The following is a 144,179-nucleotide window of genomic DNA, read 5'->3' on the forward strand; positions in this document are numbered from 1 at the left end:
GTGTGTGTGTGTGTGTGTGTGTGTGTGTGTGTGTGTGTGTGTGTGTGTGTGTGTGTGTTATTATTATGATTCATTGTGTGTGTGCCAGAATGACTCAAACTTTTAGCCAGAAGTCTGAGGACATTGAAAATTACTTTCATGCACTTGACCATTGACTTTTAAGAAGAGAGTTAATGATGTAATCCTCTTTCTCTTCTCTGAAATTAGCAGCGACGTAAACATTACAGTCCCTGAAACCATAAAAATGCCCTGCATCAAATTAGGCTGTTATGTTTAGACTGAAAATGAAAAAGGCTATTCCAGGGGAGGTTTTCTTTGAACATATGTACACTGTACTCAACTGATTACCTGTGCATGGGTCGATTCATTTCCTAAATAAATTATAAATATAATGGATATAATGGGAATCACTCCCCAGCCTATTAAAAATGAGAAGAACTCTCATTTCCATTTCCAAGCCTAAAAGGAAAACAGAATCTGATCTTGTCAAGTGCATAAGCGCATACTTTATTAATGTCTATTCCTCTTGCTTTAAGAGGTTGCTTTTAAATTCAGTTCTGCCTAAAAAGCCAATTCCCTTTGGGAAGACAAAATCACCCTAACCATTTCGTCTCTGTTCAAAAATGCCCCAGTTACGATTAATAACGATATGAATGAGTCATGTGCACCATATAGAAAAGTGCACCGTGTGCCATCAAAACGGATGTCAATATGTCACGGGTGAGCTGACAGCATGCCATGAAGTAAAATGAGATGTATGCCACAGCAGGTGTTGTGATAATAAATGGATTCATCATGAATGGTTCTCTGTGAATGTGTGGAAGGGGAAAAGAAAAGAAAAAAAAAAATCTGACATCATGATAAGTTGTATGCAGATGGCAGACAGACTTATATTCAAAACATAATTTTAAAAATTGTACTTTTCATTTCTTTTGTATACTTAAGTATATACTGCCTAACCTTGAATTTGAATATTTAAGCCATTTTTAAATTCTGTTGCAACTGAAATATTTAAAGAAATATATTATTATTATTATTATTATTATTATTATTATTATTATTATTATTATTATTATTATTATTATTATTATTATTATTATCATTTTATTTATTTTTGAAAATCATCAGAGTCCAATGTTGTTTGGACTTTCATTGTATGGACAAAAACAGTTCCACAAAAGAAAAGAAAGGTATACAGGTTTGGAACAACAAAGGGTGAGTAAATGATGACAGAATTTTCTTTTCCTTCTTTTTTTTTTGTTGGGGGGGGGGGGTGATACAATCAATTTTAAGTTTAAAAAAGCGATCTTGTTATACAGCTTTTTATATTAAAAGTAGACGTTCATGTCAACACTCTCATAACAATTTTAATAATGCGAAACAAGCTGAATCATCAGCCATATCTCTGTTTTTAGATCAGCTTGTGGAGGTTAACACATTTTGAAATATTTTCCTAAAGCAACCGGAATGAACAGCCACATTAATGAGATGGGGAGAATGATTGAATGTAGCCAGTTTTCTTTTAGACACCTCTGGCCAGGGCTTCCTGTGCTCCTGTGACACCTGACCCTTCGAACACAATTAAATGTTCACAATTAAACAAGGAGCAAGAAAGCAAAGTTTCCTAACTTTAGCAAAGGAAAACCAGTATCCTCTTGGTTTATATCGAAATCCTCCAACATTTTGCTTTGCAAATCCTTGGTTTTTGCTTCTAATATGTGACTGGCATTTTGTTTTCTTCTCTCTCCGCGTTCGTCACTAATCATGCAACACCGATGTACAACAATATCCACTGGAATGGCTTCCGCGTATGACAGATACCGGAAGTGAGAGAAAAGTGTTTATTATGTTTGAAATATGGATATTGTTCTTACAAAAATGCATGGATTCACTACAGAAGGCCTTTATTCACCCCCTTGGCTCTGCTGGCTCTGCACCCCTTTACCTGAATTCATTACTTCAGAGTTATGTGCCCTCTAGAAGCTTGCATTCTGCAAGTGAACGATGTATTATTGTGCCATCTCAAAGAGGCACAAAATCCCTCTCACTGACTTTTTCATTAACTGTTCCCTCCTGGTGGAATGTCCTACCCAACTCTGTCTGAGCAGCTGAGTCCTTAGCCATCTTCAAGAAACGACTAAAAACACACCTAGCTGTTCCATCTTTATTTGATTCTTGAATTTTAATTTTACTTTATCTATTTATCTTCTTTTTATTTTAAAAAACACTAGCTTTCTATTTTTTTCTATTCTATCTATTTGTTTTTCTTTGTGTTTGTGTGTGTGTGTGTATGTGTGTGTGTGTGTGTGTGTGTGTGTGTGTACACACATCCAAAAAATAAAAATAAAAATAATAATCCCCAGGTGATGCTACTCCATCAAACACAAACAGAGCATATAAAATACCAAAAATAAAATGATTTCTTAAAACGTCAGCAAGTAAAATACTGCAACATGACAATACAAACAACAATAGAATCAGAAGTAGAACTGATCAGCGCTCACGCTTTATAGAGAGCGTCTGGGTTTCGTGATCTTGCTCTCGGACGAGTCACACCTCAATGTGGGGCTTTTCAGAAAATCAGCGTGTGAGTGACAGTATGAGACTAATACACAACGTTTTTGCTCAAAACTCACTTACTGTGACGGTGTGACCTAATGCATATATTGCATAAGTGTATTATGAGACAGAATGCAGAAGTTTACTGTCACCATGTGGGAATTATGATCACGCAATTCGGCAGATATTGTCCTTCTGCAAGTCATTAACAAATAATGATTCTATTCTATTCAAAGAGATATTAGGTAAACGTGTGAACACATGCATGCGTATGCAACAGTTTGTATGTTGTGTAGCGAAGTGCTGATCAAAAAGCAAACGCAACTGAATATGTACAGGTTTGTTCCTCTTTATTCTATCCAAAATACACTCCCAATTGATTTCCTGGCAGAAATAAGTAATAGTGTCATTGTAACCAAATATTATCATAAATAGTGGTCAAATATCGAAGCTCTTTAATCTCAAGGTCAAATCAGAATATTTATTGTAATAATTAATTGTAATTATTAAGGTTACAACCTCATTAATTATGAGGTTTAGCGATTCTGAATGGATCCATATAGTAGGTCTAGTGGTCTTTGGGGTCTCCCTTTGGTCCTGTTTGGTATGGCAGATTAACTTGTGCTAATTTGTATTGAAAACTTTTATTGAATTATTGATTGATTAATTGTGACACTATACATACATTGTGTAATATATATATATATATATATATATATATATATATATATATATATATAAAAATATAGAGAAATAAATAAATGGGGGGAATTATATATAGCCTAACTTCTTGCTACGTGTACTGTGTTAGGTTAACCTAGACTTGTCATTTGCACTTAATTATTGTTGCTCTTTTGTTAGGTTTGATTGCTTCTGTTGTCCTTACTGTATATGTAAGTCGCTTTAAGCATCTGATAAATGACTAAATATAAATTAAATGTAATAAAACCCAAATATATATAAGACCTATATCACTCACATAATATTATGATTCTTTGATTATTTGTTTTAAAGTTATTTAGTTATTTAGTTATTTTTATTTTTTTAGTTATTATTTAAAGTTATTTATCTTACACAATTTGATTTGTAGGCTATTTGACTCCAACGTCGGTAACGCGATATTATTCAGAACGTTTTATGTCCATTAAGCACAACTTTGGTGGAATATAAAGTGCTAAACGTCGGTAGATATTGTGTATGGCCAGACAGTATGGTGTTTAAATAAGACAGTAATGCGCCCTGTTCTCTTTAGAGGACACACTTCAAGTGCTGTCCCCCTTCGGACTGAGTAGCGTATAGTGATGCTCACTTTCGAATGTAACTGATTCATTATGAAGGCTGTTCAGCGTTGAGCCTGCTGCTGTGCGCACGCGAGAAAGTGAACCGGTTGGATAGGACGAAGACGCGTAACCCGCGTGGGAACCGCACGAATTAGTTTACACCAGCGAACTCTGCTCGTGCGTCTGCGATACTTTTTACAATTGTCATCACATTCTGCTCGCATTTAGCCGCACGCGCGCAAAATCAGAACATCTGTTTCCCTTATCCGCGCTCAGTGACGTCTCCTCGCTGTCATATAGGGGCTTCATGTGAACGCATTACTGTTGACCGATGGGACACACACAGAGGGTCACTCTCGGTGTGAAGAGGCAACGTGAAAAGGATCTGCCGTGTTTACAAGGAACGAAGCAATTTGGAAAAGAAACGGAGCAAATAGTGGCAGCACTATCGGAAAAGTTCAGTTCCAGCTGCACGGGAGCAGGTCGAAACGCTTACCATATCTAACAGGGAACACTGTCTGAGTGTTGCGCGTGACTAATATCGGGTCTGAATAAACCGTTTACACCTGCCTCCGAGGACTATAAGAAATCAAACCGGACAGAAGATTATTTACTGAGGATATAGTGTACACTTGAATCCCTAAATAATAAGGATATATCGCCTGTATTAATAATAACTCATCTGGAACTGGATGAAAATGAGGCAGCGACTCAAATGCGCGCAAAATCCACCCGTTTATTTCCAGTTGTAGGTGCTGCCCTGGCCATCCTTGGGGTGCATATCTGTTGTTTTTCAAACAGGTCTGTCACCCCGAAGCGGAGCATCCGGACAGCTGCATCTGGAGCAGAGGAGCTAAGGAGCGCTGTGCTGTTTGAAGGTTTCTGCAGAAAAACACTGGAGCAATGAGTCGCATCCTCCATCCACAGGTACGACTATTACCCCATGAAAGCGTATAGTAGCTTAACTGTTAAAATGTTAGTAATTTTAACAGAGAAAATAATGTAAAAATGCTACAACGCAGTAAAAACATTTTAATTGCTTAACTGTAAATTACCTTTATATAGGCATACGGTAAAAAAAGAAAGAAAAAAACATATTAGAAGACAACAAGCGCATTTTTTTAAAGAAGGGTAACATACACATTACCTTATAATTCGCTGAAAATGCGCAGACAGTCACATTTGTTAAGATGTCATTTAAAAAGTCAGATTCTTCTTATAAGATTCTTCTTATATTAAATTCTTCTTCTGATAATTATGTGCATTGGAGTGTTTTATGTTGCATTTTATGTTGCTTCTGTCATATTTAAAGCATTATTTTAGTATTGTGTGTACTGTATTAACCTAATGGTATTTTGTTTGCGTGGGTAACATTGTGCTCTTGTCAGTTTGTTGGTACTGGTGACAGTTACTATAGAGGCTATTTTTTATGCAAGTACATCCTGTGGCATTCCATTGGATCACTTGTACTCGGTGTGAGCACGGTCTAGTATCAAATAGATTTTAAAGACTCAAGTAGATTGATATTTTTAAAGTGTAATTTCATAAAAAAAACTTCTGGAAACCAGTTTTATGTTATTTACTTATTTATTTATTTTACCACAAGTTTAACAAAGTATGTTTTTTACAGTGCACATTTTAGCTGTTGAAACTTTTCCACACTCGTTTTGTTGTTGTTATTGTTGTTGTTTTTTTCACCAGAAGCATGTTTATTTATTTAATCAAATATTAATTACAATCTTTTTGTCCTAATGTTTGTTCTTTTTTGGTTGTCTTGTTTAAATATAGTGGAATAATACTTGTCATTAAACTATAATTTGACACTGAGATTTTAAGGGAAATGGTGGAGGTAATTAATGACTATCCTTCGATGGGGGAGATCATTGCCAATGTGAGTCAGCAGTGTGTGGGTGTGCTATCGAATTCTGTAGACAGTAAATACAAGCATGGACAGGACACAATCGCTTGCCAGTCCTCAGCTGAGCCACAAGACATTTTCAAAGAATCTTGATTCTAGCTTATAATGGAAGCTTGGCAATGCATCACAAGCATATCATAGATTCTAAATATTATAAAATGACATCACTGAAAGGTAAAGAAGAAAAGAGCCTTTATTTTTAGGCAGCGGCTATTTGCACTAAGTGTAAATAGTGATAGAGGCTATTTACACTAAGTGCAAATAGCAATAGATGCTATTTACAATAAGTGTAAATATCATATTTTCTTAGTGATAGATGTTATTTACACTAAGTGCAAATAATGTTTCTGCTATTTATACTACTTGCAAATAGTGGCAATTATCTGCACGTCAGCACATAATAAAACAGTATGCAGTAATAACGTATGGATGCCACCTTACTGGGACAATAAAGCCCTCCCTACACCTACCCTAACCCTACCCGATACTTTTTTTTTCACCTTTTTGATTATTTCCTTCATTTTAATTGAAAATAAATGCCTTTTTGATGTGATATGTGATAAAAATGTGATAAAAAAGTTCAGTAAAAGGCGGATTCGAACCCGGGTTGATCGCATCAAAAAGACTATGGTATGCACTTTACCATCTACACAACTGAAGCTGACAGTTGTCTGCCGTCTTTTATAGTGTGACATTCCCTATCACACATTTATGGGCGGAGTTAGTGTAAATAGCCTCTGCCAACAAGGCGGGCTATTTGTACTTAGTGTAAATAGACACTGTTATTTTTAGCCTTATAAAGAATGCAGCAAGTTTATTAGTCTCCGCTCTGGACCATGGCCCAGTTTGGCCCCATTACGAAGTAATGTGCTGAAACGGTGACAGTCAACACATACACGCTTTCAGCTACCATTAATATGTTTTACCACTTTCTGCACTGCGGATAGTGCTCTGCAAATGACTTGAGTGATGATTGATCATATCTGAGCTTTGAAATACTTGAGTGAGTGAAGATTGAGTGAGCGATGAGTGCCCGTGTTATGAAATGTCCCATGTGGCTGGCAGGGGTGCAAAGAAGCAATTAGGATTCCGCACAACTGCTAATCGACTTATATTTCACTCTTTTTCATTGCCTCAGCACATCAGTGTGGTTGCTGTGATCTCAGAGGAAATTTTGTATTCAAAAAATGCAATACCCACGTTTCATTCCTGGCATTTGAAGGCTGACTAACTTTCTGCTAGCAGCTACAGAGGTCAAAAGGTCAGATCTGAGATAATTGACTTGCTGTGCTGATGATTACGATAAAACTGAGGCCAGAAGAAAATTGAATCATCTGTGAGGAAGAAAAGCTTATGAATGTGTAATCTTGCCCTCTTTAGCCAAGAATGACATTGTTATCATTTCGTTCTCCTCCCTCTAGCTCTTTTGATTGCATATTTCCATCATGATGCCACCAGTTGTTTACAAGTCAATTGTTTGCCCTTCATGTACACCTTGGCATACCTGACGGGAGCTCAGAAGGCATCCTCTTAAACCTGTCCTGCAGGAAACAAGGGTCTTTGAGGTCATTTGCCCCACAGGACATGTGTTTGTTTGTGTGTTCATAGCACCCCACAGGAAGAATCATTTCACCTGTACACACGACTCCTTCAGCCTGGTTAAGCACAGGAAGCTTTTGTTAAATTACAGTCGACCCAGTGCAGTTCAATAAGCACACAGGTCTAATTAACTCATCACAGAGATGTAAGGAGTGGAAAGGCTTCTTGCTCTCCACAGACCCAACAGCTTCACGCTAAAGGTTTTAGATACAGACAAACAACATTTTAGATGCATGCAGTGGGCTTATCGGTTTCTCCTCAAGATGTCAGAATTTAAATGTCAGAAGCAGAAGAGCCAAAGTCTATTTTGTGCTATTTGTCGCAGTCTGGTTTGCTTATTTATTTGCTGTCTCGATTCACTGTAGCAGTTGTGGCTATTTGGCTTCTTTCACACAATAGTGTACATATTGAATGGTGTACATGTCTAATTATAACCAGAAGTGGTCTGTTTTGAAGGAGAAAGGCTGTTTGTCAAGACATGCTTGTGGTCTTTTGCAAAACAACCTTTCTGAGGGTACTGTTGAGATTTAGGGGTTTCAGGCACTTCCAAATGCATTCAGCACTCATTGTGTCTTAGCAACGGCAGGTATGGTCCGTTATTTTGTAGTTTTAATACCCCAGAGGTCAATATCATGTCTATGATTAAGCATGGTTCATGCGCTGCAGTGTCTTTGCGTGACTAATCAAACATGTACTGAGTAGAAACACAGATGAGGATTCCCAGAGCAGTGAACAACCTCTTAAGCGATTATTGTTTTATTTTTTTATTTAGAATGCAGTGGTGGCTTATTTAGTGCTAAAGCCCTGCTAGGTATTTTGTGCCAGAGCTGTGTCTCTTTTAGGAGCTCTTTCAGTGATTGCTCCTCTGCCACATCTCCTGGAAATGTAGCTCATAATAATCACGTTAAGCCATTTGGGAGTTCCTTTTCTGAACGTATCCTTTCAAATCCTCTCTGCAATTCTCAAACTTTGAAAACGAGCTTGCTGCCAAGAATTCCCGTTTAGGATTGGTTTTTGTATGCAACCTTATGCTCCTCTGTCACTCAGAATTGAATAGCTTTAGATCATGTTGGTCTCGAATTGGTTGTTTAAATATTTCTTGCTTCTCCGCTTTGGGTGTTGTGGGAGAGATTTGGGGCAAGTATGAAATTAATGTTATGAACAGAGATTAGAAGCAATTGTTCACATAGCTTTCATCATTGCTGCTGCATTAATGGTATTTTGTCATTTTCTCATTACCAGAACAGGCCACAGTTTAGATCAATAATTCCCAACCAAGTCCCAGTGGGTATTTAAGCTGGTTCCAGAGGGTACTTAGAAATATTTTTTTCCTGTTGCTTTTAAATGGATAAAAAAAAAAAAAAAAAAAAAAAATTGGGTATGAAAGATGTAAAAAGCTTTTGCTTTTGTTTAAAAAGCAAAACAAAACAAACTGTTCAAATGAACCGGTTAATGGAAATGAGTCAAAATTTCCATCAGGTTGGGAAATATTGGTTGAAATAGTTTAACATTGGGAAAGGAATGACTTCATGGTAGCTTATCTTACCAAGAAAGACATAACAGATTTAATGTTAAGTGCTGGCACATCAACCTCACTTAAAGACTTGGTTTTATCACTCCCCGACTGTAGCAGTCAATTTTAAAAGCATATTGAGGGTTATCATAAATCATTTAAATTAATACTGTGCTTTAACTAATAAGGTAATTAGGGAAACGTTGGAAGCTTTTGGACATTTTAAAAGCTGGACAGCTCACACAAAATGCATTTGTTCTTTAAACTCACTTAATTAGTCTAAGCATGGCCAACAAACGGTCTGCCTGAAGTAGAGATATGGCAAAGGAAAAAGTGAGAATGAAAGTGCCACAAACTGATCACCCCCATACCATGCTGAATTGGGGCAGTAATTAAAGTAAAAGGAGCCCCTACCAAGTATGGAGTACATGTTCTGTAAATGAACATACTTTCCAGAAGGCCAACAATTCACTAAATATGATTTAAAAAAAAAAAATTATTGGTCTTATGAAGTATTCTAATTGTTTCTAAGTGAATTGGTGGGTTTTTGTTATATGTGAGCCAAAATCATCACAATTTAAAGAACCAAAGACTCAAACTACTTCAGTCTGTTTGCATTGAATTTATTTAATACACGAGTTTCACAATTTAAGTTTAATTACTGAAATAAAGGAACTTTTCCAGGACATTCTAATTTATTGAGATGCACCTGTATATATAACTAATAATTAAACTTGTTGCATAAGTTTCAGACCTTAAAAAAGTCATTTTTTTGACAAATGTTTTGACAAAAACATTTTGAGTGACATAGTCTGGAATGCAGAAACATTTTGGAGAATTGTTGGACATTTCAAATTAAATATTAGCTGGAGCATGGAGATGATTTTTCAGAAATACGATAGGTTCAAGGTATCATTGCCACGTCTGGAGGATTTCATTAATTGAACGTATTTATTCCATCACTGATTTCGCATTAATAATCATGAAGCACTTCCTTGAATTAGTTTTAGCCATTAGTACAAAAAACAAAAAAGACACATTGGTATGAAGTGGAAACTGACTGGAAACTGACATGCGTTTTCACTGTGACTTGGCAACCCCAACTCTTGCAAGTGTAATGTTTAAATTTGAATGGGTGTTTTTTGCCAGACTTGCCTCCTCATTTTAGATGGGCATGACATTCTGTGCAGTCATGCAGCATGTGCTACAGAGAATGGTGGGATTCTCTCGCAGCTTGCCACGGTTTTACATGAGTAAGAAAGATATTCTGTTCGCTGTGTCAGTGATCACTCTACCGCCTTTGTCCCAGAATCTCATCCTTATTTAAATTAAATGAGTGAATTAACTCAATTAGCCTGTCAGTGGCTTTTTACAAGCAGCTGGTACCTGGCAGCTATTGCATAAGAAAAGATAAAACCTCATTCATCCCTTTCCATCTGGCATTTTTCACAACTTGTGCCTCACTTAAAACGGAACACATTTACATCAGAGAGGCTTGCAGTGGGTTCCCAGAAGGCATTTCTTCCTTCATATTGGTTGATCGCAATGCTGCAAGATTAGGAAAGGGACTGATGTTCTTGTTTGCTTCTATTTTTTACTTTTTTGGTGGGAAATGTATTCTCTCAGCAGATTAGACATGCAAATTAGCAAGAGCCGTTTGTTTTGAAACGACTAAATTAGTTCTCTGTTGAAAGCATATTTGGGTTGTGCATTCTTTTGTTCTTTGTATTTTGTGAATATAATTTCTGTTTGAAGAGATATAAATATGATCTGTTTAACTGTGTCAAATCCAAGATTTCATCATGAAAAAGTACAATATTAGCAAAGCCTTTCATCAAATCTTTCTCCCCCTTCCCTTGTGTTTATCACTGCATTTATTCCCTGTCATTCGTTTTTCAATTTCAGTTTTCAGTTTTATTGGCAAGAATAAAGGTAACACACATCAGTTTAGCTACGAGCAACAAAGAACAGTGGAAAATAAATGATGATTCATTATAAGACACAATATAAATAAAGTTTATTATCATTATTTAGTTTTAGTTATAGTAAAATATATGGTTATTCTGTCATGCTTTTTTTTCAGCATTTCTTGCCTTGCATTTTGATTTCTTCCTCTTGTAGTGGTTCGTTATTCTGGAATTTAATTATTTTATTTTTTGATTTTTTTTGCCATGATTAATTAGATAATTATAGCATGTAATTTTTGTTATAAATAATTGCACTAAATGACAGTGTTAAATTGACAGCCTTAATTAAAAGTAAAGTATAAGCGTTAATTCATCACACTAGTGAATAATCATTACAGCAGAAAGCTAGAAGATCAGATATTAATAAGATAATTATTAAGATATATATTCTTTGTCCCTGAGATGCGTGACAGCAAGTCAAGACAAAGTGTACTGAGTATCTAACAGTCTTTGTGTTCGTCTAATAGATTGGGTAATTTTAAGCATTTCTTTCTATATTGTCCATGCATTTTGAACAAGCAAGGTGGTATGTTTTCATATACTGCAGTTTGTACAGTGCCTTTTAAAATAGCTTTTATGCTGACAGTGCACCACATCCCCTATGCATGGTCAACACTGACACAACTACAAATGTACTTTACTCTACAAATATAGACCAGTGTTTATAATTCAGAAATGCTAGTAAGTTCAAAAGCACCGATGACCTTTAAAATCATGAAAACAAATTTGGAGTAAAAGGAAGTTACAGGAAGTTTCATACAGTTCAAATCATTTAAACTGGAGATGTCATAATTGAGCATAAAAAATATAGAAATAAAGAACACTAGTAAAAAAGTGCAGACTCTTTATTTAGTCTTTAGTTTATGCCATAACTTTTTGTTAGAATCTGTAAACCTTGTGTTTATTTGTGGGTTTAAATTGAATTTTGAATCCCAGATTTTCAATGTGGTCTTTTGGACCCCATTGTATGTCCCAATGGAATATAGTCTATGGCAACATCCTCTCTTCCAAGCATACTTGAGCAGCGTGTTTATTTGTGTGAGCATTAAAAATGCTTACGTGTTAGTAACGGTCATATTCACATGCATTCACACAGACTTTCACCCTTATGCAAATTGTTGGGGCAATAGAAAACACCCCTATTTATGCCTGAGCAAACTGGCAAATGTAACTCACATACTGTATAATCTCTCTCTCTAGTGGGATTATTGTATGAAGTGTGCAGGCAGGTGGAGGGGCACTACATCCAAGCATCTTTCATTAATTACCCAGCTATACCTGCGTGGAATGCTGGCATAAAAGATATTGAAAGATATTGAACGTGTGTCATCTCCATTTATCACAATTAACAGGCCCACGGCAAGTAGAGCCAAGCAGTGCAGCCTCAAGGTCAGGCGTACAGTACACAATGTAAAATCTGGGTTAAAACATGCAAACAAGCTCTAGATTGTATTTTATTTTACATTTGAATTATTTTATTTTGTAGTTAAATTTATTATTTTTAGTTTAGTTTATTATTTTACTGTATTGTATTTTGTCTTATTATTTATTTATTTAGCATCACGTTATGTCCATTATGTTATCAATGGTCAGATGTATTTTAACTACTACTACAACAAAAACAAAACATGCTATAAGCTTTAGATTTTTTTTCCCCAGTCCAAAATACCATCTACTGTTTTGCCAGAAGAAAAACCATGAACATTTAAAATCTGTATATATGTAAGTCAATTTTGTAAGCTTTAAGCAGCACATTAGCATATAGATGGCTCATAGACATGGGATAAAGTTTGATTCCATGGGATATTAAAGTTTTATTTTGCTTTGAAATATTAGAGCTTGGAAAAAATTAACCTGGTTATATGAAGCGAAAACTTTAAATCCTAGCAGTTGGGTTTATTTCAAACAAGGTTGAGGTCAGGTTAGGTTGAGGTTAGGCACATGTCAGCCATAAAAAAAAAAAAAAAAAAAAAAACTTGCTATAGTAGTTCTAAATATAGAGGAGAAGAAATATGTAATGTATAATATAGATGCTCTGAGTTTTCACACCATATCATTGGGCTGAAGTTAGAAGTCTCTGATCTGAGACTAAAATCAAGCCAGATTTTCCTTAAACTTGCCAAGTTGATGTGAAAGGCATTTCTGTACTCTTGGTTGCTTGTCATGCTCAGACGAGCTGTCATGTTGCAGTTCACACACTGACTGAAGTGATTTTACGCTACAGTCACGATTGGTATCCAACTAGTATCTGTAGACATCCATGCAAACATACACAAATCCGACTATAACACACCCTGTACACTCTGTCCAAATGCCCTCATGGTTATTCATTCATCTGCGTCCCACATAAGCGCGAAGCATCCCAAGTCTGGAAGCACACACAGAGAGTTTCATCACATATTTGTCCATGCACTCTAGCATAGATTCACAGTCCACACACAAATATATACACGTGAACTTGCAAAACACCCATGTCCTTTGAAAGGAGTGCCTCCTGAGTAAATGCATGCACACACACACACACACACACACACACACACACACACACACACACACACACACACACACACATACACACACACACACTTATTTTTATGGGGTAAATAAACAATAGGGTAATAGAGGACAGCCTTTGTAAATACTATTATGGCCATAAACAGGCTCCTTCATACAGATGGAGAACAGCACACACTTTGCACAAATGATTGATTGAAGGCATTAAAGAAAGCCATTTATTTTCAGTTATCATAAGATTATATATATATATTACATTTATAGGAACAAAACAAACTTTCCACTCATTTATGTTTGTTTGTGTGTTTATTTCTGTTTTTAAAAGTTTTTTTAAAGGCATTGTTGACTGCATGTGTCAAGTTCAGCCATTCATTTTTAATTATTATAAGGAAAAAAATCTTTAAATTATAGGAACAGGAGTACACTATCAACTAATGTGATACACTGGGTGGCCTATATTTATTTATTTATTGTGTGTGTTTCTTTATTTAATAATATTGACTGCAACTGTCAAGCTCATGCATTCATTTTCAGTTATTATATGATTTTTTAATTTTTTTATTGGAAGTAAAAATTTATCAGTAATCATAAACTACACTTTTTAAATAAAAACAATAATACAGTATTATATTTTATTTATATCTTTATAAAGAAAAACAAAAACCTTCAAAAATAAAATATTATCTGATTTGTATTAGTAGAGGATGACGAACTCTCAGAAATCTGGGTTTCAAACTATATTTAGACCAAATTTATGGCTCAAGCATATTTAAAACTGAGCCCCACATGTTGTTAACAGTGTTGCAAAAATTGCCTCATATAAAATTAATAGAAATTAAACAGTTCATGCAATATTTATTCTGATCTTCTGAGTTTTTCAGTTAACACTGAATGAAAGATAAGCTGTGTCCATTTTTTTTAGGAAAATGTGAAAAGGTTTCAGGCTCAGTTGTGAAAGTGTGTTTTCCCCACATCTTTCTTTAATTGATGTGCACAGCTTTCAGCAAACGTCCGAGCCAAACCCCACCCCCTGTCATCTCAGTTTCCATGGCATCCATGATGCGTAGCGACTGGGCAACTGTTCAACAGCATCACGGGTGGAGTGTGTCTTAACTGAGGACTTGAGGGGGAGGATCATTTTCTCACAGAGCGACTGAGCCGTGTGATCGGAGAGGAGCTAATCTAACCCTCACCACCTGTGAGGATCGCTTCCTCCTCTCAGCCCAACCCCATAGGCCTGCGTTGAGCCGGGGAGAATGTGTGAGTGCAAAATGGGTAGGATTCAATTTTCAGCACTTACTATCAGGTTCTCCCACAACTAAGAGGCGGCAGTGATTCCTCGGATCAATTTTAGGACTTTGCAACAAGCTGACCTACATATTGGAAGATGCGGTTCCTATTGCATTCCGCCTGCAAAAGCAATCAGCAGGAGCGCTCACATGAACCAGATGGATTCACAGCACGCTCTCTGATTCTCTCGGTGTCGCTCACTGTATTTTGCAGTTCCCTTCCCTGTAAGTTTCAGCGTTTGGGAGGGCGCAGGCTTTTGAAGTGTTTCAAGGCCCTAGAACTTATGTCTTGTTGTGAAGGTACCTAAACCATTCATCACTGTCATCACAAATAGATATACACGTGCATTTCTGTCTTTTGCTTGGCTTGACTAGTTTAGCTCTTTCTCTTCAGCTCTTAATATATTGTTTTGTTTTGTCATGAAGAGAGAAGAAAAGGCTAAATGAATATAGAATCTCATTCCTTACTCCACAGACCTTGGCCATTCAGAGTCAATTTTAATCACAGTTCAATGATCTGGCTTAAACTTTACGGCAGCACCAGACATATCCTCATCATTTTAGTTTGTTCTTGAGTTAATGAGGTCTGCTTTATTTTTTAACAGTGTTTCATGTCAGAAACTCTCAGAAGAATGTCAGCTTTCTAAACTTCTTGGTCTGCAAGCATGAAGTTGCTTTTTGGAAGAGCGTCACATGTTTTAACCCCTGAGGTTAGTAATTTGGTTTAATTAAAATGGTACTTAAACAACAGATGTGTTTAACACTTTCAGTACTCTCTTTGACCTCCAGTGTGACAATTTTGTCTTGTTTTATAATTCTGAGAAGGTCAATAACAAGATGGTGCTGAGCTGTAAATTTTAATGGCTAACTCCTTGTTTCTGTTGTTCAGATATGTTCAAAACTGTTTACACAGCTGGCTGGCTGTTGATAATTTCTGAAGGATCAAGTGACACTACAGAGTAATACCCTAAAAATTCAGCTTTGCTGCAAGGATTATCATTTATTTAAACTGAATAAATAAAAATTGTATGTTCAAACATCTTATTTATCATCATTGTGCAAACCATAAATTATACACAAGCAGAATTATATGAGACAAACCACTTGAATCCAGGCATGAATGCTATGGGACCTTACTGAACTGATTTTAGGAGATGTTAGAGTCTCATAGTCTCTAAGCATCCTTCAGTTGTCCTCCGTCATTCACAGATAAATAGCCCACAGAGACTATGCCTGAAGCTGTCTACTGCTGCCAGAAAGACATGTGACAATTGAAAGCATTCTCTTGTTGTTCCCGTATCCTCACTGTAAATGGACCAACATTTCACACAGAAAAATATGAAATTGTGAGCCTGAGAAGCCACAGAAAGCTCTCATCCTGAAATGATTGCTTCTGCTAGGCTGGTAGTGGTACTATAACTGCAATCATTCTTATATTAAAGGGATCATTCACCCCAAAATGAAAACTGTCACCATTTTCATGCTGCTCTATACCTGTGCTTTCTTTATTTCAGCCACTTAAGAAAATTGTGGGTAGGATTGATGGTGACTGGCAAACCATGTGCTATCAAAAGAAGCATAAAAGCAAAAATTAAAGCGACTAATGCACCCTAAGAAGCTAGTCAATATAGCTCTGTGAAGAACAGAATAAATTCAACAGTCATTTTCTGAAAAACTTTTTTTCTCTGCCAAATCTGCATTATGGTGATTAGTATATGAATAACTAACTTTGCTGTGTCATGATTAATTGTGAGACACAAGAACCAGATGTTTGCATCATTGATGTCAAACCTATAGTGCCACTCAAATAAAGCTCTCACAGGGGTGTCAAACGCAGTTCCAGCAGGGCCAGAGCTCTGCAGAGTTTTGTTTCAACCCTGCTCCAACACATATACCATCCATGTGGTTTTCAAATAAGCCTTAAGGACTTGATTAGTTGGATCAGGTGTGTTTAATTAGGGTTCAATCTAAACTCTGCAGGGCTCTGGCCCTCCAGGAATTGAGTTTGACACCCTTGAGCTATCAGATGACTTAGAACAGTGGTTCTTTCAATTCCCCTATTCTGCATATTTTTTATGTCTCTCTTATTTAACACACCTAACTAAGAGAACCAACTTGTTAGAAGAGAGATCCATGCATGAACTGTGTTCCGACTGACATGGTCCCTACAGTGTTCATTGCTCCCTACTCCTTTACTTCACTTCGGAACATTCATTCACAGATGTGTGCTGCACCACGGCCTGCAGCATCTTCACGAACAGACGAAACTTACTAGAGAGGTGTGAAATGTCACATAATATATCTCTGTAAATAAATACAATTTAAATTCATGTCTCACACACTTTAACACCCTTTGAATCGAACATAAACACTCCCTTTGAACTGATCCCTTCAATCATGGAAGGGATGTGAAATGTGCAGAGCAGATTTTAGTAATATCTCTCAGGTAGCAGGGATATTTTATGTGCGGTAGTCTAAAAAATACTGCCTACAGCACATTTAATTATGTTATGTGTCTGTACATTCAGTGGCAGCTTCAGTAACAAGTTCAAACAAAATGCTAAACTACTTCATGTACAAACTAGAGCCGTTCCAGATCTTAATTTTAAATCATCCTAATTAGGGATGTACATTTTAACCGGTTAACTGTTAACCGACTATTAAGAATGTTGACCGATTAATACAATCAGTTACGGTTTAAAAAGTTTTATTTATTTATTTTCAGTAATTTATCAAAATATTAAAAAAAGGTTTGCTGCATGGTTAAAATATGCTACACGTGTAAACAAATTGTGTTTCTTAGAAAGAGAGAGAAAAAAAAACATAAGTTGCATTTTATTTCATTTAGAAATAGGTCCAATGCCGACTCGAAATGTTTACAAACATTGTAATAAACACTGTAAACATAGCTAGGCTATTTTAGTTTCCCTCGCTCCACAACAAAGCCTTTCAATTAACAGTATTTAGAAAAGAACAAGAATTAAAAATATATGAAGCTATAGCAGTATAAACGACAAGCCAAAACAAATTAATTTAGGCTAAAACGAAGGTGAAACCAACGTTGGGTCTCTCATTTGACACAAAATCAAATGTTTCCATATTCTCTATGTATTTGAATGCCAAATTATTATTTATTATGTAGCCTACTTCACTCGTGTTCCAATATCCACGTAAAACAAAATGTTTTGCATAACATCACAGCGGTACGGCAATAACACTTAACAGCACAGATTTTACTACATATTTAAACTGAGCAGTGTGTGTTTTTTTTTGTTTTTTCCATATGTTTGACTGACTGCGTTTTATTATGATAATGAACGGGCTGCATTGTCAAGGTAGCAAAGCTTAACTGTGTGTGCGCATGCAGCGCCAGCACAATCATTTGAATTTCTTTCCTTCTAACAGTGGAAGCAACTACTCCTTTTAGTCATAAAGATAATCGCAATTGTAAAAGGTTTGCCTTTATTTGTGTATACATTCACAATAAAAACAGATCTTTATGCTTTTGTAATACAAGCCTAAAGAAAAATAGGATGCTGCTTTCGACCGTCTGGTTTCCTTTCGTGCAGCACAAAAATGAACCGAAACTCTGCATACTACGCTATTTGTTGCACAGTTGCACAATCCTCATGTTCTGTTGTTTGCTGCTTTTTGCACATGTAAAATTAATTCCCGGGAAACAAATGTTAGTATTTTTAACAGGTCACAGACACTTATCCTTTCTAATTTAATTAAATTCTAATTTAAAATAATCTTTCCGGTTAATGGTTATTAATCAGTTAACGAGCGTCGGTTGTCGGTTAGGAAAAATAACTGAAATAAACATCCCTAATCCCAATTCAGAATAGGCTGAATTTTGGCAGTTTTAGCTTTCAAGTCTAGAGGACCTCAGCTGAAGAGATGAAAGTAGATGAAGTGAAAATTGGCCCTAATGCTTCTGCTAGATGGACTTATGACTGGGGTTTCCACTTTATCCATGGTTAACCAATTTACAGTCTCAGAGTATGTCACAGCCAGGAGAGCACAATCTTTCAGTACCTTATTTATTTATTTTTTAATATTAAAAATTAAATGATTTATACACTTCACGGAAATGTCTCTCCAGTGGAGCTGTAAATGCACTCATCCAGTTTAGAAAAATTTGTCTGTTAAACCAGACACATCTGTGAGGTCATTGGAAACACTAAGAGCCAGGCATGGCATTTTGTGCTCCTAAAGAATGTAAAAGTTTTTGTTTTTACCTGTACATTTTCAAATCGTATGGAATCTTAACTTCACATTTACATTATATATTTATATTTATTATACATAAGTTATTTAATAATTAAAAAAATATCTTATTATTTTTATTATTTTAAATCAGTGTAGGTTGATGAAGTGAAGTCTTATTTCTCATGTTGTCTCTTTGTCTTTTTGAATTGGAATAATTGGTACTCTTAATAATTAATAAAATGTACTCTTTTTAACCCCAGACCATATATACAAAACGCATGTGCACAAACGCATGTGCACACATAAACATACCCTTGCTGACCTAAGCTCGGCTGCCCCAATATAATATTGATGCCAAAGAGAATAGAAACCCAGACTGTTATCACTGGGAAGGGATGTCTATTTTTGTCCCGCTTTCATAAGCATCAATATATTCTCATTCAGTTCCTGATAGACTAGTTCTTGAAGTCTGAAAGTAGAATAAAGCTCAGCTATTTCAGCACTGAGACTGATACAAACCCCATTTGGATTTGGAGCTAAACTAGTACTTCATGCCTTTTTTTTACTTTTTTAAGCGTCTGAGCCTATTAAAGTCTGTGGTCATATTTTTGCTCATATATGTAGATTCCTAACATTCACTGGTGTTTGTCTTGAAGCGAGTCATGTTCCTAGAGCACAGTTGTCTTTGATCTGTTAATCTGCTTAATGTTCCAGCTGCTTAATTGCTTATCATTCAGTGATCGTTCATTAAACTGGATAAGTTTGGGTGTGATGTTGCAGGGGGAATCTGCCACGGCGCATGATGACTCAAATCAAGCCCACCATCATCTAGACCTCATGCGGGCAGAGCTGAGGAATCGTACACAGACATTAGCTGTCCAAATATAGCCCCAATGTATTCTGCCATGCAAATCTGTTTACTGCATCCTGCGCTGTCACAGAATCTCCCGTGCCACAACAAAATCAGCCATGAGCTTATGAATTGTAACTGATAAACAGAAAGACTGGGTGCTGTGAAAACACACTCACACACACACATTGATAATAAACATAAGAATGCTCATTTTACTGACTGTTTATGTGACACTGTGTAGTCTAAACGAATGATTTGGATTAATGAATCAGTGTGTCACTTATAAAGACAAACACTTGATTCTTTCGTGAATGAACCAGTGTTTTTGAATAAATCTGATGACTAAACCATGTGCAATACCCAAGTATCAATACTTATATTTATTATACATAACTTATTTATTTAACATGACATACTTTTATCCACATTCCCTTGCATAATTTGTGTATAGCATATCTTGTCACCCTGTCTGTGCACTGGATGCTTCTGTCACCAAGACAACTTCCTTGTTTGTAAGCACACTTGGCAATAAAGCTCTTTCTAATTCTGATTCTGAAATGATTCAATGACTCATTCATAAAGGCTGCTGTATGGATGCATCCAAGCCACATACTCTCTGAGCAGATACTGTGTGGGCACAGAACTCTTTTACATACTGTTTTTCGCTTACTATTTAGTAGGGAAGTATATTCAGATGCAGCCAACCATTTGTTTCATTCTTGAATGAATCTGTATTTTTGAAATCTTTTGTTGCCACCTACTGGTGTATCAATGTAATATGCAAAAAGAGTCACTAAAAAATCCCTACTATTAATGATTTCTGTGATGTGGAAAACATGGACCCAGTCATAAAAGTGGAATTTATAGTATATCGAGGAATGTTGTGTAATTTTGAAATTTAGGATGAATTTATGAAAAGTAGTGTTGTACACTTAATCAGATTGCAATATGGTCTAGTGTACATGAATATTATAGCACAAAAATAATGTGTGTGTTTGGGGTCATAAAATGGTCCTTTTTTTGTTAACTGTTAGGCTCAGTAGGTTGGTGGGAGGGGAGAAGGCATTGATACCACCCTTCCCAAATATAAATGCCAAGACTAAATCCTGTAGGAAACACTGATCACTGCTGCAATTCCATGAATAGTTTCCAGTATGAACATCAACAGAGTTCCTGTGGTGTTAGTCGGGTATAATGAAGTTCTCTTTCATCTGCCATCAGTGCGGTCCCATGATAATGGGGCTTGATGCTAGATTCATAATTTGCTATGTCCATTACCAGCCAGGCGTGAATTAGTTGTGAATTCACATGCCAAGCTGAGCTTCAAGCACTCATTCACAGAATCAAAATGACTATTTCATGTAGTGCTAGATTATCAGTACTTCATATCATCAGGGCTAATTATCATCTTCTCTTTTTATTTTATAAAATCCTTCAATGATTATTTATAGTGTTAGTGGAGGTTATTGTTCTTGAAACCTGAATTATTAGCTGTCCAAAGAGCATATTTCAAAGTTCTGCTTATTGCTTGTAATCAACACGTATTGTATTAAAAAGTGCCTCAGGGTGTGAACAGATATGTGGAAAAAGCAAAGTACGACGAAAAAAAAAAATGTGAACACCCATTATAATAGGGGCTGATATCATTTGTGGAGGTAACAGTGGAATATATATATATATATATATATATATATATATATATATATATATATTGCAATCATCTTTTATTGATATTTTCATCAACTATATTGCTTTACATATTGTTTATTGTTTACAGCTGTGTGTAGCATAAAGCCGTGGGTGAAATGGGTGACTTCCAAAAAACACACATCATAGAAGCCTTTTTAAGCAGGAGCTTCTGTAACCTTAACAGCAATTGTGGGTTGTTTTAAGAAGCAGACTTTATGATTGGCTGTGGACACAAAGTATGGCAAGACTTCATTATCAAAGAAGAATAGTGAGCAGAAACCAAAAGTGAATGTTAGGGACTTTCAAACATTAAGTAGGACTGTTTCCAAATAACACAGAACTGTACTACAGCAAACCTTAATATTCACTTGAACACTTGAACACCCCGTTTCCACAAAATCCAACAACAGAGAACTTTACAAAGCCAACATCTATGAGAGAGATGCAACTGATAAAACATTAATCATAGACACCAGTGCTAAAATGGCAAAACTATGGTGCCATGATCATAAAACCTGGACACTTGGAGTACCAAGATGAACTTCAACATCTGTTTTAGCCTTACAAATCACCTGATTTGAATATTATTAAATCACTGTGGCCAAAAATATTGGCTATTTTCCAGCTGTTCACATTATTTTGCGTAACCCCATATGTCTACTAGCATTTGAAAACCACCAAGAGCACAAGACAAAGGGTGCTGTCCCTTTAAGGCTCTTTAGAGTGTTTCAAACAATACATTTTAATAAAGCAGTCCCAAAACACTAATGTTATTGGCGCTGACAGACTTAAAAACAAAAACAAAAAAATGAGGTCATCGTCATTGCGCACATTTTTGCCCTGCAAGTAATTTATGATCTTCATGGTTATGGGTCGCAGTGGTCATTAATTAATGTCAATTTAATTAAAGGTGTCATATGATGTGATTTAAAGTTTTCCTTTCTCTTCAGAGTGTTACAAGCTGATCGTGCATAGATAAGATCTGTGAAGTAGCAAAGACTAAAGTCTCAAAACCAAAGAGATATTCTTTATCAAAGTTAAGACTCTGCCACGCCCCCCTAAAACGGCTTATTTAAACATGCCCCCACATATCTACGTCACTATGTGGGAAGATTGGCGTAATGCCACCCAAATGTTCAAGCAAAGAAAGAAGGCGTGGTTTCAGTAACCGCAGTTAGTGTTGAAGCAGCCATATCAGGGAGATGTTGTGTGTATCTAGACGAAAGCAAAAGCACTTTATTTGGCCTTCCAAAAGTAGATGCATTTAGGAATCTTTAAGATTACTTACAACAGAACAGCAACGCATTTTATGGATGACCATTTCGTGAACCTAGGAGAGAAGGTAATTCTGACTTTGTTACAACAATCTGGTGCTTCTGAATCAGCTACTGTAAGTATGTTTTGTTATTAGTTTATGTACTTGCTATTGACTGTTCAGATGCGGAGTTTTGCATGTTGTGTGTGTGTGTGTGTGTGTGTGTGTGTGTGTGTGTGTGTGTGTGTGTGTGTGTGTGAGTGTGTGTGTGAAACAGATAAAGAGAAAAATAAAAACACAAGCTGTCCTAACCGTCCATGGCTTGTGTACTGCAAACACATAGGAGCTTCATCGCTGTGTATGTCACGCGACTCTGTTCCCCTTTCAGGCTTGAACTGATGGTAAAACTAAGGACATTATTTACTGTCTTTACATTTTTTTTGAAAGATGAAGCACATGATTATGGAAAGGGGCGTTACATTTCTGACGAGTGCTTGCGGTGTTCGGCCAATCACAATGCACTGGGTCAGTTTGCCAATCAGAGCAGACTGCGCTTGTCAGGAGGGACTTTGTAGAAAATTACGTGTTTGAGAGAGGCGGGGCATAGAGGACCTACAATAATGTACAGTATTTGAAAAATAATGCATGTCAACATATTCTATTACACAAAATGCACAAAATAATGACCTTTAAAAAAGCATCATATGACCCCCTGAAACGGCGCTACGATCTCTCCCTCCACCAATCACATAGCAGAAAACCGCAGTGCTATACCGTTCAATCAGGCAACCAATCAGTTGACACTCATTCAGAGGAGGTTAAAAACCAAATTGCATGCTCACAAGCATGCACTGTTTATTGTCACCCACGCCAAAGCTTCTGCATGCTAATTACGCGCAACTAATCAAACACATACTCACACACATTCAGCATTAGAGCGAGCTAATCACACATACACTACGGCATGTGCATATGAGCCATCCTCGCCAACCAGACCAGTCATTAAAGCAGATGAAGAGACAGGAGCGTGCTTTCTGTGGGCAAATGAAGATGCATCATCATCACTGTGAAAAAAAAAAAAAATGACACCCACCCTCGTCCATCTTCCTGGCCATTTAAGCCAACCCAAGATAGATGGGGAGAGTTGTTTTCTTGAACCCTTCCAAATTAGCACCCATGAGTCACTTGCTGGTTTCAGAAAAGTAGACTGGAAGGATGGGCTGAGCATTTTAAATGTAGGGGGATAGTGATGAAGCATTTCGTTAACTAGCAGTGTTGAAGTTTCATTGCGAGCAGAATATCATCACCAGGGCATTCTCATGAGGAAAAGCACTGAACCTGACTAAAAGCGCATATGTCTGTGAGGAACAGTCAGTGTGTTTTCACTGTAATAAGGGATATGCCTTCAAGCCCTTTAGTGTGAACACTTTTACCTCTTTGTCTCTAAGGGTCCTGAATCATGAGCTTATAATTGGGTAATGACGTTAAGGGAATGTTTTTATTAAGAGACGTGTGAATAATCCCTGGAATTTTCTAACAATCAAAGTTTTGATTAAATTTCATGCTATTTTTTTGTTTTGGTTTGTTTTGTTTGTTTTTGTTGTTGTTGTTGTTGTTGTTTTTTTGCAACACAAATTAAAAAATGATTTGAAACATCCCTGTAAATGAAATCAGCAGTTGGTGGGGATGCTGTCTTAGCATGTGATTGTGTGTGTTAAGCCTTTTTTGACTCTTGCCAAATTTCATGATCCACTACAGGTTTCCACTCAATTTGTTCTGCTGTCAAGCTCCAAAATGACACAAAAGCACCATTAAAGTGTCGTGGAAATGACATGCAGCCTATTTTCCAATTCCACTGTTGCCACATGATAGCCTCATGTGATGAACAGACCACCAATGTTTTTTTCAGAAAAGTAACAATATACACTACTGTTCCAAAGTTTGGGGGTCAGTAAGATTTTATTTATTTTATTTTATTTCTAAAAAAAATTGTAATTGTATTTAGCAAGGACACATTAAATTGAAACAAGTTATTTTTACATTTTTACAGAAATTTGTTTGTGAATTGTTCATGGGTTTATTCAGTTCTTGAGTTCAGCTCACTGACTTAAGTAATAACCACTTTATTTACGATTATCAATGAATGAACACTTCAGCCAATTCAGTCTGTTCATTGTATAAAACTATTATATGACTTGGACATAAATTGATATTTTTAGTGATACTTTTTATGCTGCTTGTGTATTCTTTTTGACAGTTCTGCTTATGAATATATAGTAAAAGTGTTATTAGTAACTTACTGTGATTATTTAATCTTCAACCAACAGAGTTTTCCACACTGAGGAAGTGCTTTCTAGTTTTGTGTGCAATATTCACCCCAGTCTTATTAGTCTCTTTCTCCTATATATATATATATATATATATATATATATCTAAGACAGTCAGGAGCAATATATATATATTTCACCCCAGTCTTATTAGTCTCTTTCTCCTGTTCTCTTTCTCCTGCTTTGGCCTCTCATACCAGGCCATATGGTCATGGTGTGGTCTGTGGCTTGGCCACTAAGACAGTCAGGAGCAGGTGAACGGCAGTGTGTTGGATTGAAAAATCTAAAGTCACATTAAGACAATGCATTGACAGACATCTCATCCGTCAGACCCTTCAGATAAAAGAAAAATGGACCACAATTCACCTCTGAGTTTAAATTGCCACATAAACCCACTTTATTCTGCTGAATGTCACTGTTGGTAAATGCTAGAATCTATTTTAAGAACCTATTACAACATAATTTATCAAACTGTGATGCATTAATATATCTGTGTCTGCTTAATATATTTGGCAGCTATTGAACTCCAAATCTGTTAATGCTACTTCTAACTATTGTAAAAAAATAAAAATAAAAATAAATAAATAAAAAAGTGAAAATTTCCAGTTAATTAGAACTGAATTTTTGTACACTGGTTTTTATATTTAGATTTTTAATTTCAGTTTAATATATTAATACATTCGTTTATTTTCATGTTATCTCTTTTATACACAAAACATTTTATCATTTAATGTTGTTTGAAAGTATATATATATATATATATATATATATATATATATATATATATATATATATATATATATATATATATATATATATATATATATATATATTATTTGTTGACTGCATGTTTTTAATGTTTTTTTAATGTTCAAGGTAAGCCATTCGTTTATTTTCATGTTATCTCTTTTATACACAAAACATTTTATCATTTAATGTTGTTTGAAAGAACAAAAAGTAATTTTCTATCATTTCATTGAGTTTTGGTTTTTTAGTGTACATTTATAGTGTCCGTTTAGTTTTCAAGCTTGCAAACTTTTAGGTGACAATGTTTTTTTCCACTAAAATGTTTGCTAAAATCATAAACTTGCTTGGTAGCAGTCTGGAAAATCATGTAGCTGAGTGTTTAATTATCATGGATATTAATTGAAAACAAATCTTTAAAGAAGATTGAAGGCTCGGGACTGCAGCGATATCAGTGATCAGTTGTATGAACCCACAGAACATTTAATACACTGACTTTATAGTACCTCTGGCCCTCAGATTTAAATCCCTAAAGACTGAAGTTGTCAGATGGAGCTGTGGGATCACACTGTCTTTGCGCTTTCAGCCAGCAGACTGTTATCAATCCCTAGGATTTCTAGCCTTTGTATCCCAAGATCATCCTTCCATTGCTGGTTGGCGATCTCCCGTCGTGGAGTCTTTACTGGAAGGATTCGGGCTTATGCTCACACAGCACACAGCTTTAGACAGCACAGCAGCTGGCTTCAGCCAATCAAGCTATTTGTCTCAGTGCAGGCTGATCCAGTGGACAGAGGAGAAGAGCATGGAACACACCTCTGTGTGTTCGTATGCTGTTCTTATGTTTTAAAGGCTATTGTTAGAGCAAGATTACACATTACCAACACCCTGCCAGAGAACCGCTGCCAGTCTCCTCAGCTGACCTCAAAGAACTGACCACTTAATATAATATCTAATTTCAGACAACTGCAAAACAGGGTCAACACACTGCTTATGATTGTTATTGTTACTGTTAAAAGAACAGAATCTCCAGGGCCATAAATTCAAATAAGTCAGATTGGTAAGATGGTTTTGCATAATATTTGTTCTATTAAACCTCAGCACTGAAATATTTATTTATTTACAAATGAAATGCTTTATTTATAGTCATTTTAATATTGCATTGAGATGGAAATAGATGCCTTCTTAGTGTTTGTGGGTATTTGCACATAAAGTTTACTGGAAAGACACTCAAACGTACAATACCATGATACTGACAGCATCTTAAATGTAAATCCTTTTACTTACCGCATAGACAGCTTTAGAGAAATACATATCTTCTGACGTCTAGAGAAACTTTGCGAGCTGAGTTTAATGATTCCATAGCAGGACTCTCATTTATAAGAAAATAATGGCAAACTTTTAGTTTATATAATACATGTTTTTAATAGAAAGTTATTTATTAATGAAATATAGGTGAGAGATACTAAAATACAGAAACTAAACAATAAAGTATTGCAAATACAATAAAATAAAAAATAAAAAAATCTTGCATATAACATTCTAAGAACTTCAAATGAATTGTTTATATTTGTAAGTCTCTAACGTTTATTTGTAAAATGTTTTGCATTTAAGATACTGTCTTTTCAAACATATGAAAATGTAAAGTATGTGTACTAGAACCAAACTTTACATACTTTACATGAACACTAATTAAATCACATGCGCCAGTTTTAAGGACTTTTGCCTCCTTGGAATGTTTGGAATGATTAGAATGATATTGCAAAGCTGAACAATTTTGCAAAAGATCTGTTGCTCCTAACCCAACCCACAAGTCTAAACTCAATTGTAACCTCTTTTAAAGCATTTTTTTTTTTTTATTAGCTTAGTGAATGGATATCTAATTTTTATTCATATCTAGTTTTATACCAAATTTGCACTACAATGGTGGCACAGAAGTGCTTCTGAGGTGGTATTTATGTGTCTTTACACAGACTGTTAAATGCTGCTCAGAGGTCAGATAAAGTTATGATAACTGATGATACTTTGATACTAGGGGCTGAGGTGGGTCAGAGCAGGCATAATTCAGTCTAGCTTCTATGCAGCATTGCTTCTTTACACAGAATTTTGGCACAGAGCAGCCTTAACGAATGTGGGAACCTTGGAAGAGCAAAAAATACAAAACATTGCATGCATGTAATAGTGTGTTATTCTGGTCTTCATAAAATCATAGTGTTCTCATTAGCAGTGCAAGGGTTTACCATTAAGATTTTACACAACAGTTAGTTTCATTGTAACCTTGGAGCCCAGGAGCAAACTTACAGTACAAAAAGTTTGGGATCAGTAATATTTATTATTATTATTATTATTATTATTATTATTATTATTATTATTATTATTATTATTATTATTATTATCATTATTATTATTATTATTTGAAACATTAAATGGATATTTCACCCCAAAATGAAAATTTTGTCATGGTTTAATCACCATCAAATTGTTCCAGACCTGTATGAATTTCTTTCGTCTGCTGTTCATAAATGAAGATGAACAAATGGGGACCAACAACTCTTTTGTTACACATGAAGAGTTCAGATGCAAAATCCTCTAAGTGTTCTTTTAAAATTAGCATTTTTATCAGGCTCCTATGTGTAGGTTCAGTAATTTAACTGTAATGGCAATGAATGGGTTCTTTTCATTGCCATAAAAGTGAAACAAATGGACATAAACATATGGAGCCTGAGAGAAATGCTAATTTTAGAAGAACGTTTCAAATAGCACTTAGAGGATTTTGCATCTGAACTCTTCACTTATTCTTCAAAATATCTTATTTTATGATCAACAGAAGAGGAAGAAAAAATCACGCAGCTTGAAACAACTTGAGTGCGAGTAAATAAGACTGACTTGTCATTTTAAGGTGTCTCATTTAGGAAATCTCTTATGCTCACCAAGGCTGCATTTATTTGATCAAATACATAGTAAAAACAGTAATATTGTGAAACATTATTACACTTTTTAAATATATATTTTCTATTTTAATATATTTTAAAAATGTAATTTATTCCTGTTATGCGGAGCTGAGTTTTCAGCAGTCATTACTCCAGTTTTCAGTGTCACACGATCCTTCAGAAATCATTCTAATATGCTGATTTGCTGCTCAAGAAACATTTCTTATGTTAAAAACAGTTGTACTGCTTATTATTTTTGCAGAAACAGTGCTTTATTTATTTATTTATTATTATTTTTTTTATCAGGATTCTTAGATGAACAGAATGTCAAAAGAACATTATTTATTTGAAATAGAAATCTTCTGTAACATTTCAAATGTCTTTGCTGTCACTTTTAAACAGTTTTTTTTTTTTTTAATTCCCATTGCATTACAAACCCTCTGCTACATTTGACTTTTGTTGTAACTTGCATACAGTTTTATAAACAAAATATCTAGTTTTCTAACCTGGCTTTTGCAAACATGGATTGGGTCAAATAGCCTTCACCAAACTCTGTATGACAGAGATAAGAGAACCAAGCCTGGTTATTGGTTCCTAGAAAGGCTTTGCCGTAATGCACACAACAGCACAACTGGACCTTTCCTCTCCAGCTGCGCCTTCAGTCTGTCGGATTTAATCCGAACAAGTTCAACATCAAAAGCAACTAGAGGGTGGAAATAGAGAGAGGAGAAAAAGTGCAGGAAGAGATGGCAAGACAGTATCAGAAGGAAAGAGGCAGATATTGCTCTATGTAATTTGGACATAGCTAGTTAAAATGTGGCTTTTTTATCCTCTGGGACTATATTAGATGTTTGATTCTCTGCCTAAAACAGAGAAACATGCAGGCAATGCTGGATAGAATTTGATCTGCTCTAAGCTGCTTAACAATGGCTTCTAAAGAGCCAGACTTACACTGTGTCTACACCGGTCGCAACAGTTGTCGTGTCGCGCCGCGCAATGCCGCAGGTAGAAATAGGTTCTATTTTATTTTGTTAGGTCGCTGGCTTCCGGTGTAGACACAGTGTTACAGAGTTCTGCCATAATACAGATCAGCGCTAGGGGTGGGAGTTGATAATGCATTTCCTTTATATTTTCAAGTCACAATGGGGAAGCTGGAAAGCAATGGTTAAGCCATTAGGTACAGTAAATTTACCAAGATGCCATCTTTCATATATCATTGCCTCATAAAATTGTTTATATACTGGGCCAAAGCATATGGAGAATTCCGTCAAATCTCATTCCTGTTTTAACCAAGCATCTAACAGCATAGTCATTCCCATGGTATACCCCAGAGAGTACTGTATTTTAGAATGTTACACAGTTTCAGATTTCCTGTGTTAAACCTAGAAAAACTTTAATTATGAAAGTAATTAAAACAGTAATTATGACTTAAATCTGCTGTCATTAGTTTTAACTAACTCTTTAAGAAAAGAAAGTAAATGGGACATGCAAGCTTAGTCAATTTGTCATATGACTTGAGGATGATATTTCATGCTTCATAATGAAATTCTGCCACACAAAGACTGCAATTGATACTGACCTTTGTAATCTAGATTTTATGTGCATATAATTTGCTGTTAGTTTTTTTTTGGGGGGGGGGGGGTGTTATTTATTTAAATGCTCAAGCATCTGAGCTACTTAGTGCAGCTGCGGTTCACTCACAGTATTTTATTTTATTTTTTATTTTATTTAAATATATATACTATTTTTATTATAACATTTATTGTATTGTTACATTTATTTAACATTTATATTTAAAATTAAATAGATGCATTTTTATTATTTTTTTTATTTTATTTCACTTTATCATTGTTATTTTTTAACATTAATTTGATTTTTTATGTTTTTATGCAACAATGATCAGCAATGTATAAGTACAAGAACAGTTTAAAAGTGAATCATTATCATAATGGCCACTTGAACAACATTAATGATCATGCAAAATGATATCCAGTATAATGAGTTAAAATTCTGGTCAGAGAAGGGTACTTGAGCCTTGTTCATGGGGATTTGGTGGTAAATATGACTGGCAGTTATTTATACAATATTCTATTCAGGTGGTCTTCTGATCATAGATCCCGACCCAATATTTTTTAGGAGATTGAAGCCTATGCCTCCTCAAGTAATGGCTGTTAAGTATCATCTAATTTCCTCATGGTGTTATATATTCCCTCAGCTATCAGCTTATTTCAGATAGCTGCAGAGCTTTTAATCCCATGAGGCCCGTTTTCCCAGTGCCCCATTGCATTCATTCCTGATTTGTTAAATGACCTGGGTTTCTGCTAAAGCTTTCTTGCTCCTCTCAGGCAGTTAGTGGTCTTTCCTCGTCCACCGTTCTTCAGGGACTGGCCCTGTACATGTGTGATAGGGGAGCTCTTGGTTTGGCTTTGCAGCAGCGTGTTCCTTCGAGGCCAATCTGAAGAGTTCCTTAAGAGAGACAGAACCAGGCAAAATGAGGTAAAGGCTCTAAGGTTAGAGAGAGTGGTCTTTATTTGAAATGTGAGGTGGGATTTTGTAGTCACACACATACAGCATGAGGGGAAGGTATACTTGGACAACAATAGTTCATTTCTGGGCCTGAAGCCTTTTCATTAGCTCTGTTCTACCCAGTCTCTTAGGAGGGGTATCAGAGAGGTACTTAAGAGCCTCCTGTCTGGGGTTGTTTTGTTAATGAACAGTAACGTATGTATTGTACTGTTCTTACATTTAAAGGACATCATGGATGTTTTCTGGCTGGTGCTCCTCTGGTGCAGTTCACCAGCCAAACCAATATGATCAATGTGGTGAAACTGGTTGAACAAGGAAGTCTATGTTTTCTTTTTCTTTTCTTTTCTTTTTTTTTTTTTTTATAAAGATATCAAAGTGCAGATTGATGAGTTTTGAGATGCTGTATATCAATTAGTTGGAGGTTTAGGATATTTAGATCATTTATATTTTAAGTAATTTTGATAATATCTTTTTGCTTTTATTGCTTTATGTCATAACTTGCATTTTGGGAAACACTTTAATATAGGGACCAATTCTAACCATTAACTAGTTGCTTATTAGCATGCCTATTAGTGTTGGGCGATATGGTCATTTTTCATATCGTCATATCATCAGCCTGTGAGATTGCCGATACACAATATTATCGTGCATGGGTGGGTGGTGGCAAGAGAGAGACTCTCTGTACTTGTCATAGGCTATTTCATAACTATTTGGTGTTATAAATGCGCACTAGCGTGCACACGCAAGAGAGAGACTCTGGAAGCACCACTAATCTAAATAATATACTTTCAAACATACTGATAAACTAACATGTCAAATATTAAAATATTTAATACAGCTGTTTCATATATATTCACATCGTTATTAGGACCGCGTGTCCTGTGACAAGTCTGCCGCATCGGCACAAAGAAGACATCAGTCTAAACGGTCTGCAAAATTAAGTCAATGGTGAAAATCAAGGACATAAACAAACACGTTAGTATTTAAAACAGGTAAGTTCATTTGGAGTAAAGTAAAATTAAAATAGGGAACACCCACTCATGACAACCCCCCCCCCCACACACACACATACCAAAAAAAAAAAAAAAAAAAAGGAGTGTCTATTTGCACTAAGTGCAAATAGCCCACCTTGTTGGCAGAAGCTATATACACTAACTCCACCCACCAACGTGTGATTTGGCTATTCAACATTAGAAAGACAATCAATAACCATCAGTTCCAGTGGCACAGATGGTCAAACGTGTCATACTTATTTTGACGTGATCGACCCAGGGTCAAATTCTCCTTTTGGCAAACTTTTTCCTCCCTTTTCAAATTTCAAATCACATCAGAAAAGCATTCGTTTTTAATGAAAATGAAGTAAATAATCAAAAAGTTGAAAATAAATTACCGGGTAGGGTAAGGGTAGGTGAAGGGAGTGCTTTATTGTTCAAATGAGGTGGCATCCAATTAATAATTTGAATTAAAATTTACACTCAATAAATTATTATTGCATACTGTTTTATAATGTACTACAATACTGAGGTGCAGAGAATTGCCACTATTTGCAATAAATAGTATAAATAGCAGAAAATCTTGCTATTTTAACATAAATAGAATCTATAGCTATTTGCACTTAGTGTAAATAGCATATCACAAAAAAATGCTGCTATTTGCACTTGGTGTAAATAGCATCCATCGCTAAGAAAATATGCTATTTTCACTTAGTGTAAATAGCAACTAATTGCTATTTACACTTATTGTAAATAGCCTCTATCGCTATTTACACTTAGTGCAAATAGCCACTGCCAAAAAAAATAAAAAAATAAAAACACACCAAGGACACAAATAATCAGTGAGGAACTCATAGCTCAACAGTAAACCATGAGAAAACATGCTCAAGTAGGCTATGTAAACTTGCAACAGAACACATTAATATTATTTTAAATTTGATTGTTTATAATTATAAATTATTTTTAGTCTTTTTTTGACAGTTCTGCAGCTGTCACCAGGATGGAATAAATTTTTATTTTTTATTTTTTTTTATTATTCATTTGCTTATATTAGGACTACATTATTTGTCCCAAATTTGTCTAAATAATTTAAAAAGTTTTTAAAAAAAATAACTTTAAAAAGTAAAAAAATAAAGCTAAATTATTTAGACAAAAATGGGACAAATAATTTAATAATAAAGTAGTCAGAGCAAATGAATAACATATGATTATCTATTATGTATATATTTATGATTAATATCAGTGATAAATTAATAAATAGGGTATAACATAACATAGGCCTATAATCTATTAATTAATTTGGCTAATAATGCCTAAAAATATAATAATTATGTTTACTTAGCTCTGATAATGTATGAAATATATTAACAGACTATCCAAATTTTAATATCCAAATCTATAGCTTTAGAAGCATGGATGTGTCTGCCACTTTAAAGGTAAATGGTTAATTATCAGTGTTAGTTTAATTTGTATTCCCTCCATAAACACATTTGTTTGGTTGGTTGGTTTCCGGTGTTAGTGTCATATCCCTTTCATACACATATTTATTTATGTATTTATTTATTTATTTTCCACTTTTATTCATCCATATTGAAAAAGAACATCAATAAACATATATATATATATATATATATATATATATATATATATATATATATATATATATATATATATATATATATATATACATATATATATTAATCTAGGCAGGCATCTTTGCAGGAACTCTGTTAGTCATTTGTTTAGATAAGTTCATATAAATGCATCACTCAAAAGAACTGAATCAGTTAAATTAGTTACACTATTATATTGAGCTTAACTGCTGTCAGGCTACTGAGAGATTTAGTTAAGTTAGTAGCGCCACTACTTTTAGTTAGTTACTCCCCTGCTGGTCATGTCAGCTCAAAGCTCTCTAGCTGTGTGTCAAATTATTGTGTGCGTACAGTATGGGTTAAAGCCCTCATGGGTAATCCTGTCCAGCAAATGGGTTATACAATGGCCCTCCAGTGTTGGTGACTGAGGGTGATGAAGTGAAACTGTTCCAAGTGACAGGAAAGTCTGAAGGCACAACTGTCCCTCAATACAAAACCAGCCTTTGGTGCCTTTGCGGAACAAGCCAGCCTGGATAAAGTCTGTGAAAGAGACAGCGAAGGGATTGGGAGGGCTGGAAAAAAATAGCATGAGCATTTGGGATGTTTCTGGAAAGACCTGAGGAAAAGGCAATTCAAGGCTTCAAGAAGATTACTAGTGAGTGAGCCAGCAGCCGACCAGCAAGAAGAGTGTTAGTCTGGCAGCTCATAAAACACACCAGCGGCATTATTTCTTCCACTTTTCCCTCCTCAATCCCGCTGTTTGTCTCCCGCTAGCTTGAGTATGTGCTGCAGACGGTCTTTAGAGCTGTCAACACTGAACTCTGTAAACCTGTCCTCATGTGGTGGAGGTCAGGGACCAGTAGACAGCAGGCTGTTCACCTCACACCACTGGGAACTTTCAGTCATTTTTGTACAGCTAGTAAAAGTTTTAGTGCTTAGCTGAAAGACCTCACTCGGCGTAACAATGCTGCTTTCCTCTGACATAATGCGTCCAATGCTTCCATGGTGGTGGTATAAATTTTCATGGTTTCATTATGGTGTGTGAAAGGATCATCCAGCAGACCCTGAAAGCTTTTAGAGGTCATGTGATCTTGTGGGGCCTTTGCAAACTTTATGACTGAAGGCCTCAAGCCCTCTGAAAATGGAAGTGCAGTGTGATGGATTCAGTCATAGACTGCTGTCCATGTCTATTTTAGGAAGCTGATATAATTTCATTCATCCCTATTCTTTCCTAGACACCTCTGTATCCAGGGCTATGAATTAGAAACGGCCTACTTACAGCATGCAATCACATAACAGCAAATCAAGCACTGGCAGAACCTCTCTATATCTCTCATTGTTCAAAGAGCCATTAGTCTTAAAGCTGTGGTTTAGTAAAACCTGTGTAATGAATCTGCTTGAAAAATATAAATTGCATTTAGTTCGGTTGGAGGGAAATCATTTAGTGGGTGTGATGTTAAGGCACAAATGTCACACTTGTGATTTTTCCTTCTTGTTTTCTGAATATGAATGTTGAAACAAAAGCCCTGGTCTCGGGGCTATTGAATCTTATAAACCTTGGAACTTAAACCTTTTTAAGAGGTTGGAAAGAGTTTAGTATAAAATAACTGTGCAATGAAGCATTGAGTGCTACATTGTTTATGAGAATGAGAACTATCTCTTAGAGTAAACTGCACTGAAATAACAAACTGAATTACATATATTTAGCACATAAATACAGTAAACGATCTGTTACAGTTTAGTCTGACTTTGATGTTAAAAACGGACTGGCCTGAGACTAAAGAGTCTAAACTAAATCAGTTGGACTGAAGAATTCACATTATAATTTTAATAATAATATTTAGACTAATTACTGTGAAATTTTAAAGTGCATTTAACCCTATAGTTAGGGTAGGGCAGTAAATTTAAATCTATATTTATCATAAAAAATAAGTTTATGTTGATGATAAATTTGAGTAAACTCCGGTTTAACTTGAAGAAATTATGACAGCAATATATTACTATTGAAAAAAGTACCTCTCTAAGTATTAAAAATAACAACAAGATGTATCTGTTTGTTTGTTTGTTTGTTTGTTTGTTTGTTTGTTTGTTTATTTGTTTATTTGTTTTATATAATCAAGATTTTTTTTCCATGTTTTATAAAGTATACAAGATCTGTTGTGCAGCACCTTATTTGAAAATAAGAGAAATTAACGTAATGCAAAATTAATTTTACATTTTTCTTTAATGTTTAAAGTTTTATCAATACATTTCACAATTTTCTATGATTTTTTATTTATTTATTTATTGTTTGTTTGTTTGTTTGTAACTTAAAACACATAATCCAGAAAAAAAGAAAATAATTTATCCTGTAGACTTCACTTGTAATCAAGCAAGTTATATTAACATAAATGTAAGGTTTTACAGCTAACCAATAAACCAGCAGGAAAGTAAAGTTTCATGTCTCTGAAAACAACTAAAATTTCAGTCTGCAATAGCATGAGACATATGTTGACCTGCTTTACTTTTCTATTGTATGCTGTCTCTTGCTGGATGTCTAGATGGATGCTAAAGCCACACTTTTGTTTTCCATCTACAAATTTCCTTTCTTTGCACCACCATTGCAGGTGTTGACCATCTGGATTACGCTAATCTCCAGGGCAACATCTGACCTGACCTGTGAAGCTCTGCTCCTGCTTTCCTTAAATCCTACAGGTAAGTCTCCATAACTGATCTGAAACCAGTTTTGCTTTGTGGTATATAAGAGTTTAGATTTGGTTCGGGAAGCATGGTCATAGATCAGATACACTGATGGGCTCTGATGTTAATGGGCTCTGATGTTAATGGTCTTCCGTTTGAGGGATTGATAACGTGTCATGGCGACTGATGGGATTTGTGGTTAAGCTGCATATCACCAGTACATCTGAAAAAAGGATACCCTTGACCTTGAGAACCTTTACTGAACACATTTACAGGCAGAGGTGGGCATAAACACATGAAAATGTTTTTAAAATAAAAATACAAAATATTGTGTGGGAAAATATATTTAAATAGAAATACAAAATACTGTGTGGAATTTATTTTTATAGCATTTATTTAAATACATTTTGGAAATAAACAAAATACATGTGAAACTGGCCATCCAGTGCAGGTATCCCTATAGACTGAAATATATTGGGACCTAAAAAACAAACAAACCAACCAACACATTTCGATATGTACAACTGAGAAACAATTTGTAAAATTTGATGTGTATTACTTAGAAACTTGTTTTCATTTTACATACCTCATCCCCCTAAAATTTAAAATGCTTACATTTACAAAATGAGCCTGTAATAACAAAAATAATGAATGAAGTAATGGTTCTTGTTAAATACAAACATTAATGAAAAGAAAATGTTTATTGAATGAAAAAAAAACACATATAAGAAAGCATTATTTAATTTAGTGTTATACATACAGTATGTTTTCATGTTCATATGGTTTGTTCTAATGTCACAAATCATAATCTCAAGTTAACTGCATTTTACACGATTCTTTGAATTCTTTTGTTTGGGTTTAGTGTGCTCAAAAACATTTCAAATGTGTCCTCCAAAATTACCCACAACCTAATCAGTTTATATATATAAAAAATCAATTTATTCACAAATTTTTCACAAAACGACTGTTTGACAAACTACTCGGCAAACTACTTCTTCCCACTGCTGCTTTCTGATGGTTTAGAGAACAATTACTCCGAGTTGCCCCCCTGTCGTTTCACAGAATTATAGAATGGCGAGCACATCAAGTATAAAAGCCTCGCCCGTTTAGGGAGGAGCGGGAAGTCAGCAGGTTCACAGCGTAAAGGCAGGCAAAAGTATAAACAAGGCTTCAACTGCACTTGTCCACGCTGCACCAAGCACATCACTTTTTGCTCATTTATTCATGCTTCTCTTGCCACTTCAATGTTCTGATAATTCCTGCCCACTAAAAGCTGCACAGATATATTTGCTTACCCTGATAGTACTATCTATGTAAACATTCAGTTCAGTCGATTCACTCTTTATATCATTGCCACAATATGTATTGTCATATCACCCAAGCCTAACTTGCAGTAATGCATTAAACACATTCGACAAGCTAGTTGATTAAAAAAAAAAAAAAAAAAAAACTGATGAACTATCAAAACTGATTGGCTAACACTATTCGGTGCTCTTTCTTCTTTCGTGTTAACTGAAGGCAAATCTGAATGATGCACTATTTTAACTTTAAAGGTGCCATAGAATGCAAAAATCACTTTTATAAGGTGTTTGAACACAGTTGTGTGGCCACAGTGTGTGAAAACAACCAGCCTATAATAATAAAAATCCACCCACTTATTGTTTTATAATCCTAATAAATCATAAACTGTCTCTCCACACTACACACAGTTCCAGATTTCTCACTAATATGACGTTATAGTTGGGGAAAGTCCCATCCATTTGTGACGCTCTCTGCCCTATTAGCATATACATAGCCCTGAGTGAGAAGCAGTGTTCCGACATTACTGTTTTCTTGGTGTAGCTGCTGGAGGTACAATGTCAGCTCCAAAGAGCCATTAAAAGTGTTGTGTATTGGGATGCCCCAACGAACATAAGTCTCCATAGACTGCTGAAGACATGGTGGTTAAATTTAATTTTCGACGGGAATGTCCCGGAAAAAAATGGAAAAGTCCTATACTTTTGTACTAACATTTTACGCCAGACTGCCTCACAAATGAGGGTCAGTTCAGCGCTGGAGTTGTGCAAAGATTGCTTCTGAAAGAGGGATCGATACCAACGCTTTGACTCCAGACAAAGTAAGCATCACGCCTCATATTTTGTTTTCCAAAAGAGTTTCTTGTCTGAAAAGGGAGGCGGGAGCCCCAGCTCATTTTCATTTAAAAGGGACAAACACAAAAAACAACATGTTTTGGCTCATACCCTAAAAGTGTCAATTTCAACAAGCTATAAAAAATTATCTGTGGGGTACTTTAAGATAAGACTTTACATACATACTCTGGGGACATCAGAAAACAATTTAAAAATCACATCAATGCATTCTATGGCACCTTTAATCAACAAGTCCATTGACCATGACATCCTCACCTTATCTTATTCCAGAAAAGTTGTTCACCCAATGCTGAATGGAGCTGTACAGCTGCAGCTCATGTGATGAATTTTGGGGGGAGGGTACGTGTCTAAACTAGGTGATGAACGAAATCAGCAAAAATCATATTTTTGTATTTTGAAAACACAAAAATACTTATCTTACATTTATTTAAATACAAAATACATTTGATTGTTTTTTTTTCCCCCAAAGGCTTTTAAATACAAAATAGTATTTTGTATTTCAAATACGTATTTTAAATACATGTACTTTATCTGAAATACTGCCCATCCCTGTTTACAGGAGACTTTGGTCTTTATGCATATCGTTCAAAATCTGTATGAACCTGTGGAACACAAAATTATATATTTATGAAAACCCCAAAGCATAACATTCTTCAGAATATCTTATTTTGTGTTCCACAGAAGAAAGAAATTCATATAGTTTCACAACATAAGGATGAGTAAATAATGAACTCTTTCATATAAAACAATACTAAAGATATTAGAAGTAGGGCTTTTGAGCTCTCTCAAGTTGAGTAGCCCTGGTTTAATGCAGAAAAGGCAATATAAGGAGATGGAAGTTGTGATGGCTGGATTAAGTTTTTTGCGATGCTTTGAAAAGCCCAGCCTTACTGTGGTTTATTTTGGTTTGCAGTTAAAGCAGAGGGGTAAATCGAGCACTAAATCAAGAATGATGGAATACACTTTGCATATGTTTGTGTTCAGGGCTTTGCAAAGGCTTAATGAGTGTAAATTGGTGTAAAACTACAGAATGAAGTATTTTCTATATACAGAATACAGTTTTATGCAAATATTATGTTTAAAGCATAATATAGTGCTTAAACTTTGCACATTAAACTGAGAAAATTGCTCCACGGTTGCTCTTTTATACAGTATTGTAAGTAGTTATTTTTCATTTGAGGATTAACTGTGTCGCTATTAAAAATAAAAAATAGCCAAAAAAAACGAGACAATAAATGACATTTATCAAGAGTTTACAGCAATAAAACTAATGCAGATAGCATGCCCCACATACTGTAATTTGGCCTTAGAAAAACTTTTGATTGCAGACCATATCAACAGTAATTGATCGTAACAAAAACCAGGGTCATTTGGTAATTCAGTTTCTGTCTGAATCGCAATGTTTGAGTTTGCATGAAGCAATTGGTTAAAACGCTATTTTAAGAACCTCAAGTAGCTGCTGGTATGGCACAGAGGATGCTTGTTTCAGAGAGGAGAGAACTGAAATTCTAACACACTACAGAAATGTTTGATTGACAGCCACATGTAAATATGGCTTACATTGCTTAAATTATTGTTCCTTTTTGGAATACAGGTGTCATTCCTAAATAATAACTTGCAAAGTTTTGTAAATAAGAAACATGGATGCCAACAGTTTTTTTTTTTTTTACAATATACAGTATTGTTTCTTCATTTTTTGTTATGTTTTCTAACTTCTAAGAGATCATAATTTATAAAGTAATAAAAAAAATCACATTTATTCTGAATTCATATATTAATTAACCATTTAAAGACTTAATAAGAAATATGGATGTTCACCATGTGAAATTACTAGGTTGTTTTTACAAGAAAAACAAGAAACTCAGCAACAGTCTCCATTTGTTCTTGTTGGTGTTTTGGAGAATTTTTTTTTTCTTCATGATTTTTTCCCACATTTTATCTCAGTTATTATAGATCTTGATTTTTTACAGCTTGCTGAAAAGTTGAACCTATGTTCAGATATTCATAACAGCCAAGTTGAGACCAATCTGGTTTGAAATCTGGCAAGTGCTCCATCTTTAAAATTTCAAAGAGTAAATCTCTCACATACGGTGAAGTTAACATGGCTTTCCTCTTTAATACACTCACATACTAATTCATCTGGTAGACAGATTAATGGACCATGTTTACACCACTGTACCATATATGTGTACAGGGTCGTATAACCATTCGGTGAGGTAATAGTGCACTGGTTAAACCTGCAGCCAGATAAGATTTTCCAAGATGAAACCAAATGTCGCATTTTTTAAATGCTCACCATATAACGGGTAATTAATCTGTCCTTATCGCCTGTAAACCAGAACCTTAGACTGGCCGGCTCGACCAAGTGATGATATAATTACACAAGTCTTGAAAAATTCAACCACTAATCTCCAGCGCAGCTGCGGCAACAATTGTGAACTCACAAGGAGTCAATGTTGTGTGATATCACTGTGTAAAAAACTCACATTGGCTATCTGAGCTGAATGATGAAAAGTGTTAATAGATGTTCTATGTCTGCCAGTCTTAGATTCAATTTTGCATGTGCTGCATCGTAAGGAAGGAAAACAGGCCAGGGATCTGGCTGTCTAGGGATTGCAGTCCCTGTGGGAACGATTAAGAAATGGCAAGTAATACCTTCAACCCATCTGTCTCACTCAGTATCGACACAGAGAGACAGATGATGTTGAATGTTACTTCCCCTCCTAGATGCTCTTATGAAAAATGTGGCATCCCAAACCATATTTTGAATACTGTTTTCAAAATGATTGTCATAGGGTCCAAAAATGGGACATACTCTTTTTTCAAATTATCCCATCTTTCGAGACAGACAACTGATGAATATGTTGTCCGTGTTCAGTACCAGAAACTATCTTTTTGGCTTTGATTCCTTATAGCATCTTTGTCTTTGAGATTGTTTTGGACAGTTTGTAAATGTAGAGTTTTGTACCTTCTAGTTCTTAAATTAGCAGTAAATACCTTACAGTTTAAAAACTAGCAGAAAACAACACTCATGTTGACCTGTTTTGAGAAGTTTATGAAAGTAAACCCCAAACTATTAGCACAGTTTTTCTAAGTCGGTCATGTCCAAGAATGGAATTTATTTATTTATTTATTTATTTTTTCCATGCGAGATGTGCAGTACCTTGTATAAAGCACATCAAGATCATACCCATGTTGGCAGCCCCTCACAAGCAGAATCAGAGCTTTGAGAAAACGTGTTTAAAAGGGACTGTGTTTTGAGGTGAAATTGGCTAATCAAGTGTTTCTGGCTAACTGGATTTATCTGCTTTGTGTTTCTGTGGTAACCTTAGTGATACTAATTGAGAGTCGACGAAGAGAAGTTTAAGAGTAATTTAACCAGCTGACCTTCGATTACTGCCTGCTGTTTTACAAGGGGCTGATTGTATTTGTATCAGGAGAGGTCAAGAGCTTTGTCATTTATTACTGGACTCCAGAATTTTGTAGAATAGAGAAGCATTATTATTTCAGATGAATCTGTCAGCTAAAATTAAATTAAATTAAATTCATAAATTATTTTTAAATGAAGTAATTCATTTAAAAGTTTAATAAATATAAAAATTTAAAAAGTTTTTTTTTTTTTTTTTTTTTATCAGAGCGTGAATCACTAAATAGCTACTGTATAGTTACTCTCATCATGATTTGAATGAGCCTTTACACAAATTCTCAGGTCAACTCAGCTTGCCAAACAGACGTGCAGTGAAACATCATACTCTAATAAAAATGAAAATCAAAGGCTTGACTGAATGTATATCATTATTATTATTATTATTATTATTATTATTTTTTTTTTTTTTAATATAAATTCACATATCCATGCATGTGCAAAGTTCAGTGTGTTCATGACAAACCTGTGATTAACATTAATTATGAGCCCAATCAATGTAATTAACACTCAACTACCAGGAGCATGTAATTTCTCTGTTAAGATGCCTTTGTTTCCCTGTATTATGGCTATATGGTGTTTTGAGAAATTGATCAAAAATAAACCTCAAATTATCAATACAGTTTTTCCAAGTCGATCATGTCCAAGAATGGGTTTTTTTTTTTCTTTTTTTTTTCTGAGAGAATGAAGCTTATATGAAGCACGTCGAGATCATATGCATTTATTTCCTGAGAGACATGCTGATCCCATAAAAAAACTAAAAACATGAATGTCCGGATAATTTACATTTGCAAGAAGGGCAGTGTACCTCATTGTGCTGCCAAATAAACAAACTTAATTTCGTAGGATGGAACCTCATTTTCAAATGAATATGTTTATGGCACGGTATTGAAAATGCATTGTTTTGCACATCCGTTTCTGCGATTTGAAAAGACATCAAGAGCAGAGCTGCTCATATCCATTATGAATTATTCAGCAGCGATATCCCCGTTCGTTCACCTGTTATTTCCGGGCCAGAGAATGAACAGACATGGTGACATGCTAGCTTGAGCTGATAGCTCCAGTGTGTGCGTGTGTTCTGCTCCAGTGCCATGGAGCCGGACTAACTGCCCATTGCTTTTGTGAGTAGAAGATTAATAGATGTGTGCTTGTTTTATCTCAGTGAACAGCAGACAGCATCGTGAATAGAGAAACAAATTCAACCATGATTTGAAGGGCAAAGGTGCACAAATCCCTACAGTAAATGCTATTTGCTTGACAAACAGAGAAAAAAGTTATATTGGGCAGTTAAAAAGTTACTCCTTATCATTTTCAGATGTTTAACATCCAAAATTATCAAAGCCAAGCTTTCCAATTCATCATGTTTGTGCAATACTCAGATAATTTGAGACCTTGTAAACAACAGACTGACTGAAGATACACAAAAGATCTGGTGAAAACAACAATGAATTATATTGTTGCTCAGTGGCTTCATTCACATCTGTGCTGAGAAGAGTCGCACAGACCCGAGTAATTTCTAGTTCATGCTGGTTTATTCTGGTTTGATGCTGCACTGCTTTAAAGACACAACATCAAATGAACATTCTAACATAACTTTCAAACACAATGCATGCCATATATATGGTACTTCAAGGTTAAATTGCTCTGATGATAGAGACATTCCTATATATCTATAAAAACATACAAAAATTAAAAAACATCAAATACAGAAATATGAAATCATGGAAAACTTAAAATTATATATATATATTATATATATATATATATATAAATTAAGCAACATCACATTTTCTCCAAATTATCGTTGTCTTCCTGAATGAATCAGAGTATTTGAATCAGTAGAGTGAATAATTCAATGACTCAAATATAAAGAGAGTCATTTGTTTTATTCCATGGATGAGTTAGTGTTTTTGAACAAATTGGTTGTAAACGATTCAGTGACTCGCTCATAAAGACTTACTTGTCACTTATCACAACTCAGTGGTGTAATGAAAGGAATCACAGATTTTTTTATATTATATTATATTATATTATATTCATATTATATTATATTATATTATAATTTATATTATATTATATTATATTATATTATATTATATTATATTATATTATTTATATTATACCCCCCCGTTTGCGACAGCAACAGTTTGTCTTCCCTGTTTTATTTACGTAGATATCATCTGCAGGCTTTGATCCTTTGTCAGGGAAAAACCCAGAAATATGTGCTGTAAATTAAATCTGAAGGCAGTTTGTGTTGTGATAAAAGAATGAGTGGATGTGGGAGTGTTTGTAATTGTCATCATCCCAAACCTATTGATGGAGAAGGTTCTGTATAAAATTGTATTATGTGTATGAAACACTGCAGTATGCATTTCTGTACAGGAAATATTGATAAGTAACACTTAGAATTTATTTAACCAATACTTTTTATTTCAGTCATGTTATTTTTTTTTTTTTTTTTAAAGTTTTATGTATTTATTAAATTAATTAATTAAAGAATGACTAAAAAATTTAATTAAATTTAAACATTAAAAAAGAAAGAAAAAGATATGACCCTCTAATTCTCTATATGTATGAAATTAATGTTTCTTTTCTTTTCTTTTCTTTTCTTTTCTTTTCTTTTCTTTTCTTTTCTTTTCTTTTCTTTTCTTCTCTTCTCTTCTCTTCTCTTCTCTTCTCTTCTCTTCTCTTCTCTTCTCTTCTCTTCTCTTCTCTTCTCTTCTCTTCTCTTCTCTTCTCTTCTCTTCTCTTCTCCCAGCTCACACTTTGATCCTGTGGAATCAGACGTCTAGTCCCACCAACTCTACAGGTCAGTTTACAACTCAGTTCTTCATCTGTAAATATGACAAATTGCAAACAGAAACACAGTGTTCCAGCCAGTGGTCATGACTCTAATATTCCCAAGAAAATATTTAGTTTAGGCTTTGAGCAAGTTAAATTACTTCAGACGCTGCAATACATTTTGGCCATGATATCATGCACTAGAGATTATGTTTTTAATTATTAATAACAAATAGTAAATCCAGAACTTGAAAGGTGTAGTGACATTTTTGTGCCAATAAAATAACCAGATTATTAAATTCCCTGATTTAAAACCGGTTTCCCAAAACACAACCTATGTCCACCATTGGTTGGTGAAACAGATGGTCCCATGGACAAATGTTTTTTCTTTCTGTGTGCACCCCGAATGCAGTGGAATAAGACATATTTCTAAAAGCCTCCAGGGAAGAGTAAGTAACTCTTAAAAAAAAACTTTTTAATCTCCGCTGGGCTCCACAGATCCTTTTTGATTGAAAGAACAATGTGTGGAAAAACTCTGAATTCTGGAAAAGAGGCTAATTCAGATAATAGGAGTGTGTCCTGCGGCTCGCACAAACATATAGAAGAAAGCCACAGAGATAAAGATGGATAAAGAGATTGAAACCATCTTCATGAATCCCATGTGTCTCCCATGCAGCCATCACCGTTATTAGCCTTAAGCGCTTATGCTAGAGCCTCTGAATATGTTTACTCTCCAGTTTCTTAAAAAAAAAAAACGTTTCTTTAGGAAATGTGAGACTCGATCGTTGCCCAGATACCACATAGAAAATAAGCAGTGTTAAATGATCTTCTGCATTTGTAATAGGAAACACTTGGTGCTGATTGCCTCAATTTAAAACGGTAGGTATTGATTCTGTGCACGTAGTATAAAGCTCAGAGCGTTTCAGTAAATATTGAAACACCACTCACAAATTTCTGCACATTATCTTCCATATTTTTTTAATAAATATTTTATCTAATCAGACTATACTTTCAGCTGCCAGTAAGTAACACTGCATTTCAACAATACACCTTTTCTTTTGGCACTTTTATTGACAGTGATTAGACTTCCGGTCAAAAGTTTGAGCATACATTTGTCTTGTATGCTCAATAAGGCTTCACTTTGAACATAAACACAGTATAAACAGTTGTGAAATAGTACTGCAATTTAAAATAACCGGTTTCCTTTTTTTTATATATATATATATTTTAATATATATATATATATATATATATATATATATATATATATATATATATATATATATATATATATATATATATATATATATATCTATATATATATATATATATATATATATATTCCTCTGGTGGAAAAGTTGAATTTTCAGCAGCTATTACTCCAGTCTTCAGATCATAATCTTTCAAAAATAATTTTAATATGCTGATTTGGTGCTCATTTTAATGGTTCTTTCTTTCTTTCTTTCTTTCTTTCTTTCTTTCTTATAAAATATATTTTTAATATATATTTTTACACAGATAAAATATATTAATTTAGCCCATGAAGCACAATTAATATATATATTTTTCTAATGTAAAATATTATGAAAACAGCTTAACTACAGTCACACTACTGAAAAATACAAACAATTCCAGCTAAGCAAGCCAAAATATGTGTGCTTGTGTTTCATGATCTATTGATTTAATCTAAAGTCGTTCTTCTCTATCTTTCTCTGCCTTTCAGGACTGTTCTGTAACACTTCGATTGATGGCATTGGGACATGCTGGCCCAGGAGCAGTGCTGGAGAAGTGGTGTCCCGTCCCTGTCCGGAGACCTTCCTCGGAGTCCGATACAACACCACCAGTAAGTGCTGAGCATCTCACATCGAATCACTCTTTCATGCCTGTCCCATCTGGACTGCTGTGTCTGTTCCAGTTTATGACAGCACAAGCTGTTTATTTCTATTTATTTTTTATATCTGTTTTATAGAAGACCTAGTCACTCGACTCATACATTCTTGCATCTCTTGTCAAGCTGATGTTGTTGGATTTCAAACAATGGCAGGGATTGGGGATATTTTCAAGGCATGTGATGTGTTGAAGTCATGTTTTTTATGATGAATGTATACTTCTGGCACTACTTGATAGGAACAGCAGCAGTCTGAGTGTCATAATGGAGCTGACAGCTGAGAGCTACACTACATAACAAGCTATCAGATTCATGTTTGCGGGGTGTGTGCGCCTCTGCCAAATTGGCCTGTGTGTGTTGGGCTGCATGTAGGTCAGTTTTTGAGCTATTTTTATTTTAGCTATTTTAAAGGAACACTCCGACTTTTTGGGACTTTAGCTTATTCACAGTATCCCCCAGAGTTAGATAAGTCCATACATACCTTTTTCATTTCTGTGCGTTCTGTAAGTGTTATTTGACGCACCCACCACCCGCTAACCTAGCTTAGCACAAAGACTGGATGTAAATGGATAATGGTAGCATAGTAATCCCAATAAGTGACAAAATAATGCAAACATTTTCCCTATTTACATGTTGTGATCTGTATAGTCACAACGTGTACAAATAACAAGGCTATATGAGACAGAGACCATTTTTAATAGTATAAATATACTGGGAAACTATATTCTCACTAGGCGTAGGACCACAGCTAACGTTACTTGGGCGGAGTGGCTACTTGGGCGGAGTGATTAGCGCAGCACACGAGACGCCCTGTTGATGGTTCCGTAAACAAAACAAACGTGACTAACTAGCTAGACGTGACTCGTGATCATGGCTGACTTTGAGGAATTGTCAGACTCAGAGGAATATTACTGTGTATCAAACCAAGATCCAGAACCATATAGTTTTGAGCCAGAATACACAGACGAGGAGTTACAAAGTGCCGTAGAACACTCATCTCATCCTGATTAATAATTATCACAGAAAATGTATAAAGAATTATTACAGGAATTGATATATTTGAAATGCAATTTATTACAGCTGACCAAATACATTCAACAGCATATAATACAGTAATGTTAGATAATTTGCATTACAATAGCCCAAGAATATGGGGAAAGTAATAGCACAAGGCAAATAGTTTTTGCACAACGAACCCACAGACAGTAACGTTAGCCTACTATTTCACAAACATTTTCTCAAAAAAGAAAACTGCCCATCCCCCTCCAATTCATTAGCAAGTTGAATGTATTAGTCCTGAGAGTTACATTTAGCGCCGCTCATTTGTTATTGAGCGATACAGTGTGTTCAAGACAACACAATAATAACAATAAAGGGGATACACGGAGCCCCTATTCATGTAATAGTGTCACTACTAAGCTTATATTACATTAGCATGGCACTGTTACAGTATGGCTAATGTTAGTCATCTCAAAACATAACGGAACACTTACCGCAGCAACAGGTGATCCAATTTGTCCTGTCTTTATTGGGATGGCTGTATCCTTTATCACACGTTTCATGGTCCGTGTGGCAACTTGAATTTTTTCAAAATAGTCGTCTAAAGTAAAATGTTCAGAGCAAACGAAATACTTCGTGATGGTGTTTACAGGTGTGTTTGGGAACTATACCCAGAACAAGTAGCCATCGATTCATCAGGTCAGCTTTTTTTGTTGGAATTCTATGAAACATCATAGTATTACCTAGTCTCCCCTGTTTATTGTGGCAGCTCTTTACAATACAGCGAACACCCATGATTGTACACTATAAATTTACTATATAGTAATTGCTGACTCTATTACTCCAACTCTGAGCGAACTCTCTGCTCCTCACCACGGCGCGTCTCGTGTGCTGCGCTAATCACTCCGCCCAAGTAGCCACTCCGCCCAAGTAACGTAAGCTGTGCTCCTACGCCTAGTGAGAATATAGTTCCCAGTATTTATACGATTAAAAATGGTCTCTGTCTCATATAGCCTTGTTATTTGTACACGTTGTGACTATACAGATCACAACATGTAAATAGGAAAATGTTTGCATTATTTTGTCACTTATTGGGATTACTATGCTACCATTATCCATTTACATCCAGTCTTTGTGCTAAGCTAGGCTAGCGGTGGGTGCGTCAAATAACACTTACATAACGCACAGAAATGAAAAAGGTATGTATGGACTTATCTAACTCTGGGGGATACTGTGAATAAGCTAAAGTCCCAAAAAGTCGGAGTGTTCCTTTAAGTTATGTTTTACCATTGCTAACAAGCTCACTAATTGTTCTGCCGGTGTGAGTGTGAGTGTGTAGCTGTAATGGGAGAGACTCACTACTGGGACAAAAGTGTTCCAGTGTCCCTCAGAGACAAGCTCTAAATGCTCCCTGTGGGCGGAGGTGTAGTTTTTATAAAATTAAACACTGTCACATTGTCTTCTTCCATTCATCTTTCCTTCTTTTTGTCTTCTCTTTCATTCTTTCTTTCTTTCTTTTTCTTAAACTTTTGTCCTTACTTCCATTCTTCCTCCATGCCTTTCTTTCAGTATTCTTTACCATTTTATTCTTCCTTCCCTTTAACTATTTTTTTTATTTTCTTCCTTCCATTTATTCTTCCCTCCATTCATTTCTTCTCCTCCTTATCCCCTTCTCATTATTACCCTTTCATTCTTACCTTTCTTTCTTTCTTTCTTTCGCTCTCACACTCTTCCCACCCCCACTTCAATCTTTCTTTCTTTCTTTCTTTTGTTTTCTTTCTTTATTTCTTCTCTTTATTCCCTTTTTATTTTCATCATTCCTTCCCTTCTGCCTTCCTTTTATTTTCTTTCTTACAATTGTTTTCCCTTCCTTCCTTCCTTCCTTCACTTTCATAATTTTTTGTCTTTTCTTTCATTCCTTTTTGTCTTTTATTTTTTGTTACTTATTGTGTCTTTCCTTTCTTCCTTTTTTTCATTATTTTATCCTTCCTTCCTTTATCCTTTCATCTTTCCTGTGGTTCCTCTCTTTATTCACTTCTTTTTTCTCATTATTTTGTTCGTCTTTTCCTTCCCCACTGCCTGCCTTACTTTTATTTTTTTCTTTCATCTTTCCTACCTTTCAAATTTGAAAGTTTTTACATATTCTTCTTTTTTCTTTTTGTCTTCACTTACTGTTTTTTTGTCTTCCCTTCCTCCCTTCTTTCTTTCCTTTCTTCATTCCTTCCTTTTATTGCTTTCTTTCTGCTTTCTTACCTTCAAAATTTGTTCTTAGCTTTCTTTCTTTGAGAGAGGAGGAGATAAAGAGAATGAAGTCTGATGCCAAAGTTATTGTAAAAGATGAAATATATGAGAAATGGATGTGTGGCCAGGGGACAGATAGAACTCATGAGTAATGATTTGTTTGCACTTTTTTATCCTTAATAATAATTCATTTTTCTCCTGCACCTGGAACAAAGCTTAGAAAGACAGTGAAATGTCTAATAAAGCAGATATTAGGAACATTCTTACTGCCACTGCACACTGTTTGTTTGTGTGTGTGTGTGTGTGTGTGTGTGTGTGTGTGTGTGTGTGTGTGTGTGTGTGTGTGTGTGTTGTGTTTTTGACATACTTTGTCATACACATTAAGGAATGGCCCTACACCCATAGATGCTTGGTTAGTTGATTAGCATAAAAAGATTCGCTGGAGCTGATAACATGATTGATTTTTAAAGTCCCGTGGCTGCAGCATAATGTAGAGCTTCAGGCAGTGTGCAGTGCAAATCAGGAACATATACAATATTCACAGTGCACTACACACAGTCTGTGCTCTTATATTGGCCTTTCTCATGGTTTTTATTCCCCAGTGGAATGAAATCTGTGTGTATTTAAATGACAGAAAGAAAAAAGATTGGTTTTATACATGCTTTTTTCTTAGTATTGATTATATATATAAAAACAACAACAACAAAAAAACATTAAAAACATTTAATGTAATAGTCTTTCACACTATACTGAACCAATCAATGACTTTGTGGAAACTAGGTTTTTCAGAGAGATTAAAGAGGTGGATATAAGTTAAATCAATAGCAACAATCAAGATACATATTTCAAATCAATGAAAAATGTTACAGTACTGCAATGTACAGTCATCACATTGCAAAATGCACTTGCGTTACTCAAACAAGCTGACATAAAATCCATAATGTTTGTAATATCTAATGGCACCACCTGGTTTTCCATTCTGCCAGTAGAATAGAGTATACTGTCAGTACTGCAAATTATATTGACTGTTAAAATTGTCAGACGCGTACTTGCCCATATTCATGATCTCTCAAATAAGCTTTTTCCCACAAAGTCATTCATTTAAAAAGTCAGGTCTTTTTAACCCATTTTTGTTCACTTAATTGTGATTAATTAGTAAGTGAACAACTTTTCACACTGCAAAGATATTCTGGGTTCATCTGAGTGTTTTCCAGCACACAGTATAGACTCCAAACTTGCTCATTTTCATTCACTACTTTCCAGTGGTCTAAGCGACTAAATCATTTTAATTTGAACTGGCTTACAATTCATGATGTAATTCATGATTTATATATTTGGCTCATTTAAAATGCGTTGTTTTATTTGTGACTTTGTGTGTGAATTTGTACAGAGCAAGGAAATTTTGGGTTCAGTTGATCTCTCTTTAGTGCACAGTATTTGGATCAAATATTGAATTCACACAGACATTTTCGTTCACTACTTCAGTGGGTAGTGCACTCATATTTAAAGTATTGTATAAAAATAGAACACTGTATAAAAGGTTTGTTTTAGCATATAACAACCATTGGGAGAAATGTGAAGCAAAAAGCTTCAGCTTCTGAGTTGCCATCTCAGGGCAAGTGAATGAAAATTAATTTTACTCCCAATGTGGGAGGAGGGTTTTACATGACACGACATAACTCCTCATCCCTCCTCCTGTCTATCTCTCTCCTTCTCCCAGTCTCACTTTTCCTGCTCTCCTTTAGGCATTGTCAGTCTCTGTCTGACCTTGACAGACTCTTTTATTGCCTCGGCTTTTTGCAAAGGCTGCAATTCAGCGCCATTTCAGCGAGCTCTTATGACAGGTATAGAGAAAGCCAGTTCAGTGACAGCTGAGCAAGGTCTTTTTTCATTATGCTAAGTGACATTTGCTCTCCATGGGTCACTGGCGGAGCATGCTAGAGAAACCGAGCTGTGACAACATTCTGTACATAGCGGTGTGCTTTTTTGTCATCGTACCTACATTGTTTCACAGTAGGCTTTTGGAAATGTGACCATTATTGGCGCCATGGTATATTGAACCCCTTTAGTAATAGCCCTATTATTAAATATCTTTCTGATTCAAAAATAGAGTATAAACAGTAATATTACAAAATATCATATGATTTGGTGATCAATAAACATTTCTCATCATCATCCATTTTGAAAACAGCTTAACGTTTTTATGGAAACCATGTTTCCACAATCAGAATTCTTTGAAGAATAGAAAGTTCAACTGAGAAAGTTCAAAATTTGATGCATGTTTGCTGAATAAAAGGATTCATTTAGTATTAGTACTAATACATTTCTTAATATTAATTTCTTCCAAAAAAGAATGAAGTTTTTCTGACACCAACATTTTGAATGGCATTTGACTATAGATAGATAGATAGATAGATAGATAGATAGATAGATAGATAGATAGATAGATAGATAGATAGATAGATAGATAGATAGATAGATAGATAGATAGATAGATAGATAGATAGATAGATAGATAGAATTGTCATACTTTAAGTGCTGCATGTCAGAAAAGACAACAAGCCAAAAGCAGGACAATGACAAGGATTTTTACTCCTCTCAACTCTTCAACATGGTCTTCCTCCTAATCGCACAGCAAATATTTCAGCTCAACAAATATTTTAGCAGTCTTTAAAGACTGTCACAATGCTCCATTGTTTTCCAGTGTTGTTCACTACTCATCCTCACAGAAATGGCTATCCTGGCTGCGAAAGCACTGACAACCTTCTATTTGTCTCGTCACACCATCAGATCTGCTTCAGGCAATTGTGTGGTTGATCAGACCGGCTGGATGTGGAGGTTTACAGGAGGCAGATGACTCACCGTGTAGCAGTTCCTCTGTGCCCTGTTTAATGGTGTGATCTATGGAGCTGTCATTCACCTGCAGATGCTCAATCAATATTGCCATGAGCAAAAGGCAAAGACGAGAGGAAGTTAGGAAGAGAGGGTAATGGAAAGAGTGTTTCCTTTCCTGCAGTAAGTGTTTGGGTTGAGGTCACAAATTATTATTTATTTTTTTGTATTAATTGAGTTTGAGTCACTGTTTCAAGGCTCTCCAGCTATTTTTACCAATTAAAATAAAGTTTTGAGCTGTGTCAGAAGTTTCATAAGGAGTTTCATAATTACTGTTCATTTCTGGTTTATTTGTTTACCACTTGTCTGTGTTAATATTAAAGTCTTTCCTGGGAGACAAAACAGTTAGAGAATAAACTCTAAAAGGAAATTCTAAAATGAAAATAATAGTATCTGGTGGTGATTCCAACTTTTCTATTGCTCTTTACTTGGTGTGAATGTAACAAAAACATTTCTAAATGCAATGTATGAACAGCTAAATCAGGGATGAGTGAATGTGTTATTAATTTGACTCAATCAAGCTGAAAAAAGTATTTTGTCTGTCAGTGATAAAGCCCTTTTTATATCCATGTTGGACAGTTGAGAAGGAGGCTATAATTTGATCATAGACGTGGTAGTGCTTCTGCACATGTGGTCAGTTTCATTGCCAGTCAACTTGAGGGACAGAGACATCTGAATGGCTATAGGATGATGTTTGACAGATGTTGACTAAGTACTTTGTGGCTGACCAGAGAAATGGTGAGCGACATAATTCTTTTTTTCTTGTGAGAAAATTTGAGATCATGAGAAAACAGCACATAAAAAAAGAAATAATGCATGGCCTCTTGCAAAATATGACATAACAACCCCCACCGTCTTAAAAAAAAAAAAAAAAAAAAACCAAAAAAAAAAAAAAAAAAAAACCTTTTGAAACCTTGATAGTACTAAATACTTATATTTCTAAAGATAGATAGATAGATAGATAGATAGAAAAAAAAAAAAAAAAATATATATATATATTTTTTTTTTTTTTGCTGATGTCTGGCCCATAGGCAATGGGCAATCAGGATTCTAATCATCTTGTAGCATCACCTCGACTTGAATCTTTGCTCTACATACCTGCACAAATTGCCAAAGTTGCAACAGTTGCACCAGTTCCCATGGAAACTAAAATAAAGTTTTTCTTCTGATCAACTGTCAGATCAGCAGTCTTCCTCATGATTGTGTAGCCTAGTGAACCAAACTGAGAGACCATTTTGAAGGCTCAGGAAACCTTTGCAGGTGTTTTGAGTCGATTAGCTGATTGGCATGTCACCATATTCTGATTTGTTGAGATTGTTGGTGTTTTTTTTTTTTTTTTTCAAATGTGAGCCAAAATCATCACAATTGAAAGAACCAAAGACTACTTCAGTCTGTGTGCACTGAATTTATTTAATACACGAGTTTCACAATTTGAGTTGAATTACTGAAATAAATGAACTTTTCCACAACATTCTAATTTATTGAGATGCACCTGTATTTCAAGGAAAGCCATAAGACCTGAATGAAATAGAAATCTTTTATAATGTTATACATGTCTTTAATATCATTTGTCATTTTAATTGTTAAATGCATTTTTACTGAATAAAATATTAATGTAAAATAAATAAATAAATAAAAATCTCACTGCCCCTTAAGTTTTATATGGTAGTATATTTGTTTAATCAAGAAATGTGCAGATTTAGAAACAAAATTAAATTTATTTCAAGATATATTCTGTGACAGACAAGTCTATATACCATATAATATATGTATATATATATATATATATATATATATATATATATATATATATATATATATACATACATTATATATATATATAACTTTCCTGAAAAACTAGATAAAAATGCTGATTGAGAAAGTCATACCTGAAAATTAGCTGCTCCAATGGCTTAAGTGGTAACATTGGTAACAACACTGTTATTAATGTGTGGGTTTCAGATTAGGGATTAAGTTAGTCTGGTTGAAGTATCTGTTGGTCTTGAACTGAACAGCTCCCGGAAGCATAATGCAATACTAACCCCATTTCCAACCTTAATACTGTGGAGGAAGCCACTTGGATTGTTCCTGCAGGAGAGTAATATAAGTGTCATTGGATAAAATGCTCATGGCTCTATTGTATTTCAACATTTCTTTCAGCAGAGTTCTGAGTGCTCAGTGAAAATAACTTTGCCCCAGATTCTCATGTTGTTGGATTTCATCCTATTTTACAGAATTTTAAAGAAGAAACTTTCACCAGATTTAACAATGGCTGTTCAAAGCACAATATAAGCCTTGTAGAAGAAATGTACCACAATAAAACTGGAAACCACTGAAATGGAAATGAGAAATTAAACCTGAAATTACCTTTTGCACTGATACATATCTGCACCCAGGATGGATTTTACCACAGATGTTTCATGTTTCAGGAGATGTTTGTTAACAAAAACTGAGCAAAACATGTTTGATGTTTTCTGTTCTTTCAGTTTTAGGTTACACTCGTCTCTTCACTGCACTGCATGGAGTCATAAATCGGTTTTATATGAGACTATATTTTAACATATTGTCAAGGTTAACTAGATATCCATGCAGAGGTCAAACCTACATGCACTGTGAGGTCAGATATTGATTTTCACCATATTAATATTCCTAGTGTTTTTGGTCATATTGCATAACTTTTGAATTATATAATGGATTACATTCAGTACCAAGAAATGACAGATCTGTCTGCAGATGTTCAGAATTACCATTATATAAACAGTTTTTCTGCCTTAGATATTAAATAAAGGAATCTGTGAATAACCAGTGTGATTTTTTTCTTTTCTTCTACAGATAATGTGTACAGAGAATGTCTTGCCAATGGGACCTGGGCAAAGAAGGGAAACTACTCCCAATGTCAGGAAATCCTCAACGAGGAGGTATGTGGTTGCACTTTATTAAATTAATGACAATACTCTCATACAGTTATGTCACAATGATATTTAAATAATAGGTTTTCTAATAATTATTATTCAATAAACTGTTTTATATAGTTGTTTTAAAAAGGTTTTAGTTTAAACATTTGGAGAAAAAAAATAAATCAAACAAGAAGATCTCTGGATCACTATGCAAATTTGACACTGACCACATGAACCTCTTTATACAAAAGGTAAATTGCAATTTAATGAAAATTGTTGTATTAAATAAGAGTAGAATGCAAAATATAAGCTTTTTCACTAGTGGTTTTAGACATTTAGACCCCATACAATTCAGTGCAAATATCTTAGCTGAAAGTTCCTTTTCTTTGCACTCTGGATCAGTTTGTTGCACATTTTACTGCATTTAGACTTTGTGAATGTAATCTAATGTGAAGGTTACAGAAGTGTTATTGAATGAGGGACACTAGTCATGTTTTCAGTAGTTCTTCATTCAGGTAGCACACTGTAAAATCTTCAAAGATGGCACAATAGATTCCATGCGTTCTTGTTGAGAATTGTCACTTGGAATCTTTAGCAAGACACCTTCATAGACACATTTTGCTTTTTATTTGTGGCTTATATTTATGCTCTTTTATGTGTTCCAAATGTTCCAGCTGGATGCTGGGTGGCAAAGTTAGTTAAATTCTTGGATATAAATAGTAAATCCACTTACAACTGTCTATTTTATTATAGCATTTTTTTTTTTTTTTTTTTTTTTTTTTTTTTTTTTTTTATGCGGTATGTAGAGTAATGCAATATGTTTTCTATGATGATTTTAAAGTATGGCTTAATGTAAATTTTCTTACAAATGAGGAAATATATAACTCATTAAAAGTTAACTTTTGAAGCCATATTTTAAATAATAATAATAATAATAATAATAATAATAATAATAATAATAATAATAATAATAATGCAACATATTTGCAACCCACCTTCTAAATCCAGATTAATTCTATTATTTTTAACATTATACTTTATTTATGTCAGTATACAGCATCCAAACCACTTGTAGTTTATTTGAGTAAATTTGAAGGTGAATTTCTCGGTGAAAAACAGCTACAGTATGGCTCTTAGACAGAGACATTGATGCTACACGTCTACAAGATTCATTAGCTGTCCTTTGGTGTAACAGAAGTAACATGGGGGGATTAATAATGTATGAACTTTCATCTGCCCTCAAAGGAAGCAATTTAACTTGCAGTGATAAGCCTTTGTTCACAGGGATGGCGAAAAGAGAAATCACTCATCCAATCAGTGGGATGAAGGAGTGGGCTAGCAAGGATAATGCTGTGATTTATATTTAGACAGCAGGGAGGGCTTCCACCACAGCTAGTGGCTTACTGGAGCATGTGATTACCACTAGATGCTATTTTTTGAGCTAGGGATAAGGGTTTTCCCTCATTACTGAAAGCACTGTTGGAATTCATGTGTACTGTATTTAAATGCAGAAAAGAGCCCCTTAATCAGGTCATGCTGTTAACATGTGGTCAGCTGGAGGATTGGCCAAGTACTGTAGTTAGTAACTACTCTTGATCCAGGCAAGTTGGATATTGTGGTCGTCATGCAAGAGATGCACAGTAGGTTCAAATCTGGCCTGTCCTTAAAACAATTTTTGCATATTTTATAATAAAATTGTTGGTAAATCTCTGGCAACAAATAGAATGAAAATATAATGTACAGATGTCAAATTGGGCAAAATGTTAACATTATAGGAGAAACTAATGTAAAAATGTAAATAAAATTTGAAATTTTGCTGAAACGTTAACTGAAATAAGTTGAATAAATAAAAACTAAAACTGAAACAAAAATTAATGTTAAAAAAGTAATATTTTTAAAAGCACATTAAAATGACAAACAAATTAAACAACAATTTAAATGAAAACAAAAGCTAAAGCTAACTGAAAATATTAATAAAAAACTATAATAGTATAGAAATAATATAATACACTGCTCAAAAAAATTAAAGGAACACTTTGAAAACACATCAGATCTCAATGGGGAAAAAAATCATACAGGATATCTATACTGATATGGACTGGGTAATTTGTTAGGAATTAATGAAGATGCCACATTGTGTAATGGAAATGAAAATTATCAACCTACAGAGGCCTGAATTCAAAGACACTCAAAATTAAAGTGAAAAAAGGATGCAGCAGGCTATTCCATTAAGCTGAAATTTCACTGCAGCAGTTCAAAATGGTACTCAGTATTTTGTATGGCTCCCACGTGCTTGTATGCATGCCTGACAACATCAGGGCATGCTCCTAATGAGACGAAGGATGGTGTCCTGGGGTATTCCCTCCCAGATCTAGACCAGGGCATCACTGGTATCATACTCTCGCCACATGAGGCCGGGCATTGTCGTGCACCAGGAGGAACAAGGACCCAATGCACCAGCGTAGGGTCTGACAACGGGTCAAGGGATTCAATCCTGATACCTTATGGCAGTAAGTGTGCCAGTGTCTAGTCTGTAGAGGTCTCTGTGTTCCTCCATGGATATGCCTTCCCAGACCATCACTGACCCACCACCAAACCGGTCATTCTGAACAATGTTACAGGCAGCATAATATTCTCCACTGCTTTTCCAGACCCTTTTACATCTGTCACACGTGCTCAGGGTGAACCTGCTCTCATCTGTGAAAAGCACAGAGCGCCAGAGGTGGACCTGCCAATTCTGGTCTTCAATGGCAAATGCCAATCAAGCTACACGGTGCCAGGCAGTGAGCACAGAGCCCACTAGAGGACGTCAGGCCCTCAGGCCACCCTCATGAAGTCTGTTTCTGATTGTATTTTCAGAGGCATTCACACCAGTGGCCTGCTGGAGGTCATTTTGTAGGGCTCTGGCAGTGCTCATCCTGTTCCTCCTTGCACGCAAAGGAGCAAAGGAGCAGATACAGGTCCTGCTGATGGGTTAAGGACCTTCTACTGCCCTGTCCAGCTCTCCTAGAGTAACTGCCTATCTCCTGGAATCTACTACATGCTCTTGAGACTGTGCTGGGAGACACAGCAAACCTTCTGGCAATGGCACATATTGATGCGCCATCCTGGAGGAGTTGGACTGCCTGTGCAACCTTTGTAGGGTCCAGGTATCGCCTCATGCTACCAGTAGTAGTGACACTGACCCTAGCCAAATGCAAAACTAGTGAAAAACAATCAGAAAGATGAGTAGGGAAAAAAATGTTCAGTGGCCTCCACCTGTAAAACCATTCCTGTTTTGGGGGTTTTCTAATGGTTGCCCATCTAGTGCACCTGGTGTTAATTTTATTTAACACCAAAGCAGCTGAAATGAATTAACAACCCCCTCTGCTACATAACTGACCAGATCAATATCACAGAAGTTTAATTTACTTGATGCTATACTCTGATTAAAAAGTGTTCCTTTAATTTTTTTGAGCAGTGTATAACACAGGATCAGAGGCGTAGTTTGCGGGGCGTAGTTTGCGTAGGTAAACCCCCATCCCACCCCCATAACCAAACCTTAAAACTTCACATAGCATGCTGAATTAGAACATTCTGTCAAACTATAGCCTATAAGTGCCTAAATAATATAAAATACATTATATAGCCTATGTAAACAAGTAATTGTTAACTAGGCTATTGCACTGGCCCAAGTCACAGTCCATCACTCCTTTTAAGTAATATATGTATTTCCTTGCAACTACGTTTTCTTGCCACTTCAGTCATCACTTAATATTTGTGTTTTGCACAATGATTGTGAAAAAAATTCAGGGTCATGAAGTCTTTGGTATCGTAACTTAAAAGCATAACAGTGGTACTCACTCATATTTACGGCAGAGTCTTTAAACCTTTTAGCCTTTCTGTACTAAGACTCCCCAGTGGCCTGCCTGGTATTTGGGCCTGCCACTGTGGAGCAAATGAAGTGGAGAAGTCCCCACTGCAGTATATGTTAAATGTGGCCATCAGAAGAAGTGAATAAATGCTTGTTCTTCCATTATCACTCAGGTTATTGTAAATGTAAATGCTTTTTCCCCATGCAATGGTTTTTCAGTGCTGCTGTTCTGTCATTGTGTCTGTCTATTGTGGTCTGTGAAGACTGAGTACTTCAAGACACAAGCAGTTGCCTGGTCACCCTAAGCAAACTGTTGTTGTAAAGTCTTTGGCATCACTCAGCCACCATTTGAGAACCATATTTTAGCGGGATAAAAAAATATATTCAGTACAGAATCAACACTGATGATGATGCTATTCACATTCAAATTAAATTAGAATCAGAAACAAAAGGCAATGAAAGCTCACAGAGAGAGAACGTCTGCTCTCAGCCAAGCAGCAGAGCTTATCAAGCCAGTTTTGTTCACAGAATAAACCTATGATTTGGAAAAAGCGACTTTCCCAAAATGCATCTCCTTGGCAATTAACAAAACTCACTTAACCATGAAAAAAATACATTAAGCCAGTTGTTCAGCATTAGCTGCAACATAAAGCCAAGTGTATTACTATGCGTTCTGGAAGTGGATGCGTGACATTAAAATTACTTCGGAAAATTCTGTGTAAATTCATGTTAATATCAGGGTCAATTTACTACATTAATTTAGTACAAGTAATTATTCAGTTACTTTTTGAAATGTCTGTTCAGTGAGTTACCTTTCTACCCCACTATTGCATCATTTGCAGCAAATATTGATGTATGTGATTAATTGCAATTCATTTGATTTTTTAATCAGAATAATATATTATTAAAGGGATAGTTCACCCAAAAATTTACATTTTGTCATTATTTACACACTGTTGAACACAAAAACAGATAATTTGAAGAATGTTGGCAAACAAACATTTGCTGGTAACCATCGACTTCCATAATATATATATATATATATATATATTATATATATATATATATATATATATATATATATATATATATATTAGTAAGGAAGTAAATGGCTACCTTCAGTTGTTACTTATTTTGTCTTCATCAGAAGAAAAAAACTAAAACAGGTTTTGAACAACTTGAAAGTGAGTAAATGATGACACAATTTAAATTTTTGAGGTGAAATTAATCTTTTAACCAGTTTTCCTGCCCAAGTGCCCATTGCAAATAGCTGTAAGTTACTTATTTTGTAAGTTAAGTTATTTAGAGAAAACAATCTGAATAAATCTGGCTTGACAGTTTCTCTGTGATGCAGAGTTTTAATATATGAGGCATGTTCGTGTTAAAGTTTATTTTTATCAACACCATTTATTATGGTTTAGTGTTGAGCCATGAGCTGCGCGTTGTAGAAGCAAATCACAGCATGATGCATTCATACAAGGCTCTTGATCCAAATTGAGAGTGCATTAAAATAAACACAGTAGTGTTTGTTGATCACAAACACTAGTTAAATGCTAGGTGATGATGGCTTTTTACCACTTCCGCTCTTGTCATTGTAAACATCATGTAGCAGAAAGAACAAACGAAAAACACATTTTTGCTTGGATTTTAAAACAATTAAAACAATTAAAATATATAGTGATATTTATGCTATACACACAATTCAGCATCCAAGCCAACTGGCACAAGGTACCGCTGGGACATGTGACAGATCCTAGGTAGTCTAAAACCACCCACTTACCTACAGTATCACACACACACAAAATGCCAGGCAGACGTGTGTTAGTTGGCTGCTATCTGTGCCATCTGTTTCCTACAGGATTGTTGATTTAATAATTAATAAGTTCGCTCACATAGGAGAACATGTGGTGACTCCACGGTGCTCACAGCTTAGGCAAATGTGGAAATGGAACCAGCAGGGGAGGCTGCACTTGTATGGGTTTCGCCTTGGGGGACATTCACGGGCAGGCAGGTCGAATAAATCTACAATTGCTGTCCATAATGTTGTGATATGTTTACATCTGACAATTGATGGATGTTTGTGTAGCTACAGGCAGTTTTTTGTTCCAGGGGTTATTTTTTTTCCCCCTCTAAATAAACAGGACGCATTAAGTACTTGGAAACTTTTCATTATTTATTTTATCTCTACATATGCCTTATTATACAGTAGATGTTATCATTTTGTTTTCTAGACCAACACTTTCTATCGCAAAGTACAATAATATAATAATCATAAAATATTAAATTTTTGAAGTATTAAATATAGGATTTCCGAATTATTGTATGAAAATGCATTATATCATTTTTTAAAGGAAAAAAAGATAGTGTACTTTCATTTAAAACCATGCTTGAAATGAAATATTGGATGTGCGATGTGGAAAGAAAAAAAAGTCAATGTATGAATATTTATTGTGTGTCATTTGCAGTCATGGTGTGATTTTGTTGAAGTATTCAAAAACCATGACGATATTATTTAATTATGTGTATTTAGGATACATAACATGCTAGGTGCAAAGTTAGACCTTGTAAAACACTATTACTGTTCTAGAAATGTTTAAAATGTAATTGCCACTACAAAACAAATGGTGGAAATGGGATTTGTTCATGGTGGTTCTGGGGGAAAAAATGACAGAATATGTCTGAATATGCTGTTGGACATTGTTAGTAGACAAATTATGTAAACTAATGAGTTTGAAATGTGTATTATAATGGTGGTGATCAAATGGTATTTTAATGGCATTTCTGTTAGTCCATGTGACCAAAAGTGCCCACAGATGAAGAAAAATCCTGTAAACAAAAAAAAAAGTTTGTTGTGACATATGGTATATTTTGTTTTTAATATTTAGGGAACCAAACTTTCTGTCACCATTGACAAACACCAGACCTTGACTTGAAATTTTGAGGAACTTATTACCAGAAGAGTTTATTGTTCATCTGTTTTTGAAGTATCATAACACTGAAGATAGCCAAGATCATATTTTTTTCTCTTGGGAAATTCATAACTTTATACATTCCTGTGTAACCTCTGACTCCTTGAAATGCAAAAGCTGGTGTCTACCCCTCTAGAAGATTCAAAACATATTTTGAAAACTAGGTTTGGGAGAGCCAAGGGTAGTCTAGGGATTGATTTAAAGAGTAAAAAGCAGCTTTATCATTTACCGGTGAGATTTCGGAGCCAGAAATATACAAACTGAATCACAGAAGGAGCACACAGCAATCCAGTGTCTCTCAGAAATAATAAGATTTCAATTTAAACCACCAAATCTCTACAGGCAGAGTGCAACAAGTTAATGAAGACCAGTGACCGGTTCAGGCCCTCTAGTCTGGCTTGTCTGAGATGCTTTTAATCCAACTGCCCAATTAACTCATTACCTTCAGATGTTCAATGAGCCACAGGATTTTGAGGTCTTTTATTGGGGAAAAACAGAACAAATGCCTTGTGTTCTCAATGAATTGTTCTTTGTAGCAGGGATGGAGATCATATGGGATGGCATTAGATTTGATAGTGCTTAACCTCAATAAGCAATTGCCCTCAAACCACCTGGTTATGAGACAGAAACATGCACAAGATCAGTGAAGTGGTGCGTGAGCTGATTTGTTTCCTGCAGACTCTATAAGTTACATGCTGGTTTGAGAATAACACTCTTAAAATAAAGATTCCAATAGAGGGTTTTTCACACCAAAGCCACAGAAGAACCATTTTGGGTTCCGCAAAGAACCTTTCATAAAACAGTTTTTGAAAGAACCATTTTTTTTTTTTTTTTTTTTTTTTTACATTTTAATAATATCAATGACCTATTTCTTTTGTATAGAACCTTTTGTGTTATGGAAAGATTCCATGGATGATAAAGGTTCATGGAACCATAGATTCCAATAAAGAACCTTTATTTTTAAGAGCGTATGATCACTCGCTTTGATTTTGTAATGGCATTCAGGAATGTTTAAGTGTCCAAAATACGTTTCAGTCTTGTAAGTGCTTTTTCCAAGAGGAAATGTTGACATATCCGGTTAATAGAAGAATTTCCTGAGGATTTTGTAGTGGAAATGTTTTCGAAAGCATAATTGCCTCATGAAATTTTACACTGTTGTAAAAGGTTCCTGATGATGTTCCCGTCTGCTTTGCAGTCCTTTATAGACAGAAGCTCAAGAGCCAAGACATCTCTAAAAGACTATGTTTCCTCTTTTCAACTGCCTAAAGTATTTTGCAAGCCACATAGGTGCTAAGATTGCTAGACCCTCATGCTCTCTTAACACGAGAAAGCACTCTACAGAGGAAAGTGCAACAAGAGGGCATCAACAATGCATCTACCATTGCCTACAAGCTCCCTGTGGGGTCTGTAACAGATAGGGTGCTAATGCAAGAGTGTAGTCAGTCCCCTTCTAGCTAGCATCGACAGAGAACAGCCCAATTTTTATACTGCATTTCATGTATCTAGTGAAGAAGAACTTTTTAAAAAGCGTCCTAGAGACTTTCCATTGTAAAAATACAAACTGACAGCAAAATTCTGACTGTGTAAGCAGGCACTCCCACAGGCTTTTCGGGTGCAAATCCATCTGCCTTTAGACGAATCGTAGTCTAGCCAGGAGACAGCAGCATCCTGAGGGGGAACATTTTGCTCTGTATTGGTGAGCATACCATGGATGTGTTAGTGTGCAGAGTCTCCTCTTAAAATAGGCCAAGCGTGATACAATGCAGGGATCAGGAGAGGCAGCTTTGAAGAGCCCTTCTTTCAGGATTTAGTTAAAAGATGTGGCATCAGAGGGAGAGAGTGTGGACCCCTACTAATTCCCAAATCATAGAAAACATGGAGGGTTCTTAGAGTTTTTTAGTCTGACAGTTGAAAGGGAGAGTTTAAAGGTTGAGTGTGTATTTCAGAGCAGCACCGAACATAATTGTAATGATTTTGAGAAGCCTGACTGGGCCAGACATAAGGCCATTGGCTCAACTAACACAGTGAGATTGGGGTAGGAGGTGGACCTGTTTCCTGGATTGTTGTTATCTTTGAGATATGTCATGTGTGTGTGAGAGAGATGCATTTGAGACTTTGTATTCATTAACCAATTGTGAAAAAATATAATGGTTTCGACAAAAATATTTAGCAGGATGAACGTTTTCAGCAGTAATAATAGGAAATGTTTACGATCAACAAATCAACATATTTAAATTCATTTTCAAAGATCCCGTGACACTAACGGCTCCTAAAAAAATAAAAAAAATAAAAAATAAAAAACACCCTCGTGACATTCTAAACCACAAATGAAGATATTTTAAAAAGGTTAGTTAATGGGCTCCACTTGTCAGACTCTGTTCCATGTTTTGTGTGTGTTCCTGCTCCCTGATTGTTTATCTCATCCCAGGTGTTTCCCATTTCTAATTTTCATTGATCCCAGGTGTGTCTCGTCTTGTCGTGTTTAAATAGTGTTCCTTGTTTTCAGTTTGGTGTCCGGTATTGTCTGTGTCTTCAAGTGTTATGTGTGGTTTCCTGTTTCCTTTGGATTGATTAAAGACTTTGAACTGGACATTGCCTCTCCTTGTTCCTCGCTCCCGTGACACCACTTTTGTTTTGGACCCTATTGGCTTTTATTGTTTCACAAAAACAGTAGGAAAACATAGATCAAAATACTTTTGTGTTTTTGTATGAAGGTGATGGAACAATATGAGACTGAGTGAATAACTGAGACTCATTTAAGTGTAAACTATCCCTTTAAGTTGATATCAGATGCTTTTACACACACAAGGCATTTAAAATTGATCATAGCGCTTTTCAGATGATGCATGCTTTGGCAGACATCGTGGCGACGTGTTTATGCATGTATCTGGGAAAGCAGAGATCAATCATTAAAAGTCAACCTCTTTTTGTAATATCTTTCATGGGGACTGCTATGTTATGTGGAGTAAAAAGTTTAAATTCTTTCCTAACGGATTACCTCATCCCTAAAGGGGATAATAAGCACATCAGTCCTTGCAGTTTTTGATTGATTTGCCATCTGAGCGGTGTCTGCTGGGTTAAATTGTGCTAGCTGGCTTGTTCATGAGCCTTGTGGATTTGTAGGCACTGGATTGCAGAACTGCCTTTTCTCCCCCTGCTTGGACAGTCTGGTCCTCTGGTCTCAGTGGTCCGCAGGGTGTGCAGTGACCAGTGGGGTTTTGCTTCACAGACCCAACCTGTGACGACCGCAGGAATTCAGCGACAGATTATTGCACCAGGAGGACGCAGTGAGGGGCAAAAGAAAAGAAAGGTGCTGGGCCTGCAATGAAAGAGCACATGATGCCTTTATGCTCACACACATTAACCTGAGTGTTACGTGATCAACATATGCTTCATGGAATCATTTGGCCAGGCTATTAATATGTGTTTTTTTTTTCTTTTTTTTCTTTTTTTTCACAAGCATAACATGTTAGTTCAAACATGGGCATAAGCTTCAGCTTTATGTGAGTTGTTGTGCTATAAACAAGCTACTGCGCCAAAGCTAATCCCTTTATTTAAAGGAATTATATAAGGTTGGCAATCATCATGATAGTGGAGTCCATGAACATCTGTCTCACTCACCACAGAGCTAAATATTCATAGCAGTTAGAAACAGTTGCTGGTTGGATGCTGTTAGCATTAGTGTCAGGCAGAATGGTGTAAGGTGATCCTCATGTGCAGGGCTAATGATTACGAATGAGACTTGTTTTGTTGTTTGTTTGTTTTTTAGTATGTGATTAGGTAAAGGGTCAGTCCATGTGTTGGCTGCTGTGTGATGTTAAGTTATTTATTTAATGCTTATTTATCATTAATATCAACTGAGGCAAACAAATCTAATCTGGCAGCACAAAATAAATGTAATAATCTCGAAAATGGAAAGATTAAAGGATTTTGGAGGTAGCCAATCCAATCAGTAGTATAATGAGGGACTGCAATTTCTAAATATAACACATTCAGATGCAATTGTCTTTTATTAAAACTTTTTTTTTTTTTTAAAGACACTACATATTAAGGCAGTTTTATGTGAATAATTTAAATAAGAAAATTTGTCCCGCTCTGAAGATTGTTGACTAAGGATTATTTCACATACCTGCCAGTTGAATAGCTGCCATTAGATTTTTTTTCAGTGGTCTTGACCCTGTTAGTGTTTTCTCTGAAAGCAGTAAGTAATTTTTTATTTTCCACACATGTAGATAATTCAGTTAAAATCATAAAATATTATACATATACCCAGAAAAAAAGACGTAAAGATGTATGTAAAAATATTAAGCAGCATTACTTTTTATATGTTTTAAACGTTTTTTAATTTTAAAAAGTGCGTGTGTGTGTGTGTGTGTGTAATATATATATATATATATATATATATATATATATATATATATATATATATGTGTGTGGTGTGTGTGTGTGTGTGGTGTTAATATATATATATATATATATGTGTGTGTGTGTGTGTGTGTGTGTGTGTGTGTGTGTGTATACCGTTGAAAAAAAACTTTCCACAAAAATATTTTTAATTGAATTTAATATTTTAATTTAATTAATTAAATGTGCTTTGTTAATAAATCAAATTGCTTATGATTACTTTTAATTTGCTAGATTTTTATTTTATTATTTACTTATTATTTACACATTTATTTATTTATTTTATTATTTACTTTATATCTATTAAATTATCACATTAAACTGACTGGATAATTAACAGGTAGCAAAATATCAGTTACAGAGGGCAGTCAGTTATTTTTGTTCCTCACAGAGTTCCTAAGAGTTTTTTATTTATTTATTTATTTTCTCTGTCTCTCTCCCTCTCTCTCTTTCCCTGTGATGCCAAAAAGCTTTTAGGAGTTATTTCCTGTTGGGATTTAGATGTCAGATATCTGCAGGACATCAGTCTCTCATCTTCCTAATGTATATGTGTGTCTGTCCCTTTGTGTTCTTTCAGAAGAAGAGCAAGCTGCATTACCACATTGCAGTCATCATAAACTACCTGGGACACTGTATCTCTCTGGGAGCCCTGCTGATCGCCTTCATCCTCTTCATGAGGCTCAGGTGGGTGAGTGCCTCTGCTGTGAGGGGAGCAGAATTGAACATTTGCATTAGTCACACCGGTGGACTTGCATGAGAGAGATTCATGTTTGAACCGCTGCTACTGCGTTGTGGAGTGGATGAAAAAGTAACTGAGGATTCTCAGGACTGTAAAAGATTTAGGGGGAAATTTGCTGCTCCAAACACATACCATAATATATTACACATACTATTGGGTGTCAAATGAAGCAAAAAATTATTTGGGTTTCAACATGGTTGCAGATTTTTCTCCTCATGCATTAAGAAAATAGTAGAAATAGGGAAAATGGAGCAATAAATGATTGTGGTTAGCAAAGCTATATTAACTATACATTTGGAATTTGATGAGAATTTTGATTTGTGTCTCTTGACTTATGATTGCAGATCTTGGTATCTTTGATTATTTGCACATTTGAGATTAGTTTTAGACACTGCTAAGATCCCCACTGAAACTGCAGGAAAAGCCATGAGAATGTTTGTCTTATGATATTTATTTAGCAAAAAAATAAAATAAAATAAATATATATATATATATATATATATATATAAAATCATATTATATTATATGTAAAAATATAATATATATATAAATATTACATATGTCTGTGTGTGTATATACAGCGGTGCACATAAGTGGTACGCAGGTGCGCATGCACAACTAAAATTCAAATTGCACTGTGTAAATAAGTTCAGAGCGCTCATTTGCATACCGACATGGTTGACAGCTGTTAATGCACAATTACAATTTTAGATCAACAAACTGTAATACTATATAAGATTTTCTTTCGAACAAGAGCATACATCTAGGCTATACGCTGCCATTTTCAAGGCACAATGCAAAACTGTGACATTTCATTCACTTACGCTCTTCAATCGACAGCGCTAAACCCGGCAGCACATATACTTACCCACCTGATTTTAAGTTTGAAAATTATGAAAATTCATGTGTAAAAATTTAAATATTAGCATTTTATTTTTGTTTACTATAAAATAATTGTATTTTTTATTTAATGCTCCCTTTTTATTTTAAAATACAATAGTTTTATATAATAGTTAAAAAATAAAGTGCAATATTATTATTATTATTATTATTATTATTATTATTATTATTATTGTTATATAATAGTTATATTTAATGGGTCACACTATGTGCAGTATGAGGACCAAACCAAATCTCCAGGTGCTCTTATGAAAACAAGGCTGAAAAACTTGTTTGCACCCCTATATATATATACAGTGTGTGTGTGTGTGTGTGTGTGTGTGTGTATATATATATATATATATATATATATATATATATATATATACAGTCATGGCCAAAAATATCAGCACCCTTGGTAAATATGATCAAAGATGAAAATGAATCTGCACTGTTAATCCTTTTGATCTTTTATTTAAAAAAAATCACAAAAATCTAACCTTTCATTGGATAATAAGAATTAAAAATGGGGGGGAAATATCATTATGAAATAAATGTTTTTTCTCTAATACACATTGGCCACAATTAACGGCACCCTTTTATTCAATACTTTTGAAACCTCCATTTGCCAGTTTAACAGGTCAAAATGTTCTCCTATAATGCCTGATGAGGTTAGATAACACCTGACAAGAGATCAGAGACCATTCCTTCATCCAGAATCACTCCAGACCCTTTAGATTCCCAGCTCCATGATGGTGCTTCTTCTCTTCAGTTCACCACACTCATTTTCTATAGGGTTCAGGTCAGAGGACTGGAATGGCTATAGCAGAAGCTTGGTTTTGTGCTCAGTGACCCATTTTTATGTTGTTTTTGAGGTTTGTGTTTGGATTATTGTATGGTCGAAGATCCAAACATGGCCCATGTGTCTAAACAAGATGTCCAGGACCTCCAGCAGAAATATAGGCCCACGACATTAAAAATACAGCAGTATATTTCATTGTACACATGGGGTACTTTTTATCTAAAAAACATAATTCATATGACAATAAAAAGCCAGTCCCATTTGAAGTTCCAGTCGTGTCTGATAACTGAATATGCAAAGCCAGTCCCATTTGAAGTTCCAGTCGTGTCTGATAACTGAATATGCTGGAGTTTGTTTTTGGATGAGCTAGGAGAATTTTTCTTGAAACCCTCCCAAACAACATGATGTAGATGTAGGGGCTGTTTGACGATTTTTTTTTAAAGGTTTTCTGACTCCGAGACTAAACTTTTTTCTGCAATTCTCCAGCTGTGGTCCTTGGAGAGTCTTTAGCCACTCAAACTCTTCTTCTCACTGTGCATTAGGATGATATAGAGACACGCCCTCTTCCACACAGATTTATAACATTTTCTGTTGATTGGAAATTCTTAATTATTGCCCTGATGGTGGAAATGGGAATTTTCACTGCTCTGGCTCTTTTCTTAAAGCCACTTCACTAATTTGTAAACCTCAATTATCTTTTGCTGCACATCAGAAATATATTCTTTGGTTTTTCTCATTGTGAAGGATGATTAAGGGAATTTGGGCTTTGTTTTCCCTCATATTTATATTTCTGTGAAACATGAAGCCTTGGATGGATAATTTCATGTTCATAATCACCCTGGAGTGCTCAAAATTGTGAATATGAATGGGAATATACTTCTGAGATATTTTATTTTACTACTTTATATTTCTAGGGGTGCAAATAATTGTGTCCAACGTGTATTTGAGAAAAACATTAATTTCATAATAATATTTCCCCCCATTTTAAATTCTTATTATCCAATGAAAGGTTAGATTTTTGTGATTTTTTTTTTTAAACGATCAAAAGGATCAACAATGCAGATTGATTTTCACAGCTTCTTTGATCATATTTACCAAGGGTGCCAATATTTTTGGCCATGACTGTGTGTGTATGTGTGTATATGTATATATATATATATATATATATATATATATATATATATATATATACACACTGTATATATACTGTATGTATATATATATATATATATATACACTGTATATATACTGTATGTATATATATATATATATATATACACAGTACACACACACACACACACACACACACACACACACCAATGTGACCTTCTATTTTGTATCTTCTGTAGATCACTTTATTGCGTGTGCAAAAAATAATCCCAAATATACAGATATCTCCACAAATTATTCCTTTTCTAGACAGCTCTCCAAAATTGTCCAGTATCCTTTGCTTGGATCAACATTAAATCAGTTTAACTGAGAGGGACACATGCTCAGCCCCCAACACAAATATAGGCTGTCTTCTTGTCACATCCCATCAGTAAATCAGTTGATTTTCCAGCTGCTGACAGAAACTATACATCAGGTGGTCAGCTGAATGAAAGAGAACAGAGAATTGTAGATGCTCTCTGATCACAGGCGACGAGCCCTTTTTGGGCTCAGGCTTCGGGGTCCAAGGACAACCTGCCCAGGTTATCTCTCTCTCTTGTCAAGGCACCTGAGAAATCAATAAATCTTGGGTCAGCGGAGTGATCCCAGCAATGACATTTTAGACTGATGGTGTAGAAATTAAGACATCTTACTGGCACATCAAGGGCATGCACACTCCTCTTCATAGTTATTCCAGTCCAGAAGTGCCATTTTAGAGATGAGAACTGAATGAACTGAAGTGTTTAGAGATGAGAACTGAAGGCCTTCATTGAGGTGGCTCTCATTATATTATGCTCAATCAAACTGAGAGACTTGTTTTCTATGGGATCATGTCCAAGCCTTAATTAGCTTGGATCAATGTGCCAAACTGAGGAGGAGAATAGTTACGTATTTCAGCATTCCCACATACTCTTTGGTGTTAGGGCCACAGATTGAGGCGAGTGAGCAGATGAAATATCCATGCTGTTTAGGATTATTTAGACTAGATTATCCCAGACTTAATCTGCCTTTATTAATCCGAGGAAGATATTCTGGCATCTTTCCCTGGATTTCCAATCAAAATCACACTAGGAGTTAGCTGACAGATTTATTGGATGCTGCTTTTCACAACAATGTGCCCTGCTGATAACCCTCTGTCTGTCTAGCTAATGTTCCCAAATCAGGGCGTCATGGATGTATTGAGGGTGGATGCGAGAACAGAGGTTGTAAAGTTGTAGTTGGGGTCAAGCGGGTCCTCTAGCAGGGAAAAAGTGTAATGAAATACACAATAAACCGATGTTCAGGATAAACACAGAGTGTTCTTGCACTCAGACCATCCAGACATTTTGTGTCTGCCCACAAGGACAGAAGGACAGGAGTATTAAATTGGCTCATTAATGTTTCAGCAGACTGCATTTGCACAGCAAGATTATCAAGGATTTGAAAGTGTTTCTGGGACATCATGAATATGTAAATATACAGTATGTTTATATACAAATTGTAATATAAAAATGTAAATCATTAATACATAGAAGTAAATCTGAATATATAGTTTTGAATACGTATTTATAAGTCTGAATATATAGATAAAATAATTGTAAATCATGAATACATGTATAGGAGTTAATCTGAATGTATATAAATGCAAATCTGTATATACAGTCTACATAAATATATCTTTACTAATAGGCATGTCAGTATAGGTGGATGTTCTTAATGCTTTTTTTTTTTTTAATGAAAACAGTACATCTTTGTATCCTGTACATGTATCAATGCAGATATTGTACTATATTAATTATTGTAATTATTGCGGTCCATCACATGCTGCTGCAATTATCTCATTAAAATCTCTATTTGAAATCAGATGATGTTGTTTCCCTATCTCTCTTAGACACGTTAAATTGTGTAGAAAATATTAACACTGTCACCGTGAGGACCTGTTTGTACCACAGCCAGCCTTTTTAAAGTAGAAGGAAAATACTCATTTTGGTTTAGATTAGCAAGATGCACTTACAATAATTAATATAGTACAATATCTGCATTGATACCGGTATACAGGATGTATAGGCATAATGTTTTCATTTTAAAAAAGTCTATTGACATGCCTGATAATAAAGATATAATTATATAGGTTTGTAGACAATAAATATTTTCCGATTTACAATGTTAAGGATTTATTAATATATATTTTGATTTACAGTTATATTTTCAGAATTATAACTACATATTCACAATTTAAATTTATATATTTAGATTTATTCTGCACTGTCACTAAGATTACAGAACGCTGTAACCTCTCACATAATTTTAGAAATGGCATTGTATTCTATATCAGTGCTCACCTGTCAACCGAGTTTAACCGGGCTCTTCCGTCATTCACAGAATGAGAATAAAAAGCAGGAAGCATCAAAGTTTGAAAGGAGAGCAAAGCTGCCGTGGGTGGCACCATTGAAGGGCTCACCCGCAACAGCTCAGGTCAACATAAGTGACAAGCCGCTGTTGGCAGCTAGCTTTTTTTTTCATCCTGTGTCTTAACAAAAGGCTAGACTGGGAGAACCTTCCTGTCCTGTGTGACACATAAACCTTCTTACATGTGCCCTCAGGGCAGAGACAGGAGGGAATGCAGAGAAACGGAATGACAGTAAACACCATAGCGTTTCTCTACATATAATGTCTCAAAATAAACCATAATAAATGCAAGCTGAAAACCCAGAGGCTCTTTATCCCACAAGGAAAAAAATTTTTATCTCTAAAAAGTACTTTTCTAAGGAAAATAGTGCATATATTTATCTTTGTGAGCTCCATAGTGGCTTTGATTATGTGTGTCTAACTAAATTGAATAATGCTTCATTATTTCAAACAATCAGAGCTTTTACCTAAAACACAAACAAACAAATCCACAAAAGGAGCAATTGTGATTTTGTGTGACTGTAACTAGAATAGTTTATGATTTTGGTTACTGTGTTAATGGCCTAAAATTGCATCACTCAGTGCTTTTGCCTGTGACCCCTCTCAACATAAGCTGCAGAGGATTGTGATTGTGGATCCCGACTCTGAGCGGGCGATTATTCTTATATACTATAACTAGAATACTATGTTAAAATTGCCACATTAGTGGGATAAGCTTTTTAACAGTTGATGTTTATTTAGACTAAGGTTTTTTGGACAGATCTGGTTTTCCCTGAGGAGGTCATGTAACTTTGTGTTGCACAAATTTTGTGATTTTAATCCTATCAGAATTGAATGAGATGGTGTTTTCCATCAAACATCCTCGGTTAAAATCATGGAGCAATTATGGTCGTCTGAGAGCTGTAATCCTGTCTTTTTTGGAATGACAATGATTGTGGTTTATTATCGTTTCACAAAGCAATCACAAAGCAAAAATCACTCCTAATTTTTTTTTGTTTGTTTGTTTGTTTGTTTTTTGTCACATACTTTGAGCAATATTTGTTGTTGTTGTTTTTGCCCAGTGCTCATTCTTTATGGACTTTTTTTGCCAAAATTCTGAGTAAAATACCAGTTGGTAGTACTGTTAATTTCCCATCTGAACATTGTTTTTATATAGTCTTTATAGTATTTAATTTATTTCACATTAAATTGTTTAAAAGTGACAGTCAAGACATTTCTTTTTCTTTTTCACATAAATTGTATTTTTGTGACTTTCTATTTATCAAAGAATCTTTAATCAATGTCCCCCTCCCATACATTAATAAGTTTCCACACAAAATATTAAGATGCACATTTTCAACATTGATAATGATAAGAAATATTTAAATATTTAAATATAAATTTAAGTACCAAATCAGCATTTATTAAGGATCATGTGACACTGGAGCAATCGCTGCTTGAAAATTCATCCTTGCCATGACCTGAATAAATTACATTTTAAAATTTATTAAAATAGAAAACAGCTATTGTAAATTGTAATAATGTTTTCAGTATTAATGTTTGCCTTTTATTTTTGAGTGAATGAGTGCAGCCTTGGTGAGCATAAGAGACTTATGGGGAACAACAGTATGGGGGTCATCCTTTAGAGCCCCAGTCACCTCTGAGTTTCAGAAAAGGCCATTGAAATTGGTGTGCAGAATTTGCTGAATATATGGGTGTATAAGGCCATCCACGTGCAAGCTCTACTTCAGTTTTGTTCTGAGGAGCCGAGGTAGTGTCTCGGCCACATCAGTGGTCAGTTGTGGCCAGAGGGACACACGTCTCCATTCCCTCCATCAGCTCTACATATGTCTGCTAGTGAGGCGCCATGTCCCAATGCCGAAGTGGCAGAAATGCCATGGGTGGAGTGAGCCGTCACTCCCAGCATACATGGCACACGAAAGGAACACCACGTTGTGAAAATACACCACTTCAGGGTAGTGTTGCTTCCGTCAATGAAAATAATGACTAAATATCGTTGTCAACGAACCTTTGTGACGAAAACAAGACGAGATGCAACGTAGATGCTGGTCATGTGACGATGACTAGAATGAAATGTATAATGCAATATCATTGATGAATAAAAACGAGACTAAATGTGGTTTACAAAATAAAAACTATGCTAAAATGTCTCTTAATTTTCATTGACCAAAAAGAGACAAAATGATATGTTTTAACGTTATTTCGTCTCGTTTAGTCGTTATTATTATTATTTTGCAGTATTTCTGTTTCCTGTGTCTCACTGCGCACACGCAACTGACATCACTTCCTCAAGGCCCACTCGGCATTATTTAGAAGATAACAACAAACAAAGTTAAACGGAATTTATACTTTCACCTGGCTCCGCTGACTGCAAGCGCACCTTCCCAAACGGACGAGGCTTTTATACTTGTCAGTACAAGTCTTGTAATAGCGACGAGGAGTAATTGTCCTCTAAAACCGCCTGGAATCACCAGTGAGAAGAAGTCATTTGCCAGTACAAGTCTTGTAATGAATGAGTTGATTAATTAAAATTTCGATTATTATTTTTATTATTTGTATTTTTTTTATTTATTTTATTTAAATTTATGTGTGTACTTCTAACAAGCAAATAGTGTATAATTAATATCAAAATTAATTCTATTTTATACAATAAAAATAAAACATACTTCAAATAAGAAGCCTTGGACAAACTATGCAAACATTATTTTCCAAAAAAAAAAAAAAAAAAAAATTTTCGTCAAAAAGCACTTGATGGAGTTTGAACTTCACATTAAACTCCTTCTGTTTCACACAAACGCCGGCACAGACGTGCATGTTCGGCTAGAATCGCCCTGAACTCATGCATGTTCGGATGCGGAGCTATGCGGAAAGTTACAAAAAATGCCGTGCACTCTGCCACGCGAAATGAGCCAGCTGGGGTCCGTCTTTGGGAGAAAAATTAGCAGATTATTATTTTTATTATTTGTATTTTTTTTATTTATTTTATTTAAATTTATGTGTGTACTTCTAACATGTTTGGTTGGTAAAATAAATGTAAATTCAAATCAGAGAGTCTTACATGTCTGGAATGGATGTATTCTTGAGTCTATAAGGTAACAATAATATAATAAGATAACCTTGTTTGAAATGGGTTTGGCTAAAAGAAAATTTTGGTTTCGTCTATACTTCTAGATACTTCTACTATATTGACTGAGTTAAATAGAATTGCATTACTAAAAAGAGACTAAAATACCATTTTCATTGACTAAAACTAGACTAAATGTCATCAGTTTTCGGCGACTAAAACTAGACTAAAATATCATCAGTTTTCGTTGACTATAACTAGACTAGACTAAAAAGAGTATGAACGTGACTAAAACTAATAAAAACTAAAATGACAGCTTCACACAAAGACTAGACTAAGACTAAAATTAAAACAGGCCAACAAAAACAACACTACTTCAGGGCATAGAGCTGCCTAGTAAAGGGGGCTCTAGCCTGAGAGATGGTATTTACCACTGCTGGAGATAGACCTCTGAGTTCCTCCTCATCCTATCCAGGGACCAAATATGGAGATTCCAGATGCTCTGCACAGGGGAGAGTTTGCTCTTCTCCCAGTTGTCCAAAAGCCAGGTGTTAAAGGACCTGGTCCCTGTGCTCGCAAACCAACTCCCTGGACTGAGCTAGAATCTACCAGTCTTTAAGGTATAATCAAAGAAACGGTCTGTGACTAAGAAGGACAGGGACATGAATGTATGCGTCCTTCAGGTCTATCACCACGAACCAATCCTGGTGCCTGACACATGTGAGCATGTGTTTGACTGTGAGCATTCTGAACGGGAGCTTGTGAAGGGCCCAATTCAACACTCGATGTAGGACCGGCCTAAAACCACCACCTTTCTTGCACACTATGAAGTAAGAACCCCTTCTTCATCTTGGTGGAGTGGCAGGTTTTACTGCATCCTTCGCTAGAAGATTTGCAATTTCCTGCCGTAGAACAGCAGCATTCTCTGCTCACACTGAGGCAAAGAGGACACCACTATACCTGAGCGAGTGCCTGATGAACTGAATCATGTAACTGAGTTGGATTGTCCTGACCAGCCAACATGAAAGGCTGGGAAGCAATAAACACGCATCCAGGCACTGCACTAGCGGTACTAATGGGACAATACCCGGCGTACCCAAGGCAGGGAGCCCGCAGCAAGGCAGAGCAAGGTCCATCACATCGGGAGTTTTTGCGTGTACTGATCTTGGTCCAGGGGCCCGAGGCAGCAGAGGAGCCGCATAAAGCACTTACCTGAACTTGGGCATGAAGCATCAGAATGTGGGAAGGCAAAGGAGTCATCTTGAGACAAGATCCACAAACACTGTGATGAAGAATGAAACCCAGGGAAGGAGGAAACTGCTCTTCTATTGAAAGTGTAAACTTCCCCCAAGAAGAGTTAGGCTAGCCTGCGATCCTGGGGCAAGCAGGTGTGTAGCCTCTCCATCCCTTGGTTGCCCATCTCTGGACCTCTTTGAAGCCTTACGTGGGTTCATAGTAGCCTGACGAGGGTAGTGAGGACGAAGGAACGCGCAAAGTGTGTCCTGTCCAAAAGCAGTGCATTCCATGTCTTTGTGAGCTCCCCATGCACTTCCTGGAGGAAAGGCACCAGGCAGGAGGGCACTTGTCCCTCCCAGTTCCCACAAACCAATCATCAAACAATGAGTGCTTGGGGGAGAGCAGTGGAACGTATTCCAACCCAATGTTCATGGTGGCCAGAGCGAGCAAAGCCACCAACTACATGCTGGAGCTGATACTCTCATAGGTGATTGGGGCTTTCAAGGACGACCTCAACACACGTAGGAGTGAACGTCAGAAAGGGAACTATTCTTAGCATGAGGATTCAACTACATTTTTTAAGTCAGTTTAATGTAATTTATGTTGAAATGACTTGCACAACCAAATTTAAGGTAGCAACTGAAGTCAAGTTTTTAAGTTAAAATGGGTGATTCTATTTTTTATAATTTTAGTTTTAGTTAACAATAGTAACCCTGTTAACGACCCCAAGCTTTTGATCGGTAGTGTATGTATATATGTAAAACTACTATAAAAAAACTGCTTTCATCTGAATAGTGCTTTAGAGGTGTGATAATTCAGTGACTTTTCTTTATGTAGTCACTCTTGAAACAGTCAGAAGTAAACTTAGTAAACTTTTCTTAACTATTCTTCCTTTAAGCAGCATTAGATGAGGAGGACCTCTGCTCTTCTATTTCTGTCCATGCTTACGCAATGAGAGTCAGCAGGGTGATAGAGTCAGCAGACCTCGGAGCACATGGCCACTGTATGAGGCAATGGCACTTCGCCAGCACCCACACTGTACTCTGCAAGTGGACAGACAGGTCGCTCTTACTGGGACCCAGCACGCGATGTTACCAGTACATCTGCACACCATTTATGCTCAAGGACGCTCTAGGAGGCTCATTCCTCTGGTGCTGCAGGCACTGCACAAAGCAGCCACAGCTTGTTAGCATTGAGCTCCCTGCAGTTTATGATTTTGGTTACAGTGTTAATGGCCTAAAATTGCATCACTCAGTGCTTTTGCCTGTGACCCCTCTCAACATAAGCTGCAGAGGATTGTGATTGTGGATGCCGACTCTGAGCGGGCGATTATTCTTGAAAGAACACATCTTAAGTGGAAAAGGCTTGGTGCAGTGGATCAATGAGAAGTGAGTGATGAGGCGGAGTACTCAAATAGACAGCTGTGATAACGCACTCCTATTAGTGCAGGCAGTGGGAATGCTAATAACCAAAACACATGCAGTTGTGAGCAGGCACCGGAAGACTGCAAGACCCATGCAGAGACAAAGTAAGAGGCATGTGAAAGGAAGTGCTGCATAAAAACCGTACGGATTGTATGAGTGGAGATTCAAGTGTTTCAAGTGTTCACAATTGATTTTTGCACAGGTATAGATTTCAGGAGGAGGAGAATGTAATTTCTAAATTTACTATTAGGGTAGTATTTATAAAAACAACAGAAAGGAGGACACTTTTCAGGATTCAGTGAAGCCAGGACAAAAACTGCAACATAATACGAAACCTACAAGCAATGACAGAAATTAAATCATCCATTAACCGGATAGTTCACCCAAAAATTTCAATTCTGTCATTACTTACTCACTCTCATGTTGTTCCATGTTGTTTCTTTCTTCAACTGTAGAAGATACAAAAGAAGATACTCTGAAGAATGTGGGTAACCAAACAGTTGCTGGTAGTCATTGACTTACATAGTATGCAGAAAAAAAATACAGTGGAAGTCAATGGCTACCAGCAACTGTTTGGTTACCCACATTCTTCAAAGAATCTTCTTTTGTATTCAACAGAGAGAGTATAATAATGAGAGTGAGTATAATAAAATATTAAAATATAGTAAAATTATCATTGCTTTAAGGGCAACTTTTCTAACCTTACATGCGTGCATGCATGCATTTACACTGCAGCTACAGTTGCGTAAATTGTTATGAGATTATTAATTTAAATATAAAATATTGAATATAAAAGCATAAAATGTTGAAAAAAATATGAAACTTAAAATGCCGGTAGGTGCCGGCAAGTCATTGTCTTAATAAGCGAATCATTGATTCTTTCAAACAACAGATTCAGTCAAAGCAGCTGATTCATTCAGGAACAAATTTAAAGGGGTCATATGATGCAATTTCAAGTTTTCCTTTCTCTTTGGAGTGTTACAAGCTGTTCGTGAATAGATAAGATCCCTAAAGTTGCAAAGACTAAAGTCTCAAACCCAAAGAGATATTCTTTATAAAAGTTAAGACTTGTCCAAGCCCTCCTAAAATGCCTTGTTTAAACACGCCCCCACATGTCTACATCACGATGTGGGAAGATTTGCATAACTCCGCCCAAATGTTCACGCAAAGAAAGAAGGAGTAACCTTTGATTCTCGCTGTTGCCTTCCATAAGTATTGGAACAGTAAAGACAAAATTGCTTTCTCTGCTATGGAGTCAAGACATTTGCAAATATGATTAAAAGATGAATATGCAACAAAACTACAGAATGTCACAATTTATTATTAGGTCTTTTGACACATACGTGTTTTAACAAATAAAAAGAACAGCACTTTTAGAGTTCATCCCACTATTTGATGTGAGCATAAGTATTGGAACAGTTGAATTTAAGGCAAATGTAAAAGATTAAAAGCTAATATTTAGTTACAGATCCCTTGCATGCAATCAGAGCAGTGAGTCTGCAACCCATAGACATCACCAGACTCTTGGTCTTATGCTTTGAAATGCTTTTCCCCAGCCTTTAATGCAGCCAATTCCAACTGTTGCTTGTTTTGGGGAGTTTCTGCCTTTAGTCTCCTCTTCAGCTGGTGAAATTAATGTTCAGTCAGATTTAAATCTGGAAATTGATTTGGGCAATCTAAGACTTTACATTTCTTTGCCCTGATAAAGTCCTTGACTGAACTGGCAGGGTGTTTTGGGTCATTGTCCTGATCTAATATGAAGTGCTTTCTAATGAGTCTGGTGGCATTTTCTTGAATATTGATAGCCAAGATGATTTTGTACCCTTTCAAATTCATTCTGCTACTGCCATCATACATACATTTGTGAAGAATCTTGCCTTTCTGTTGTTGGTGCTGATCAGAGGTTTGCATCTTGCTGTGTAGCTTCTGTAATTCTGTGTCAAGTTCTCCTGCGGACTGTAGATTGACAGAGCATCACCCCAGCTTTCTGGAGGTTGTTGGTAATTTTACAGACATGTATTTTAGGGTTCACAGCTTTTATGATTTGTCTGTCATCAACTACTGTTGTTTTTCTCAGCCAATCAGGTCGTCGTTGGTTGCTGATGTCTCCAGTAGTTTCCAAACTCTTGATTTCTCCATGACCTTTGTTTTTCCTATAGCTCTAATTGACTTCTTTTTTTCTTTTAGCATCCAAATTGCTTGATTTTCTTTGAGAGTCGGCTTCCTCGTCTTCATCCTGGTTTGTGTGTGTCATCATCGAATGCAAGACTTGGAATGCAGAAGCAATGGATATAACTGATAAGACACATTCCCTCTTTTAATATCTGAAGAATTAATGCAACAGGACACAGCTGAACACTTAGAAAGACCTGTGAGGCAACTGTTCAAATACTTATGCTTACATCAGACAGGGAGATGAAACTCTCAAAGTGCTGATCTTCTTAGCTGGTAAAACATCTTTGTGTTGAATCACCCAATAATAAAATGTGACATTCTGTAGTTTTGTCTCATATTCATCTTTTATTCATATTAACAGATTTCTTGACTCCACAGCAAACAGAACAATTTTGTCTTTACTGTTCCAATACTTATGAATGGCACTGTATATATATATATATATATATATATATATATATATATATATATATATATATATATATATATATATATATATATATACCATTGGATAAGGTATCAGATAGTGAGTATCTTAAAAGGAGGACAAATGAGCATTTGAATCAAGCATATGCTGGTAGACAGACATGGCATTTCAAAACCGAACTGTCTGACCTAAAACTGGACAGTGGGCACCCTATTTTCAGTACTGCAATTATAAATTTAATTTATAAAAAATGACCTTTCATAATAAATCGCAGTTGTAGTGCATCATTCAAAATTGAATAGAGAACAAAAATTCTTCCATTTACATTTACATTTAGTCATTTTGCAGACGCTTTTATCCTAAGCGACTTACAGTTGGGGGATACATAAAGCAATTATTCTTAAAGAGCCAAATAGACACAGGGAGTGCTTGTAATACCAAGTTTTAGACATTGTACAAATAAGTACAAGCTAGAAAGAGGAGGAATAAATAAGGAGAAAGACCTTTTTTTATGATGATGATGAAATCAAGTAGCTTCGGAAGAGATGAGTTTTCAGCTGTCATTTGAAAATTGTCAGGGATTCCGCATTCTGGATTGGGGTGGGAAGATCATTACACCAGCCAGGAATGGTGAATGAGAATGTTCTGGAAAGTGATTTTGAGCCTCTCTGTAATGGTAGCACGAGGCGTCGATCACCTGCGGATCTCAGAATTCTGGAGGGGATGTAGATTCGTAGTAGTGAGTGGAAGTAGGCGGGTGTTGAGCCTGTGGCTGTTCTATTTGCAAGCATCAATTTCTTGAACTTGATGCGAGCCGCAACCAGTAGCCAGTGCAAGGAGATAAAGAGAGGTGTAACATGGGCTCTTTTGTGCTCGTTGAAGACCAGTTATGCTGCTACTTTCTGAATCATTTGTAGAGGTTTGATTATGCTTGATGGAAGTCCAGCCAGAAGAGCATTGCAGTAGTCCAGCCTAGAAATTACAAGGGCCTGAACAAGAAGTTGTGCCGCATGCTCCGTTAGAAAGGGCCTGATCTTTCTGATGTTGTGCAATCCAAACCTGCAAGATCCACCAGTCTTTGCAATGTGGTCTCAATTGGAATAGAGATAGCAGTCAAGATTCAGAAATTCAAAGAAACTGTAATTTGTAACTAAAGCCCTATTTGAAAATTCTTTGGGGGAAAAAAAAACTAGACACTCCACTCAGGCAGCTTGAGTGGTGTAATGATTAGACTGTCTCTTGCCAACCTGGATTAGGCCACTCTGACATCTGAATCACAGGCCGGTTGGCACGGACTTATTCCAGTCCCTCCTCCAGCAACCACACTGCATCCAGATAGTTGCCTTGTTCCCTAGATATCCAGCAAAGCTTGAATGTTTTCATCCTTTACAGTCTGTTTGTTTTTAGATTGCAAAGCCTTTTTTGCAAAATGATGCTTAATCTGCTCTTTTAAATGTTAGGGTATATACAGTATGTTCGCTGGTAGAGATTTTGCTGTACCGTTTACACCTTATCATATTGGCATGGCTATGAGCGATAGAGAAAGGCTGAGAAATGCAAAAGTGCAGAACAGGACTATATAGGGCTAAAACTGCAAAAATAATACAATAAATAAATAAACGAAGAAGGGCAAATGATAAATAAATGTGTATATTGCACAAAATAAATAAATCATAACTAATTCACATACTTTACTATAGTATGAGTCATATATACATGGGGGAAGCCGTGGCCTAGTGGTTTGAGAGTTGTGGGTTCGAGTCTCGGGCCGGCAATAACATGACTGAGGTGCCCTTGAGCAAGGCACCGAACCCCCAACTGCTCCCCGGCCGCCGCAGCATAAATGGCTGCCCACTGCTCCGGTTGTGTGTGTGTGTTCGCTGCTGTGTGTGTGCCCTCTGGATGGGTTAAATGCAGAGCATGAATTATGAGTATGGGTCACCATACTTGGCTGTATGTCCATTCACTTTCACTTACATACACTACATGCATACAAACATATATATTTTTTTATTTATCAAATGCTGGCGATTTATTACTAATCTGTCCCCCTTTACTTAACATACACATAAATTGTAAGTATATGACCCAGACTGAAGAATATACAGCCTATAAGATAAAGTTATTAAATAGCAGTGCCAAACTAGTTTTGTTCATACAATTAAGTTGGTATGAGCCTACCACAGTCATTTAAACACCCACTCAGAACTGGTGTGACCCACCAGATGAGAAACACTTGCTATACTATATATATACAGGTCCTTCTCAAAAAATTAGCATATCATGAAAAGGTTCTCTAAATGAGCTATTAACCTAATCATCTGAATCAACTAATTAACTCTAAACACCTGCAAAAGATTCCTGAGGCTTATTATTATTAATTATTTGAAGGTTGACTTTTTTTGTATTAAAAACACTTTTCTTTTATTGGTCGGATGAAATATGCTAATTTTTTGAGATAGGAATTTTGGGTTTTCATGAGCTGTATGCCAAAATCATCAGTATTAAAACAATAAAAGACCTGAAATATTTCAGTTGGTGTGCAATGAATCTAAAATATATGAAAGTTTAATTTTTATCATTACATTATGGAAAATAATGAACTTTTTCACAATATACTAATTTTTTTAGAAGGACCTGTATATATACAGTAGTGCAGTCTATGTGATATGCAGGTATAGGCCGTATACCCACTAGGAAAGGTGAAGGATTTCTGTATACCCACTTAAAAAAGCACAAGGATATGTAACAACATCGTTCTGTAAGCGAGAGAAGGGGAGAGATAACACACATACTGTGTATGTGTCTACAGCAGTTTAACCGAAGGTTTAAATGTGGTTTAAAAGTGCATTGAAAATTGCCAGCTGATAACCCTATTCTCCAGGGACCATATTCTTAAGATAAATGTAACTGGCTGTGTTAAATGATTAACACTAAACAGTAAGAAATCAGTCTAGTCTCCCCAGCTGTAAATGTCATTGGCTGTCTTCTGTTTCTTATAACGAAATTATATTAAATTGACATATTGATATTACATACTGTAAGCAGTCTTTCAGAATGCTCTCAGTTACATAGATGCATATTGTATGAATTAGTGAGTGTGGTGGTGCTTATGGGGTGTCGCACATATATATACAGTACAGACCAAAAGTTTGGAAACATTACTATTTTTAATGTTTTTGAAAGAAGTTTCTTCTGCTCATCAAGCCTGCATTTATTTGATCAAAAATACAGAAAAAAATGTAATATTGTGATATATTATTACAATTTAAAATAATTGTTTTTAAATTTATTATACTATAAATGATCATTTATTTCTGTGATGCAAAGCTGAATTTTTAGGATCATTATCACATGATCCTTTAGAAATCATTCTAATATGATGATTCATTATCAAAGTTGGAAACAGTTCTGCTGCTTAATATTTTTTCAGAACATGTGATAATTTTTTAGGATACTTTGATGAATAAAAAGTAAAAAAAAATAGCTATGTTTTTAAAATATAAATATTTTCTAATAACAATATACACTACTGGTCAGTAATTTGGGGTCAGTAATTTTTTTTCTTTCTTTTTTTTAATAAAATCAATACTTTTATTCAGCAAGGATGTGTTAAATTGATAAAAAGTGATAGTAAAAAATATATATTATTAGAATATATATTATTATATATATTTTTTTTTTAATAAATGCAGTTCTTTTTAACCTTTTATTCATCAAATATATTAGACAGCAGAACTGTTTCCAACACTCATAATAAATCAGAATATTAGAATGATTTCTAAATGATCATGTGATAGACTGGATGTTACATGTGACACTGAAGGCTGGAGTAATGATGCTGAAAATTCAGCTTTGCATCACCGGAATAAATTATTTTTTAAAGTATATTCAAATAGAAAACTATTATTTTAAGTTGTAATAATATTTCACAACTTTTCAAAACTTATTGCGATCTGTCAATACTGTATATGTGATATTATCATTATATTTATTAAACTGTAGTTTAGGTCATATTGTGGTTCAGATTATCTATTGCAGTTGAAATTGAATTTTAATAATTATTTTGCAACATAAATAGGATTAGTTCTGTATTAATAGTTTGTTTCATGAGTACTGCAGCAGGCACACCCCCAGGTTTCCACTGGGGAGAACTTATGCCCACTTTTCACCAGCACTGCCAGCCAGTCAGCACCAACAGCGCCTCCCTGACCCCCACCCTCAGTTGCCATGGTGATGGTTGGCATCACAAGTACTAGTGCCCTGTGTGTGATCTGAGTGCACATTGAGCAGTTAGAGATTTGCAGACCTCCTGCTTTGAAGTATTGTAATGGCCACAATTTTATTCCTTAAGAGTTGTGCTGCTTTTAAAGGAGCTAATGCTTTATTGATCTAATTATTAAATTTTTCCCTTAAATCTGATTAGGTTAGCCTGTAATTTAAATAAGTGAGTGAAAAAGTGTTTTGTTCGTGTAAGATATGAATGTACCGAAATTAAATATCTACTTCATTTTTTGTGTTTGTGGCATAATGGACATGTCAGTTCAAGAAGTAATTTTTTTTGTTCTAATAAGTAAAATACTGGCCAATTAAAATGATGAGAACTTTTTAATTATTTTTTTCAAAGATTTTATAGGCATCTTTAGCTGTTTAAAAGAATTCTACAGCCCATCTGATATACGAAACAATGACAATTTCTTCATGCTCTTTTGCTCAGTCAGTTAAACTTAACATTTGACAATCAATAATAGTAATAGTACTAACTGTTAGAAGGCCTTGACGTGTTATTAAGACACTCTATCTATATATCTACACAAAAGAGGGTTAATTAGTCTGCATTTTGTCAAGGTGAAATCTGTGAGCTGTCATGGCAAAAATAGTGCTCTGATTAACTGCTTGGGTGGTAATTGGAGAAGACTTGTGTTACTAGCCCCTGATCATATCCTCATGTACAGTACTTCCCTTGGGGAAGTATGGGGATGTCGTGGCCTAATGGTTAGAGAGTTTGACTCCTAACACTAAGGTTGTGGGTTCGAATCTCGGGCCAGCAATACCAAGACTGAGGTGCCCTTGAGCAAGGCACCGAACCCCCAACTGCTCCCCGGGCGCCGCAGCATAAATGGCTGGCCACTGCTCCGGGTGTGTGTTCACGGTGTGTGTGTGTGTGTGCACTTTGGATGGGTTAAATTCATAGAACAAATTCTGAGTATGGGTCACCATACTTGGCTGTATGTCACATCACTCACTTTATCACTCACTTTGAGAAAAGAAGCCAACAGTGGCCCATTTTTATACACAAACCATTAAAACAGCTTCTTTACAGAATAGGAAATACAACTGTACACTCGTGTGCATTTACTAAGAATATATATATGTCTGTTTAATATTAATTACTGTTTAATATTAACTAGTCCAGAGACTGACTTTCAGTAGAGCTGAAATGTAAATTTTTATCACAATTGGAAATACAACCTAAAATAATTTAAACTGTTAAAATTGGCTGTGGCACATTTACTATTTATCTCCACACACACACACACACACACACACACACACACACACACACACACACACACACACACAAACAAAAAGAAAAAAAAAAAAGATTTAGTTGTAAATAATGTTGTAATGAAGTTTATTGGAGTACGTTTTCAGAAAACAAAAACAAACAAACAAACACTTTAATTTTTTTTGTTACTTCAATTTGGTTCTTTGTAATTATTTGTGAAATTTAATAGCAATTTCTGAGTGAAAACTGTTTCTACGCCATTTTTTATGTATTTATTCATTTATTTCAGTGTAAATGTAAGTTTGGTCACCTAATTTGTGTGCACTTTATTTATTTATCTAGGAAATTGTTTCTGAATGAGAAGTGGAAGCCATCATCTATTACCTGAGTTCATTTTTCTTAGTCTTACGGCCCAAACCTCATCATCTTTGTTGGCTTGTGCTCATCGATCCAGAGGGAACCGTGTCCTTTATCTATTATAACACTGTTTTTCTTCTTAGATCAAGGATGGATTTTCCAGTGCTTTGTTTTTAATGATGAATAGTTTAGGTCTTTCACACAGCTGCGCATGCTAAATGTGTTGCACACAATCTTGCTATCACATAGAGTTTGTGTCAAGGATGATGTGGGCTGGATCGGTATTGCGGATGCGGCCTTTTCCGGTGTGGCTCACGGGGATTTAGAGGCTTGTTTGGGGCACTGATGTGGGATGGGAAACAGGGTCAATCACAGTGCACTTCAGTGGAGTCAGAGTGGACATCCATGTGTACGTCTTTTGGAGGAGGTCATTGGAAGGTAAGAGTCACTTGCTGAAAATGTCATTGAGCTTCAGGGAGTTGTATTGAATAGTTTATACAAAAAGGACTATTCAGTCATCATTTACTCACCACCATGTTGTTTCAGACCTTTGTGCTTTTATTTTCTTCATGGATTACAAAAGGAGAGTTTTTATGCAGCACTTTGATATACAACACAACAGTTCTTTAGTTTTTTTAAGCTTCTTAAAGTACAAAAATACCATAAAAGATTAACCTTTTAGCAGGACTCACTGGATGTTAAATATATACAACAGTCAACATAAAAAATGTTGCCAGATTAATGTTCACCTGTTTTGGATAAAACTGAAGGCTATTTTAGCCCCACTAACTAAACGTTTCACTTTGAAAGTGTCAGAAAGTGTGCAAACAGCAACATAATATTATTTCATAAAGATGGAGCCACGGGCAGGGTTTTTTTTTTTGTTTGTTTGTTTTTTTGAATGAGACTGGGTTGCCATATATACAACACTTAAATGTTTTTATGGCATTTTATGGAGCATTAAACTTTATTTTCTTTCTTTTTGGTGCTTCAGTATTGAAAAAAGCAGTGTTAATTAAAAACAAATTTTCTTGTGTTTCACAGAAAAACAGCAGCATATGGGTTAAAACATGAGGGTGTGAAATTACAGGGTTTTTTTGTCATTTTTTGTTTAATGTCATATGCATATTTTTAATTTATCAGAAATATTTCTATATACACACATATAGTATGTTGAAACACTAAAAACATTAATCAGTTCTCTCACATAAAGTAACTGAAAACTGCAGGGGGTAAAATTAATGAGAGTTATGCAGTAAGAGTCAAATTTGTTAGTTTGCACTGTGTGGGAAATCACATCCTACGAGAAACATCTCTTACAATACACCATGTAAACAGGATTTAATTAACAGAGAGTACAGCCACATCTGCATGCAGCCACATATATACCTGCCAGTTTGATTGTGTGTGTGTGTACAGTTTGTGTGTGCAGATTTATGGGTGTACCATCCGTAACTAATGAGAAAGTAATGTCAGAGGCAGCTACTCAGATTGTTGTGTGAACAAGGTCAGGGAACCGCATAGCGGCAGATACTCTGCTACTAAATACCCAGAGCTTGTGTTTTCACAAGGACCACACTGGCCTTACAGCCGTCCTTCTTCAAGATAAAAGTCATCTTCACCCGCTCCCATTCTTTTTCTACATTCATCCATCACACTAGAAATTGCAGTCAGTTAATTGAGGAGGTGAATTAATTTAAATACAGGCTTGTGCCAAAAACTTCCGAAATGCAGTGCTTACCGTAGCTATGGCTATTTTTGAAAGTCATGCAAAGAAACATTTTTTTGCTAGTCATTTACATATTGTAATTGGGGCTTTCATGTAATTAAAAAAATATATTTTGAATTAATTAATTAATCACATGATATGTTGATTTATTATTTAAATTAAAGACAATTCATATTGTGCATATCAATATTTGCTTAGAAACACTCCCAAAATTAAGATAATATTTATTTTTTATTTTTTTAAATAATACAGCATTGTTGTGACAGATTAGTAAAGCATTAAATAAACATTAATATGTTTTTGCAAATATTGGCTTTAAAAGTGAATATATATTATTAAATTAATTTCCATATCTAATATGCAATCTCATCTCATCTCATCTCATCTCATCTCATCTCATCTCATCTCATCTCATCTAATCCAACCCAACCCAACCCAACCCCACCCCACCCAACCCCACCCCACCCCCCCCCCCCCCCCCCCCCCCCCCCCCCCCCCCCCCCCCCCCCCCCCCCCCCCTCTCCTCAAACTCATCTCCTCTCCTCTCCTCTCCTCTCCTCTCCATAAATCTCTGAAGCTGGCTATTACCATTCAGAAGACAGCACCTTCCCATCTGCCATCAGGAAAACTGCATCATCATTTTCACAATCCATCCATCTATCATGCAGATGTCAGATGGCTTACCCCCCACCGTGTTTATCACAGATAGTTTTGATAGGCGGGAGTTTATTTATATCCGTTCTCAAACAGAATCTTGCTGTACAATCTGACAAACAGTCAAAATAATTAGCTGAGGTGGAGCTTCCAGCTGAGAAATGTGCCTTTGTCTCGAGTAAAGGATCTGGTTTGGGTAAAGAATAGTGACTCCATGTCTGTGTGAGAGAGGCTTGTACAGAAAGCACACACAGGAGACACACTATATATATATATATATATATATATATATATATATATCTCTCTCTTCAAAAACACAATATTTTCTGCTTTTTTTCAAATGGTTATATTTGTAATTATTTTAATAATGTGTTACACATTGTCAGTTCTGTTGCTGTCAAACTCTGTTACCAAGGTAGAGAAGCAGTGTTGACAGTATGTAACAGAAGTGACAGTTATACACAGAGAAATACACACACACACATACATGGCTGGCAGTTCTGTTACTTACTGTCAACACTGTTTCTCTACCTTGGTAACAGACTTTGACAGTAACACAACTTTACACCGACTAATTAAGACAACAAGAAAACGTGATTATTGCAGCTCTATACATTTAAATGCCTTCTGCAAATTTTCCCCTTAAAATCAGCATTGGAAAAAGCAAGAAAAACTGCAGATTCTGTCTGGGGCCGCCTGTAATTCAAGCATATTACTGCAAACTAGAGCATATTTAAAAACTGATGTTCTTATTTTGCCTTTTTGTAAGGAAATGTTTAAAAAAGGTTTCGCCTTCTAATGCTGATGTTGTTTTCTTTTTAAGTTTGATCGGCTAATGAGATGCACAGGCAGAGATACAAAGGCTTTATTGCTAAGCAATGTCATAATTTGTTTTCTTGCATCCTTTGCAATAAATGAATTTCCCCAGACTAGCAGCTTCCTGCTGAGATGGCATAAACGCACGACTGAGGCAGCTGCTAACTGTGTGTTTATGGGATTTGTGTGTTTGCCTGTGCGAGTGCTAACGTGTTTATGGATCTGAGGTGAACGTGAAATGCATTAGTTCAACATTTACAAAAAAAATGCATTCCAGAATGTTTTTTTTTTTTTTTTTTTTTTTTTTTAAATCTATCACAGCATATAGTCATAGAAGCTCCCTTAACAGGCAAACGTTTCCAGGGAGGTAGATGAGAAATAAAACCAGGGTACATTTCATCTAGCATAACTCATCCTTAAACATGCATGGAGACCATCAGAGCACTTTCCTTTCCTTATGATCTATAAATGTGTCTCATGGGATCATTATAGAGATGACTGCATCAACCCGTCTGTCTTCTGCTGTGAGACTGAAGTACATTCTTAAAAATAGAGTTCTTTAATTATGTTTTCTTCTCGTTTTTGGCTGCTACATGATTCTTAGAAGATTAAATCCGTTCTTGACATTTTATGTTGGTTTTTGACCCTGTTGGTGTTTGTTTGTGGCACTGAGAAACTGCCCTAAGAGTTTACTTATAAGTTATCATGCTTCTGTGAGTTATTCTTTTATTCTTCTGATCTGGGAAGTTTTGCTGCTTATCTAATAATGAAGACTGCTTTGATTTGGGGGTCACTTTGGTCAGTTGTAAATACCGGCTCCAGCCTCCAGCCTGAGATTGATATCACAGGCAAGTTGACCTTTGAGTCACACTACTGTTTATTATGCCGTAAGTTAAGAGAACGAGAGAGAAAAGTAATTTACAACACACTGTGAAAGAATAAAAATGCATGAGAATCACTGATTGTCAAGTTCAGAGTTTAGATGCGATTTTGATTCATTTATTTCAGAATTTTTTTTTTTTGAATCCTATTCTTCTTTCATGCTAATCAAAAACAGCACATCTTACCCTTATCTATTAAAAAGTGGTTGTTCTTTTTTCTTGCTTTTTTGTTTTATCTTGCCAGTGGTGCAACGTTGAGCCTGCACTGGCATTGAAATCTCCTTATAAAAAATAACAGTATGACTCCCCTGATAGATGTCACATATAAACAGACCTGAGGCCAAATAAAGGTCATACTATAACAAATTCTCACTCAGTCGCAAGGCAGCAGTAGAACAAAACAGCCAGTTATAAAAATTTTAAGCAGATGTGTTGGTAAAAATAGAAGCTTGCAGAGAAATGCATCTTGATGTTGTTCTTATGTACCAGAACACATGAGAATATACAACATAAAGACAAGGAATATTGTGCAGTAAATATTCTTTAACCTTTTTTGTTTATGCTTATGTACAGCTGCGATTTCTATTAGGGCAAAGCCTTTCATCATTTGATGACACAAATCTGGGCAGTCAGTCTGAAAGCCAAGTTCACTCAAAGTCCATCAAGTTTACCCTCAACTTCTTGACCTGTTTCAAATTGGCACTATTCTGACTGATATTGGAGCAGCTTCTTCTAAAGCCTTTTAGAACCAGGAAGCCTGTTGTAAAATGCTGAAATGTTGGAATGTACCTTTTCAAAGCCGCAGCCTGATCAAAATGTTTCTCTTGAGGCACTGGTGATATTTTCTACAGTTTAAAACACACAAAGAAAGCCTGTTAGGCACCATGTTTATTATCGTTTTAAGTACCAAACCATTTTTTTCATTGCTTCTCACCCTGACATCAAAATTCTAATGGATATGAATCAAACAAAAGAATGATGATGGGAAAACAGCACATTTTCACTGTCAAAGAGGTGGTTGTTGAAGGGATAATTCACCCAAAAAAGACAGTTCATAAAGTTTACCAAACCTGTATCACTTTACCTGTATTCTTTTATCTGTGGAACATGAAAAAAGTTTTTCGGTTCGGTTCGGTAGCAACATTCTTCGAAATATCTTCTTTTGTGCTTCACAGAAGTAAGAAAATCATACAGGTTTGGAATGACATGAGGGTGAGTAAATGATCACAGAATCTTCATTTTTGAGTGAACTGTCCCTTGAAGTTTCTTTTTTCCTCTGTTTTTTTCTTGTAATTAATGGGCATATAATCAAATTAATTTTACCACATTTTCAATCAGTTTACACCCTGTGTGTCATCATATGAGTTCATATGAGTTCTGACTATGAAATGTGCATTACTTGAAGATGCAACCATTCACACAGTCAGCGTGCCATTTAAAGATAAACATAATGTGCTCTGATGGGACTGCTTGCTACGAAAACTCAACAGCACAATGGATCTACCAATAAAACAACATGAAGTCATGCTGTGAATGCATTCACACCCTGTGAAAAAGACAACAAAAAGTCTTAATAGGAAGAGTGTATTTCATCTAACATCTTAACTCTTTCTTTCCTTCCATCTTTCGACTCATTCATCTTTCCTTCATTCTCAGGAGTATCCGGTGTCTGAGAAATATCATCCACTGGAACCTGATTACAGCATTTATCCTGCGAAATGCCACCTGGTTCGTGGTCCAGCTCACCATGAACCCAGAGGTGCATGAGAGCAATGTGGTGAGTAAACAAATACACAGACAAATATTCTCTTCTCTCTTTCCTATTAATTGTCTTTTCAATATACACAAACAGTGCACACATAATCTGTTGTTATTTCTCACAATATGTGCACACCCGCTCTCTTGTTCCATCCATTGTTCAGTTCTCACTATTTCTCGCTCTGTTATTCTTTCATTTTGTTGGCACACATGCAGACAAACACAAGTTTATTAAAGGAATAGTTGGTTACACTTTATTTTGATAGTCCACTTTAGACATCCTACTAACTAAAATGAACTCTGTAACTACATGTCAAATACATGTCAACTAATTCTCATTAATTTGCAACTACATGTCTACTAACTCTCAATGTAGACTGTTAGGGTAGGTTTAGGTTTAGGGTTAGTGTTAGGGGTAGGTTTAGGGTTAGTATAAGTTGACGATAAGTTGACAAAGAAAGTGTTAGAAGATATTAAGCAGACATTCTACTAATACTCTACTAACCGCTAGTTGACATGTACAGTAGTTGCAAAGTTACTTATTGTTAGTAGAATGTCTAAAGTGGACTATCGAAATAAAGTGTTACCGAATAGTTAATTCAAAAATTAAAATTTACTCACCCAAGGTGAACATGGTTCTTCATCAGAACAGATTTGGAAAAATTTAGCGTTACATAACTTGCTCACCAATGGATCCTCTGCACTGAATGGATGCCATCAGAATGAGAGTCCAAACAGCTGATAAAAACTTCACGATACTCCACAAGTAACCCACACCACTCCAGTCCATCAATCAACATACTGTGAAGTGAATAGTGGCATGTTTGTGAGAAACAAACCCATTATTAACACTTTTTAGACTTCAGAATGTTGTTTCCGGAGTCAGTAATAAAAAAAAAAAAAAAAAAAAAAAAAAAAAAACAGATTCACAAAAACAATGCATATACGTAGGTGGATTTTAATGTAGGAGGAAAACAACGGATATACTTTTTCACTGGAGGTAGCATGGATTATGGACCGGTATTTTGGCCAGAAGTGACTGTTTAAAGTTAAAACACCTTAGTGTTGGATTTGTATCTTACAAACACACAGCTTTTCACTTCACATTATGTTAACTGATGAACTCGAGTGGTGAGGGTTACTTGTGGAATATTATTATTATGAGGGTGAGTATTTTCAGCAAATTTTCATTTTTGGGTTAACAGTGTTTAATTACATTCAAAAACTGTCCCTGACATCTGGGTCTCTGTTTCTGCACTCGAACAGAGATGAAAATCTAACTAGTTTCAGAGTGTATGGTGTTGTTGGCACTAGATGTGTGTTGGTGGGTGTTTTGGGTGGGAATGTTAACAGCTCGGCCCCTGAGTCACCATCCGCTATGCTTCCCCAAGAATTAATTACCCTCCACATTTCTGTGCTTCCTTAATCAACTGAGCCAAGCAATTAATTCATCTACCACCACGTCAGTATCAGTCCCAAGGGGCTTTTCCATCTACATCCAAATTCAGCCTCATACTTTATGATGCACATGGCTTTTCAGAAAGTATCAGAGTTTGATTGTGCAATGTTTGTCCTTGATACTTATCTTTTGTATTTGTCAAAGCATAATTTGTACCTGTTTATCTGTATTTTATGCAAGGGCTGACTTAATTGGCTCTTCATGCTAAGATTTGGAACGGCAGCACATTAGTTCTACCTCTGAACTCCCCTAGAGAGAATCTTAAAAAGGATGCAAAAAGTTGCAAGGGATTTTAAGGCGGAAGTGGTTATTAAGCATTCCTCCAGGTCTTTGTGCAGACAGCAGTGGCCTAATTTTCCTAGTTTCCATTCAAAGAACACTCCTTTGAGATGTTTAAAAGTGATAAGAAATGATTTTTGGACAAATACCTTCCATCGACCTGACTAGATGAAATAAAATGAGCATCCTTGGACAGAATGGAGAGTCAGAGACTGTTTAAATGTGAAAGAAATTGTGTAAATACGCGATGTCATCGATGCACTTGTTTTGAATCGTTTCAGTTACAGTTCAAGCAAGTGAACCCAGTTGCCTCGTGGTTTATTCAAAGAGCATCTTGACTCAATCCGCTTTACTTAAGGTTGAGCTTTGCATTATGTCTTTTTCATTCTGTACATATAGGATGCATCTGTTTAGAAATGGCTCACAATTCAGAGCAAACAGCTCTTCAAGAGTTTTATGAATGACACATTTATTGTGAAAAGTGTCACTTTGTGGATAATTTACACCGTGACTGTTGATGAAAGACATTGTTCAGTAAGTAACTGTAAAATTAGCAATAAAGATTCTACAGAAGCTTCTTATCTCTACATGGTCCTAAATTCCCGTCACACCAAGGGGGCTATTATAGAAGTCGATTGTAAAATTCTGCAGAAGTACTTCTGAGAGCCAGAGGATTTTATGACTTGAGTAGCTTTTCATTTCCCCCCGTTATTTCACATGTTGAAACAAAATCGTTACCACAGAATACATGTAATGGTCTATGGACTATTAGCTCACTGATTAATGCTGGGAAAAAATGAACCTTCAATAGTTTCTCAAGCCCATACAGTATGGCTGAGACAAGTGTTAGCCTGAGATTTCGCTTTCTCTTATGTATTTCAAGAGAACTCAGAGGTTTGAAAGTTTATAATCTTTCTATGACACTTGAATTCCCATATTAGTAATAACTCACAGCTGTAATCTTCAATATTGTGCTGAGAGTGACAGATTTTTTATCTTCTCGTGAGACAACAACTTGACAGGGCCCAGTGATGAAATATGGCCAAAACAAAGGAGCGGCGGCTGGGATTAAACAGGATTAAATAGAGGGCTGACACACACTCAAGCCCCTCTGATGTGTGTCTCTTGCAAATGTCAGAAGAATCTCTGTTTTCCCATCCAGCTGCAGTTCTGTCATTCTTACATTCACTTTTTTTTTTCTCTCTGTTAGATGATTTCTTTATATTTATTGTCTAAAAAGCATATACACTACCATTCATAAGTTGGGAGCCATCATTATTATTATTATTATTATTATTATTATTATTATTATTATTATTATTATTTTTATTTAATTTTTTTAAGTTAAGAAGAAAAGAGATAAGAAATCTCTTATGCTCAATAAGGCTGCATTTCTTTCTTCAAAAATACAGTAAAACAGTAACATTGTGGAATATTATTACCACTGTAAAAATGTATTTATTTTTTATTTACTTTACTTACGTACTATTGAGTTTTAGCACTTGCTGTAGTATTTGATTATTATTATTTATTTATTTATTTATTTATTTTTTGTGCAAACTAATTTGGTTACATTTTTTCAGGATTATTTGATTAATAGAAAGTTCAAAAGAACAGCATTTAAAATAGAAATTATTACTATTATTATTAGCATTGTTTATTAGTAGTGTATTACTTCAGTTTTGTAAATTGATAAGCTATTTATATATATAAACTATTTAATTCATACACCTATAATATTTATTAAAAAAGATGAAAAAATCTTTATAATTTCATTGGATTGACTCATTCAAGAAACAAACAGGCAGAGTAAATTTCTGTGTAAATTGCTTGCAAAATCAAATGTCGCAAAATTGAAATGCTGGGTAACACATTATTTTAAGGACCAGTGCTCATTATTAGTTGCTTATTAGCATGAATATTTCTAACACATTGGCTGTTCATTAGTGTTTATAAAGCATATATTAATGCCTTATTCTGCATGACCATATTTTAGATCCCCTAATCCTACCCCATACCTAAACTTAACTACCTTATTAACAATTAATAAACAGCAAATTAGGAGTTTATTGAGAGAAAACGCTTAGTTATTAGTGAATACGTGTTCCCTAATCTAAAGTGTTTCAAACGTTGCATTCAGTTCAGTGTTTACACTGTTTTCTTAATTTAAAAAAATCCCAAATTATAAAATTGCCTTTGAAATTGACTATATCTGATCAAACTACTTTTGATCTGTCAAAAGATCAAAGATTTCATATTCAGAAAATAGGGCTTTCATTTTGACACTGACCATCTCTATTATGTCCTAAGAGGTATTGTGCTTCTGATAGTCCAGTCATGAGAAGCCATAACCCACTGGCTTTCATCTTACTTTAATCTAAATCCGTTCCATCCCAAGGCCTCGTTTCAGACCCACTGTCCCAATCTGCCCATCTGTAATGTCCCTTCCCTTGGAGTAAAAAGGTTTTATCCCCTGCTTGGTGTTTGAACTCGATTTCAGTCATAAAGAGTTGCCCCTCCACACACACACACGCTTTCATTTCCTTAAACTATTAAATTAAAAGCATTTTACAACAGAGAATGCTAAGAAGAAGTGGCATCTCCTCAAGCACAATTTAGAAGAGTTTCTAAACATCTAACTGGATTTCTCTTTCTCTTATCGCTCTCAGATCTGGTGCAGGCTGGTCACAGCAGCATATAATTATTTCCATGTGACCAACTTCTTCTGGATGTTTGGAGAGGGCTGCTATCTGCACACAGCCATAGTACTGACATACTCCACCGACAAACTGAGGAAATGGATGTTTATCTGTATAGGCTGGTGTAAGTATCCCATGATGCACTATGATGGAAATTATCCAGTTTTTGGATCATGCATATTGAAATAACAGACTTATAGCATGTGCAGTCACATGTACTTAGAGATGAACATGTCACATGTATTGCTGATATAGGATTATTCCACACTGAGTGGTTTTTTTGTCCCTCATACCTGTGTAAAAATCTGTGAATAGCTTATGATAGCTTAAAATATATATATTTTTTTTATATTTTTCTAAACACATTAACAAAAAAATGCAGTAAGTTTATTACTGTTTTTTATTTTATTTTATTTTATTTTATTTTATTAACATTCAAATTTGTATTTAGCTTGAGATTGGGACATTGAAACTTTGATATTGAAACTTGGGAAATTGAAATTATTAACACTTAAACACATTATATACCTGATATAATTAAAATAATAATCAATCAATCAATCAGTCAACTGGGAAAGGCACCAGCTGTTTCATAGAATGACATAGAATGTTTTATAGAATGTACTTTAAAGTTAGTGTGATACGCAGTACACAATCCATTTTAATTCCATAATCTGAAGAATCTCTGTGTCATATAGGAAATGTAGATATGGATTTATGACTTCAGTGAAAGAGGAAAGTAATTTTGATTAAAAATTAAGCAGATATTCGTTTTTGGACACAGTGCAAGAACTGAGAAAGCAAATAATGTTATTTCTGATTTCATGTTGCCTTTAAAGTAAAGCCAGAGATTAAATTACTGTCAATTAGTTACTTGAAAAAGAGTCACATTTACAGTAGTAGATAATTACACTAATGGGGACTGCAATTTGATCAGGTTATCTTCTGAATCACTGGCGAATTATTATTATGCGAATAAACAAGCCTTGGATTTTCCTCATTAAAAATGCATTGCAGTCGAGTCGTTGCCGAGGATTTATCACACAGTTCCTTAATAGTATCAATTATGCTGTCTGTACAATGTATTTAATTTTTAAAACTAATCGGAGTGGGTGGAAATTTGCTCTGCTTTTTTCTGCAGGTATTCCATTCCCCATTATCGTCGCATGGGCCATTGGCAAGCTGTACTATGACAATGAAAAGTACGTTTCTCCCATGCTGAGGCTTTCTTCCATTTTCTTTCTTTTTCATCTCTTTATAATTCCTGCATTTTACTCTAAACACACGCCTCACCTCATTTACAATAAAAGCAATTAAAGGTTAGATTAACCCCAATTATCTCTGTCATCTATCCTCACTCTGGTCATTAAACAATCGATTCACAATAAAGCCAGAGAATTCATTCTGCACTCTTAGGCTAATTAACGCCTGCTACTCACAAAATTGATTAGTGACACTGCTGTAAACATCCTACAGTTCAATAGTCAAGACATGATATATACAGTACAAGATCTCCTGTATAAAAAGACCCTCTGTGATAAAAAAACAAACATATACACAAACAAACATATACACTCTTATATTAGAAAGTTTTAAAGGATGGATAAAAGCAGATATTCTCCTCATTAGCTTCTTTAGTCTCAAGATGGGAAACATTACAAACAAACAATGAATAAAATATGTACATTTATTTCTATTAAATAGGGGGAGAGGGATATATATACAGTAATATTAATTGTCAAGGCTTGATATTTGTGCTTAAGCATATAAAATATGTACAACTAATACTATCGTATTTTCCGGACTATAAGTCACACTTTTTTTCATAGTTTGGCTGGTCCTGTGACTTATAGTCAGGTGCGACTTATTTATCAAAATTAATTTGACATGAACCAAGAGAAATGAACCAATAGAAAACATTACCGTCTACAGCCGCGAGAGTGGGCTCTATGCTGCTCAGGGCTCCTGTAGCATACCCCTGAAAACATTAACTGAAAACAACTGAAAACTTTTAACTGAAATATTAACTTAAAGACAACTGAGAAAGACTGAATGCAAACAAAATGCCCCCAAAAGAAAATCCTATTCTGCAGATTACAAATATGGTAAAATATGCAGCCGATCTGATAGGTTACAGGAGCACTGAGCAGCATAGAGCGCCCTCTCGCGGCTATAGATGGTAATGTTTTCTCTTGGTTCTTGGTTCTAAATAAATGCGACTTATAGTCCAGTGCGACTTATATATGTTTTTTTCCTGGTCATGACGTATTTTTGGACTGATGCGACTTATACTTAGGTGTGACTTATAGTCTGAAAAATACGGTAAGTATAATATCAATAACATAATATTTAGTAATGTATGTTTAATACCCTAATTGATTTTTTACATTTTTTAGTGACATTACATAACAAAAAATTAGAGAGTGTGCGATAAATTGATAGATAGATGGTAGATGATAGATGGATGGCTAAAAGGGGACTTTTTTATTCTCCTTTGTCTGCGTATAGAGAATAATTGGCAAGTTCTGTCATGAAACTCTAGATGGCACAAGCTGATGGGTCCTTAACGCAAACTGATGATATTCACAGTGTTAAACTACTTGGCACAAGCTGATTGGCTCATGTTGCATACACAACCAATGAGCTTGCTGCTTTACATTTAAATGGCTGGTTGGCATTCATTAGAGCATTTCGCAACACACTTTCACAGTTCCTCTGAAACTCTCCACCTTCCCTAGCTCCACCTGTATAGATCTGCTACGAGTTATTTTATATATGTTATTTATGCAGCAGCAGTATGTCTTAAATACTCACAGCACTGTATCAGTGCATGTATTGGCAGTAGCAAGTTCCTGTACTTGCTTTGCAGAAGCAATAATCTACAACAACAGCAATAACCAACAGCAGCAGCAATTCAGCAATGTAGCAGATCTATTCTGCCAAGACCAAATACATTAATATTGTCATATCCATTACCATGCTTAAATCATCCAAGAGTTGTCATGATAAAACTTACTTTGTCCAATTTGAACTTTATACTTGTGTGTGAATTGTTGTTAATTGGAGGCTATGAAGTGCTAACAAAGTAAACTGTTTCATTTCTTGGACAAGAGTAATTAAAGAGTCTTTGTTAACAGTCCCTAACACCTCTTTAATTCTCTTTCTCACTTACATCTGCTTTACACTTTTAGAGCAGTGCTGCTTGACTGGTGCATTTGACCCAAAAATGGGTCACAGTTCTGTACAGCAAGGAAACAATGCAAAGTAAAATAAAAAATATAGCTGCAAGCAGAGATAATCGGGGTTCAAGCACTTTAAGGCATTTAAGCACATATAAAAAAAGACATTGCATATTATTTTGCAAGCCTGTAACCACCTAAATCAATTATTAAATACTACTACTACTACTACTACTACTACTACTACTACTACTAATTTACCATAGAAATATGATGGTTTTTAACGTTTATGGCTTACAGCACTGTTTATGACTGTTAAAGCACCACCTGTGGTTCAATCGCCATAAAACTCTGCATGCTTGAGTAGAATCACCAGTTGCATGTGCTCACCTACAGTAGTTTTGTGAAATTTTTGTTTAGGCTTTATAGACTTTTGGTTATATTTAGACAGGCCCCTTTTCTTAATGACACCATTATAGCTACCCAAATAGTAAAGGTATTTTTTTTTTTTACCTAGAGACTCCAGCGAATTGTACTGCAGAGCATTTTTTTTTTCTCGATTGAGTGAAAAACCTATGGCTAGTTTGCAAAAGTAGGTTTATTACATATTCTCAATTATGTAACAAACAATTTGATTGATATAAGTGGTTCTAGAGGCAGAGTTGTTCAGAATGAGGAGGTCTATCAGATTATATGAATTTTGTTTGTATGTGTGAAAAACCGCCAATAAAAAAATTGTTTATGGCCTTGAAAATGCGATATCGTCCCCCAGTTGCCAATTTCTTTCAGATTTCTTAAAGATCTTTAGGGCAGTTCTTCCCAACCTTTTTTTCATATGTGTGTGTGTGTGTGTTTGTGTGCGTGTTTTTGTGACATATCAGGACACACCTTTGTATAATGACATGGGTATGACACAGGTATTACAAGGAGAGGGTGACTTATTGACTTAGGGAGGACATAACCCATGTCCCCATTTTTCAAAAACGCTTATAAACCATACAGAATGAGGTTATTTATTTATTTATTTTATTTTGTTTTTGAGAAAGTAAAAATGCACAAAGTTTTCTTGTAAGGGGTAGGGTAGTTTGCGTGTAGGGTTGGTGTAGGGCGATAGAATATACAGTTCGTACAGTATAAAAACCATTACGCCTATGGGATGTCCCCACTTTTCACCAAAAACAAATGTGTGTGTGGTGTGTGTGTGCTGTTGTGGTGTGTGTGTGTGTGTGTGTGTGTGTGTGTGTGTGTGTGTGTGTGTGTGTGTGTGTGTGTGGTGTGTGTGTGTGTGTGTGTGTGCGCGTGTTTTGTGACATATCAGGACACAACTTTGTATAATGACATGGGTATGACACAGGTATTACAAGGAGAGGGTGACTTATGAGGACATAAACCCATGTCCCCATTTTTCAAAACGCTTATAAACCATACAGAATGAGTTTTTTTTGAGAAAGTAAAAATGCACAAAGTTTTCTGTGAGAGTTAAGGTTAGGTGTAGGGTTGGGGTAGGGCAATAGAAAATACAGTTTGTACAGAATAAAAACCATTACGCCTATGGGATGTCCCCACTTTTCACAAAAACAAACATGTGTGTGTGTGAGTGTGAGTGTGTGTGTGTGTGTGTGTGTGTGTGTGTGTGTGTGTGTGTGTGTGTGTGTGTGTGTGTGTGTGTGTGTGTGTGTGTGTGTGTGTTATTTCACACATACATATGAAATAATAGTACTCATATTTTTTGTGTGCACATTTGACAGTAGCTTGAATTGACACTTGTAGTAGCTTGAGTTAGGCTGCAGATGTAAAATTATGTTCATTATATAAAACAATAACATCTGTAAAAATTGTAACAACCTCTTTTTATATAGTAAAATGTAATTATTCAGACTGTTTGAGTTTTATTGAAATTAACCATTGTTCTTTCATGGTAGCCTACATTTAGATCATGATAACCAGAGTTAAAACCACACATACAGCACTTCAATACATAGTAAAAATGCAACTATATGGTTTCTATGTATTTGTATGAAAAACAGTAGTCTAAAATAATAAATTTAGTATAAATGCACAAATGCTTAGCTTAATTAAAAAATACATTACTCCTTTAATCTGTTTAATAAATATCTTCATTAATAATATAATTCGATATGAATATCCCACATTTCTGCCACAATACCATGGGTGCCTTTAGTGTTACTACAGTGTTAACGCCTAAATGATGGCAATTTGTAGATTGAAAAGCCTTCTGACTGTCTTATTGCGTACAGTTTTCCTCCTGTTTGTCAGCATTGTTTCATCTGGTTTTAAACTACATGTAGTTTAAATCACAGCAGCGGCTATTTGCACTAAGTGTAAATAGTGATGGAGGCTATTTACACTAAGTGCAAATAGCAATAAAAGCTGTTTACACTAAGTGTAAATAGCAATTAGATGCTATTTACACTAAGTGAAAATAGCTATATATTCTATTTACACTATGTTAAAATAGCAGGATTTTAATTATTGCAAATGGTGTCAATTATCTGCCCCTCAGTATTGTAGTAAATTATAAAACAGTATGCAATAATAACTTACAGTGTGTAAATTTTTATTTTGATTCAAATTATCAAATGGATGCCACCATATTGGGACAATAAAGCCCTCCCTACACCTACCCTAACCCTACTCAATACATTATTTTCAACTTTTTTGATTATTTCCTTCATTTTCATTGAAAATAAATGCTTTTCTGATGTGATTTGAAATTTGAAAAGGGAGGGAAAAGTTTGCCAAAAGGTGGGTTCGAACCTGGGTCGATTGCGTCAAAATGACTACAACACATGGTTTACCATCTGCGCCACTGGAACCACCAGCAGATGACTATCTTTTGTAGTCTTGACTAGCCACGAATGACCGAATCACCCGTTGGTGGGCGGAGTTAGTATAAATAGCTTCTGCCAACAAGGCGGAGTATTTCCACTTACTGTAAATAGACACTCCGTTAAATCACTTAGTTACAGTGGTTCCTAACCATAGGTGACTCAAACAGGCCCACTGAGTTTCATTCCAAACGACCTCTGTTAACCTTGTCTGACAGGTGCACAAATTGCATTGGCCAATGGCGGGCTTGTTTTTTGATATACGCAAATATCCTTATAAACACTTGTGGCACTTTGGACAAAGAAACTGCATACCAATTTTCATGTTGATTTGGAAAAACGGCGTAGTTATAATGCTTTTTATGTTTTTTTCCCCCTCCTATAATGCCACCAAGTGGCCAAGCTCTGCTGTTTTATTTTTCATGTGACCTCAGATTCAACTTTTTTATATATAATTGTTGATATTCACTCTCCCGAGAATCTTTGTGCACTGGTTTGGTTCTGATCAGGTGAAAAACATTGTAGACAGTGTGAGTAATACCATGTCTTCAAGTTTTAAGTCTCTACGACTTGCGGTTTGGTTTGCCCGATCAATTTTATGTGGAGATTGCTGATCCTTGGCCATTCTAACAATTACAATAGGGTTTCAGCACTACGCGCTTGAACCCCTAAATGAAATGCAGCTAAGCTTAGTACACAAATGATGTTGTTAATATCAAAGGCTGTCCAACAAGGTGGGTGCTAGGGTCTTGTTTTGAAAATGTATTTGTCACTTAAAGGCATAGTTCACCCAAAAATGAAAATTCTGTTTCAAACCTGTATGAGTTTCTTTCTTCTGCTGAACACGATAGATCTCTTGAACAATGTGAGGTAAACCAAACAGTTTCTGGTCCCCATTGACTTCCATAGTATTTATTTTTTATTTTTTCCATACTGTGAAAGACGGTGGAGACCAAAAAGTGTTTGTTACCAACATTCTTTAAAATACCTTTTTTTTAATGTGTTCAACAGAAGAAAGAAACTCATACATGTTTGTGAGTGAGTAAAGGATTTTCATTTTTGGGTGAACTACTGTATCCCTTTAATAGAGACTAGCCAAAGTAGACTAGCCTTTACCAATTGACAGTTGACAGGATGGACAGGTTGCACGGAACATTAAAGAAAAATATACATGAGGTCAGAGAATATATCACCCAGACCACATTAAATATGTGATAAATTATTTAAGTACTGTTGTAGATGGCGCTGGAAAAGCATTTTTAAAACATGCACATTTAAAAACATGAGGCATGTTTTACCTGGATGAACCTGTGCATGTCTTTGGTTGAGCTCCACAAATGACAGCATTTTGCCATTCAGATGTATCCCCAAACGCCACGTTTCTCTCTTTCTGTAAAACTGAAACACTCAGCCGAGACAGTCTTGATTATGCCGTGTACCCAACTGAAACTGTAAGATTAACAAATTTGGTGCATATTCTTCCCAAGGGACACACTTGCCTTCTCGTCCTTGCTTTGTTTCTTTTTTATATATAGAAAAGCTTCTTTTTAGATATTTTTCCAGCGGATCTTCTTTTATCACTTTACTAGACTTGCTTTTTTAATCATTGAGCTAGAATAATAAATAATTTCCCAAAATCCCTTTATATTGTTACACGGATAAACAGTTATGCGGTATCTGAAGAAATGGGGTCAAAATATTATATATATATACCGTATAATCATTTTCTGGGCTTCATAATGTGCATGTATAATCATTTTCTGTGCTTCGTGATCTTATTTTGTCTGTGCAGGTGCTGGTTTGGGAAGCGAGCCGGCATTTACACTGATTATATTTATCAGGGTCCCATGATCCTGGTTCTACTGGTGAGTCAGCAAAGTTTTGGTTCTTACCTAATTACACAAATGTTTCAGGAGCTTTTTTTAATTTATTTATTTGGTGCTTCCCCTTTCATGAGTCTTATTATGTTTTCTGTGATATATGTTTGGAATTTCATGTTGATAATTTATGTCTAGCACTCAAGTGTGCAAAAATTAAAAAAAAAAAAAAATTCTCTCTTTCTTCCTCTTTCCATCTTTAGATTAACTTCATTTTTCTCTTCAATATTGTGAGGATCCTGATGACTAAACTGAGGGCCTCCACCACCTCCGAGACCATTCAGTACAGGTGAGGCAGACTGTTCAGCACTGAGAGATCCCAGAAGAAAGTTTTCTCACTCAGAGGTTGCCCGTTGTTAGCCCAGGAATGCGAACGTTTGCCATTCACAAAACTCTATAAATCTCCTTGCCACTTAATTTTTAATTTCATTTTACAAACCCAATTCCCAAAAAGTTGGGACACTATACAAATTGTGAATAAAAACAGAATGCAATGATGTGGAAGTTTCAAATTTAAATATACAACATAGATGACATATCAAATGTTTAAACTGAGAAAATTTATCATTTTAAGGGAAAAATAAGTTGATTTTAAATATCATGGCATCAACATATATCAAAAAAGTTGGGACAAGGCAATGTTTACCACTGTGTGGCATCACCCTCTTCTTTTTATAACAGTCTGCAAACGTCTGGGGACTGAGGAGACAAGTGGCTCAAGTTTAGGAAGAGGAATGTTGTCCCATTCTTGTCTAATACAGGCTTCTAGTTGCTCAACTGTCTTAGGTCTTCTTTGTCGCATCTTCCTCTTTATGATGCGCCAAATGTTTTCTATGGGTGAAAGATCTGGACTGTAGGCTGGCCATTTCAGAACCCGCATCCTTCTTCTATGCAGCCATGATGTTTTAATTGATGCAGTATGTGGTCTGGCATTGTCATGTTGGAAATTGCAAGGGCTTCCCTGAAAGAGACAACGTCTGGATGGGAGCATATGTTGTTCTAGAACTTGGATATACCTTTCAGCACTGATGGTGCCTTTCCAGATGTGTAAGCTGCCCATGCCACATGTACTCATGCAACCCCATACCATCAGAGATGCAGGCTTCTGAACTGAGCGCTGATAACAACTTGGACTGTCCTTGTCCTCTTTAGTCCGGATGACATGGCGTCCCAGTTTTCCAAAAAGAACTTCAAATTTTGATTCGTCTGACCACAGAACAGTTTTCCACTTTGCCACATTCCATTTTAAATGAGCCTTGGCCCAGAGAAAACGCCTGCTCTTCTGGATGATGTTTAGATATGGCTTCTTTTTTGACCTTTGGAGTTTTAGCCGGCAACGGCGAATGCCACGGTGGATTGTGTTCACTGACAATGTTTTCTGGAAGTATTCCTGAGCCCATGTTGTGATTTCCATTACAGTAGCATTCCTGTATGTGATGCAGTGGCGTCTAAGGGCCCGAAGATCACGGGCATCCAGTATGGTTTTCCGGCCTCGACCCTTACACACAGAGATTGTTCCAGATTCTCTGAATCTTTGGATGATATTATGCACTGTAGATGATGATAACTTCAAACTCTTTGCAATTTTTTTCTGAGAAACCCCTTTCTGATATTGCTCCACTATTTTTCGCCGCAGCATTGGGGGAATTGGTGATCCTCTGCCCATCTTGGCTTCTGAGAGACACTGCCACTCTGAAAGGCTCTTTTTATACCCAATCATGTTGCCAATTGACCTAATAAGTTGCAAATTGGTCCTCCAGCTGTTCCTTATATGTACATTTAACTTTTCCGGCCTCTTATTGCTACCTGTCCCAACTTTCTTGGAATGTGTAGCTCTCATGAAATCCAAAATGAGCCAGTGTTTGGCATGACATTTCAAAATGTCTCACTTTCAACATATGATATATTATCTATATTCTATTGTGAATAAAATATACGTTTATGAGATTTGTAAAATATTACTTTTTTTTTTCTTTTTTTTTCACAATTTGTACAGTGTCCCAACTTTTTTGGAATCGGGTTTGTAGTTAATTTGACTATGTTAGCTACCAAATGAGAAGCTCTCAACAACACACACTACCATGCAAAAGTTTGAGATTGGTATGACTGTAAAATGCTTATTAAAAAAGTCTATTATGCATTCCAAGGCTGTATTTATTTGTTTAAAAATTTGAAAATACTGTGAAATATTATTACGACACAAAGTTTCTGTTTTCTATTTTAATTTACTTTAAAATGTAATTTATTCCTCAAAAAAAAAATTTCAGCATCATAATACCATTCTTTAGTTTCACATAAGCCAAAACAAATAAATGTCATTTTACAAATTTTTTCCAAAAAAACATAAATAAAAAAAATAAAATGACACAATTAATATTAAATATAGGAAAGAGTGATACTTTTTTTTTCAGGATTCTTTGATAAGTTTAAAAGAACCGCATTTATTTTAAGTAAAATATTTTGTAACACTATATATATATATATATATATATATATATATATATATATATATATATATATATATATATATATATATATATATATATATATATATATATATAATATATATGCAATTATTAATTTCTGAAGAAAAAAAAAACATACTGACCCCAAACTTTTGAAATGCACTGTATTTCACAATGCTTAAAGCCAGAATTTTGTTGAATTTCCATCAAAATTAATAAAAAAATGCTGAGAAACAGTCTGTCTGTGGCCAATTTGAGTATATTTTTCCTTATGAGAAATAACAGATACAAAATGATACTAGATGCAAAGCGACAGATGCCTACAGTAAAAGTTTAGAGCTGTAAAATGAATCTGGAAAGCATAACACTATTGTGCAAGCTAATCTTTCTTTTTATGCACACACAGACAAACAGAGTTGTTTTAATAAAACAGTGTTTACACTATGTGGGCAAATCATCCTACTTTATGGGGTTACTTCAGGTCTGTGCATTTTAAACTGTGATATGAGAATGTATTTTAACATCCAATACATTACACACTTTACCTTCAAATAGATCTCATTAGTGATTGGTCTTTCCTGTGGGGAAACATAAAAATGGAGGAGGATGAGTGATTTGACTTGTTGAATTTAGAGGTGCTTGCTGTTTGTTCTGAGTTCTGGAATTTTATAATAAGCTGTTCGTGTACTGTGTCAAAATTTTGGCATAAATAAGGGAGGTAGGGATTGATGGATCAATGTTTGGATGATTGATGTATTGAGGAGAAGAGAGGGGAGAGCATTTGTTTGTGTGTGTGTGTGTGTGTGATGCTTATATTCTTTTAAGCTATGACTAATGTCTTTGACAGTCACAGTCAGTGGCCCACAGCAAATGCAGTACATACTGCTTAAACTGAATTCATCTCAATGTCATCCCATTGAACTCTTACTGTGACGTTACTCTGCGTAACATTCAATTCAATTGTATTTAATTTAACAAGGTTAAAAAAATTCTGTACTTATTTGGAGTATGATTCCAAAAAAGAAAAAGAAAAAAAAGTACTTTCATGTAAATGCTGATCACTTTATAAAATAAAGTAGAAAAGATTATTTCCTTTTTCAACATTTCCTTTAAAATCTGTCAAATCTTTAAATATCTTTAAAACCGTAAATCTGTGTGCATTTTTGTCACTACCAATGGCATGAGTTTTGGGCGGGACTTTCTGTGTGCCTGACCAATAGAAGACAGGGGGAGTGTTCTGGAAACAATTTTTTTGCAGTTTTGTTTCTTTGAAGCAGTTTTTACTCAGAAATTTCTAGTTACTCTAATTTCCCAAATAATTGCAAAGAAATGACACACTGTTACAAACTGGATCAGATGTGAGTAGAAACACTTAAATAGTATTATTTACTTGTAATACTCCAATAAACTTTGTTTTATTTACAGCTTTGAAAATATTTTTTTTACACTGTAGTGCATAAATTAGTTGAGCTTGTAATATTGTAATTTCTGAAGATATGGCTTTTATTTCTGTGTTTGGTTTCTTTATTATCATCTCTACATCTCTGACTCTCACAGGAAAGCAGTAAAAGCAACACTGGTTCTTCTGCCACTACTGGGCATCACATACATGCTGTTCTTCGTCAACCCTGGCGAGGATGAAATCTCACAGATTGTCTTTATCTACTTCAACTCTTTCATATAATCAAACCAGCCCAGTCAAACCACCAAAATCTCACCACTAAAACGTACCTGTGGGAACTTTTTTGAAAGACGCGAAATACGTACTGCCATGTACAGTCGTGGCCAAAAGTTTTGAGAATTACATAAATATTAGTTTTCAAAAAGTTTGCTGCTAAACTGCTTTTAGATCTTTGTTTCAGTTGTTTCTGTGATGTACTGAAATATAATTACAAGCACTTCATACGTTTCAAAGGCTTTTATCGACAATTACATGACTTTTATGCAAAGAGTCAGTATTTGCAGTGTTGGCCCTTCTTTTTCAGGACCTCTGCAATTCGACTGGGCATGCTCTCAATCAACTTCGGGGCCAAATCCTGACTGATAGCAACCCATTCTTTCATAATAACTTCCTGGAGTTTGTCAGAATTAGTGGGTTTTTGTTTGTCCACCCGCCTCTTAAGGATTGACCACAAGTTCTCAATGGGATTAAGATCTGGGAAGTTTCCAGGCCATGGACCCAAAATTTCAACATTCTGGTCCCCGAGCCACTTAGTTATCACTTTTGCCTTATGGCACGGTGCTCCATCGTGCTGGAAAATGCATTGTTCTTCACCAAAAACTGTTGTTGGGTTGTTGGAAGAAGTTGCTGTTGGAGGGTGTTTTGGTACCATTCTTTATTCATGGCTGTGTTTTTGGGCAGAATTGTGAGTGAGCCCACTCCCTTGGATGAGAAGCAACCCCACACATGAATGGTGTCAGGATGCTTTACTGTTTGCATGACACAGGACTGATGGTAGCGCTCACCTTTTCTTCTCCGGACAAGCCTTTTTCCAGATGCCCCAAAACAATTGGAAAGGGGCTTCATCGGAGAATATGACTTTGCCCCAGTCCTCAGCAGTCCATTCACTATACTTTCTGCAGAAGATCAATCTGTCCCTGTTTTTTTTGGAGAGAAGTGGCTTCTTTGCTGCCCTTCTTGACACCAGGCCATCTTCCAAAAGTCTTCGCCTCACTGTTCATGCAGATGCGCTCACACCTTCCTGCTGCCATTCCTGAGCAAGCTCTGCACTGGTGGGACTCCGATCCCGCAGCTGAATCCTCTTTAGGAGACGATCCTGGCGCTTGCTGGACTTTCTTGGACGCCCTGAAGCCTTCTTTACAAGAATTGAACCTCTTTTCCTTGAAGTTCTTGATGAACCTATAAATTGTTGATTTAGGGTGCAATCTTAGTAGCCACAATATCCTTGCCTGTGAAGCCATTTTTATGCAACGCAATGATGGCTGCAGGTGTTTCTTTGCAGGTCACCATGGTTAACAATGGGAAGAACAATGATTTCAAGCATCACCTTCCTTTTTAACATGTCAAGTCTGCCATTCTAACCCAATCAGCCTGACATAATGATCTCCAGCCTTGTGCTCGTCAACATTCTCACCTGAGTTAACAAGATGATTACTGAAATGATCTCAGCAGGTCCTTTAATGACAGCAATGAAATGCAGTGGGAAAGGTTTTTTTTTTTTGGGGATTAAGTTCATTTTCATGGCAAAGAAGGACTATATGCAATTCATCTGATCACTCTTCATAACATTCTGGAGTATATGCAAATTGCTATTATAAAAACTTAAGCAGCAACTTTTCCAATTTCCAATATTTATGTAATTCTCAAAACTTTTGGCCACGACTGTACGTTTCATGACATATTCAGTGTGAAATGTTCACTGAGTGGCGCTAAAAAAGTGTTCAGGTTTTTTCCCCGGAACAGATAAACGTACATATTATACGTTGTATATGATGTTGGCTTTGTGCATGTCACCGCAGTTCTGACTTGAAATGTCCGTTGAGTGGCACTATAACTGTAATGCCCTGTGATGTTTTAAAATAATGTACCATCTGTACAACACATAAACCTAACCGAGAGTATGAACAAAAGTGAATATGACATAAAAACACAGTCGCAAGCATGTCATTTTATATTGTTTTATCTCTTATCTTTGAGCTCTTTTATCGTGAGTCATATTTTTCACAAGATTCATCCTAAGTCCAATTCTGTGCCAGCTGAGCTACCGAGCAAGCTTGTTACATCTGGAAAACGAAACATGTGGAGCTGGTAAAGCGACGCAGTCCAAAACTGTGTATGAAAATGATTAAAAGTGCTTGCTGTTTTATTGCCTCTATTGTTCATTACTGTTGGAAACTGCAGTGATATGTACTTTTTGGTAACTATTTTGCATCTTGCAAAAAAGTTCCCACAGGTATGTTTTCATAAGAGATCAGTTTGCAGCCAACACAGTTGCCGCGTTTCCACCAAAATTACCCGGAACAATTGTACCAGGAACGTTTTTCTCCAGGAACTATTTTCCCCCCAGACCTGTTGCTTTCTGCATTTCCACCGCGGTCTAAAGTACCGTGAAGATTAGGCAAATAGTCTGGTGGCGTAGGTCTGCGCGCGTTTCTCAAAAACAAACTATGCAAATTTCGGACTTGCATCCTCGGTAGTTCGGACTTTGCGAGTTCGACTCGGGAGTGTGATGTCCACGACGACGCAAGTCTGGTAATTCTGCAAACTGCAGCATACTTGATAACATCAGCCAGCTCCCTTGGCTACTGCAATTTTACTCACTGTATATTTACAATAAGACGAAATAGAATATCAAATACCACTGCCTCCTTTCGTTTTCATTTAAACGTAATAATAGCCACAGAAATGTACTTAGTTCCGGGAAATATGTATATATAAAGCCTACATTACAATGAAACAAAATATTATATCAATTGCCTCTTTTTATTTTCATTTTACCCAAAACAAATGATATTTTTTTTAACCACTAAAGAGACATTAGAGTCATCAGCAAATATCAGAAGGGCTAGCCGAGTTGAGAGTGCTCTAAGTGGATACATGAGCAATGAGCTACCGCTGATCGCATGGAGCTGATCGTCTCCGAAATCTGTGAAACACATTTTAAAAAAGGCGCTGTTTTTATAAATAAACCGCAGATTTGAATTTTAAACAACTACATTCTCTCCTGAAATACTTTTAAAACTACATTTCATGACACGATAACAGTAATATTTTGAAAATTATCTGAATAAATGGTGGCTGAAATCACAATGCTGCATGAACTCAACCAATCAGCATGCTCAGCGTCCAAGTCCCTCCCCTGAAAGCTCCGGACCTTTGAAAAAGTACTACCTGGCGAGCAGGGACTTTCTGAGGGGCAATGTTTTACCCGGAACTTTATTTAGATCCTTGTTCCTGGGTACCAGCCCAAAGTCCCTAGTTCCTGGGTAAAGTTCCAGCAGTGGAAACGCGGCTAGTTTTAACCCTGATCAATTGTGTTAAAGCAGATCCGAAACTAATCCTTAAAACTCAGAGGTGGAAATTAAATAAAAATAAATTGCACCCACTGATGGAGTTGTTTATTTGCACGTGCTGTCTTTTACAATAAGTGCTGAGGTTTATGAACAAGCCACACTGAATAAGTCTGATTTGCATCGAAAATAATGACAGATACTGAATCTAAATATGGCCCTGTGTATTTAAGTGTATTTAGTGCTTGCTTAAACTGTTGTGTGTGAGAGAGTGTGAAGGGAGATGTTGATGATTGTTTCACTTGTTTACTAAATCATATACAGTACATAGGATGTTTCAATTATTTTTATTTATTTTTTGATGCAATGTATTATACAGTACAAGTTTTTTTTTTCTGTGATGATATAATTGGCACAGATTTCCTTTTTGAAGGTTACACAAAAATTAGATCTTTGCTTTCAGCGTCAGATATTTGACACAAATTGTGTTTTGTTAATGTAACCCATTAAAATTTGTCACATTGAATATCCTATTTCACTTGAAAATACGGTAACACTTTAGAATAGGGAACACATATTCACTTTTAACTAAGAGTTTCCCCTCAATTAACTCCTAATTTTCTGTTTATTAATACAGTAGTTATTAAGGTAGTTGTTAAGTTTAGGTAACGGGTCGGTTTAAGGGATCTATACAGAGTAAAGCATTAATATGTGATTTATAAGTACTAATAAACAGCCAATATGCTAATATGCATGCTAATAAGCAACTAGTTAATAATGAGAATTGGACCTTAAAATAAAGGGATAAATGGCTTGTGAATCCTGATTTATGTTGACTTAACAGAATTGTTTTAAATGAAATTTGATTATTTAGAATTTTTTTATTTCTTATTTTTTCTCGTAACTGTTTCTCATTTCTCGTTCTCTTTACAGGGCTTTTTTGTGTCAGTGTTCTACTGCTTTTTGAACAGTGAGGTAAGAAAGCTCTTTTCCTGATGTTCTTCTTCTGTTTCCATCCTTTTTGCACAAATATGCCCTCTACTTTTTACTTTCAGGAGCACAGTTCTACTAAAGCGATGGGTCTGTTCTTTGAAGTGCAATGCAAACAGTCTGAGTAATTTGGGCATTTCAGATTTCTTCAGCCATGGCTGTCCAGTGTGACCCAGCCAAAAGAATCACATAGAGACCTTCCTAAATTCACTGTTAACCCAAAACCACCCTTTTGGCAGTCAATAACTATAAAAACCGACCCCGCTCATAAAATATTCATTCCTGCGAGGTCTAAATCTTGCTTGTGTTACATGCCCTTTGAAAAGGACAGTAAACCTTTGGGAATTTCCAGCCAAAACGTTCCTCTTTAGCATCTTGCCCAGATAGAAAATGCAAGCACATCTTACGCATCATGTTGTACCCATAAGTGAACAGGCTTACAGGTGCTGTAAAAGAATCCAGGATTGGATCTGTCTGGGCTTATTTTAGGCAGTGAACAAGTTAAAGGCAAGCAGGAAAGTGTGAGGCTTGATCTGAGGTCACCCTCAACCACAGACAGATATCAGTATACACGAGCCAAGCCGAGCGTACAGTATTGCTTAAGTCAAAGCGATAGCATTGATCTGTTCCCAGTACATATGAAAGGGACACTGCAATGTCAGATGCAAGACCTCCAAAAAAAAATACCAATGTCATCGGCATTATGCTACTTCTAAAGGTACATTTGGCGCCAATGTGGCAATGCAAATATGTTCAGATCTAAAAAGCTTATGATACTAAATACAGCTGAAATAACAAACACTTGTCACTGAAAGTCAAAGGACAACAGAGAAAGGATCTGGCTTGGAAGTGCAATAAAGCGCTTTCTTTCAAGCAGATGGTTATTCGCTCACTTTCTCTAAATGTGTTGCATTATGGTTTTTTTTTTTTTTTTTTTTTTTTTTTTTTTTGATTACCAGTTAAAGCTATTTAAAAGGATAGTGTAACCAAATTTCATCATTGTTATTCCAAACTTGTACACAGTGTACACTTTACACTTTTTTTTGCATGCAATAAAAATGTGTGTTTATTCACACTTTCAGGCTCCAGTATATGGAGGAGGTTCATATGTAACAGAGGTTCAGTAAGTTTGACAGATAAATCAGTGCAGCGATTTGATCGACTATCTCTTGGAAGGTCAATTAAGCTTGGGTTTGACAAGCAAATGCTAATTTAGAAGGAATGGTTGAAAATTGTGATGTGAAATATGTACATTTTATGATTAAATATATAGATGATAAGCAGCTATGAAATTTTTTCAGTCTATGCTGCCTCAGTTACAATTATGTACTTAGGAAACCACAGTTAGACTTTCATAGTTGTGTGAGCTGAAAGAAAAAGTGAATGTCGGGGATTATTTTCAGCAAATACTTTGAATGCTGTATTTCAAACATTGCTTTAAGTGTCAGCAGTCACTGACCCAAGGGATTTTACGCTTTTAAAGAAATAGAGAAAAAGAGAGAGTCAAGATCTTAGAGCAAAGTCAGAAGTTTCTTCTCTAGACTGATTTTTGATCGCTTGGCATGAGTTTGACCTCCCGAACTCATCTTCTAACACCCCCCCTCCCCCCACTTGACACCAACCCCCAAGGTTAATTACATACAGCACCAGAGCTTTGCTGTTCACTTCTGATCTACTGTGGAGACTAACCTTTGACCCTCATGGGCATGGGCAACTGTTCATACAGTGCCAGGGCAGCCAGCAACTATTTTTAAGAGTTTTAAGTTGAGAATATTTTGAATAAAACCTTTTTGATAATTAAGTGATATAATTATTGTAGGTAAACAAAACAACATAATGTATATCTACGTGAATGTGTTTATATATACTATACTGTATTATGTATACAAATCTGTTCAATATGGCATCCTTCAGCTCTTGAGCTTGAATCAAAGTGATCTGAATTCTTTTACATGTTATTTCTTTCTGCTTCAGCAGTTTGTGATGTGTTTACTAGTTTAAATTTCAGTGATGTCAGCGTTGTTGACACAAGCTTAGGTGATTCTGTATCAAAACTTAATGTGGCAATAGAGCAACAGGCGTGGAAGCCGTACGCTGCCCATAGTGCATTGGAGCACAGACTAATATTTGTCCACTGACCACTTCAAAGACAGGCCCCCTACAAAGTGTATTGAATGAGGTGGAGACAGACAGGAGGTTTAAATGCTTACTCCGACATCCATCTCATTGATTTGCGGACAGCGAGGCCTTTTACAGTCTTTCTGAGAGCCAACACACTGATTCAGTGAAACAGCCCCCTCCAAATTAATGTCTAATGCGGTCCAGGTTTTTCTCATATGAGCACAGGCTTCTGGTTTATTTCCCCTGTAACAAAAGACTGTAACAATTTCAACCTTTGCTGCCAGCACAGCTTAAGGAAATGCCATAGGTATGATTGCTAAGGAGATAACTCCCTGGTTGCCACGATAGAACACTGATTATGCAAATGATGTAGCTTTTCATTGGTGGCATATATCACACTGATGCAATTTAAATGCTAATGATTTGATGTGCAGATGTTTTTTGCCGGGTATAGAGCTTTACTGCTGACCTTTGACTAGTCCTGCTGCTCTAAATCCAGATCTGATCCATTAGCAAAGCAACAAAACTGCTCTCAGATCAGTGTAAAATATATAGGGAGAAAAATGCAATCTTCATATATGTAGAATATAAACCCCCTCTCTTCAGATGGTATATCTAGTGTAAACAACATTGAAAATCTGGCATTATATATTTAAATATATATATTTTTATATATCTTCCTTTTTTCATTTCACTCAAAATGTGAAAGATTTATTTTACATATATATATATATATATATATATATATATATATATAAATTATTGAATTATTTTCTCTAGTGGTCCTTTGTATTAAAAATGGTAATATATATCACCACCCTCTCTCTTAATCACCCACTTTCTTCATATTTTTCTCTCTCTATGTCCGCTGTCAATTACTTCTACTGTTACTGTTTGTTACTAACTTGTATCGAAGCTAACCTCTTTTTTATGGTAGCTTGTGCAGTTGAGCTACATTCCATTATTAAGATCATTAGTAACGTCTCTTTCTATGTCTGTAGGTACGTTCAGCTGTTCGTAAGCGGTGGCATCGCTGGCAGGATAAGCACTCCATTCGGGCACGGGTGGCACGGGCCATGTCTATTCCCACCTCTCCAACACGGGTCAGTTTCCACAGCATCAAGCAGTCGTCGGCCATCTGACCATAACTGAAGCGAAGCATCCGTCCCCGTTTCTTCTGCCCCTGCTCTTTCTGTCCTCAGCTAATTATCCACATCCTCTGCAAAACCCAGGGATAACAGCTATGGGCCAAACAGGGTACGATCCTCAGCTGAAACACAGATGAAGGATGGAAATGTACACAGATTATGAGGTCCACCTGCCAAACACAGAGGAAAAAACTGTGTCAGAAAGAGATTAGAGCATTGGTGGTCTCAGACAGCGATGGGTGACCGTGGGAGGAACCTGACACACACACCAAAAAAAAATACTGGCAGAGTGTATTTATTCAATAGACAATAGAGATAAATGTCACATCCTCTCCTCCTGATCTCGATTCTTCTCTGATTGGAAAGCTCATTTTATTCCTAACTTGTTTCCAGAACTATCGGAGTTGGATAAAATGGAATATACACTACATGGCCAAAAGTATTGCGATTGTGAGCCATACATGTGTCTGAATGGGATCAAATCCATATTCCAACATCAATTGGAAACCTTCCCAGAAGAAAGGAAGCTGTTAGGCAGGATTAACTCCTTATTAATGCCAATAGTTTTGAAATTAATTGCTTAGAAATCACATATGGGTTCGGTGTTTATGTGTCCTCAAGCTTTTGGCCAATATAGTGCAATAGTTTTAGGAGTTTTAAAACAAAATGACATAATCAGAGGAAGAAAAAAAACAGCAGATTTACAATCGGAAAACAAAAAATATCTTTGACAGATCTCAATGTGAACTTTCATTATTGCTATTGAATCTTTAACTGGATACACTGGAGACAACTGTATGGTGTTTTCTCTGAGATGTTCAGATTGTGACCCTTATAATTTTCCTTACTTTTCACTCGCTGCTCTTCATTGCCCACTTCGTTGCAGCTAGTAATAGTTCCCTCTGATTGTCATAAATTCCTGTGAGCAAACTCATTCAACATGGACACTATTTGCTTTGATATGATGAGTGCATCTATTGTGTGTGTATCGTACAGTGCGAGTGTGAAAACTGTAAACTGTTTTTAGAAAGATGAAAGGTATGTGTTAATGCTCTCTAAGTCTGTTTGCATCCTGGGACTCAAAGATATGTCTAATCCCCTGGGAAAAAGAGGAAGGAAGCTCACAGGAAAGGAAACAGCATCATGAAAGGCTAAGGTAGAAGACTAAACACATAACACAATCTTTTAAATAAGGGGTTTATTACAGAACAAAGAAAGGATTTTGATTTTATCCTTTATTTGGAGCCTCAGCCAAGCGGGCGATTGATTGTATTTCAATTAACCACTCCAGGTCTCCTTTCCATGCACAGTTTCATATAAATTCCCAGTTATCAAGCAGTTTTATGAGATGATAATAGTACAAAATACTTGTGTATTTGGATTCTGGAGACTTTTTCAAAAGACTAAATCTAATTACACGCGACTGGATGTTATGGGTAGTTTTTGTTGCTCAAGAGCCTTATAGTGATAGTTCACCCAAAAATGACAATTCTGTCATCATTTACTCATGTTGATTCAAAATAGTATGATTTTATTACCTCCAGCATTTGAAGAATGTACACCACCGTTCAAAAGCTCAGTAAGAATCTTTTTTTTCTTTTTTTTTTAAGAAATCAAAACTTGGATGGATGCATTAAATTGATCGAAAGTGTCCGTAAATACTGTACATACAAAACATGATATTTCAAATAAATGATGTTCTTTGAAACTTTCTATTCATCAAACAATGCTGATAAAAAAAGTATCAAAGTTCCACAAATATATTAGGCAGTAGAACCCTTTGTAACATTGATAATAACAAATGTTTCTTAAGCAGCAAATCAGCATATTTGCATGATTTCAAAAGGATCATGTGACACTGAAAACTGGAGTAATGAAAATGTAGTTTTGCATCAAAGAATTTTTTTTTTTTTAATCTATTTGTTTTCTTTATTTTGTATTAATATTGTAATAATTAGGGTTAGGGTTATAAATTCAGACTTGGCAAGCATTAGACACCTCTTTCAAAAACATTCAATATTTTTGAACGGTAGTGTAGCTGGATGCTTTAGTACACTTTCACTCCAGTAAGCTATTCACTTGAGAACTGCAACAAATCGGATCACTGAATCAATGAGTTGAATTGAATCAGTTTGATTTGTGAATAATTCTTTTATTCACGGACTGGTTTTGTGAACTTGGTCAGCTGATTCACTGAAAGTGTGAATGAATTTGTGCTTCACGGAAGAAAGAAATTCCAATGGGTTCAGAACATCATGAGTAAATGATGACAGTTTTCATTTTGGGTGAACTATCCCTTTTTAAAATGTCAGTTATTTCTATGAAACATGGTGCATTTCAACATTTACATTGCTACTGGTGTTACAAGTGTGGACAGGATATTATGGACAGCAGGGAAGGCACTGTGTCATTTGTGGACCATTTTTTCCCCTAGTTTCTTTGAATAGCTGTTCTGTGTGGAAGTAAATTGGAAAAATAGACGAATGGTGCATTTTTGCTTCTCAGTTCAAATCCCAACAGAATCAGGCCAGTATAATTACCTCAGAAAAACTGCTTCTGTATCATTAGAGTCAAGAGAGATCTGCATGCCTAACATTGGGTCATTTAACCTCCATCCATGTGTTAAAACCCTCGCTAAGCTGAGCCACCAATGACCGAGTCCTGTGACCGCTCACTGCTGATTCAGAACAGTAAAGCAGATTTAGCTTTTGTGCTCATACATCCAATCAATCACATCTGATGAAAAAAAACTGACTCAGGACCTTCATCTATGCCTCTGTGCTCTTCTGACCTTCCTGAAGTACTCATTCATGAAGGCTTCAGCAGATTCCACATTCAGTCATGCTTGTTGTGTACATGTCCAGTAGCACCATATATTCGAGTTAGACATCTAGTTGTGTATATATTGGAAGACTAGCATTGTGAAGTTTGTTAATTACAATATAGCATTGTGTATACCTGACAAACTGAGGACCAAGCTCGTGTCACTGCTAGTAAACTGAAACATAAGGTTTGTTTTAGTGTCGCTACTAAGTTTAGGACTAAGGCTTTGTTTGGTTTTAAATCTATGCTGTGCACGGTCATTTTACAGTGAAATCTGATCCGTTTGTTCTGACAATGTAGTAAATGTACCTGGATCCCAGCAGTTGTTAGTTTAAAGAGAAGGCGGAAGGTAGAAATTGGGCCTCTGCGCACATCCGTCATGACATCTTGCCACTGTGCTGAACTCACACAAGATGCATGAGAAAACATTAGTGATGGGCATTTTAGCCATTCATGCATATTCTGTGTACAAAACCACCTGTTTGTTCACTGTTCGCTACATAGTGAAGGCTTTTATATCTCACTATATGAGGAAAGGGTGAGAGAGTATATTCTGACACAGTTCCAAATAACATTGAGCACTTTGAAAGATATACAAAAGTTTGTGGTCTGTAAGATATTTTAATGAATGCTTTTATTCTGCATTAAATTGATTGTTACAGTTTTTTTATTATTATTATTTTAAATAAATGCTGTTTATTAAACTTCCTATTCATCAAAGAATCCTAAACATGTCATTGCAGTTTCTACAAAAATATTAAGCAGCACAACTGCTTTCAACACTGACAATATTAATAAATGTTAGAATGATTTCTAAAGGATCATGTGACACTGAAGACTGAAAAAACAATTTTGCCTTCGCAGGAATAAATTGCATTTTAAAATCTATTTAAATAAAATACAGTTCTTTTAAAATGTAATAATATTTCACAATATTACAGTTTGTAACATCTTTAAAAAACATTTAAAAATCTCACTGACCCCAAACTTTTGAACAGTAGTGTGTACATAAAGCAGCACCCCAGATAATGATTATGTCTGAAATCTGATCTAACCATTTAGACTGAGATTTAAAATGATTTCAAACCACATATGTTATCTTTGTCTGTAATTACTTATTTTTTAAAGCCTTTAAAATGGCCTGTCAAAGTTTATCTCAAATTGCAGCAGCAAAGAAATATCAGATTACAAAAATCACGAAAAATCATCCAATCGATTTACTGGCATGCCACAAAATTTTCAATCAAGACTCTATCACAGCACAATTTACCAGTGGACAAAAATATATCAGGAGATAATGTACAGTCAGCTGGTTATTAAGGGGTTTATTTTGAGATAATGACCATCTGATTGTACATTACTCCACTTATTAGACCGCTGCTTATCATTTAAATGCATAAATGGATATGAAATATTGATTTGAGTTGAAATTATTTATGTCAGAAGAAAGAGTCTGCGGAGGTTTTCAGGGACAATAGATAAATGTGCAGTTTAGTGGTCAGTCTGACTACAATTGACCAATCAGAATCATGTATTCCAGAAAACCATAAAATGAAAATAGAGAAACTAAGAATAGCTGGATGCTGAATAGCAAAACTCCACAGACAGTGATGGATGTGATGTGCACAGAAATGAGAGAAGCTTATGTTACTATTTATGTTGAACAGATCTGTTTGCTGGTGCATGTGGAATCAGAGGGATCTGATTTAGCATCATGGGCCTAAAGATTTTCACAGCTCAGACACACTCCATCAGCATTTGCCTCACTATTTATAGCACTTTAATAGTAAACAGCTCAAGTGTTCACATCATATACAAACCTGTGGGGCTACTACCAAAAAGGCAGTCTAGAGACACAAAGGTACAGTCTATACAACATTAAATAATATTACAATATATTATCCTCCTGAAGAGCTAAATTAGTGACATATCTAGTGAATTAGGTGTTAGTTGGAACCATATTCTAGTGTTTGCAGTGTCTAACAGTACCTAAACCTTTCATGTACTGTACCACATAAAAACATAATCCAGTGTCACATATATATTATTTGCAAATCATTAATCAGTAAGTGCTGGGAAGTAGCGATACCATTTTACTACATTCAGTGGCATTAGATGCAAATTGATGGTTTCACCGCACTCTTAAAAATAAAGGTTCCTTATTGGCATCTGTGGTTCCATGAAGAACCTTAAACATCCATGGAACCTTTCCATTTCACAAAAGGTTCTTTATAGTAGAAGTGTTTTTCCTAATGTTCCTCACAGTCAGAAAAAAAGGGTTATTTTAAGAACTGTTCACTGAAACCCAAAATGGTTCTTTATGGCCTAATGGTTCAAAATGGACCTTTATATTTAAGAGTGCAATATGCGCTTTCTCAGAACAGGATATATTCTATCAGGCTGTTCTTTAAAGGTGAAGTGTGTAAATGTGTCCCATTTAAATGCACAGACAAATGTAACACTATGATGTGCTGTTATTTTTATAGAACAGATTCTTAAAAAATACTGTATCTCTTTCGACTTAGGCCAGTAAGCAACAACCTAGCAACCACCCAGAACTCCCTAGCAACCACATAACATTGTGTTTAAAGAAATGAGTTTGTTTCTTCAGAATTGGTGAGTTTAGCATCACTTGCCCACCAATGGTTCCTCTGTAGTGAATGGGTGCCGTCAGAACGAGAGTCCAAACAGCTGATAAAAACATCACAATAACCAACAAGTAACCACACCACTCCACTCCAGTCCATCAATTAATGTCTTGTGAAGTGAAAATCTGCATGTTTGTAATAAACAAATTCATCATTAGAGGATTTTAACTGTAAACAGTTGCTTCTTGCCATAATGCAAGTCAAATAATCCATCATTTTTGGATGAACTATTCCTTTAAATCACTCAGAACACCTTAGCAACCACTAGAGGCACAAAGATGACACACTTCAGCTTTAAAACACAAATGATAATAGTGATTTGTGGGGTTTGTAGCTTGTGTGTAGGTTTACTGTTTAGTAATACTTTGATTTGTATCACTCTTTCCCTTTGGCTTTTGTGGGTTTGTGGGTCATGTGACCTTCAGACAGCAGCCAGCATTCCAAAGCAAACAACCATTCTCCATTCCCTCCAACATATGCGATATTCCAAAGTACAGCACACATAGTGTGCTCCTCCAACGTGCCTCAGAAGAAGGCCTGGAAACACAGTGTCTGCTTATGAATTATCATTTCATCTCTGTGCATATAACTACCTTCTGTTCAAAGATAAAAATGTCCAGACTCACCATTCTTGGTAAGGTCAGTGTCTGTATCAGATTTGTTGGCCGGCATCCTTCAGCCAGAATTGTACATTTTCAGTATAAGTTCAGTCATTTCTATTGGTGTTGTCATTTCTGTGTTGGTGAGCCCTGGCTTAATTTTCTGTATCTATGAGAAGCAACACTGGTGTCTGTATTCATTACTGTTTCTTTATTCACTGAATATTTCTTTGTCACTATTTTAGTCTTGTTTTCCAGTAAAGGGTTTAATACATTTAATACAAAACAAGAAGAACAATATTACACAATTTAATTTTTCAAGTAAACCACTTGAAAAATTAAATTGTGTAATATTGTTCTTCTTGTTTTAAGAATAAATGTAACAAAACTTTTAACCAATAAAAAACATATTTAAAACAAGGTAAATTTACTAATATATATATATATATATATATATATATATATATATATATATATATATTAGTAAATTTACCTTGTTTTAAAGATGTTCAAGTTTTTTATTAGAAAACAACACACACATACAGAAAAATATTTTTGCAAAATTAATTTTCTCTCTTTTTTTTAGAGGTTGTGAAGAAGTTCTTCCAAAGTTGTGAAATGTACAGAAGGTCTGAACAAGTACAAGCTGTGCAGCTGTATTTGTGACAACGATGTCAATATATCTTTTGGGGGTATTTCTGTTGTGTTTAGTCACTGATTTGAAAGTGTACAAAGAAAATTTTATTTATTTATACATGTATGGCACAGAAAAAAAATATCTATATATTTATCTCACTGTTTAAATACACGAGCCCACTTGTGACTCATATCAATATATCCATAACATTAATGTCCAGAATGTGTGAAGAAGATGAAATCTTATATGTCTTGCTCTTTGTGGTTCTGTGAGACAATCTTTGCCATCATTTCTGTCATTTTCCGCAGTGCTTCAAGAACATTCTATTTATTAATTTTGCTCATTTGTTCCTGTTTGTTTATGACTGATTTGATGTTTAAGAGAATTTAGGAACTGTACAGAAATTTATATTAAATCAACTACACAAAGAGTATAGTCATATGTTGAAGGCATATAGTACTGTGCTGATCAAGATGTGCATTAAATTGTTTTTCTTTTTAAAATATTTTTTTCCTTTGTGGTGTGTTTGCATCCAAGGGTTCAGTTAATGAAAATTGCTTTACTTGTACTGTATGTAACAACATTACATCACTTCAAAGATATTGAGTTCCTTGAAAGGGCATGTTATTGACTTTAATCTTTTCAATGTGTCATTACATCATGTTTTTGTAATTCTACAGAAATGTGTGAATGCCACCTTTAGGTTAACAAGACATATGATCTATCTGTGCTGAAATTTATTCTTCAGGATATCCTGTAAGCACTGAAATAGCATGCAATCTGATCCAGAACATTGTGGGTTTGGAGAAAGTTGATCTGTTTTAGAGGGAAAACTGTTTTTGTGCTTCATAGAAAAAGTCTATTTTTATCCAGTTCTTTTGGCTTGAAAAGCTCAAAATAGCATTTCTTCAAAATGTCGTGTTACCTATTCAAATTCCCAAGGTGTTTTTCATTGTAATAAAAAGCATTAGATTACCTTGACACCCTTTTTTATAGACTTTCACTTTCCGCTTCTTTCATGCACTGACCGAGTTGCTGAACAGCACCTTGGCTTGCATACCAAGCAACAAAGACCATCTATAACAAATACCACCTAAAATTAATCTGACAAGAAAGCTCACATGTCGTTCAGGTGTGAAAACATGCTAGAAGGCCCAGCTTGGCCCAGCTGTCAGTGAAGACTGACAGCCCATTAACACAGACCAAACAAACACAAAACTTTGTGTTGTGGCACAGATGTTTATAGCATTTTTGTTCCACATACAGAGATGTTTTTTGGTAATTTTTAGCATTACATCACTTGCCCACCAATGGATCCTACTTTTGAGGGTACTAACACCTAATAAAAGTGAGATGATTGCTGAAATTATTTGGACATGGAAAATTATATACACAGAGCAACACCTGCTTTGGGAAAGCCCTACACTTTTACTAGTCTACTAGGGGTTATTTTATTTTTTTATACAAACACAGCTTTCCATTTCATAAAATGTAAATTGATGGACTGAAGTCTTGTGACTTATTGTGATGTTTTTATCAGCTGTTTGGACTCGCATTCTGACAGATCCATTGGTGAGCAAGTGATATAATGCTAAATGTCTCCAAATCTGTTCAGATGAAGAAACAAATTCTACTGCATATTGGATCGGCTGAGGGTGAGTACATTTTCAGATAATTTGGTTGAACTGTTACTTTAATACAAAATGAAACCTGAAAATATCAGCATTGCATAAATCAAAGTGAGCATCATAAGAAATAATGGATCATGAAAGGTTGGTTTCCACTTAAAAGGTATACCGGGATCAGGATGCATTAGTATAAAATACAGATAACGATATCTGTTTGATTAAGCTGATGTGATATGGATAGTTGGGTGGATTTATTTGATATGATTACAGCTACAATGACGTGTTTAAAAACAATGTGCTTCAGAGCAATAACCATAATGGCCCAGGAAATTGTCAGAACATAAACATAAACTTAAATGGAAAAAATACCAAATGGATGCAAAAATATTCAGGCAGGTTTTTCTGCCTATATTTGCTCATTACTAATATCTGAACACCATTTACTCGCCCTTCTGTCAATTCAAATCCATAAGCTGTTATTATTTTCTAGCTCAGCATGAAAGCATGCAGCTTTTGGCATTTAATGATGGTTCATAGTGATCACAGCTGTCAAGCTCAAAATAAAAAAAAAAACTCCAAATAAATGTCATAAATGTAGCTCATACAGCACTGAATGACATGAATGTGAGTAAATAAGGACAAGATTTTAATTCTAGGTGAACTATTCCTTTAAAAACTGCAGTTTCTTGTAACTTAGCTACAGTACACATTTTAAAACCGATGCAACTTACATTCTGTAATGCAACTGAGAACAGACTGTTATACAAAAAGAAGTTTTATGCTTTAAGTTCATCTTAATGCAAGCATACATTTTCATGCGAAAATAAATAAATAAATAAATAAATAAAATAAAAGTCATGTTAAACAGTGATTCCTTGAGATTTCACAAACTATGAACCAATATCTAATCTTCCTTTTATAGGCAAAATTATAGAAAAGGTAGTCCTTAATCAGCTGAACAAATACTTAAACTCAAATGGATACCTGGAAAATTTTCAATCTGGTTTCCGACCGCATCACAGCACAGAAACAGCACTCATCAAGATAATAAATGTGTTCGCTTAAATTCTGACTCTGGCAAAATATAAGTGCTGGTATTGCTAGATCTCAGTGCTGCGTTTGACACTGTCGATCATAACATACTACTAGTGAGACTGGAAAACTGGGTCGGGCTTTCTGGGATGGTACTCAAATGGTTCAGGTCATACTTAGAAGGGAGAGGCTATTATGTGAGTCTAGGAGAGCATAAGTGTAAGTGGACGTCCATGACATGCGGAGTCCCACAAGGCTCAATTCTTGCACCACTCTTGTTTAGCCTGTATATGCTCCCACTTAGCCAAATAATGAGAAAGAACCAAATTGCCTATCACAGCTATGCTGATGATACACAGATTTACCTAGCCTTATTGCCAAATGACTACAGCCCCATTGACCCCCTCTGCAAATGTATTGATTAAATTAATAGTTGGATGTGCCAGAACTTTCTTCAGTTAAACAAGGAAAAAACTGAAGTCATTGCATCTGGAAACAAAGATGAAGTTTTCAAGGTGAATGCATACCTTGAATCTAGGGGTCAAACAACTAAAAATCAAGTCAGGAATCTTGGTGTGATTTTGGAGACAGACCTTAGTTTCAGTAGTCATGTCAAAGCAGTAACTAAATCAGCATACTATCATCTTAAAAACATTGCAAGAATTAGGATGTTTTGTTTCCAGTCAAGACTTGGAGAAACTTGTTCATGCATCAACCACAACCAGGGTGGACTATTGTAATGGTCTCCTCACCGGCCTTCCCAAGAAGACCATTAGACAGTTGCAGCTAATCCAGAACGCTGCTGCCAGTTTTCTGACTAGAACCAGAAAATCTGAGCATATCACACCAGTTCTCAGGTCCATACACTGGCTTCCAGTTACATTTAGGATTGATTTTAAAGTACTTTTACTCGTTTATAAATCACTCAATGATCTAGGACCAAAATATATTGCAGATATGTTCACTGAATATAAACCTAACAGACCACTCAGATCATTAGTTAGAAATACCAAGGGTTCACACAAAACAAGGGGAGTCCGCCTTTAGTTACTATGTCGCCCGCAGTTGGAATCAGCTTCCAGAAGAGATCAGATGTGCTAAAACATGTCACATTTAAATCTAGACTCAAAACTCATCTGTTTAGCTGTGCATTTATTGAATGAGCACTGTGCGATGTCCGAACTGATTGCACTGTATCTTACATATTCACTGTATTTTATGTAAAATCATTTTCTATTTTAACTGTTTTAAATTCATTTTAAATAAGTCAATTTTTAAATCATTTTCAAAGTTTTAAAATTGCTTGTTTTTTTTGTTTTTTAATTATTTTCTTTTTATTATTTTCTTTTATGTAAAGCACTTTGAATTACCATTGTTTACAAAATGTGCTATATAAATAAATTTGCCTTGCCTTGCCTTGCCTATGAAAAACATAACATAGATCCATGTTTTGGTTAAAGCTTCTTTTCATAAGAGGGTCTTTGTCTGACATTTGTTCGGGATCATTGGAATTTTTTATTTCACTCATCTGGTTAAATTCGAACATAGGCCAAGAAAGAGGTCAGAGCAGAGGGTCACGTTACAATGACCTCAGTAAGTCTTGAAAGATCACAAAAAGAAATTGGTTTTGAAAACAGAGCTCACCCAGCTCACCCAAGACCATAGAAAACCTGCAGAAATCTTCAGAAAAAAAATGTCCACAGGGATAAGAGAAGAACATTTGAGAAGTACTTGACATTAATCACATTTTCTTGACAAATGTGGTGCGCTTCATTATCCAAAACTAGAGCTACTATATACTGTATGTCAGAACGACATTCTCAAACCAAAGAAGTAAATGGAATGAACTGCATAATATGTACTTATGTCACATCTCCAAGGCCAGTTCCTCTATGCAGAGCAAACTTCATGAAAACTGAAAGCAAGGTTGCTTTCTCTGTTACAAGCTGAAAAGTGTGTAGGTGTGCAAAAACTCTTGGTTTAGATTGCCAGGTCTAATGCAGGTTTAAGAGCTTCACATTAAACTCTAACGTCATTTGCATGCATATTCATATTTTAACTTTAAATTGATATTTTTTGCAAATAAAAAAGAGAGAGTAAATGGTGGCTGATGTATTTTGAAAGTCACATCAAAACAGCTTGTCTAATTGATATTGCTATAACCTGAACTGTTAAGCTACAGTAATTGTACATCAAGCTCAACATGAGCTTATTATTAGATTTGGAGAAGCATCTAACTAAAGTGAGAGGCATAAAAGCATTCTTTGTTTTATTTCATATGTCATTTGTGATTGAGTTAATGAACTGGAAATTTATGACAGATGGTTAATAGAGTGAACTTGACTGAGTTAAAGTAATGCAATGTGACCCATGCAGGTCTGTCGCAAGGGGGGGCGGGTGTGAGGCCCTGTGCGAAGTTGACGTGCGAGGCCCTCTGCAATTTTGTGTTTGGGGGGTGGGGAGTGGGGGGTTACTATAGTAACGGACGCAACTTTAACATGCATCTGATCGATTGTGATGCCATGCTCACTGACATGCTTGCGCACGAATCACGGTCACGCACACGCTCATAAGAATTGTAGAATCTACTGCATAATAATAATAATAATAAAAATAAAGGAATTAAATAAGTAAATAAGAATGCTAAAATAAGTTCCTAGGTTTGTAGTTATATATGAAGAGTTCAGATGCAAAAGGCTCTAAGTGCCATCTAAATATGTTATTCTAAAATGGTTATTTTCTCAGGCTCCTATGTTTATGTTCAGTTATTTTACTTTAATGGGAAAGAAAAGAAACGTCTAGGTTACGTATGTAACCCTCGTTTCCTGAAGGAGGGAATGGAGACGTTACGTCAGAACAGACTGACAAATGGGGTCCCTTACAAAATGCCACAATGGCTGTCTTCCAGTGACCCGTGCAAGCAATAGCACCCTGTCGTAAGGCCAGCACGAGTATGCCAAACAAAGAATACACTGGGTAGCATATTCCCGCTGGAAGTATGCTAACAGGCTGCCTGTTCATAGGAGGACTTAAAAGGCACACACCAACCTCGTAGCGGTGATACACATGAATCTCTGAGGTACCCAGCCCGCAGGGTGGAATGTTTCAACGACAGAGACGGCAAGGGTAGCTTGCCAAGGGAAAGACACATGCTACTGAGAGACTTACTGTGTAAATACACACGTGGGATTACCCGAGAGGGGAATCACAACACATGGAGGCACTAGTTGAACACAGGGGCTGCCCGACACCAACAGTGCGGGTTCTGAACCACACCCAGGGGCTGGCTATGCTTTGACTCAAGCCACACCCCTTCTCAACTTCCACCTCGAGGAGGTCCCCAAAGCCAACCCAATGGCCAAACAACACGAGAACAAGTAAGTGATAAAACAATCTTTATTTAAATATTTAAAAATAGCTTGGGGAATAGGGAAAGGGCAATTAAAACTAAACTCTGACTCGGCCCTCCAGATGGGCTATGGCCGGGAAGAGGTCAGGGAGCAAGGGGGCCACGGGGATCCGGGGCGTGGGACTCGGGCCCCGGCCTGAGTCTTAGGTATCCGTAGCGCCCTCCTTCTTCCTCCTCTTCGCTGAATACAGCTCACGGTAAGTACTGGTTCACACAGTTCGTTCTCGGGGTGCTCACTCTCTTTCTCTTCCTCCACAGGCAACGGCTGGGACACAAAGGCACAGTTAATTCGGCTTGGTTTTGCTCTCACCTCTTCGCTGATGCAGCTCACAGTAAGTACTGGTTCACACAGTTCGTTCTCTGGGTGCTCACTCTCTTTCTCTTTCTCCACAGGCAACGGCTGGGACACACAGGCACAGTTAGTTCAGCTTGGTTTTGCTCTCACCTCTTCGCTGATTACAGCTCACAGTAAGTACTGGTTCACACAGTTCGTTCCTTGGGTGCTCACTCGCTTTCTCTTTCTCTAAGTACAGGTTTCCTGTCTCTCCTCGTGTTACCCACGCTCTCTCCTTTTCTCTCCACAGGTATCAACTTGGGCACAATAGCAGTTAGTTTGCTTTGAATGGCTCTCACCTCTGGGCTGGACACAGCGTACTGTAAGTACAGGTTTCCTCTCCTCCTTGTGTTACTCACTCTCTCTCTCTTTTTCTCTCCACAGGTATCAACTTAGGCACAATAGCACAGTTAGTTTGCTTTGAATGGCTCTCACCTCTGGGCTGGACACAGCGTACTGTAAGTACAGGGTTCGCTCTATTCCTCCTCGTGTTATTCACTCTCTCTCCTTTTCTCTCCACAGGTATCAACTTGGGCACAATAACACAGTTAGTTTGCTTTGAATGGCTCTCACCTCTGGGCTGAACACAGCGTACTGTAAGTACAGGTTTCCTCTGTTTCTCCTTGTGTTACTCACTCTCTCTTTCCTTTTCTCTCCACAGGTATCAACTTGGGCACAATAGCACAGTTAGTTTGCTTTGAATGGCTCTCACCTCTGGGCTGGACACAGCGTACTGTAAGTACAGGGTTCGCTCTATTCCTCCTCGTGTTATTCACTCTCTCTCCTTTTCTCTCCACAGGTATCAACTTGGGCACAATAGCACAGTTAGTTTGCTTTGAATGGCTCTCACCTCTGGGCTGAACACAGCGTACTGTAAGTACAGGTTTCCTCTGTTTCTCCTTGTGTTACTCACTCTCTCTTTCCTTTTCTCTCCACAGGTATCAACTTGGACACAAAGCACAGTTACTCTGCTTTGGATGGCTTTCACCTCTGGGCTGGACACAGCGTACCGTGCTATCTCCGGAGATCTGAAGCACGCTCACAACATATACTGTACTGAACTAGGCTAGAACCAGCAGTCTCCTTGTCCTCCCGCGACGAAGTGCGTGAAGGCGGGGGTTTATCTGACAGGACACACGGCAATACACAGCAGCCCACAGCAATATACAACACCACGTCAAAATTATAGGTTTTCACAGCACGAAGACTCACCCACCACACTCAGTGTACGAAAAGGACACCCGTCTTCCTTCACTTCGCTTGGTTCGGATCTGGCGATGGAATATGCGGCCTAGCTAGTGATGTCGTCGTTGTGACTACTTCAATAAGTATTCCTTCGGCTCTCCCACCACGCTATATTAGGGGTAGGGCCGCCCTCCTCCTCCTGGAGAGATCTACACAACGCCAGGTCAATATACAGGGCACTTTCGACTGGCTCTTAGTACTCACATCAATGCCGCTTCCAATCCCCTTTTTCACGTCGTCTCAGTTCGCCGTATAATCCGTTCACTTCTCAACCTTTAAGGTTCGCGATGTCTTCACAATCATACAATTCCAGCCTGAGGGAGAGAGAGAGTTAGACAGCCACCAGCAGCGCACCAAGACGGGCACAACACAGTGCTTCACACACACCAGAAAGAGCGCCCAGACTGTGAAATAACTTGGCCTTAAGTACTGCCTTGTCCAGCGTATCCTCCAATCACCAACCGCTGTCCCTAACTAGGCACAGGTGCATCGAATTCCCTGATTTTCCTTCTTACGGCGCTACCGGAAGTTCCGGTGTTCTGTTTTTTTTTTCGGTCCGGGCGGAAACACTTCCGGGCGGAACCAAACTTCCCGAATTTTGGTTCCGCCCCTAAAGATCGTCACCTTGTGACATCCTCCCCCGCCAATCCGTTCTAGTCCCTAGAACGTCCTCGGGCTGTCCACTCCCCATAGCGGGCAGGGAGTCGGCCTCGATTCTCTCGCTGGGATCGTCTCACTGGTGAATCGGGCTCAGCTTGTTCAGGGGCTGCTTCTGGTTCTCTCGGGGCGATCGGGGGTGGTGCCACCACGGGTCTCCCTGTACCACAGCCCAACCTTCAATCCAGGGGGCCGCTGGTACAGGTTCCGTGGGGACTTCTTCCACGGCTTCGGGGGTAGTTAGGACATGGGCGAATCATGTTCCGGTGCACCACACGGTCGGGGCCTGACTTCCCTTCTGGCCGGATGGTATAGACCGGCTGTCCCGGCCTCTGCTGCCGGCAGACTACATAAGGGGTGGCCTCCCAACGGTCACTCAGTTTCCCCTTCCCCTGCCGCCGATTATCTCTCACCAACACCCTCTCTCTCCTGGCAGTAGAGGGGCTTCTCTAGCAGTCCGATCATACAACCGCTTACTTTTCTCTCCTGCCGTCTGTATCCTTTTCGACACCTGCTCGTAGGCGAAATGCAAGCGCTGGTGATGGCGCCCCACCCACTCCGTTTCCGTACACTTGCTTCCTCTTGGTCGGCTGTCACTCCTAGGACCAGGTCAGTAGGCATTCGTATGTGTCTGCCAAACATCAGGTAAGTGGGGGCGTAACCCGTAGTACTATGTATACTGTTGTTATAGGCCTGTAGGAGGTTTGGCAAGGCACTCACCCAATCGTCCTGCCGTTGTTGGTCCAAGGTCCCCAGCAGCCCCAATAGGGTCTGATTGAATCTCTCACAGCCGCCGTTCCCCTGAGGATGATACGAAGTGGTGTGAGTTTTCGTGCAACCGTACAACTGGCATAGTTCTCTAATTACCCTGGACTCAAAGTTGGCTCCTTGATCGGAGTGCAGAAACTCCGGGCATCCGAACGTCTGGAAGACGCCCCGCCATAAAACTGTAGCGGTGGTGGTTGCAGTCTGGTCGAGGGTGGGGATAGCCCAAGCGTACTTTGTGAACAAATCCGTTATTACCAAGATGTTCTGGTAGCGATCTCGTGGTCGGCCCAGTGTCAAGAAGTCCATAGCCATGATATGAAGGGGGGCCTTCGCATGGATGGGTACCATTGGCGCTCGGACCTCCCGTCCGGACTTAAACAATATACATCTCGGGCAAGCTTGAATTAGGGCGTGCACCGATGCCTCTAGCCCGGGCCAAAAGAAGAATCTCCTAAGCAGGGACACGGTCCTCTCCTGTCCCTGGTGCCCCAACTGGTTGTGGTACGCCGAAACTAACGCCGTTACCTCATCTGCGGGTACCACGATCTGGCGTACTTCTTCGCCCAACTTCGGGTCACTGACCCTTCTGCACAGAACGCCATCTCTCAGCTCCAGCCTGTCCCATTGCCCCAGCAGCCTCCTCCCAGTATCCGTCTGGGCTAACCTCTCCGCTGGCGTCAGCCGTCGGCCCTGTTCCAGCCATTCTCTTACCATCCGCACATCTTGATCCCTGGCCTGTCTCTCCCTCCACCGACGGGGATCCCATCCCCAGTTCTCAGGCACGGCCTCTTGTCTGCTGCCTGGTGCCTCTACTGCTCCTACCATATAGCCCTCCTCCGGGCTGGCCCCTCCGGGGCTTTCCGCTTCGGGCAGCCTTGAGAGGACGTCCGCGTTCGTGTGTTCACGCCCTGGTCGGTACTGTAGTTGATAGTCAAAGTTGGCCAGTTGGGCCACCCACCGCTGCTCCACGGCTCCCAGCTTCGCCGTCTGTAAGTGTACTAATGGGTTATTGTCTGTAATGATCGTCACCTTGGCACCCCAGAGGTAGTCTTTAAATTTCTCACTTAGGGCCCACTTCAACGCCAGCAGCTCCAATTTGAAAGAACTATAGTTCGCATCGTTCCTCTCGGCTGGGTGGAGGCTCCGGCTGGCGTACGCGATGACCCTCTCGACTCCGTCCTGCCGTTGAGCCAACACCGCTCCCAGCCCGAGATTGCTGGCATCTGTATACAAAAGGAATGGTTTTGTGAAATCTGCGTATGCCAAGATAGGGGCCTGTAGCAGCTCCTGCTTCAATGTCTGGAACGCCGACTCACAATTTGCATCCCAGTCTACATTGGACGACCCCCGGCCCCGGTTACGACCTGTGCCAACCAGCAACTGATTAAGGGGTTTAGCAATTTTTGAAAAGTCCTTTATGAAACGCCTATAGTATCCCACAAATCCTAAAAAGGATCGCACTTGCCTCACTGTCCTCGGGGCCTTCCAGTCCTTCACGGCCGATACCTTTCCAGGATCTACGGACACTCCAGCCGCACTGACCACGTGGCCCAGAAAGTTGACTTCTCTCCGTAGTAAGTGACACTTATTGGGCTGTAGTTTCAATCCGTACTTCTCCATGGCCCGAAAGACTTCCTCGAGGTGCCTCAGGTGTGAATCAAAATCTGGGGAGTAGACAATCACATCATCCAGGTAAACTAATACTGACTCCATTAACTGACCCCCCAAGCACCGCTGCATCAGCCGCTGGAAGGTGGCCGGAGCGTTACAGAGCCCGAAAGGCATCCGGTCCCATTCAAATAGTCCAAACGGGGTTGTAAAGGCAGTCTTCTCCCGGTCTGCTTCGGCCACCTGCACCTGCCAGTAGCCACTGGCCAAATCTAAGGTAGAGTACCATGCCGACTGCGTGAGGCTGGTAAGCGAATCTTCGATCCGTGGCAAAGGGAAAGCGTCTTTCTTAGTCACGAGGTTCAGCTTACGGTAGTCCACGCATAATCTCCAAGCCCCCGTCTTCTTTTGCACCAGCACTATGGGGGCCGCCCACGGGCTGCTGCTTTCCCTGACAACTCCTTGCTTCAGCATGCCTTGCAGGAGTGTACGTACCTCGGTATACAAAGTGGGCGGGAATTGGGCGATACCTCTCCCGGCTGGGCCCTGCATCCCCGGTAGGTATATGATGTTCTACCACCTGGGTGCATCCGTAGTCTTCATCGTGGGTGGCGAACACATGCTGCCATCTCCGAAGGAGGGCCTGTAACTTCTGTGTCTGTGCTTGCTCTAAATCCTCCCCTTGTAATGACTCACCCGCCAGGTGGCTCGGCACACTCCTCTCCATACCACCCCATGGGGTGTCTACTTGTGTCAGGGCCACCTCGATGACAGTGGGGCACACCTGACGAAAACTAATATCCCTCTCTTCCCTTACTTGGTGGGGTGTAACCGTTGTCAGACGGGCTAATCGTTGGTGCCGATGTAGTTGCACCGCGTATGGGTGTACATTCCGTATCCTCACGGGGACTCTCCCCCGCCGGACCGTCGCTAGTCCTCGTGCCACTTCCACTTGTGGACAATCCACATGGGGCTCCACCAGCACCCACACTCTTCTGGGCCCGCTCTTCGGGGCGGTACTCGCGCCCACACAACAGTCTCACTTTTTGCGGGGACAGACAAAGCAAAACGACACATCACTCTTCCTACCTCTTCCTGTTCTCTGCGGACTTGGCTCATTTGCACCCTTCGACAGTCAGCTACCACACACTCCCACTTGGGCCTCTCTGCAGGTGGTATCTTTCGATACGGGCCTAGCCCGAAATAGCTCTTCCCAGCAATCAGCGAGGACATTCATGCCCAACAGGGCTCGATGTGCACCCAGACAATGGTCTTGCACGATAATCACACCTTTCTGGGGGACCATCACTCCGTGAACCTCTAGGTCCGTCAATCGGTAGCCAATATATGGGATGTCGAGGCCGTTTGCGCCCTTCAGAGTAAGCCAGGGGGCCTCCGCCCCTGGTGCCCCTTGTTTCCCAACACTTCTTCGGATAAACTCTCAGCAAATAACGTCACTTGGGAGCCTGTGTCTACCAGGCATTGAATCTCCTTGCCGCACACTCTCACCTTCGCCACGGGGCTACGCCCAATCATCTGGCTCCTAGAGCCATATCCTCTTCCAGGGTCTTCTCGAGGGGTCCCGGCCACACGACCCACAGTGGCCGGCCGACCTAAAAAACCCCTTCTGACGCCCTGCGGGGCCCACACTGGCGGCTATAGTGACCTGGTTTGCCACAGCGGTTGCAGATGGGTCGCCCTTGCTCGTCCCATTCAAAACGGGGCCGGTTAAAGTGGTTCGGGCACCTGAACGGCTCTCGGCCTCCCTCTGAGTACACTCGGTCTCGGGGCGCCGGCCGTGGTTCCTCCCGCGCCCGTCCTTGGCGCAATTCTCCTACGAGGGCTTTAGACAGTTCAGACATCTGATCGCGGACATCTTTCAAAAGTTCAGCCTTCAGTGCTTGCTTCCAGTCAGGGCCTCCGGGTTGTGCTGGTGCTACTTCACTGACGGCCGCACACACTGGGGGACCACTCACCTCAGTCTCATCACCTTCCAGGGCCAGTGCCTCTTTCTTCAGATCTTCGAACGTAAGACCCGGGTCCCTTCGAAACTGGATACGTATGCTCTGTCTCACCGGACCCTCCTTCAACCCCAGAAGAAACTGGTCCCGCAATAGAGTCTCTCCATCTCCCAACCCGTGGTCCCGACGGGTCTGTAGTCGGGCGAATTGCTCTCGCAACCTCAGGGCGAAAGCTCTAATCGGTTGGCGGGGGCCCTGCTTACAATTGAAGAACTGGGAGCGAAGGACAGCTACGGGGGTGTGGTCACCATACTGTTCAGTGAGGAACTGGAACACGGTTTGGGCTTTGGCTCTAACGGCTTCGGGGGCGGCATGCACCTCTCGCCGCGCTTCTCCATCCAGGGAGTTTAACACAAATTGAAGCCGCTGGGCTGCACTAAGGCCCTGTAGGTCGGCCAGGTACTCTAGTTGAGCCTTCCATTCAGACAATCGTACCTCGGATTCTGTCCCCCCATATTTTTGGATCCAGGGGCTCCCCATAAAAACCGGGCATGGCACGGGGTTGGGCTGAAGGCCCCGCGTTGTCGGTCATTGGACGACCTTGGTTACTCAACTCGAGGTGGAAACCCTGCCGACTACGCCAAATCTGTCACACCCAGGGGCTGGCTATGCTTTGACTAAGCCACACCCCTTCTCAACTTCCACCTCGAGGAGGTCCCCAAAGCCAACCCAATGGCCAAACAACACGAGAACAAGTAAGTGATAAAACAATCTTTATTTAAATATTTAAAAATAGCTTGGGGAATAGGGAAAGGGCAATTAAAACTAAACTCTGACTCGGCCCTCCAGATGGGCTATGGCCGGGAAGAGGTCAGGGAGCAAGGGGGCCACGGGGATCCGGGGCGTGGGACTCGGGCCCCGGCCTGAGTCTTAGGTATCCGTAGCGCCCTCCTTCTTCCTCCTCTTCGCTGAATACAGCTCACGGTAAGTACTGGTTCACACAGTTCGTTCTCGGGGTGCTCACTCTCTTTCTCTTCCTCCACAGGCAACGGCTGGGACACAAAGGCACAATTAATTCGGCTTGGTTTTGCTCTCACCTCTTCGCTGATTGCAGCTCACAGTAAGTACTGGTTCACACAGTTCGTTCTCTGGGTGCTCACTCTCTTTCTCTTTCTCCACAGGCAACGGCTGGGACACACAGGCACAGTTAGTTCAGCTTGGTTTTGCTCTCACCTCTTCGCTGATTACAGCTCACAGTAAGTACTGGTTCACACAGTTCGTTCCTTGGGTGCTCACTCGCTTTCTCTTTCTCCACAGGCAGCGGCGTAAGTACAGGTTTCCTCGGTCTCTCCTCGTGTTACCCACTCTCTCTCCTTTTCTCTCCACAGATATCAACTTGGGCACAATAGCACAATTAGTTTGCTTTGAATGGCTCTCACCTCTGGGCTGGACACAGCGTACTGTAAGTACAGGGTTCGCTCTATTCCTCCTCGTGTTATTCATTCACTCTCTCTCCTTTTCTCTCCACAGGCATCAACTTGGGCACACACTAGCACAGTTAGTTTGCTTTGAATGGCTCTCACCTCTGGGCTGAACACAGCGTACTGTAAGTACAGGTTTCCTCTGTTTCTCCTTGTGTTACTCACTCTCTCTTTCCTTTTCTCTCCACAGGTATCAACTTGGGCACAATAGCACAGTTAGTTTGCTTTGAATGGCTCTCACCTCTGGGCTGGACACAGCGTACTGTAAGTACAGGGTTCGCTCTATTCCTCCTCGTGTTATTCACTCTCTCTCCTTTTCTCTCCACAGGTATCAACTTGGGCACAATAGCACAGTTAGTTTGCTTTGAATGGCTCTCACCTCTGGGCTGAACACAGCGTACTGTAAGTACAGGTTTCCTCTGTTTCTCCTCGTGTTATTCACTCTCTCTCCTTTTCTCTCCACAGGTATCAACTTGGGCACAATAACACAGTTAGTTTGCTTTGAATGGCTCTCACCTCTGGGCTGGACACAGCGTACTGTAAGTACAGGGTTCGCTCTATTCCTCCTCGTGTTATTCACTCTCTCTCCTTTTCTCTCCACAGGTATCAACTTGGGCACAATAAGCACAGTTAGTTTGCTTTGAATGGCTCTCACCTCTAGGCTGAACACAGCGTACTGTAAGTACAGGTTTCCTCTGTTTCTCCTTGTGTTACTCACTCTCTCTTTCCTTTCTCTCCACAGGTATCAACTTGGACACAAAGCACAGTTACTCTGCTTTGGATGGCTTTCACCTCTGGGCTGGACACAGCAGCGTACCGTGCTATCTCCGGAGATATGAAGCACGCTCACAACATATACTGTACTGAACTAGGCTAGCTAGGACCAGCAGTCTCCTTGTCCTCCCGCGACGAAGTGCGTGAAGGCGGGGGTTTATCTGACAGGACACACGGCAATACACAGCAGCCCACAGCAATATACAGCACCACGTCAAAATTATAGGTTTTCACAGCATGAAGACTCACCCACCACACTCAGTGTACGAAAAGGACACCCGTCTTCCTTCACTTCGCTTGATTCGGATCTGGCGATGGAATATGCGGCCTAGCTAGTGATGTCGTCGTTGTGACTACTTCAATAAGTATTCCTTCGGCTCTCCCACCACGCTATATTAGGGGTAGGGCCGCCCTCCTCCTCCTGGAGAGATCTACACAACGCCAGGTCAATATACAGGGCACTTTCGACTGGCTCTTAGTACTCACATCAATACCGCTTCCAATCCCCTTTTTCACGTCGTCTCAGTTCGCCGTATAATCCGTTCACTTCTCAACCTTTAAGGTTCGCGATGTCTTCACAATCATACAATTCCAGCCTGAGGGAGAGAGAGAGTTAGACAGCCACCAGCAGCGCACCAAGACGGGCACAACACAGTGCTTCACACACACCAGAAAGAGCGCCCAGACTGTGAAATAACTTGGCCTTAAGTACTGCCTTGTCCAGCGTATCCTCCAATCACCAACCGCTGTCCCTAACTAGGCACAGGTGCATCGAATTCCCTGATTTTCCTTCTTACGGCGCTACCGGAAATTCCGGTGTTCTGTTTTTCCGGTCCGGGCGGAAACACTTCCGGGCGGAACCAAACTTCCCGAATTTTGGTTCCGCCCCTAAAGATCGTCACCTTGTGACATCCTCCCCCGCCAATCCGTTCTAGTCCCTAGAACGTCCTCGGGCTGTCCACTCCCCATAGCGGGCAGGGGGTCGGCCTCGGTTCTCTCGCTGGGATCGTCTCACTGGTGAATCGGGCTCAGCTTGTTCAGGGGCTGCTTCTGGTTCTCTCGGGGCGATCGGGGGTGGTGCCACCACGGGTCTCCCTGTACCACAGCCCAACCTTCAATCCAGGGGGCCGCTGGTACAGGTTCCGTGGGGACTTCTTCCACGGCTTCGGGGTAGTTAGGGCATGGGCGAATCATGTTCCGGTGCACCACACGGTCGGGGCCTGACTTCCCTTCTGGCCGGATGGTATAGACCGGCTGTCCCGGCCTCTGCTGCCGGCAGACTACATAAGGGGTGGCCTCCCAACGGTCACTCAGTTTCCCCTTCCCCTGCCGCCGATTATCTCTCACCAACACCCTCTCTCCTGGCAGTAGAGGGGCTTCTCTAGCAGTCCGATCATACAACCGCTTACTTTTCTCTCTCCTGCCGTCTGTATCCTTTTCGACACCTGCTCATAGGCGAAATGCAAGCGCTGGTGATGGCGCCCCACCCACTCCGTTACACTTGCTTCCTCTTGGTCGGCTGTCACTCCTAGGACCAGGTCAGTAGGCATTCGTATGTGTCTGCCAAACATCAGGTAAGTGGGGGCGTAACCCGTAGTACTATGTATACTGTTGTTATAGGCCTGTAGGAGGTTTGGCAAGGCACTCACCCAATCGTCCTGCCGTTGTTGTTGTCCAAGGTCCCCAGCAGCCCCAATAGGGTCTGATTGAATCTCTCACAGCCGCCGTTCCCCTGAGGATGATACGAAGTGGTGTGAGTTTTCGTGCAACCGTACAACTGGCATAGTTCTCTAATTACCCTGGACTCAAAGTTGGCTCCTTGATCGGAGTGCAGAAACTCCGGGCATCCGAACGTCTGGAAGACGGCCCGCCATAAAACTGTAGCGGTGGTGGTTGCAGTCTGGTCGAGGGTGGGGATAGCCCAAGCGTACTTTGTGAACAAATCCGTTATTACCAAGATGTTCTGGTAGCGATCTCGTGGTCGACCCAGTGTCAAGAAGTCCATAGCCATGATATGAAGGGGGGCTTCGCATGGATGGGTACCATTGGCGCTCGGACCTCCCGTCTGGACTTAAACAATATGCATCTCGGGCAAGCTTGAATTAGGGCGTGCACCGATGCCTCTAGCCCGGGCCAAAAGAAGAATCTCCTAAGCAGGGACACGGTCCTCTCCTGTCCCTGGTGCCCCAACTGGTTGTGGTACGCCGAAACTAACGCCGTTACCTCATCTGCGGGTACCACGATCTGGCGTACTTCTTCGCCCAACTTCGGGTCACTGACCCTTCTGCACAGAACGCCATCTCTCAGCTCCAGCCTGTCCCATTGCCCCAGCAGCCTCCTCCCAGTATCCGTCTGGGCTAACCTCTCCGCTGGCGTCAGCCGTCGGCCCTGTTCCAGCCATTCTCTTACCAGCCGCACATCTTGATCCCTGGCCTGTCTCTCCCTCCACCGACGGGGATCCCATCCCCAGTTCTCAGGCACGGCCTCTTGTCTGCTGCCTGGTGCCTCTACTGCTCCTACCATATAGCCCTCCTCCGGGCTGGCCCCTCCGGGGCTTTCCGCTTCGGGCAGCCTTGAGAGGACGTCCGCATTCGTGTGTTCACGCCCTGGTCGGTACTGTAGTTGATAGTCAAAGTTGGCCAGTTGGGCCACCCACCGCTGCTCCACGGCTCCCAGCTTCGCCGTCTGTAAATGTACTAATGGGTTATTGTCTGTAATGATCGTCACCTTGGCACCCCAGAGGTAGTCTTTAAATTTCTCACTTAGGGCCCACTTCAACGCCAGCAGCTCCAATTTGAAAGAACTATAGTTCGCATCGTTCCTCTCGGCTGGGTGGAGGCTCCGGCTGGCGTACGCGATGACCCTCTCGACTCCGTCCTGCCGTTGAGCCAACACCGCTCCCAGCCCGAGATTGCTGGCATCTGTATACAAAAGGAATGGTTTTGTGAAATCTGCGTATGCCAAGATAGGGGCCTGTAGCAGCTCCTGCTTCAATGTCTGGAACGCCGACTCACAATTTGCATCCCAGTCTACGTTGGGCGACCCCCGGCCCCGGTTACGACCTGTGCCAACCAGCAACTGATTAAGGGGTTTAGCAATTTTTGAAAAGTCCTTTATGAAACGCCTATAGTATCCCACAAATCCTAAAAAGGATCGCACTTGCCTCACTGTCCTCGGGGCCTTCCAGTCCTTCACGGCCAATACCTTTCCAGGATCTACGGACACTCCAGCCGCACTGACCACGTGGCCCAGAAAGTTGACTTCTCTCCGTAGTAAGTGACACTTATTGGGCTGTAGTTTCAATCCGTACTTCTCCATGGCCCGAAAGACTTCCTCGAGGTGCCTCAGGTGTGAATCAAAATCTGGGGAGTAGACAATCACATCATCCAGGTAAACTAATACTGACTCCATTAACTGACCTCCCAAGCACCGCTGCATCAGCCGCTGGAAGGTGGGCCGGAGCGTTACAGAGCCCGAAAGGCATCCGGTCCCATTCAAATAGTCCAAACGGGGTTGTAAAGGCAGTCTTCTCCCGGTCTGCTTCGGCCACCTGCACCTGCCAGTAGCCACTGGCCAAATCTAGGTAGAGTACCATGCCGACTGCGTGAGGCTGGCAAGCGAATCTTCGATCCGTGGCAAAGGGAAAGCGTCTTTCTTAGTCACGAGGTTCAGCTTACGGTAGTCCACGCAGAATCTCCAAGCCCCCGTCTTCTTTTGCACCAGCACTATGGGGGCCGCCCACGGGCTGCTGCTTTCCCTGACAACTCCTTGCTTCAGCATGCCTTGCAGGAGTGTACGTACCTCGGTATACAAAGTGGGCGGAATTGGGCGATACCTCTCCCGGCTGGGCCCTGCATCCCCGGTAGGTATATGATGTTGTACCACCTGGGTGCATCCGTAGTCTTCATCGTGGGTGGCGAACACATGCTGCCATCTCCGAAGGAGGGCCTGTAACTTCTGTGTCTGTGCTTGCTCTAAATCCTCCCCTTGTAATGACTCACCCGCCAGGTGGCTCGGCACACTCCTCTCCATACCACCCCATTGGGTGTCTACTTGTGTCAGGGCCACCTCGATGACAGTGGGGCACACCTGACGAAAACTAATATCCCTCTCTTCCCTTACTTGGTGGGGTGTAACCGTTGTCAGACGGGCTAATCGTTGGTGCCGATGTAGTTGCACCGCGTATGGGTGTACATTCCGTATCCTCACGGGGACTCTCCCCCGCCGGACCGTCGCTAGTCCTCGTGCCACTTCCACTTGTGGACAATCCACATGGGGCTCCACCAGCACCCACTCTTCTGGGCCCGCTCTTCGGGGCGGTACTCGCGCCCAACACAACAGCCTCACTTTTTGCGGGGACAGACAAAGCAAAACGACACATCACTCTTCCTACCTCTTCCTGTTCTCTGCGGACTTGGCTCATTTGCACCCTTCGACCACTGGGACAAACAGCCCATGGCTTGGGCCTCTCTGCAGGTGGCATCTTCGATACGGGCCTAGCCCGAAATAGCTCTTCCCAGCAATCAGCGAGGACATTCATGCCCAACAGGGCTCGATGTGCACCCAGACAATGGTCTTGCACGATAATCACACCTTTCTGGGGGACCATCACTCCGTGAACCTCTAGGTCCGTCAATCGGTAGCCAATATATGGGATGTCGAGGCCGTTTGCGCCCTTCAGAGTAAGCCAGGGGGCCTCCGCCCCTGGTGCCCCTTGTTTCCCAAACACTTCTTCGGATAAACTCTCAGCAAATAACGTCACTTGGGAGCCTGTGTCTACCAGGCATTGAATCTCCTTGCCGCACACTCTCACCTTCGCCACGGGGCTACGCCCAATCATCTGGCTCCTAGAGCCATATCCTCTTCCAGGGTCTTCTCGAGGGGTCCCGGCCACACGACCCACAGTGGCCGGCCGACCTAAAAACCCCCTTCTGACGCCCTGCGGGGCCCACACACTGGCGGCTATAGTGACCTGGTTTGCCACAGCGGTTGCAGATGGGTCGCCCTTGCTCGTCCCATTCAAAACGGGGCCGGTTAAAGTGGTTCGGGCGCCTGAACGGCTCTCGGCCTCCCTCTGAGTACACTCGGTCTCGGGGCGCCGGCCGTGGTTCCTCCCGCGCCCGTCCTTGGCGCAATTCTCCTACGAGGGCTTTAGACAGTTCAGACATCTGATCGCGGACATCTTTCAAAAGTTCAGCCTTCAGTGCTTGCTTCCAGTCAGGGCCTCCGGGTTGTGCTGGTGCTACTTCACTGACGGCCGCACACACTGGGGGACCACTCACCTCAGTCTCATCACCTTCCAGGGCCAGTGCCTCTTTCTTCAGATCTTCGAACGTAAGACCCGGGTCCCTTCGAAACTGGATACGTAGGCTCTGTCTCACCGGACCCTCCTTCAACCCCAGAAGAAACTGTCCCGCAATAGAGTCTCTCCATCTCCCAACCCGTGGTCCCGACGGGTCTGTAGTCGGGCGAATTGCTCTCGCAACCTCAGGGCGAAAGCTCTAATCGGTTGGCGGGGGCCCTGCTTACAATTGAAGAACTGGGAGCGAAGGACAGCTACGGGGGTGTGGTCACCATACTGTTCAGTGAGGAACTGGAACACGGTTTGGGCGTTGGCT

The 144,179-nt window shown here is 37.6% G+C and overlaps 1 protein-coding gene across 1 annotated transcript; it reads left to right on the plus strand.

The window, feature by feature from the left end:
- The first annotated feature begins 3,756 nt into the window (after nt 1-3,756).
- Nucleotides 3,757-120,499, plus strand: LOC109101841 (corticotropin-releasing factor receptor 1). The gene is made up of 14 exons (XM_042727869.1): nt 3,757-4,766; nt 36,363-36,450; nt 44,768-44,818; nt 46,514-46,633; nt 55,643-55,728; nt 67,511-67,617; nt 92,819-92,939; nt 97,328-97,481; nt 98,499-98,559; nt 105,178-105,250; nt 105,466-105,551; nt 109,285-109,410; nt 113,622-113,673; nt 116,811-120,499. Exons 1-14 carry the CDS (start codon nt 4,743-4,745, stop codon nt 116,949-116,951), a joined length of 1,290 nt encoding a protein of 429 aa, XP_042583803.1. The 5' UTR covers nt 3,757-4,742; the 3' UTR covers nt 116,952-120,499.
- Nucleotides 120,500-144,179: the final 23,680 nt, after the last annotated feature.

This window comes from Cyprinus carpio, chromosome A3, assembly GCF_018340385.1.
Source record: "Cyprinus carpio isolate SPL01 chromosome A3, ASM1834038v1, whole genome shotgun sequence".
Taxonomy (NCBI): domain Eukaryota; kingdom Metazoa; phylum Chordata; class Actinopteri; order Cypriniformes; family Cyprinidae; genus Cyprinus; species Cyprinus carpio.

Coding starts and splice junctions, on each gene's coding strand:
- LOC109101841 (XM_042727869.1), top strand. CDS start 4,743: ATGAGTCGCATCCTCCATCCACAG. Junction 36,451..44,767: donor GCTTTCCTTAAATCCTACAG/GTAAGTCTCCAT, acceptor CTCTTCTCCCAG/CTCACACTTTGATCCTGTGG. Junction 46,634..55,642: donor AGTCCGATACAACACCACCA/GTAAGTGCTGAG, acceptor TTTCTTCTACAG/ATAATGTGTACAGAGAATGT.